Source organism: Kogia breviceps, chromosome 20 (genome assembly GCF_026419965.1).
Source record: "Kogia breviceps isolate mKogBre1 chromosome 20, mKogBre1 haplotype 1, whole genome shotgun sequence".
NCBI classification, from domain to species: Eukaryota; Metazoa; Chordata; class Mammalia; order Artiodactyla; family Physeteridae; genus Kogia; species Kogia breviceps.
Window position 1 is genome coordinate 35,635,228 of NC_081329.1, and position 144,179 is coordinate 35,779,406.

Consider the following 144,179-nt stretch of genomic DNA (forward strand, 5'->3'; position numbering starts at 1 on the left):
GAAGGTGAGCAGGGGATCTCAGGGAGCCTATAATTCATGGCCCTGCAGGATGGTAAAAGGCACCTAATGTGGAAAAATGACTTGGGTTGAACCAGAGAAAAGAACTTGAGAGCAAGGCAGAATTGCAAAACTGGGATTTCAAGAGGGAGATGCGTTTCGCCTGGTAAGAACCAGAATGTGGCAGTACTTCTTCAACCACGCCTGTGTCAAAAATGGGTGTATGCCTTTATCCTGAATATATTCAGGATAAAGGCATACACCGTTTTTGGGCAAGCAGGCAGGGACTCGGTGCAAATCAGCACTACATAATGCTATCACTTCCCATCAAAACAATGGGTCATGTACGAAAAGTGTAAAGACCAGAAATACAGGGTAACGTGGAGGTAAATCGTACCCACATTTTGTGGATTGTGGGATGACCAATGGCAATCGGTACCCTGGTGAATTCTATGGTGTATTCGAAGATAAAGTAAGAAACTAAGCTACAGCACATAGGACACTTCCACTCAAGGAGGTACATTTTCAGGAAAAACAAAGAACCTCAGGTCACAGGCAACCCAACGTTTACTGTTGCTCTCTTTACAAAAGCCTCGACTAGGATACAATCTAAATTTCCTTGGACGGAAAACATGGATGAAGAATATGTGATTCTTATCTACAATGATATATTACTGAGCCAGGAAATCAATGAAATAACGTCACTTGCCGCCACCGTAGTGTTCTTAGTTACAATCATTCTCAGTGAATTTAGACACATAGAAAAAAGTGGTTTATCAAAGATATGAGGTACAGGTGGAATATATAATTGCGTCCCTTGAATGAAATGGCAGAAGACAGAGAGAATTACACATTTAGCGAACACAATTATGCCTGTAGGAGCGCAAAGGTCACTTGAGGTGAGGAAAAACCAGGTGTTTTGAATAAGCACAGATACCATTCCATATAGACCAAAGAGGGAATCAAGACAACTTACTCTAAACCTCAAAGGACTGAACTCAGCCCACTTTACACACCAGAAAAGATTATTTACAACTGGTTAGAATTTGAAAAACAATTTATCGATGTCTCTCTGGAAGAGAATCTAGTGGATGCACAGCAGCAAGCAACAGAGCACTGAAAATCGGCTACACCCCGTGAGAAAAATAAACTGCAAAATAAAGGCAGTGAGTGACAGATAAATTCTTTGAGACTTCGTTCAGGGGCTGTCATTGAAGTTGTTTTGAGCATATATTAACACACAGAAGGATCGGACCTAAGGGAGAACACTCGTGGGTCTGAGTGTCTTCGTGAGCATGAGTCAGCAAATGCAGCCCTTGTAGAATAACACTCTCTTGCCCTGATTCCATTGACCCGAAATCTCCAAATGCAGACGACTCTTCCTACAGCTAACACATGCATGGGACAGCCACAAGATGCTACCCCATTGGAACGGGAAAAAACATGAAAACCACCTCATCTTCACATATCCTGGTGCTCGGGTTCAAGCTTCCAGCCACTTTCCTGAAAATATCCCCACTTGGGGAAGTCAGCACTTTCAAAACCTTCTTTCTTATAGCTTGGAATTGGTTCCATGGATGAACTACAACGGGGAAGAGTAAGACACGATGCCTATATATTTGGACAGGGACATGGTGCTCTAATATCAACTGCTGAACAAGAATTGACCCAAGTCTAAGCTTGCTCTCAGAAGGAGAATAGGGCTTGAAAATTTCCCGCTGCTTTGTGACCAGTTCCAAAATTGGGAAGTCGAGCAGGGGATCTCAGCGAGCCTATAATTCATGGGCCTGCAGGATGGTCAAAGACACCTAATGTGGACAAATGACTTGAGTTGAGCCAGATAAAAAATTTGAGAGCAAGGCAGAATTGCAAAAATAGGATTTCAAGATGGAGAAGGGTCTCTCCTGGTAAGAACCTAGTATGTGGCAGTACTTCTTCAACCATGCCTTTGTAGAGAAGGGGTGTATGCCTTTATAGTGAATATATTCCGGATAAAGGCATACACCGTTTTTGGGCAACCAGGCAGGGGCTCGGTGCAAATCAACACTAGATAATGCTGTCACTTCCCATCAAAACAAAGTGTCATGTAGGAAAAGTGTAAAGAGAAGAAATGCAGGGTAAAGTGGAGGTAAATCGTACCCACATTTTGTGGACCGTGGGATACCAATGGCAATCGGCAACCCTGGCGAAGTCTATGGTGTATTCGAAGGTAGAGTAAGAAACAAAGCTATAGCACATAGGACACTTCCATTCAAGGACGTATATTTTCAGGAAAACCAAAGAACCTCAGATCACAGGCAACCCAACGTTTACTGCTTCTCTCTTTACAAAAGCCTCGACTAGGATACAATCTAAATTTCCTTGGACGGAAAACATGGATGGAGAATATGTGATTCTTATCTACAATGATATATTACTGAGCCAGGAAATCAATGAAGTAACGTCACTTGCCGGCAAAGGAGTGTTCCTAGTTACAATCATTCTCAGTAAATTTAGTCACATAGAAAAAAGTGGTTTATCAAAGATATGAGGTACAGGTGGAATACAAAATTGCATCCCATGAATGAAATGGCAGACGAGAGAAAGCATCACACATTTAGCAAACACACTTATGCCTGTAGGAGCGCGAAGGTCACTTGAGGTGAGGAAAAACCAGGTGTTTTCAATGAGCACAGATACCATTCCATATAGACCAAAGAGGGCATCAAGACAACTTACTCTAAACCTCAAAGGACTGAACTCAGCCCACTTTACACACCAGAAAAGATTATTTACAACTGGTTAGAATTTGAAAAACAATTTATCGATGTCTCTCTGGAAGAGAATCAAGTGGATGCACAGCCGCAAGCAACACAGCACTGAAAATCGGCTACACCCCGTGAGAAAAATAAACTGCAAAATAAAGGCAGTGAGTGAGAGATAAATTCTTCGAGACTTCGTTCAGGGGCTGTCATTGAAGTTGTTTTGAGCATATATTAACACACAGAATGATCGGACCTAAGGAAGGACACTCGTGGGTCTGAGTGTCTTCGTGAGCATGAGTCAGCAAATGCAGCCCTTGTAGAATAACACTGCCTTTTCCTGATTCCATGGACCCGAAATTTCCAAATGCAGACGACCCTTCCTACAGCGAACACATGCATGGGACAGCCACAGGATGCTACCCCATTGGAACGGCAAAAAAACATGAAAAGCCACCTCATCTTCTCATATCCTGGTGCTCGGGTTCAAGCTTTCAGCCGCTTTTCTGAAAATATACCCAATTGGGGAAGTCAGCACTTTCAAAACACTCTTACTTATAAATTGGAATTGGTTCCATGGATGAACTACAATGGGGAAGAATAAGAGACGATGGCTATATATTTGGACAGGCACATGGCGCTCTAATTTCCAATGCTGAACAAGAATTGACCCAAGTCTAAGCTTGCTCTCGGAAGGAGAATTGGGCTTGAAAATGTCCTGATGCTTTGGGACCAGTTCCGAAAGTGGGAAGTTGAGTCGGGGATCTCAGGGAGCCTATAATTCATGGCCCTGCAGGTTGGTAAAAGACACCTAATGTGGACAAATGACTTGGGTTGAGCCAGAGAAAAGAAGTTGAGAGCAAGGCAGAATTGCAAAAATGGGATTTCAAGAGGGAGACGCGTCTCGCCTGGTAAGAACCTAGGATGTGGCAGTACTTCTTCAAACATGCCTTTGTCGAAAAAGGGTGTATGCCTTTATCCTGAATATCTTTAGGATAAAGGCATACACCGTTTTGGCGCAACCAGGCAGGGGCTCTGTGCAAATCAACACTACATAATGCTATCACTTCCCATCAAAACAAAGGGTCATGTACGAAAAGTGTAAAGACCAGAAATGCAGGGTAATGTGGAGGTAAATCTTACCCACATTTTGTGGATTGTGGGATGACCAATTGCAATCGGCACCCTGGCGAATTCTATGGTGTATTCGAAGATAAAGTAAGAAACAATGCTACAGCACATAGGACACTTCCATTCAAGGACGTATATTTTCAGGAAAACCAAAGAAACTCAGGTCACAGGCAACCCAACGTTTACTGCTGCTCTCTTTACAAAACCCTCGACTAGGATACAATCTAAATTTCCTTGGACGGAATACATGGATGGAGAATATGTGATTCTTATCTACAATGATATATTACAGAGCCAGGAAATCAATGAAATAACGTCACTTGGCGCCACCGGAGTGTTCTTAGTTACAATCATTCTCAGTGAATTTAGTCACATAGAAAAAAGTGGTTTATCAAAGATATGAGGTACAGGTGGAATATAAAATTGCATCTATTGAACGAAATGGCAGATGACAGAGAGAATTACACATTTAGCAAACACACTTATTCCTGTAGGAGCGCAAAGGTCACATGAGGTGAGGAAAAACCAGGTGTTTTCAATGAGCACAGATACCATTCCATATAGACCAAGGAGGGAATCAAGACAACTTACTCTAAACCTCAAAGGACTAAACTCAGCCCACTTTACACACCAGAAAAGATTATTGACAACTGGTCAGAATTTGAAAAACAATTTATCTATGTCTCTCTGGAAGAGAATCTAGTGGATGCACAGCAGCAAGCAACACAGCACGGAAAATCGGCTACACCCGGTGAGAAAAATAAACTGCAAAATAAAGGCAGTGAGTGACAGATAAATTTTTCAAGACTTCGTTCAGGGGCTGTGATTGGAGTTCTTTTCAGCATATATTCACACACAGAAAGATGGGACCTAAGGGAGGACAATCGTGGGTCTGAGTGTCTTCATGAGCATGAGTCAGCAAATGCAGCCCTTGTAGAATAACACTGCCTTGCCCTGATTCCATTGACCCGAAATCTCCAAATGTAGACGACCCTTCTACAGCAAACACATGCATGGGTCAGCCACAGGATGCTACCCCATTGGAATGGGAAAATACATGAAAAGGCACCTCATCTTCTCATATCCTGGTACTCGGGTTCAAGCTTCCAGCCACTTTCCTGAAAATATCCCCACTTGGGGAAGTCAGCACTTTCAAAACCTTCTTTCTTATAGCTTGGAATTGGTTCCATGGATGAACTACAACGGGGAAGAATAAGAAACGTTGCCTATATATTTGGACAGGCATATGGTGCTCTAATTTCAACTGCTGAACAAGAATTGACCCAAGTCTAAGCTTGCTCTCAGAAGGAGAATAGGGCTTGAAAATATCCCGCTGATTTGTGACCAGTTCCAAAAGTGGGAAGTTGAGCAGGGGATCTCAGGGAGCCTATAATTCATGGCCCTGCAGGATGGTCAAAGGCACCTAATGTGGACAAATGACTTGGGTTGAGCCAGAGAAAAGAACTTGAGAGCAAGGCAGAATTGCAAAAATGGGATTTCAAGAGGGAGACGCGTCTCGCCTGGTAAGAACCTAGAATGTGGCAGTACTTCTTCAACTATGCCTTTGTCGAAAAACGGTGAATGCCTTTATCCTGAATATATTCCGAATAAAGGCATACACCGTTTTTGGGCAACCAGGCAGGGGCTCGGTGCAAATCAACACTACATAGTGCTATCACTTCCCATCTAAACAAAGGGTCATCTACGAAAAGTGTAAAGACTAGAAATTCAGGGTAGCATGGAGGTAAATCGTACCCAAATTTTGTGGATTGTGGGATGACCAATGGCAATCGGCACCCTGGCGAATTCTATTGTGTATTCAAAAATAATGTAAGAAACAAAGCTACAGCACATAGGACACTTCCACTCAAGGATGTATATTTTCAAGAAATCCAAAGAACCTCAGGTCAAAGGCAACCCAACGTTTACTGCTGCTCTCTTTACAAAAGCCTCGACTAGGATACAATCTAAATTTCCTTGGACGGAAAACATGGATGGAGAATATGTGATTCTTATCTACAATGATATATTACTGAGCCAGGAAATCAATGAAATAACGTCACTTGCCGCCAAAGGAGTGTTCGTAGTTACAATCATTCTCAGTAAATTTAGTCACATAGAAAAAAGTGGTTTATCAAAGATATGAGGTACAGGTGGAATACAAAATTGCGTCCCATGAATGAAATGGCAGACGAGAGAAAGCATCACACATTTAGCAAACACACTTATGCCTGTAGGAGCGCGAAGGTCACTTGAGGTGAGGAAAAAACAGGTGTTTTGAATGAGCACAGATACCATTCCATATAGACCAAGGAGGGAATCAAGACAACTTACTCTAAACCTCAAAGGACTGAACTCAGCCCACTTTACACACCAGAAAATATTATTTACAACTGGTTAGAATTTGAAAAACAATTTATCGATGTCTCTCTGGAAGAGAATCAAGTGGATGCACAGCAGCAAGCAACACAGCACTGAAAATCGGCTACACCCCGTGAGAAAAATAAACTGCAAAATAAAGGCAGTGAGTGAGAGATAAATTCTTCGAGACTTCGTTCAGGGGCTGTCATTGAAGTTGTTTTGAGCATATATTAACACACAGAAGGATCGGACCTAAGGGAGGACACTCGTGGGTCTGAGTGTCTTCGTGAGCATGAGTCAGCAAATGCAGCCCTTGTCGAATAACACTGCCTTTTCCTGATTCCATGGACCCGAATTCTCCAAATGCAGACGACCCTTCCTACAGCGAACACATGCATGGGACAGCCACAGGATGCTACCCCATTGGAACGGGAAAAAACATGAAAAGGCACCTCATCTTCTCATATCCTGGTGCTCGGGTTCAAGCTTTCAGCCGCTTTTCTGAAAATATACCCAATTGGGGAAGTCAGCACTTTCAAAACACTCTTACTTATAACTTGGAATTGGTTCCATGGATGAACTACAACGGGGAAGAATAAGAGACGATGGCTATATATTTGGACAGGCACATGGCGCTCTAATTTCCAGTGCTGAACAAGAATTGACCCAAGTCTAAGCTTGCTCTCAGAAGGAAAATTGGGCTTGAAAATTTCCTGCTGCTTTGGGACCTGTTCTGAAAGTGGGAAGTTGAGCCGGGGATCTCAGAGAGCCTATAATTCATGGCCCTACAGGATGGTAAAAGGCACGTAATGTGGAAAAATGACTTGGGTTGAACCAGAGAAAAGAACTTGAGAGCAAGGCAGAATTGCAAAACTAGGATTTCAAGAGGGAGAAGCGTCTCGCCTGGTAAGAACCTAGGATGTGGCAGTACTTCTTCAAACACGCCTTTGTCGAAAAAGGGTGTATGTCTTTATCCTGAATATCTTTAGGATAAAGGCATACACCGTTTTTGGGGAACCAGGCAGGGGCTCGGTGCAAATCAACACTACATAATGCTATCACTTCCCATCAAAACAAAGGGTCATGTACGAAAAGTGTAAAGACCAGAAATGCAGGGTAACGTGGAGGTAAATCGTACCCACATTTTGTGGATTGTGGGATGAACAATTGCAATCGGCACCCTGGTGAATTCTATGGTGTATTCGAAGATAAAGTAAGAAACAATGCTACAGCACATAGGACACTTCCACTCAAGGACGTATATTTTCAAGGAAACCAAAGAACCTCAGGTCACAGGCAACCCAACGTTTACTGCTGCTCTCTTTACAAAAGCCTCGACGAGGATACAATCTAAATATCCTTGGACAGAAACATGGATGAAGAATATGTGATTCTTATCTACAATGATATATTACAGAGCCAGGAAATCAATGAAATAACGTCACTTGCGCCACCGGAGTGTTGTTAGTTACAATCATTCTCAGTGAATTTAGTCACATAGAAAAAAGTGGTTTATCAAAGATATGAGGTACAGGTGGAATATAAAATTGCGTCCCTTGAACGAAATGGCAGACGACAGAGAGAATTACACATTTAGCAAACACACTTATGCCTGTAGGAGCGCAAAGGTCACATGAGGTGAGGAAAAACCAGGTGTTTTCAATGAGCACAGATACCATTCCATATAGACCAAGGAGGGAATCAAGACAACTTACTCTAAACCTCAAAGGACTGAACTCAGCCTACTTTACACACCAGAAAAGATTATTGACAACTGGTCAGAATTTGAAAAACTATTTATCTATGTCTCTCTGGAAGAGAATCTAGTGGATGCACAGCAGCAAGTAACACAGCACGGAAAATCGGCTACACACGGTGAGAAAAATAAACTGCAAAATAAAGGCAGTGAGTGACAGATAAATTCTTCGAGACTTCGTTCAGGGGCTGTGATTGGAGTTGTTTTCAGCATATATTCACACACAGAAAGATGGGACCTAAGGGAGGACAATCGTGGGTCTGAGTGTCTTCGTGAGCATGAGTCAGCAAATGCAGCCCTTGTAGAATAACACTGCCTTGCCCTGATTCCATTGACCTGAAATCTCCAAATGTAGACGACCCTTCTACAGCGAACACATGCATGTGTCAGCCACAGGATGCTACCCCATTGGAATGGGAAAAAACATGAAAAGGCACCTCATCTTCTCATATCCTGGTGCTCGGTTTCAAGCTAACAGCCACTTTCCTGAAAATATCCCCACTTGGGGAAGTCAGCACTTTCAAAACCTTGTTTCTTAGAGCTTGGAATTGCTTCCATGGATGAACTACAACGGGGAAGAATAAGAATAGATGCCTATATATTTGGACAGGCATATGGTGCTCTAATTTCAACTGCTGAACAAGAATTGACCCAAGTCTAAGCTTGCTCTCAGAAGGAGAATAGGGCTTGAAAATTTCCCGCTGCTTTGTGACCAGTTCCAAAAGTGGGAAGTTGAGCAGGGGATCTCATGGAGCCTATAATTCATGGGTCTGCAGGATGGTCAAAGACACCTAATGTGGACAAATGACTTGGGTTGAGCCAGAGAAAAGAACTTGAGAGCAAGGCAGAATTGCAAAAATGGGATTTCAAGAGGGAGACGCGTCTCGCCTGGTAAGAACCTAGAATGTGGCAGTACTTCTTCAACCATGCCTTTGTCGAAAAACGGTGTATGCCTTTATCCTGAATATCTTTAGGATAAAGGCATACACCGTTTTTGGGCAACCAGGCAGGGGCTCGGTGCAAATCAACACTACATAGTGCTATCACTTTCCATCTAAACAAAGGGTCATCTACGAAAAGTGTAAAGACTAGAAATTCAGGGTAGCGTGGAGGTAAATCGTACCCACATTTTGTGGATTCCAGGATGAACAATGGCAATCGGCACCCTGGCGAAGTCTATGGTGTATTCAAAAATAATGTAAGAAACAAAGCTACAGCACATAGGACACTTCCATTCAAGGACATATATTTTCAGGAAAACCAAAGAACCTCAGGTCACAGGCAACCCAACGTTTACTGCTGCTCTCTTTACAAAAGCCTCGACTAGGATACAATCTAAATTTCCTTGGACGGAAAACATGGATGGAGAATATGTGATTCTTATCTACAATGATATATTACTGAGCCAGGAAATTAATGAAATAACGTCACTTGCCGCCAAAGGGGTGTTCGTAGTTACAATCATTCTCAGTAAATTTAGTCACATAGAAAAAAGTGGTTTATCAAAGATATGAGGTACAGGTGGAATACAAAATTGCGTCCCATGAATGAAATGGCAGACGAGAGTAAGCATCACACATTTAGCAAACACACTTATGCCTGTAGGAGCGCGAAGGTCACTTGAGGTGAGGAAAAAACAGGTGTTTTGAATGAGCACAGATACCATTCCATATAGACCAAAGAGGGCATCAAGACAACTTACTCTAAACCTCAAAGGACTGAACTCAGCCCACTTTACACACGAGAAAAGATTATTTACAACTGGTTATAATTTGAAAAACAATTTATCGATGTCTCTCTGGAAGAGAATCAAGTGGATGCACAGCAGCAAGCAGCACAGCACTCAAAATCGGCTACACCCCGTGAGAAAAATAAACTGCAAAATAAAGGCAGTGAGTGAGAGATAAATTCTTCGAGACTTCGTTCAGGGGCTGTCATTGAAGTTGTTTTGAGCATATATTAACACACAGAAGGATCGGACCTAAGGGAGGACACTCGTGGGTCTGAGTGTCTTCGTGAGCATGAGTCAGCAAATGCAGCCCTTGTCGAATAACACTGCCTTTTCCTGATTCCATGGACCCGAATTCTCCAAATGCAGACGACCCTTCCTACAGCGAACACATGCATGGGACAGCCACAGGATGCTACCCCATTGGAACGGCAAAAAAACATGAAAAGCCACCTCATCTTCTCATATCCTGGTGCTCGGGTTCAAGCTTTCAGCCGCTTTTCTGAAAATATACCCAATTGGGGAAGTCAGCACTTTCAAAACACTCTTACTTATAACTTGGAATTGGTTCCATGGATGAACTACAACGGGGAAGAATAAGAGACGATGGCTATATATTTGGACAGGCACATGGCGCTCTAATTTCCAATGCTGAACAAGAATTGACCCAAGTCTAAGCTTGCTCTCGGAAGGAGAATTGGGCTTGAAAATTTCCCGCTGCTTTGGGACCAGTTCCGAAAGTGGGAAGTTGAGCCGGGGATCTCAGGGAGCCTATAATTCATGGCCCTGCAGGATGGTCAAAGACACCTAATGTGGACAAATGACTTGGGTTGAGCCAGAGAAAAGAACTTGAGAGCAAGGCAGAATTGCAAAAATGGGATTTCAAGAGGGAGACGCGTCTCGCCTGGTAAGAACCTAGAATGTGGCAGTACTTCTTCAACCATGCCTTTGTCGAAAAACGGTGTATGCCTTTATCCTGAATATATTCCGAATAAAGGCATAAACCGTTTTTGGGCAACCAGGCAGGGGCTCGGTGCAAATCAACACTACATAGTGCTATCACTTCCCATCTAAACAAAGGGTCATCTACGAAAAGTGTAAAGACTAGAAATTCAGGGTAGCATGGAGGTAAATCGTACCCACATTTTGTGGATTCCAGGATGAACAATGGCAATCGGCACCCTGGCGAAGTCTATGGTGTATTCAAAAATAATGTAAGAAACAAAGCTACAGCACATAGGACACTTCCACTCAAGGACGTATATTTTCAAGAAAACCAAAGAACCTCAGGTCACAGGCAACCCAACGTTTACTGCTGCTCTCTTTACAAAAGCCTCGACTAGGATACAATCTAAATTTCCTTGGACGGAAAACATGGATGGAGAATATGTGATTCTTATCTACAATGATATATTACTGAGCCAGGAAATCAATGAAATAACGTCACTTGCCGCCAAAGGAGTGTTCGTAGTTACAATCATTCTCAGTAAATTTAGTCACATAGAAAAAAGTGGTTTATCAAAGATATGAGGTACAGGTGGAATACAAAATTGCGTCCCATGAATGAAATGGCAGACGAGAGAAAGCATCACACATTTAGCAAACACACTTATGCCTGTAGGAGCGCGAAGGTCACTTGAGGTGAGGAAAAACCAGGTGTTTTCAATGAGCACAGATACCATTCCATATAGACCAAGGAGGGAATCAAGACAACTTACTCTAAACCTCAAAGGACTGAACTCAGCCCACTTTACACACCAGAAAAGATTATTAACAACTGGTTAGAATTTGAAAAACAATTTATCGATGTCTCTCTGGAAGAGAATCAAGTGGATGCACAGCAGCAAGCAACACAGCACTCAAAATCGGCTACACCCCGTGAGAAAAATGAACTGCAAATTAAAGGCAGTGAGTGAGAGATAAATTCTTCAAGACGTCGTTCAGGGGCTGTCATTGAAGTTGTTTTGAGCATATATTAACACACAGAAGGATCGGACCTAAGGGAGGACACTCGTGGGTCTGAGTGTCTTCGTGAGCATGAGTCAGCAAATGCAGCCGTTGTTGAATAACACTGCCTTTTCCTGATTCCATGGACCCGAAATCTCCAAATGCAGACGACCCTTCCTACAGCGAACACATGCATGGGACAGCCACAGGATGCTACCCCATTGGAACGGCAAAAAACATGAAAAGCCACCTCATCTTCTCATATCCTGGTGCTCGGGTTCAAGCTTTCAGCCGCTTTTCTGAAAATATACCCAATTGGGGAAGTCAGCACTTTCAAAACACTCTTACTTATAACTTGGAATTGGTTCCATGGATGAACTACAATGGGGAGGAATAAGAGACGATGACTATATATTTGGACAGGCACATGGCGCTCTAATTTCCAATGCTGAACAAGAATTGACCCAAGTCTAAGCTTGCTCTCGGAAGGAGAATTGGGCTTGAAAATTTCCTGCTGCTTTGGGACCAGTTCCGAAAGTGGGAAGTTGAGCAGGGGATCTCAGGGAGCCTATAATTCATGGCCCTGCAGGATGGTAAAAGGCACGTAATGTGGATAAATGACTTGGGTTGAACCAGAGAAAAGAACTTGAGAGCAAGGCAGAATTGCAAAACTGGGATTCCAAGAGGGAAAAGCGTCTCGCCTGGTAAGAACCTAGGATGTGGCAGTACTTCTTCAAACATGCCTTTGTCGAAAAAGGGTGTATGCCTTTATCCTGAATATCTTTAGGATAAAGGCATACACCGTTTTGGGGCAACCAGGCAGGGGCTCTGTGCAAATCAACACTACATAATGCTATCACTTCCCATCAAAACAAAGGGTCATGTACGAAAAGTGTAAAGACCAGAAATGCAGGGTAACGTGGAGGTAAATCGTACCCACATTTTGTGGATTGTGGGATGAACAATTGCAATCGGCACCCTGGCGAATTCTATGGTGTATTCGAAGATAAAGTAAGAAACAATGCTACAGCACATAGGACACTTCCATTCAAGGACGTATATTTTCAGGAAAACCAAAGAACCTCAGGTCACAGGCAACCCAACGTTTACTGCTGCTCTCTTTACAAAAGCCTCGACGAGGATACAATCTAAATTTCCTTGGACGGAATACATGGATGGAGAATATGTGATTCTTATCTACAATGATATATTACAGAGCCAGGAAATCAATGAAATAACGTCACTTGGCGCCACCGGAGTGTTCTTAGTTACAATCATTCTCAGTGAATTTAGTCACATAGAAAAAAGTGGTTTATCAAAGATATGAGGTACAGGTGGAATATAAAATTGCGTCCCATGAACGAAATGGCAGACGACAGAGAGAATTACACATTTAGCAAACACACTTATGCCTGTAGGAGCGCAAAGGTCACATGAGGTGAGGAAAAACCAGGTGTTTTCAATGAGCAGAGATACCATTCCATATAGACCAAGGAGAGAATCAAGACAACTTACTCTAAACCTCAAAGGACTGAACTCAGCCCACTTTACACACCAGAAAAGATTATTGACAAGTGGTCAGAATTTGAAAAACAATTTATCTATGTCTCTCTGGAAGAGAATCTAGTGGATGCACAGCAGCAAGCAACACAGCACGGAAAATCGGCTACACCTGGTGAGAAAAATAAACTGCAAAATAAAGGCAGTGAGTGACAGATAAGTTTTACGAGACTTCGTTCAGGGGCTGTGATTGGAGTTTTTTTCAGCATATATTCACACACAGAAAGATGGGACCTAAGGGAGGACAATCGTGGGTCTGAGTGTCTTCGTGAGCATGAGTCAGCAAATGCAGCCCTTGTAGAATAACACTGCCTTGCCCTGATTCCATTCACCCGAAATCTCCAAATGTAGACGACCCTTCTACAGCAAACACATGCATGGGTCAGCCACAGGATGCTACCCCATTTGAACGGGAAAAAACATGAAAAGGCACCTCATCTTCTCATATCCTGGTGCTCGGGTTCAAGCTTCCAGCCACTTTCCTGAAAATATCCCCACTTGGGGAAGTCAACACTTTTAAAACCTTCTTTCTTATAGCTTGGAATTGGTTCCATGGATGAACTACAACGGGGAAGAATAAGACACGATGCCTATATATTTGGACAGGCATATGGTGCTCTAATTTCAACTGCTGAACAAGAATTGACCCAAGTCTAAGCTTACTCTCAGAAGGAGAATAGGGCTTGAAAATTTCCCGCTGCTTTGTGACCAGTTCCAAAAGTGGGAAGTTGAGCAGGGGATCTCAGGGAGCCTATAATTCATGGCCCTGCAGGATGGTCAAAGGCACCTAATGTGGACAAATGACTTGGGTTGAGCCAGAGAAAAGAACTTGAGAGCAAGGCAGAATTGCAAAAATGGGATTTCAAGAGGGAGACGCGTCTCGCCTGGTAAGAACCTAGAATGTGGCAGTACTTCTTCAACCATGCCTTTGTCGAAAAACGGTGAATGCCTTTATCCTGAATATATTCCGAATAAAGGCATACACCGTTTTTGGGCAACCAGGCAGGGGCTCGGTGCAAATCAACACTACATAGTGCTATCACTTCCCATCTAAACAAAGAGTCATCTACGAAAAGTGTAAAGACTAGAAATTCAGGGTAGCATGGAGGTAAATCGTACCCAAATTTTGTGGATTGTGGGATGACCAATGGCAATCGGCACCCTGGCGAATTCTATTGTGTATTCAAAAATAATGTAAGAAACAAAGCTACAGCACATAGGACACTTCCACTCAAGGATGTATATTTTCAAGAAAACCAAAGAACCTCAGGTCACAGGCAACCCAACGTTTACTGCTGCTCTCTTTACAAAAGCCTCGACTAGGATACAATCTAAATTTCCTTGGACGGAAAACATGGATGGAGAATATGTGATTCTTATCTACAATGATATATTACTGAGCCAGGAAATCAATGAAATAACGTCACTTGCCGCCAAAGGAGTGTTCGTAGTTACAATCATTCTCAGTAAATTTAGTCACATAGAAAAAAGTGGTTTATCAAAGATATGAGGTACAGGTGGAATACAAAATTGCGTCCCATGAATGAAATGGCAGACGAGAGAAAGCATCACACATTTAGCAAACACACTTATGCCTGTAGGAGCGCGAAGGTCACTTGAGGTGAGGAAAAAACAGGTGTTTTGAATGAGCACAGATACCATTCCATATAGACCAAGGAGGGAATCAAGACAACTTACTCTAAACCTCAAAGGACTGAACTCAGCCCACTTTACACACCAGAAAATATTATTTACAACTGGTTAGAATTTGAAAAACAATTTATCGATGTCTCTCTGGAAGAGAATCAAGTGGATGCACAGCAGCAAGCAACACAGCACTGAAAATCGGCTACACCCCGTGAGAAAAATAAACTGCAAAATAAAGGCAGTGAGTGAGAGATAAATTCTTCGAGACTTCGTTCAGGGGCTGTCATTGAAGTTCTTTTGAGCATATATTAACACACAGAAGGATCGGACCTAAGGGAGGATACTCGTGGGTCTGAGTGTCTTCGTGAGCATGAGTCAGCAAATGCAGCCCTTGTCGAATAACATTGCCTTTTCCTGATTCCATGGACCCGAAAACTCCAAATGCAGACGACCCTTCTACAGCGAACACATGCATGGGTCATCCACAGGATGCTACCCCATTGGAACGGGAAAAAACATGAAAAGGCACCTCATCTTCTCATATCCTGGTGCTCGGGTTCAAGCTTCCAGCCACTTTCCTGAAAATATCCCCACTTGCGGAAGTCAGCACTTTCAAAACCTTCTTTCTTAGAGCTTGGAATTGCTTCCATGGATGAACTACAATGGGGAAGAATAAGACACGATGCCTTTATATTTGGACAGGCATATGGTGCTCTAATTTCAACTGCTGAACAATAATTGACCCAAGTCTAAGCTTGCTCTCAGAAGGAGAATAGGGCTTGAATATTTCCCGCTGATTTGTGACCAGTTCCAAAAGTGGGAAGTTGAGCAGGGGATCTCAGTGAGCCTATAATTCATGGGCCTGCAGGATGGTCAAAGACACCTAATGTGGACAAATGACTTGGGTTGAGCCAGAGAAAAGAACTTGAGAGCAAGGCAGAATTGCAAAAATGGGATATCAAGAGGGAGACGCGTCTCGCCTGGTAAGAACCTAGAATGTGGCAGTACTTCTTCAACCATGCCTTTGTCGAAAAACGGTGAATGCCTTTATCCTGAATATATTCCGAATAAAGGCATACACCGTTTTTGGGCAACCAGGCAGGGGCTCGGTGCAAATCAACACTACATAGTGCTATCACTTCCCATCTAAACAAAGGGTCATCTACGAAAAGTGTAAAGACTAGAAATTCAGGGTAGCATGGAGGTAAATCGTACCCAAATTTTGTGGATTGTCGGATGACCAATGGCAATCGGCACCCTGGCGAATTCTATTGTGTATTCAAAAATAATATAAGAAACAAAGCTACAGCACATAGGACACTTCCACTCAAGGATGTATATTTTCAAGAAAACCAAAGAACCTCAGGTCACAGGCAACCCAACGTTTACTGCTGCTCTCTTTACAAAAGCCTCGACTAGGATACAATCTAAATTTCCTTGGACGGAAAACATGGATGGAGAATATGTGATTCTTATCTACAATGATATATTACTGAGCCAGGAAATCAATGAAATAACGTCACTTGCCGCCAAAGGAGTGTTCGTAGTTACAATCATTCTCAGTAAATTTAGTCACATAGAAAAAAGTGGTTTATCAAAGATATGAGGTACAGGTGGAATACAAAATTGCGTCCCATGAATGAAATGGCAGACGAGAGAAAGCATCACACATTTAGCAAACACACTTATGCCTGTAGGAGCGCGAAGGTCACTTGAGGTGAGGAAAAAACAGGTGTTTTGAATGAGCACAGATACCATTCCATATAGACCAAGGAGGGAATCAAGACAACTTACTCTAAACCTCAAAGGACTGAACTCAGCCCACTTTACACACCAGAAAATATTATTTACAACTGGTTAGAATTTGAAAAACAATTTATCGATGTCTCTCTGGAAGAGAATCAAGTGGATGCACAGCAGCAAGCAACACAGCACTGAAAATCGGCTACACCCCGTGAGAAAAATAAACTGCAAAATAAAGGCAGTGAGTGAGAGATAAATTCTTCGAGACTTCGTTCAGGGGCTGTCATTGAAGTTGTTTTGAGCATATATTAACACACAGAAGGATCGGACCTAAGGGAGGACACTCGTGGGTCTGAGTGTCTTCGTGAGCATGAGTCAGCAAATGCAGCCCTTGTCGAATAACACTGCCTTTTCCTGATTCCATGGACCCGAATTCTCCAAATGCAGACGACCCTTCCTACAGCGAACACATGCATGGGACAGCCACAGGATGCTACCCCATTGGAACGGGAAAAAACATGAAAAGGCACCTCATCTTCTCATATCCTGGTGCTCGGGTTCAAGCTTTCAGCCGCTTTTCTGAAAATATACCCAATTGGGGAAGTCAGCACTTTCAAAACACTCTTACTTATAACTTGGAATTGGTTCCATGGATGAACTACAACGGGGAAGAATAAGAGACGATGGCTATATATTTGGACAGGCACATGGCGCTCTAATTTCCAATGCTGAACAAGAATTGACCCAAGTCTAAGCTTGCTCTCAGAAGGAAAATTGGGCTTGAAAATTTCCTGCTGCTTTGGGACCTGTTCTGAAAGTGGGAAGTTGAGCCGGGGATCTCAGAGAGCCTATAATTCATGGCCCTACAGGATGGTAAAAGGCACGTAATGTGGAAAAATGACTTGGGTTGAACCAGAGAAAAGAACTTGAGAGCAAGGCAGAATTGCAAAACTAGGATTTCAAGAGGGAGAAGCGTCTCGCCTGGTAAGAACCTAGGATGTGGCAGTACTTCTTCAAACACGCCTTTGTCGAAAAAGGGTGTATGTCTTTATCCTGAATATCTTTAGGATAAAGGCATACACCGTTTTTGGGGAACCAGGCAGGGGCTCGGTGCAAATCGACACTACATAATGCTATCACTTCCCATCAAAACAAAGGGTCATGTACGAAAAGTGTAAAGACCAGAAATGCAGGGTAACGTGGAGGTAAATCGTACCCACATTTTGTGGATTGTGGGATGAACAATTGCAATCGGCACCCTGGCGAATTCTATGGTGTATTCGAAGATAAAGTAAGAAACAATGCTACAGCACATAGGACACTTCCACTCAAGGACGTATATTTTCAAGGAAACCAAAGAACCTCAGGTCACAGGCAACCCAACGTTTACTGCTGCTCTCTTTACAAAAGCCTCGACGAGGATACAATCTAAATATCCTTGGACAGAAACATGGATGAAGAATATGTGATTCTTATCTACAATGATATATTACAGAGCCAGGAAATCAATGAAATAACGTCACTTGCGCCACCGGAGTGTTGTTAGTTACAATCATTCTCAGTGAATTTAGTCACATAGAAAAAAGTGGTTTATCAAAGATATGAGGTACAGGTGGAATATAAAATTGCGTCCCTTGAACGAAATGGCAGACGACAGAGAGAATTACACATTTAGCAAACACACTTATGCCTGTAGGAGCGCAAAGGTCACATGAGGTGAGGAAAAACCAGGTGTTTTCAATGAGCACAGATACCATTCCATATAGACCAAGGAGGGAATCAAGACAACTTACTCTAAACCTCAAAGGACTGAACTCAGCCTACTTTACACACCAGAAAAGATTATTGACAACTGGTCAGAATTTGAAAAACAATTTATCTATGTCTCTCTGGAAGAGAATCTAGTGGATGCACAGCAGCAAGCAACACAGCACGGAAAATCGGCTACACCCGGTGAGAAAAATAAACTGCAAAATAAAGGCAGTGAGTGACAGATAAATTCTTCGAGACTTCGTTCAGGGGCTGTGATTGGAGTTGTTTTCAGCATATATTCACACACAGAAAGATGGGACCTAAGGGAGGACAATCGTGGGTCTGAGTGTCTTCGTGAGCATGAGTCAGCAAATGCAGCCCTTGTAGAATAACACTGCCTTGCCCTGATTCCATTGACCTGAAATCTCCAAATGTAGACGACCCTTCTACAGCGAACACATGCATGTGTCAGCCACAGGATGCTACCCCATTGGAATGGGAAAAAACATGAAAAGGCACCTCATCTTCTCATATCCTGGTGCTCGGTTTCAAGCTAACAGCCACTTTCCTGAAAATATCCCCACTTGGGGAAGTCAGCACTTTCAAAACCTTCTTTCTTAGAGCTTGGAATTGCTTCCATGGATGAACTACAACGGGGAAGAATAAGAATAGATGCCTATATATTTGGACAGGCATATGGTGCTCTAATTTCAACTGCTGAACAAGAATTGACCCAAGTCTAAGCTTGCTCTCAGAAGGAGAATAGGGCTTGAAAATTTCCCGCTGCTTTGTGACCAGTTCCAAAAGTGGGAAGTTGAGCAGGGGATCTCATGGAGCCTATAATTCATGGGTCTGCAGGATGGTCAAAGACACCTAATGTGGACAAATGACTTGGGTTGAGCCAGAGAAAAGAACTTGAGAGCAAGGCAGAATTGCAAAAATGGGATTTCAAGAGGGAGACGCGTCTCGCCTGGTAAGAACCTAGAATGTGGCAGTACTTCTTCAACCATGCCTTTGTCGAAAAACGGTGTATGCCTTTATCCTGAATATCTTTAGGATAAAGGCATACACCGTTTTTGGGCAACCAGGCAGGGGCTCGGTGCAAATCAACACTACATAGTGCTATCAATTTCCATCTAAACAAAGGGTCATCTACGAAAAGTGTAAAGACTAGAAATTCAGGGTAGCGTGGAGGTAAATCGTACCCACATTTTGTGGATTCCAGGATGAACAATGGCAATCGGCACCCTGGCGAAGTCTATGGTGTATTCAAAAATAATGTAAGAAACAAAGCTACAGCACATAGGACACTTCCATTCAAGGACATATATTTTCAGGAAAACCAAAGAACCTCAGGTCACAGGCAACCCAACGTTTACTGCTGCTCTCTTTACAAAAGCCTCGACTAGGATACAATCTAAATTTCCTTGGACGGAAAACATGGATGGAGAATATGTGATTCTTATCTACAATGATATATTACTGAGCCAGGAAATTAATGAAATAACGTCACTTGCCGCCAAAGGGGTGTTCGTAGTTACAATCATTCTCAGTAAATTTAGTCACATAGAAAAAAGTGGTTTATCAAAGATATGAGGTACAGGTGGAATACAAAATTGAGTCCCATGAATGAAATGGCAGACGAGAGTAAGCATCACACATTTAGCAAACACACTTATGCCTGTAGGAGCGCGAAGGTCACTTGAGGTGAGGAAAAAACAGGTGTTTTGAATGAGCACAGATACCATTCCATATAGACCAAAGAGGGCATCAAGACAACTTACTCTAAACCTCAAAGGACTGAACTCAGCCCACTTTACACACGAGAAAAGATTATTTACAACTGGTTATAATTTGAAAAACAATTTATCGATGTCTCTCTGGAAGAGAATCAAGTGGATGCACAGCAGCAAGCAGCACAGCACTCAAAATCGGCTACACCACGTGAGAAAAATAAACTGCAAAATAAAGGCAGTGAGTGAGAGATAAATTCTTCGAGACTTCGTTCAGGGGCTGTCATTGAAGTTGTTTTGAGCATATATTAACACACAGAAGGATCGGACCTAAGGGAGGACACTCGTGGGTCTGAGTGTCTTCGTGAGCATGAGTCAGCAAATGCAGCCCTTGTCGAATAACACTGCCTTTTCCTGATTCCATGGACCCGAATTCTCCAAATGCAGACGACCCTTCCTACAGCGAACACATGCATGGGACAGCCACAGGATGCTACCCCATTGGAACGGCAAAAAAACATGCAAAGCCACCTCATCTTCTCATATCCTGGTGCTCGGGTTCAAGCTTTCAGCCGCTTTTCTGAAAATATACCCAATTGGGGAAGTCAGCACTTTCAAAACACTCTTACTTATAACTTGGAATTGGTTCCATGGATGAACTACAACGGGGAAGAATAAGAGACGATGGCTATATATTTGGACAGGCACATGGCGCTCTAATTTCCAATGCTGAACAAGAATTGACCCAAGTCTAAGCTTGCTCTCGGAAGGAGAATTGGGCTTGAAAATGTCCTGCTGCTTTGGGACCAGTTCCGAAAGTGGGAAGTTGAGCCGGGGATCTCAGGGAGCCTATAATTCATGGCCCTGCAGGATGGTCAAAGACACCTAATGTGGACAAATGACTTGGGTTGAGCCAGAGAAAAGAACTTGAGAGCAAGGCAGAATTGCAAAAATGGGATTTCAAGAGGGAGACGCGTCTCGCCTGGTAAGAACCTAGAATGTGGCAGTACTTCTTCAACCATGCCTTTGTCGAAAAACGGTGTATGCCTTTATCCTGAATATATTCCGAATAAAGGCATAAACCGTTTTTGGGCAACCAGGCAGGGGCTCGGTGCAAATCAACACTACATAGTGCTATCACTTCCCATCTAAACAAAGGGTCATCTACGAAAAGTGTAAAGACTAGAAATTCAGGGTAGCATGGAGGTAAATCGTACCCACATTTTGTGCATTCCAGGATGAACAATGGCAATCGGCACCCTGGCGAAGTCTATGGTGTATTCAAAAATAATGTAAGAAACAAAGCTACAGCACATAGGACACTTCCACTCAAGGACGTATATTTTCAAGAAAACCAAAGAACCTCAGGTCACAGGCAACCCAACGTTTACTGCTGCTCTCTTTACAAAAGCCTCGACTAGGATACAATCTAAATTTCCTTGGACGGAAAACATGGATGGAGAATATGTGATTCTTATCTACAATGATATATTACTGAGCCAGGAAATCAATGAAATAACGTCACTTGCCGCCAAAGGAGTGTTCATAGTTACAATCATTCTCAGTAAATTTAGTCACATAGAAAAAAGTGGTTTATCAAAGATATGAGGTACAGGTGGAATACAAAATTGCGTCCCATGAATGAAATGGCAGACGAGAGAAAGCATCACACATTTAGCAAACACACTTATGCCTGTAGGAGCGCGAAGGTCACTTGAGGTGAGGAAAAACCAGGTGTTTTCAATGAGCACAGATACCATTCCATATAGACCAAGGAGGGAATCAAGACAACTTACTCTAAACCTCAAAGGACTGAACTCAGCCCACTTTACACACCAGAAAAGATTATTAACAACTGGTTAGAATTTGAAAAACAATTTATCGATGTCTCTCTGGAAGAGAATCAAGTGGATGCACAGCAGCAAGCAACACAGCACTCAAAATCGGCTACACCCCGTGAGAAAAATGAACTGCAAATTAAAGGCAGTGAGTGAGAGATAAATTCTTCAAGACGTCGTTCAGGGGCTGTCATTGAAGTTGTTTTGAGCATATATTAACACACAGAAGGATCGGACCTAAGGGAGGACACTCGTGGGTCTGAGTGTCTTCGTGAGCATGAGTCAGCAAATGCAGCCGTTGTTGAATAACACTGCCTTTTCCTGATTCCATGGACCCGAAATCTCCAAATGCAGACGACCCTTCCTACAGCGAACACATGCATGGGACAGCCACAGGATGCTACCCCATTGGAACGGCAAAAAACATGAAAAGCCACCTCATCTTCTCATATCCTTGTGCTCGGGTTCAAGCTTTCAGCCGCTTTTCTGAAAATATACCCAATTGGGGAAGTCAGCACTTTCAAAACACTCTTACTTATAACTTGGAATTGGTTCCATGGATGAACTACAATGGGGAGGAATAAGAGACGATGACTATATATTTGGACAGGCACATGGCGCTCTAATTTCCAATGCTGAACAAGAATTGACCCAAGTCTAAGCTTGCTCTCGGAAGGAGAATTGGGCTTGAAAATTTCCTGCTGCTTTGGGACCAGTTCCGAAAGTGGGAAGTTGAGCAGGGGATCTCAGGGAGCCTATAATTCATGGCCCTGCAGGATGGTAAAAGGCACGTAATGTGGATAAATGACTTGGGTTGAACCAGAGAAAAGAACTTGAGAGCAAGGCAGAATTGCAAAACTGGGATTCCAAGAGGGAAAAGCGTCTTGCCTGGTAAGAACCTAGGATGTGGCAGTACTTCTTCAAACATGCCTTTGTCGAAAAAGGGTGTATGCCTTTATCCTGAATATCTTTAGGATAAAGGCATACACCGTTTTGGGGCAACCAGGCAGGGGCTCTGTGCAAATCAACACTACATAATGCTATCACTTCCCATCAAAACAAAGGGTCATGTACGAAAAGTGTAAAGACCAGAAATGCAGGGTAACGTGGAGGTAAATCGTACCCACATTTTGTGGATTGTGGGATGAACAATTGCAATCGGCACCCTGGCGAATTCTATGGTGTATTCGAAGATAAAGTAAGAAACAATGCTACAGCACATAGGACACTTCCATTCAAGGACGTATATTTTCAGGAAAACCAAAGAACCTCAGGTCACAGGCAACCCAACGTTTACTGCTGCTCTCTTTACAAAAGCCTCGACGAGGATACAATCTAAATTTCCTTGGACGGAATACATGGATGGAGAATATGTGATTCTTATCTACAATGATATATTACAGAGCCAGGAAATCAATGAAATAACGTCACTTGGCGCCACCGGAGTGTTCTTAGTTACAATCATTCTCAGTGAATTTAGTCACATAGAAAAAAGTGGTTTATCAAAGATATGAGGTACAGGTGGAATATAAAATTGCGTCCCATGAACGAAATGGCAGACGACAGAGAGAATTACACATTTAGCAAACACACTTATGCCTGTAGGAGCGCAAAGGTCACATGAGGTGAGGAAAAACCAGGTGTTTTCAATGAGCAGAGATACCATTCCATATAGACCAAGGAGAGAATCAAGACAACTTACTCTAAACCTCAAAGGACTGAACTCAGCCCACTTTACACACCAGAAAAGATTATTGACAAGTGGTCAGAATTTGAAAAACAATTTATCTATGTCTCTCTGGAAGAGAATCTAGTGGATGCACAGCAGCAAGCAACACAGCACGGAAAATCGGCTACACCTGGTGAGAAAAATAAACTGCAAAATAAAGGCAGTGAGTGACAGATAAGTTTTACGAGACTTCGTTCAGGGGCTGTGATTGGAGTTTTTTTCAGCATATATTCACACACAGAAAGATGGGACCTAAGGGAGGACAATCGTGGGTCTGAGTGTCTTCGTGAGCATGAGTCAGCAAATGCAGCCCTTGTAGAATAACACTGCCTTGCCCTGATTCCATTGACCCGAAATCTCCAAATGTAGACGACCCTTCTACAGCAAACACATGCATGGGTCAGCCACAGGATGCTACCCCATTGGAACGGGAAAAAACATGAAAAGGCACCTCATCTTCTCATATCCTGGTGCTCGGGTTCAAGCTTCCAGCCACTTTCCTGAAAATATCCCCACTTGGGGAAGTCAACACTTTTAAAACCTTCTTTCTTATAGCTTGGAATTGGTTCCATGGATGAACTACAACGGGGAAGAATAAGACACGATGCCTATATATTTGGACAGGCATATGGTGCTCTAATTTCAACTGCTGAACAAGAATTGACCCAAGTCTAAGCTTACTCTCAGAAGGAGAATAGGGCTTGAAAATTTCCCGCTGCTTTGTGACCAGTTCCAAAAGTGGGAAGCTGAGCAGGGGATCTCAGGGAGCCTATAATTCATGGGCCTGCAGGATGGTCAAAGACACCTAATGTGGACAAATGACTTGGGTTGAGCCAGAGAAAAGAACTTGAGAGCAAGGCAGAATTGCAAAAATGGGATTTCAAGAGGGAGACGCGTCTCGCCTGGTAAGAACCTAGAATGTGGCAGTACTTCTTCAACCATGCCTTTGTCGAAAAACGGTGTATGCCTTTATCCTGAATATATTCCGAATAAAGGCATACACCATTTTTGGGCAACCAGGCAGGGGCTCGGTGCAAATCAACACTACATAGTGCTATCACTTCCCATCTAAACAAAGGGTCATCTACGAAAAGTGTAAAGACTAGAAATTCATGGTAGCATGGAGGTAAATCGTACCCACATTTTGTCGATTCCAGGATGAACAATGGCAATCGGCACCCTGGCGAAGTCTATGGTGTATTCAAAAATAATGTAAGAAACAAAGCTACAGCACATAGGACACTTCCAGTCAAGGACGTATATTTTCAAGAAAACCAAAGAACCTCAGTTCACAGGCAACCCAACGTTTACTGCTGCTCTCTTTACAAAAGCCTCGACTAGGATACAATCTAAATTTCCTTGGACGGAAAACATGGATGGAGAATATGTGATTCTTGTCTACAATGATATATTACTGAGCCAGGAAATCAATGAAATAACGTCACTTGCCACCAAAGGAGTTTTCGTAGTTACAATCATTCTCAGTAAATTTAGTCACATAGAAAAAAGTGGTTTATCAAAGATATGAGGTACAGGTGGAATACAAAATTGCGTCCCATGAATGAAATGGCAGACGAGAGAAAGCATCACACATTTAGCAAACACACTTATGCCTGTAGGAGCGCGAAGGTCACTTGAGGTGAGGAAAAACCAGGTGTTTTCAATGAGCACAGATACCATTCCATATAGACCAAAGAGGGAATCAAGACAACTTACTCTAAACCTCAAAGGACTGAACTCAGCCCACTTTACACACCAGAAAAGATTATTTACAACTGGTTAGAATTTGAAAAACAATTTATCGATGTCTCTCTGGAAGAGAATCAAGTGGATGCACAGCAGCAAGCAACACATCACTCAAAATCGGCTACACCCCGTGAGAAAAATAAACTGCAAAATAAAGGCAGTGAGTGAGAGATAAATTCTTCGAGACTTCGTTCAGGGGCTGTCATTGAAGTTGTTTTGAGCATATATTAACACAGAGAATGATCGGACCTAAGGAAGGACACCCGTGGGTCTGAGTGTCTTCGTGAGCATGAGTCAGCAAATGCAGTCCTTGTCGAATAACACTGCCTTTTCCTGATTCCATGGACCCGAAATCTCCAAATGCAGACGACCCTTCCTACAGCGAACACATGCATGGGACAGCCGCAGGATGCTACCGCATTGGAACGGCAAAAAAAAAAAAAGCCACCTCATCTTCTCATATCCTGGTGCTCGGGTTCAAGCTTTCAGCCGCTTTTCTGAAAATATACCCAATTGGGGAAGTCAGCACTTTCAAAACACTCTTACTTACAACTTGGAATTGGTTCCATGGATGAACTACAACGGGGAAGAATAAGAGACGATGGCTATATATTTGGACAGGCACATGGCGCTCTAATTTCCAATGCTGAACAAGAATTGACCCAAGTCTAAGCTTGCCTTCGTAAGGAGAATTGGGCTTGAAAATTTCCTGCTGCTTTGGGACCAGTTCCGAAAGTGGGAAGTTGAGCCGCGTATCTCAGGGTGCCTATAATTCATGGCCCTGCAGGATGGTAAAAGGCACGTAATGTGGAAAAATGACTTGGGTTGAACCAGAGAAAAGAACTTGAGAGCAAGGCAGAAATGCAAAACTGGGATTTCAAGAGGGAGAAGCGACTCACCTGGTAAGAACCTAGGATGTGGCAGTACTTCTTCAAACATGCCTTTGTCGAAAAAGGGTGTATGCCTTTATCCTGAATATCTTTAGGATAAAGGCATACACCGTTTTTGGGCAACCAGGCAGGGGCTCTGTGCAAATCAACACTACATAATGCTATCACTTCCCATGAAAACAAAGGGTCAGGTACGAAAAGTGTAAAGACCAGAAATGCAGGGTAACGTGGAGGTAAATTGTACCCACATTTTGTGGATTGTGGGATGACCAATTGCAATCGGCACCCTGGCGAATTCTATGGTGTATTCGAAGATAAAGTAAGAAACAATGCTACAGCACATAGGACACTTCCATTCAAGGACGTATATTTTCAGGAAAACCAAAGAACCTCAGGTCACAGGCAACCCAACGTTTTCTGCTGCTCTCTTTACAAAAGCCTCGACTAGGATACAATCTAAATTTCCTTGGACGGAAAACATGGATGGAGAATATGTGATTCTTATCTACAATGATATATTACTGAGCCAGGAAATCAATGAAATAACGTCACTTGCCGCCAAAGGAGTGTTCGTAGTTACAATCATTCTCAGTAAATTTAGTCACATAGAAAAAAGTGGTTTATCAAAGATATGAGGTACAGGTGGAATACAAAATTGCGTCCCATGAATGAAATGGCAGACGAGAGAAAGCATCACACATTTAGCAAACACACTTATGCCTGTAGGAGCGCGAAGGTCACTTGAGGTGAGGAAAAACCAGGTGTTTTCAATGAGCACAGATACCATTCCATATAGACCAAAGAGGGCATCAAGACAACTTACTCTAAACCTCAAAGGACTGAACTCAGCCCACTTTACATACCAGAAAAGATTATTTACAACTGGTTAGAATTTGAAGAACAATTTATCGATGCCTCTCTGGAAGAGAATCAAGTGGATGCACAGCAGCAAGCAACACAGCACTGAAAATCGGCTACACCCTGTGAGAAAAATAAACTGCAAAATAAAGGCAGTGAGTGAGAGATAAATTCTTCGAGACTTCGTTCAGGGGCTGTCATTGAAGTTGTTTTGAGCATATATTAACACACAGAAGGATCGGACCTAAGGGAGGACACTCGTAGGTCTGAATGTCTTCGTGAGCATGAGTCAGCAAATGCTGCCCTTGTCGAATAACACTGCCTTTTCCTGATTCCATGGACCCGAAATCTCCAAATGCAGACGACCCTTCCTACAGCGAACACATGCATGGGACAGCCACAGGATGCTACCCCATTGGAACGGCAAAAAACCATGAAAAGCCACCTCATCTTCTCATATCCTGGTGCTCGGGTTCAAGCTTTCAGCCGCTTTTCTGAAAATATACCCAATTGGGGAAGTCAGCACTTTCAAAACACTCTTACTTATAAATTGGAATTGGTTCCATGGATGAATTACAATGGGGAAGAATAAGAGACGATGGCTATATACTTGGACAGGCACATGGCGCTCTAATTTCCAATGCTGAACAAGAATTGACCCAAGTCTAAGCTTGCTCTCAGAATGAGAATTGGGCTTGAAAATTTCCTGCTGCTTTGGGACCTGTTCCGAAAGTGGGAATTTGAGCCGGGGATCTCAGGGAGCCTATAATTCATGGCGCTACAGGATGGTAAAAGGCACGTAATGTGGAAAAATGACTTGGGTTGAACCAGAGAAAAGAACTTGAGAGCAAGGCAGAATTGCAAAACTAGGATTTCAAGAGGGAGAAGCGTCTCGCCTGGTAAGAACCTAGGATGTGGCAGTACTTCTTCAAACATGCCTTTGTCGAAAAAGGGTGTATGTCTTTATCCTGAATATCTTTAGGATAATGGCATACACCGTTTTTGGGGAACCAGGCAGGGGCTCGGTGCAAATCAACACTAAATAATGCTATCACTTCCCATCAAAACAAAGGGTCATGTACGAAAAGTGTAAAGACCAGAAATGCAGGGTAACGTGGAGGTAAATCGTACCCACATTTTGTGGATTGTGGGATGAACAATGGCAATCGGCACCCTGGCGAATTCTATGGTGTATTCGAAGATAAAGTAAGAAACAATGCTACAGCACATAGGACACTTCCACTCAAGGACGTATATTTTCAAGGAAACCAAAGAACCTCAGGTCACAGGCAACCCAACGTTTACTGCTGCTCTCTTTACAAAAGCCTCGACGAGGATACAATCTAAATTTCCTTGGACAGAAACATGGATGAAGAATATGTGATTCTTATCTACAATGATATATTACAGAGCCAGGAAATCAATGAAATAACGTCACTTGCGCCACCGGAGTGTTCTTAGTTACAATCATTCTCAGTGAATTTAGTCACATAGAAAAAAGTGGTTTATCAAAGATATGAGGTACAGGTGGAATATAAAATTGCGTCCCTTGAACGAAATGGCAGACGACAGAGAGAATTACACATTTAGCAAACACACTTATGCCTGTAGGAGCGCAAAGGTCACATGAGGTGAGGAAAAACCAGGTGTTTTCAATGAGCACAGATACCATTCCATATAGACCAAGGAGGGAATCAAGACAACTTACTCTAAACCTCAAAGGACTGAACTCAGCCCACTTTACACACCAGAAAAGATTATTGACAACTGGTCAGAATTTGAAAAACAATTTATCTATGTCTCTCTGGAAGAGAATCTAGTGGATGCACAGCAGCAAGCAACACAGCACGGAAAATCGGCTACACCCGGTGAGAAAAATAAACTGCAAAATAAAGGCAGTGAGTGACAGATAAATTCTTCGAGACTTCGTTCAGGGGCTGTGATTGGAGTTGTTTTCAGCATATATTCACACACAGAAAGATGGGACCTAAGGGAGGACAATCGTGGGTCTGAGTGTCTTCGTGAGCATGAGTCAGCAAATGCAGCCCTTGTAGAATAACACTGCCTTGCCCTGATTCCATTGACCTGAAATCTCCAAATGTAGACGACCCTTCTACAGCGAACACATGCATGTGTCAGCCACAGGATGCTACCCCATTGGAATGGGAAAAAACATGAAAAGGCACCTCATCTTCTCATATCCTGGTGCTCGGGTTCAAGCTTCCAGCCACTTTCCTGAAAATATCCCCACTTGGGGAAGTCAGCACTTTCAAAACCTTCTTTCTTAGAGCTTGGAATTGCTTCCCTGGATGAACTACAACGGGGAAGAATAAGACACGATGCCTTTATATTTGGACAGGCATATGGTGCTCTAATTTCAACTGCTGAACAAGAATTGACCCAAGTCTAAGCTTGCTCTCAGAAGGAGAATAGGGCTTGAAAATTTCCCGCTGCTTTGTGACCAGTTCCAAAAGTGGGAAGTTGAGCAGGGGATCTCAGGGAGCCTATAATTCATGGGCCTGCAGGATGGTCAAAGACACCTAATGTGGACAAATGACTTGGGTTGAGCCAGAGAAAAGAACTTGAGAGCAAGGCAGAATTGCAAAAATGGGATTTCAAGAGGGAGACGCGTCTCGCCTGGTAAGAACCTAGAATGTGGCAGTACTTCTTCAACCATGCCTTTGTCGAAAAACGGTGTATGCCTTTATCTTGAATATATTCCGAATAAAGGCATACACCGTTTTTGGGCAACCAGGCAGGGGCTCGGTCCAAATCAACACTACATAGTGCTATCACTTCCCATCTAAACAAAGGGTCATCTACGAAAAGTGTAAAGACTAGAAATTCAGGGTAGCATGGAGGTAAATCGTACCCACATTTTGTGGATTGTGGGATGACCAATTGCAAGCGGCACCCTGGCGAATTCTATGGTGTATTCGTAGATAAAGTAAGAAACAATGCTACAGCACATAGGACACTTCCATTCAAGGACGTATATTTTCAGGAAAACCAAAGAACCTCAGGTCACAGGCAACCCAACGTTTACTACTGCTCTCTTTACAAAAGCCTCGACTAGGATAGAATCTAAATTTCCTTGGACGGAAAACATGGATGGAGAATATGTGATTCTTATCTACAATGATATATTACGGAGTCAGGAAATCAATGAAATAACGTCACTTGCCACCAAAGGAGTGTTCGTAGTTACAATCATTCTCAGTAAATTTAGTCACATAGAAAAAAGTGGTTTATCAAAGATATGAGGTACAGGTGGAATACAAAATTGCGTCCCATGAATGAAATGGCAGACGAGAGAAAAGCATCACACATTTAGCAAACACACTTATGCCTGTAGGAGCGCGAAGGTCACTTGAGGTGAGGAAAAACCAGGTGTTTTCAATGAGCACAGATACCATTCCATATAGACCAAAGAGGGAATCAAGACAACTTACTCTAAACCTCAAAGGACTGAACTCAGCCCACTTTACACACCAGAAAAGATTATTTACAACTGGTTAGAATTTGAAAAACAATTTATCGATGTCTCTCTGGAAGAGAATCAAGTGGATGCACAGCAGCAAGCAACACATCACTCAAAATCGGCTACACCCCGTGAGAAAAATAAACTGCAAAATAAAGGCAGTGAGTGAGAGATAAATTCTTCGAGACTTCGTTCAGGGGCTGTCATTGAAGTTGTTTTGAGCATATATTAACACACAGAAGGATCGGACCTAAGGGAGGACACTCGTGGGTCTGAGTGTCTTCGTGAGCATGAGTCAGCAAATGCAGCCCTTGTCGAATAACACTGCCTTTTCCTGTTTCCATGGACCCGAAATCTCCAAATGCAGACGACCCTTCCTACAGCGAACACATGCATGGGACAGCCACAGGATGCTACCCCATTGGAACGGCAAAAAAACATGAAAAGCCACCTCATCTTCTCATATCCTGGTGCTCGGGTTCAAGCTTTCAGCCGCTTTTCTGAAAATATACCCAATTGGGGAAGTCAGCACTTTCAAAACACTCTTACTTATAACTTGGAATTGGTTCCATGGATGAACTACAATGGGGAAGAATAAGAGACGATGGCTATATATTTGGACAGGCACATGGCGCTCTAATTTCCAATGCTGAACAAGAATTGACCCAAGTCTAAGCTTGCTCTCGGAAGGAGAATTGGGCTTGAAAATGTCCTGCTGCTTTGGGACCAGTTCCGAAAGTGGGAAGTTGAGCCGGGGATCTCAGGGAGCCTATAATTCATGGCCCTGCAGGATGGTAAAAGGCACGTAATGTGGAAAAATGACTTGGGTTGAACCAGAGAAAAGAACTTGAGAGAAAGGCAGAATTGCAAAATTGGGATATCAAGAGGGAGAAGCGTCTCGCCTGGTAAGAACCTAGGATGTGGCAGTACTTCTTCAAACATGCCTTTGTCGAAAAAGGGTGTATGCCTTTATCCTGAATATATTCCGAATAAAGGCATACACCGTTTTTGGGCAACCAGGCAGGGGCTCGGTGCAAATCAACACTACATAGTGCTATCACTTCCCATCTAAACAAAGGGTCATCTACGAAAAGTGTAAAGACTAGAAATTCAGGGTAGCATGGAGGTAAATCGTACCCACATTTTGTGGATTTCAGGATGAACAATGGCAATCGGCACCCTGGCGAAGTCTATGGTGTATTCAAAAATAATGTAAGAAACAAAGCTACAGCACATAGGACACTTCCAGTCAAGGACGTATATTTTCAAGAAAACCAAAGAACCTCAGGTCACAGGCAACCCAACGTTTTCTGCTGCTCTCTTTACAAAAGCCTCGACTAGGATACAATCTAAATTTCCTTGGACGGAAAACATGGATGGAGAATATGTGATTCTTATCTACAATGATATATTACTGAGCCAGGAAATCAATGAAATAACGTCACTTGCCGCCAAAGGGGTGTTCGTAGTTACAATCATTCTCAGTAAATTTAGTCACATAGAAAAAAGTGGTTTATCAAAGATATGAGGTACAGGTGGAATACAAAATTGCGTCCCATGAATGAAATGGCAGACGAGAGAAAGCATCACACATTTAGCAAACACACTTATGCCTGTAGGAGCGCGAAGGTCACTTGAGGTGAGGAAAAAACAGGTGTTTTGAATGAGCACAGATACCATTCCATATAGACGAAGGAGGGAATCAAGACAACTTACTCTAAACCTCAAAGGACTGAACTCAGCCCACTTTACACACCAGAAAAGATTATTTACAACTGGTTAGAATTTGAAAAACAATTTATCGATGTCTCTCTGGAAGAGAATCAAGTGGATGCACAGCAGCAAGCAACACAGCACTCAAAATCGTCTACACCCCGTGAGAAAAATAAACTGCAAAATAAAGGCAGTGAGTGAGAGATAAATTCTTCGAGACATCATTCAGGGGCTGTCATTGAAGTTGTTTTGAGCACATATTAACACACAGAAGGATCGGACCTAAGGGAGGACACTCGTGGGTCTTAGTGTCTTCGTGAGCATGAGTCAGCAAATGCAGCCCTTGTCGAATAACACTGCCTTTTCCTGATTCCATGGACCCGAAATCTCCAAATGCAGACGACCCTTCCTACAGCGAACACATGCATGGGATAGCCACAGGATGCTACCCCATTGGAACGGCAAAAAACCATGAAAAGCCACCTCATCTTCTCATATCCTGGTGCTCGGGTTCAAGCTTTCAGCCGCTTTTCTGAAAATATATCCAATTGGGGAAGTCAGCACTTTCAAAACACTCTTACTTACAACTTGGAATTGGTTCCATGGATGAACTACAACGGGGAAGAATAAGAGACGATGGCTATATATTTGGACAGGCACATGGCGCTCTAATTTCCAATGCTGAACAAGAATTGACCCAAGTCTAAGCTTGCCTTCGTAAGGAGAATTGGGCTTGAAAATTTCCTGCTGCTTTGGGACCAGTTCCGAAAGTGGGAAGTTGAGCCGCGTATCTCAGGGTGCCTATAATTCATGGCCCTGCAGGATGGTAAAAGGCACGTAATGTGGAAAAATGACTTGGGTTGAACCAGAGAAAAGAACTTGAGAGCAAGGCAGAAATGCAAAACTGGGATTTCAAGAGGGAGAAGCGACTCACCTGGTAAGAACCTAGGATGTGGCAGTACTTCTTCAAACATGCCTTTGTCGAAAAAGGGTGTATGCCTTTATCCTGAATATCTTTAGGATAAAGGCATACACCGTTTTTGGGCAACCAGGCAGGGGCTCTGTGCAAATCAACACTACATAATGCTATCACTTCCCATGAAAACAAAGGGTCAGGTACGAAAAGTGTAAAGACCAGAAATGCAGGGTAACGTGGAGGTAAATTGTACCCACATTTTGTGGATTGTGGGATGACCAATTGCAATCGGCACCCTGGCGAATTCTATGGTGTATTCGAAGATAAAGTAAGAAACAATGCTACAGCACATAGGACACTTCCATTCAAGGACGTATATTTTCAGGAAAACCAAAGAACCTCAGGTCACAGGCAACCCAACGTTTTCTGCTGCTCTCTTTACAAAAGCCTCGACTAGGATACAATCTAAATTTCCTTGGACGGAAAACATGGATGGAGAATATGTGATTCTTATCTACAATGATATATTACTGAGCCAGGAAATCAATGAAATAACGTCACTTGCCGCCAAAGGAGTGTTCGTAGTTACAATCATTCTCAGTAAATTTAGTCACATAGAAAAAAGTGGTTTATCAAAGATATGAGGTACAGGTGGAATACAAAATTGCGTCCCATGAATGAAATGGCAGACGAGAGAAAGCATCACACATTTAGCAAACACACTTATGCCTGTAGGAGCGCGAAGGTCACTTGAGGTGAGGAAAAACCAGGTGTTTTCAATGAGCACAGATACCATTCCATATAGACCAAAGAGGGCATCAAGACAACTTACTCTAAACCTCAAAGGACTGAACTCAGCCCACTTTACATACCAGAAAAGATTATTTACAACTGGTTAGAATTTGAAGAACAATTTATCGATGCCTCTCTGGAAGAGAATCAAGTGGATGCACAGCAGCAAGCAACACAGCACTGAAAATCGGCTACACCCTGTGAGAAAAATAAACTGCAAAATAAAGGCAGTGAGTGAGAGATAAATTCTTCGAGACTTCGTTCAGGGGCTGTCATTGAAGTTGTTTTGAGCATATATTAACACACAGAAGGATCGGACCTAAGGGAGGACACTCGTAGGTCTGAATGTCTTCGTGAGCATGAGTCAGCAAATGCTGCCCTTGTCGAATAACACTGCCTTTTCCTGATTCCATGGACCCGAAATCTCCAAATGCAGACGACCCTTCCTACAGCGAACACATGCATGGGACAGCCACAGGATGCTACCCCATTGGAACGGCAAAAAACCATGAAAAGCCACCTCATCTTCTCATATCCTGGTGCTCGGGTTCAAGCTTTCAGCCGCTTTTCTGAAAATATACCCAATTGGGGAAGTCAGCACTTTCAAAACACTCTTACTTATAAATTGGAATTGGTTCCATGGATGAATTACAATGGGGAAGAATAAGAGACGATGGCTATATACTTGGACAGGCACATGGCGCTCTAATTTCCAATGCTGAACAAGAATTGACCCAAGTCTAAGCTTGCTCTCAGAATGAGAATTGGGCTTGAAAATTTCCTGCTGCTTTGGGACCTGTTCCGAAAGTGGGAAGTTGAGCCGGGGATCTCAGGGAGCCTATAATTCATGGCGCTACAGGATGGTAAAAGGCACGTAATGTGGAAAAATGACTTGGGTTGAACCAGAGAAAAGAACTTGAGAGCAAGGCAGAATTGCAAAACTAGGATTTCAAGAGGGAGAAGCGTCTCGCCTGGTAAGAACCTAGGATGTGGCAGTACTTCTTCAAACATGCCTTTGTCGAAAAAGGGTGTATGTCTTTATCCTGAATATCTTTAGGATAATGGCATACACCGTTTTTGGGGAACCAGGCAGGGGCTCGGTGCAAATCAACACTAAATAATGCTATCACTTCCCATCAAAACAAAGGGTCATGTACGAAAAGTGTAAAGACCAGAAATGCAGGGTAACGTGGAGGTAAATCGTACCCACATTTTGTGGATTGTGGGATGAACAATGGCAATCGGCACCCTGGCGAATTCTATGGTGTATTCGAAGATAAAGTAAGAAACAATGCTACAGCACATAGGACACTTCCACTCAAGGACGTATATTTTCAAGGAAACCAAAGAACCTCAGGTCACAGGCAACCCAACGTTTACTGCTGCTCTCTTTACAAAAGCCTCGACGAGGATACAATCTAAATTTCCTTGGACAGAAACATGGATGAAGAATATGTGATTCTTATCTACAATGATATATTACAGAGCCAGGAAATCAATGAAATAACGTCACTTGCGCCACCGGAGTGTTCTTAGTTACAATCATTCTCAGTGAATTTAGTCACATAGAAAAAAGTGGTTTATCAAAGATATGAGGTACAGGTGGAATATAAAATTGCGTCCCTTGAACGAAATGGCAGACGACAGAGAGAATTACACATTTAGCAAACACACTTATGCCTGTAGGAGCGCAAAGGTCACATGAGGTGAGGAAAAACCAGGTGTTTTCAATGAGCACAGATACCATTCCATATAGACCAAGGAGGGAATCAAGACAACTTACTCTAAACCTCAAAGGACTGAACTCAGCCCACTTTACACACCAGAAAAGATTATTGACAACTGGTCAGAATTTGAAAAACAATTTATCTATGTCTCTCTGGAAGAGAATCTAGTGGATGCACAGCAGCAAGCAACACAGCACGGAAAATCGGCTACACCCGGTGAGAAAAATAAACTGCAAAATAAAGGCAGTGAGTGACAGATAAATTCTTCGAGACTTCGTTCAGGGGCTGTGATTGGAGTTGTTTTCAGCATATATTCACACACAGAAAGATGGGACCTAAGGGAGGACAATCGTGGGTCTGAGTGTCTTCGTGAGCATGAGTCAGCAAATGCAGCCCTTGTAGAATAACACTGCCTTGCCCTGATTCCATTGACCTGAAATCTCCAAATGTAGACGACCCTTCTACAGCGAACACATGCATGTGTCAGCCACAGGATGCTACCCCATTGGAATGGGAAAAAACATGAAAAGGCACCTCATCTTCTCATATCCTGGTGCTCGGGTTCAAGCTTCCAGCCACTTTCCTGAAAATATCCCCACTTGGGGAAGTCAGCACTTTCAAAACCTTCTTTCTTAGAGCTTGGAATTGCTTCCCTGGATGAACTACAACGGGGAAGAATAAGACACGATGCCTTTATATTTGGACAGGCATATGGTGCTCTAATTTCAACTGCTGAACAAGAATTGACCCAAGTCTAAGCTTGCTCTCAGAAGGAGAATAGGGCTTGAAAATTTCCCGCTGCTTTGTGACCAGTTCCAAAAGTGGGAAGTTGAGCAGGGGATCTCAGGGAGCCTATAATTCATGGGCCTGCAGGATGGTCAAAGACACCTAATGTGGACAAATGACTTGGGTTGAGCCAGAGAAAAGAACTTGAGAGCAAGGCAGAATTGCAAAAATGGGATTTCAAGAGGGAGACGCGTCTCGCCTGGTAAGAACCTAGAATGTGGCAGTACTTCTTCAACCATGCCTTTGTCGAAAAACGGTGTATGCCTTTATCTTGAATATATTCCGAATAAAGGCATACACCGTTTTTGGGCAACCAGGCAGGGGCTCGGTCCAAATCAACACTACATAGTGCTATCACTTCCCATCTAAACAAAGGGTCATCTACGAAAAGTGTAAAGACTAGAAATTCAGGGTAGCATGGAGGTAAATCGTACCCACATTTTGTGGATTGTGGGATGACCAATTGCAAGCGGCACCCTGGCGAATTCTATGGTGTATTCGTAGATAAAGTAAGAAACAATGCTACAGCACATAGGACACTTCCATTCAAGGACGTATATTTTCAGGAAAACCAAAGAACCTCAGGTCACAGGCAACCCAACGTTTACTACTGCTCTCTTTACAAAAGCCTCGACTAGGATAGAATCTAAATTTCCTTGGACGGAAAACATGGATGGAGAATATGTGATTCTTATCTACAATGATATATTACGGAGTCAGGAAATCAATGAAATAACGTCACTTGCCACCAAAGGAGTGTTCGTAGTTACAATCATTCTCAGTAAATTTAGTCACATAGAAAAAAGTGGTTTATCAAAGATATGAGGTACAGGTGGAATACAAAATTGCGTCCCATGAATGAAATGGCAGACGAGAGAAAAGCATCACACATTTAGCAAACACACTTATGCCTGTAGGAGCGCGAAGGTCACTTGAGGTGAGGAAAAACCAGGTGTTTTCAATGAGCACAGATACCATTCCATATAGACCAAAGAGGGAATCAAGACAACTTACTCTAAACCTCAAAGGACTGAACTCAGCCCACTTTACACACCAGAAAAGATTATTTACAACTGGTTAGAATTTGAAAAACAATTTATCGATGTCTCTCTGGAAGAGAATCAAGTGGATGCACAGCAGCAAGCAACACATCACTCAAAATCGGCTACACCCCGTGAGAAAAATAAACTGCAAAATAAAGGCAGTGAGTGAGAGATAAATTCTTCGAGACTTCGTTCAGGGGCTGTCATTGAAGTTGTTTTGAGCATATATTAACACACAGAAGGATCGGACCTAAGGGAGGACACTCGTGGGTCTGAGTGTCTTCGTGAGCATGAGTCAGCAAATGCAGCCCTTGTCGAATAACACTGCCTTTTCCTGTTTCCATGGACCCGAAATCTCCAAATGCAGACGACCCTTCCTACAGCGAACACATGCATGGGACAGCCACAGGATGCTACCCCATTGGAACGGCAAAAAAACATGAAAAGCCACCTCATCTTCTCATATCCTGGTGCTCGGGTTCAAGCTTTCAGCCGCTTTTCTGAAAATATACCCAATTGGGGAAGTCAGCACTTTCAAAACACTCTTACTTATAACTTGGAATTGGTTCCATGGATGAACTACAATGGGGAAGAATAAGAGACGATGGCTATATATTTGGACAGGCACATGGCGCTCTAATTTCCAATGCTGAACAAGAATTGACCCAAGTCTAAGCTTGCTCTCGGAAGGAGAATTGGGCTTGAAAATGTCCTGCTGCTTTGGGACCAGTTCCGAAAGTGGGAAGTTGAGCCGGGGATCTCAGGGAGCCTATAATTCATGGCCCTGCAGGATGGTAAAAGGCACGTAATGTGGAAAAATGACTTGGGTTGAACCAGAGAAAAGAACTTGAGAGAAAGGCAGAATTGCAAAATTGGGATATCAAGAGGGAGAAGCGTCTCGCCTGGTAAGAACCTAGGATGTGGCAGTACTTCTTCAAACATGCCTTTGTCGAAAAAGGGTGTATGCCTTTATCCTGAATATATTCCGAATAAAGGCATACACCGTTTTTGGGCAACCAGGCAGGGGCTCGGTGCAAATCAACACTACATAGTGCTATCACTTCCCATCTAAACAAAGGGTCATCTACGAAAAGTGTAAAGACTAGAAATTCAGGGTAGCATGGAGGTAAATCGTACCCACATTTTGTGGATTTCAGGATGAACAATGGCAATCGGCACCCTGGCGAAGTCTATGGTGTATTCAAAAATAATGTAAGAAACAAAGCTACAGCACATAGGACACTTCCAGTCAAGGACGTATATTTTCAAGAAAACCAAAGAACCTCAGGTCACAGGCAACCCAACGTTTTCTGCTGCTCTCTTTACAAAAGCCTCGACTAGGATACAATCTAAATTTCCTTGGACGGAAAACATGGATGGAGAATATGTGATTCTTATCTACAATGATATATTACTGAGCCAGGAAATCAATGAAATAACGTCACTTGCCGCCAAAGGGGTGTTCGTAGTTACAATCATTCTCAGTAAATTTAGTCACATAGAAAAAAGTGGTTTATCAAAGATATGAGGTACAGGTGGAATACAAAATTGCGTCCCATGAATGAAATGGCAGACGAGAGAAAGCATCACACATTTAGCAAACACACTTATGCCTGTAGGAGCGCGAAGGTCACTTGAGGTGAGGAAAAAACAGGTGTTTTGAATGAGCACAGATACCATTCCATATAGACGAAGGAGGGAATCAAGACAACTTACTCTAAACCTCAAAGGACTGAACTCAGCCCACTTTACACACCAGAAAAGATTATTTACAACTGGTTAGAATTTGAAAAACAATTTATCGATGTCTCTCTGGAAGAGAATCAAGTGGATGCACAGCAGCAAGCAACACAGCACTCAAAATCGTCTACACCCCGTGAGAAAAATAAACTGCAAAATAAAGGCAGTGAGTGAGAGATAAATTCTTCGAGACATCATTCAGGGGCTGTCATTGAAGTTGTTTTGAGCACATATTAACACACAGAAGGATCGGACCTAAGGGAGGACACTCGTGGGTCTTAGTGTCTTCGTGAGCATGAGTCAGCAAATGCAGCCCTTGTCGAATAACACTGCCTTTTCCTGATTCCATGGACCCGAAATCTCCAAATGCAGACGACCCTTCCTACAGCGAACACATGCATGGGATAGCCACAGGATGCTACCCCATTGGAACGGCAAAAAACCATGAAAAGCCACCTCATCTTCTCATATCCTGGTGCTCGGGTTCAAGCTTTCAGCCGCTTTTCTGAAAATATATCCAATTGGGGAAGTCAGCACTTTCAAAACACTCTTACTTATAACTTGGAATTGGTTCCATGGATGAACTACAACGGGGAAGAATAAGAGACGATGGCTATATATTTGGACACGAACATGGCGCTCTAATTTCCAATGCTGAACAAGAATTGACCCAAGTCTAAGCTTGCTCTCAGAAGGAGAATTGGGATTGAAAATTCCTTGCTGCTTTGGGACCAGTTCCGAAAGTGGGAAGTTGAGCCGGGGATCTCAGGGAGCCTATAATTCATGGCCCTGCAGGATGGTAAAAGGCACGTAATGTGGAAAAATGACTTGGGTTGAACCAGAGAAAAGAACTTGAGAGCAAGGCAGAATTGCAAAACTGGGATTTCAAGAGGGAGAAGCGTCTCGCCTGGAAAGAACCTAGGATGTGGCAGTACTTCTTCAAACATGCCTTTGTCAAAAAAGGGTGTATGCCTTTATCCTGAATATCTTTAGGATAAAGGCATACACCGTTTTTGGGGAACCAGGCAGGGGCTCGGTTCAAATCAACACTACATAATGCTATCACTTCCCATCAAAACAAAGGGTCATGTACGAAAAGTGTAAAGACCAGAAATGCAGGGTAACGTGGAGGTAAATCGTACCCACATTTTGTGGATTGTGGGATGACCAATTGCAATCGGCACCCTGGCGAATTCTATGGTGTATTCGAAGATAAACTAAGAAACAATGCTACAGCATATAGGACACTTCCACTCAAGGACGTATATTTTCAAGGAAACCAAAGAACCTCAGGTCACAGGCAACCCAACGTTTACTGCTGCTCTCTTTACAAAAGCCTCGACGAGGATACAATCTAAATTTCCTTGGACCGAAACATGGATGAAGAATATGTGATTCTTATCTACAATGATATATTACAGAGCCAGGAAATCAATGAAATAACGTCACTTGCGCCACCGGAGTGTTCTTAGTTACAATCATTCTCAGTGAATTTAGTCACATAGAAAAAAGTGGTTTATCAAAGATATGAGGTACAGGTGGAATATAAAATTGCGTCCCTTGAACGAAATGGCAGACGACAGAGAGAATTACACATTTAGCAAACACACTTATGCCTGTAGGAGCGCAAAGGTCACATGAGGTGAGGAAAAACCAGGTGTTTTCAATGAGCACAGATACCATTCCATATAGACCAAGGAGGGAATCAAGACAACTTACTCTAAACCTCAAAGGACTGAACTCAGCCCACTTTACACACCAGAAAAGATTATTTACAACTGGTTAGAATTTGAAAAACAATTTATCGATGTCTCTCTGGAAGAGAATCAAGTGGATGCACAGCAGCAAGCAACACAGCACTGAAAATCGGCTACATCCCGTGAGAAAAATAAACTGCAAAATAAAGGCAGTGAGTGAGAGATAAATTCTTCGAGACTTCGTTCAGGGGCTGTCATTGAAGTTGTTTTGAGCATATATTAACACACAGAAGGATCGGACCTAAGGGAGGACACTCGTGGGTCTGAGTGTCTTCGTGAGCATGAGTCAGCAAATGCAGCCCTTGTCGAATAACACTGCCTTTTCCTGTTTCCATGGACCCGAAATCTCCAAATGCAGACGACCCTTCCTACAGCGAACACATGCATGGGACAGCCACAGGATGCTACCCCATTGGAACGGCAAAAACCATGAAAAGCCACCTCATCTTCTCATATCCTGGTGCTCGGGTTCAAGCTTTCAGCCGCTTTTCTGAAAATATACCCAATTGGGGAAGTCAGCACTTTCAAAACACTCTTACTTATAAATTGGAATTGGTTCCATGGATGAATTACAATGGGGAAGAATAAGAGACGATGGCTATATACTTGGACAGGCACATGGCGCTCTAATTTCCAATGCTGAACAAGAATTGACCCAAGTCTAAGCTTGCTCTCAGAATGAGAATTGGGCTTGAAAATTTCCTGCTGCTTTGGGACCTGTTCCGAAAGTGGGAAGTTGAGCCGGGGATCTCAGGGAGCCTATAATTCATGGCGCTACAGGATGGTAAAAGGCACGTAATGTGGAAAAATGACTTGGGTTGAACCAGAGAAAAGAACTTGAGAGCAAGGCAGAATTGCAAAACTAGGATTTCAAGAGGGAGAAGCGTCTCGCCTGGTAAGAACCTAGGATGTGGCAGTACTTCTTCAAACATGCCTTTGTCGAAAAAGGGTGTATGTCTTTATCCTGAATATCTTTAGGATAATGGCATACACCGTTTTTGGGGAACCAGGCAGGGGCTCGGTGCAAATCAACACTAAATAATGCTATCACTTCCCATCAAAACAAAGGGTCATGTACGAAAAGTGTAAAGACCAGAAATGCAGGGTAACGTGGAGGTAAATCGTACCCACATTTTGTGGATTGTGGGATGAACAATGGCAATCGGCACCCTGGCGAATTCTATGGTGTATTCGAAGATAAAGTAAGAAACAATGCTACAGCACATAGGACACTTCCACTCAAGGACGTATATTTTCAAGGAAACCAAAGAACCTCAGGTCACAGGCAACCCAACGTTTACTGCTGCTCTCTTTACAAAAGCCTCGACGAGGATACAATCTAAATTTCCTTGGACAGAAACATGGATGAAGAATATGTGATTCTTATCTACAATGATATATTACAGAGCCAGGAAATCAATGAAATAACGTCACTTGCGCCACCGGAGTGTTCTTAGTTACAATCATTCTCAGTGAATTTAGTCACATAGAAAAAAGTGGTTTATCAAAGATATGAGGTACAGGTGGAATATAAAATTGCGTCCCTTGAACGAAATGGCAGACGACAGAGAGAATTACACATTTAGCAAACACACTTATGCCTGTAGGAGCGCAAAGGTCACATGAGGTGAGGAAAAACCAGGTGTTTTCAATGAGCACAGATACCATTCCATATAGACCAAGGAGGGAATCAAGACAACTTACTCTAAACCTCAAAGGACTGAACTCAGCCCACTTTACACACCAGAAAAGATTATTGACAACTGGTCAGAATTTGAAAAACAATTTATCTATGTCTCTCTGGAAGAGAATCTAGTGGATGCACAGCAGCAAGCAACACAGCACGGAAAATCGGCTACACCCGGTGAGAAAAATAAACTGCAAAATAAAGGCAGTGAGTGACAGATAAATTCTTCGAGACTTCGTTCAGGGGCTGTGATTGGAGTTGTTTTCAGCATATATTCACACACAGAAAGATGGGACCTAAGGGAGGACAATCGTGGGTCTGAGTGTCTTCGTGAGCATGAGTCAGCAAATGCAGCCCTTGTAGAATAACACTGCCTTGCCCTGATTCCATTGACCTGAAATCTCCAAATGTAGACGACCCTTCTACAGCGAACACATGCATGTGTCAGCCACAGGATGCTACCCCATTGGAATGGGAAAAAACATGAAAAGGCACCTCATCTTCTCATATCCTGGTGCTCGGGTTCAAGCTTCCAGCCACTTTCCTGAAAATATCCCCACTTGGGGAAGTCAGCACTTTCAAAACCTTCTTTCTTAGAGCTTGGAATTGCTTCCCTGGATGAACTACAACGGGGAAGAATAAGACACGATGCCTTTATATTTGGACAGGCATATGGTGAACTAATTTCAACTGCTGAACAAGAATTGACCCAAGTCTAAGCTTGCTCTCAGAAGGAGAATAGGGCTTGAAAATTTCCCGCTGCTTTGTGACCAGTTCCAAAAGTGGGAAGTTGAGCAGGGGATCTCAGGGAGCCTATAATTCATGGGCCTGCAGGATGGTCAAAGACACCTAATGTGGACAAATGACTTGGGTTGAGCCAGAGAAAAGAACTTGAGAGCAAGGCAGAATTGCAAAAATGGGATTTCAAGAGGGAGACGCGTCTCGCCTGGTAAGAACCTAGAATGTGGCAGTACTTCTTCAACCATGCCTTTGTCGAAAAACGGTGTATGCCTTTATCTTGAATATATTCCGAATAAAGGCATACACCGTTTTTGGGCAACCAGGCAGGGGCTCGGTCCAAATCAACACTACATAGTGCTATCACTTCCCATCTAAACAAAGGGTCATCTACGAAAAGTGTAAAGACTAGAAATTCAGGGTAGCATGGAGGTAAATCGTACCCACATTTTGTGGATTGTGGGATGACCAATTGCAAGCGGCACCCTGGCGAATTCTATGGTGTATTCGTAGATAAAGTAAGAAACAATGCTACAGCACATAGGACACTTCCATTCAAGGACGTATATTTTCAGGAAAACCAAAGAACCTCAGGTCACAGGCAACCCAACGTTTACTACTGCTCTCTTTACAAAAGCCTCGACTAGGATAGAATCTAAATTTCCTTGGACGGAAAACATGGATGGAGAATATGTGATTCTTATCTACAATGATATATTACGGAGTCAGGAAATCAATGAAATAACGTCACTTGCCACCAAAGGAGTGTTCGTAGTTACAATCATTCTCAGTAAATTTAGTCACATAGAAAAAAGTGGTTTATCAAAGATATGAGGTACAGGTGGAATACAAAATTGCGTCCCATGAATGAAATGGCAGACGAGAGAAAAGCATCACACATTTAGCAAACACACTTATGCCTGTAGGAGCGCGAAGGTCACTTGAGGTGAGGAAAAACCAGGTGTTTTCAATGAGCACAGATACCATTCCATATAGACCAAAGAGGGAATCAAGACAACTTACTCTAAACCTCAAAGGACTGAACTCAGCCCACTTTACACACCAGAAAAGATTATTTACAACTGGTTAGAATTTGAAAAACAATTTATCGATGTCTCTCTGGAAGAGAATCAAGTGGATGCACAGCAGCAAGCAACACATCACTCAAAATCGGCTACACCCCGTGAGAAAAATAAACTGCAAAATAAAGGCAGTGAGTGAGAGATAAATTCTTCGAGACTTCGTTCAGGGGCTGTCATTGAAGTTGTTTTGAGCATATATTAACACACAGAAGGATCGGACCTAAGGGAGGACACTCGTGGGTCTGAGTGTCTTCGTGAGCATGAGTCAGCAAATGCAGCCCTTGTCGAATAACACTGCCTTTTCCTGTTTCCATGGACCCGAAATCTCCAAATGCAGACGACCCTTCCTACAGCGAACACATGCATGGGACAGCCACAGGATGCTACCCCATTGGAACGGCAAAAAAACATGAAAAGCCACCTCATCTTCTCATATCCTGGTGCTCGGGTTCAAGCTTTCAGCCGCTTTTCTGAAAATATACCCAATTGGGGAAGTCAGCACTTTCAAAACACTCTTACTTATAACTTGGAATTGGTTCCATGGATGAACTACAATGGGGAAGAATAAGAGACGATGGCTATATATTTGGACAGGCACATGGCGCTCTAATTTCCAATGCTGAACAAGAATTGACCCAAGTCTAAGCTTGCTCTCGGAAGGAGAATTGGGCTTGAAAATGTCCTGCTGCTTTGGGACCAGTTCCGAAAGTGGGAAGTTGAGCCGGGGATCTCAGGGAGCCTATAATTCATGGCCCTGCAGGATGGTAAAAGGCACGTAATGTGGAAAAATGACTTGGGTTGAACCAGAGAAAAGAACTTGAGAGAAAGGCAGAATTGCAAAATTGGGATATCAAGAGGGAGAAGCGTCTCGCCTGGTAAGAACCTAGGATGTGGCAGTACTTCTTCAAACATGCCTTTGTCGAAAAAGGGTGTATGCCTTTATCCTGAATATATTCCGAATAAAGGCATACACCGTTTTTGGGCAACCAGGCAGGGGCTCGGTGCAAATCAACACTACATAGTGCTATCACTTCCCATCTAAACAAAGGGTCATCTACGAAAAGTGTAAAGACTAGAAATTCAGGGTAGCATGGAGGTAAATCGTACCCACATTTTGTGGATTTCAGGATGAACAATGGCAATCGGCACCCTGGCGAAGTCTATGGTGTATTCAAAAATAATGTAAGAAACAAAGCTACAGCACATAGGACACTTCCAGTCAAGGACGTATATTTTCAAGAAAACCAAAGAACCTCAGGTCACAGGCAACCCAACGTTTTCTGCTGCTCTCTTTACAAAAGCCTCGACTAGGATACAATCTAAATTTCCTTGGACGGAAAACATGGATGGAGAATATGTGATTCTTATCTACAATGATATATTACTGAGCCAGGAAATCAATGAAATAACGTCACTTGCCGCCAAAGGGGTGTTCGTAGTTACAATCATTCTCAGTAAATTTAGTCACATAGAAAAAAGTGGTTTATCAAAGATATGAGGTACAGGTGGAATACAAAATTGCGTCCCATGAATGAAATGGCAGACGAGAGAAAGCATCACACATTTAGCAAACACACTTATGCCTGTAGGAGCGCGAAGGTCACTTGAGGTGAGGAAAAAACAGGTGTTTTGAATGAGCACAGATACCATTCCATATAGACGAAGGAGGGAATCAAGACAACTTACTCTAAACCTCAAAGGACTGAACTCAGCCCACTTTACACACCAGAAAAGATTATTTACAACTGGTTAGAATTTGAAAAACAATTTATCGATGTCTCTCTGGAAGAGAATCAAGTGGATGCACAGCAGCAAGCAACACAGCACTCAAAATCGTCTACACCCCGTGAGAAAAATAAACTGCAAAATAAAGGCAGTGAGTGAGAGATAAATTCTTCGAGACATCATTCAGGGGCTGTCATTGAAGTTGTTTTGAGCACATATTAACACACAGAAGGATCGGACCTAAGGGAGGACACTCGTGGGTCTTAGTGTCTTCGTGAGCATGAGTCAGCAAATGCAGCCCTTGTCGAATAACACTGCCTTTTCCTGATTCCATGGACCCGAAATCTCCAAATGCAGACGACCCTTCCTACAGCGAACACATGCATGGGATAGCCACAGGATGCTACCCCATTGGAACGGCAAAAAACCATGAAAAGCCACCTCATCTTCTCATATCCTGGTGCTCGGGTTCAAGCTTTCAGCCGCTTTTCTGAAAATATATCCAATTGGGGAAGTCAGCACTTTCAAAACACTCTTACTTACAACTTGGAATTGGTTCCATGGATGAACTACAACGGGGAAGAATAAGAGACGATGGCTATATATTTGGACAGGCACATGGCGCTCTAATTTCCAATGCTGAACAAGAATTGACCCAAGTCTAAGCTTGCCTTCGTAAGGAGAATTGGGCTTGAAAATTTCCTGCTGCTTTGGGACCAGTTCCGAAAGTGGGAAGTTGAGCCGCGTATCTCAGGGTGCCTATAATTCATGGCCCTGCAGGATGGTAAAAGGCACGTAATGTGGAAAAATGACTTGGGTTGAACCAGAGAAAAGAACTTGAGAGCAAGGCAGAAATGCAAAACTGGGATTTCAAGAGGGAGAAGCGACTCACCTGGTAAGAACCTAGGATGTGGCAGTACTTCTTCAAACATGCCTTTGTCGAAAAAGGGTGTATGCCTTTATCCTGAATATCTTTAGGATAAAGGCATACACCGTTTTTGGGCAACCAGGCAGGGGCTCTGTGCAAATCAACACTACATAATGCTATCACTTCCCATGAAAACAAAGGGTCAGGTACGAAAAGTGTAAAGACCAGAAATGCAGGGTAACGTGGAGGTAAATTGTACCCACATTTTGTGGATTGTGGGATGACCAATTGCAATCGGCACCCTGGCGAATTCTATGGTGTATTCGAAGATAAAGTAAGAAACAATGCTACAGCACATAGGACACTTCCATTCAAGGACGTATATTTTCAGGAAAACCAAAGAACCTCAGGTCACAGGCAACCCAACGTTTTCTGCTGCTCTCTTTACAAAAGCCTCGACTAGGATACAATCTAAATTTCCTTGGACGGAAAACATGGATGGAGAATATGTGATTCTTATCTACAATGATATATTACTGAGCCAGGAAATCAATGAAATAACGTCACTTGCCGCCAAAGGAGTGTTCGTAGTTACAATCATTCTCAGTAAATTTAGTCACATAGAAAAAAGTGGTTTATCAAAGATATGAGGTACAGGTGGAATACAAAATTGCGTCCCATGAATGAAATGGCAGACGAGAGAAAGCATCACACATTTAGCAAACACACTTATGCCTGTAGGAGCGCGAAGGTCACTTGAGGTGAGGAAAAACCAGGTGTTTTCAATGAGCACAGATACCATTCCATATAGACCAAAGAGGGCATCAAGACAACTTACTCTAAACCTCAAAGGACTGAACTCAGCCCACTTTACATACCAGAAAAGATTATTTACAACTGGTTAGAATTTGAAGAACAATTTATCGATGCCTCTCTGGAAGAGAATCAAGTGGATGCACAGCAGCAAGCAACACAGCACTGAAAATCGGCTACACCCTGTGAGAAAAATAAACTGCAAAATAAAGGCAGTGAGTGAGAGATAAATTCTTCGAGACTTCGTTCAGGGGCTGTCATTGAAGTTGTTTTGAGCATATATTAACACACAGAAGGATCGGACCTAAGGGAGGACACTCGTAGGTCTGAATGTCTTCGTGAGCATGAGTCAGCAAATGCTGCCCTTGTCGAATAACACTGCCTTTTCCTGATTCCATGGACCCGAAATCTCCAAATGCAGACGACCCTTCCTACAGCGAACACATGCATGGGACAGCCACAGGATGCTACCCCATTGGAACGGCAAAAAACCATGAAAAGCCACCTCATCTTCTCATATCCTGGTGCTCGGGTTCAAGCTTTCAGCCGCTTTTCTGAAAATATACCCAATTGGGGAAGTCAGCACTTTCAAAACACTCTTACTTATAAATTGGAATTGGTTCCATGGATGAATTACAATGGGGAAGAATAAGAGACGATGGCTATATACTTGGACAGGCACATGGCGCTCTAATTTCCAATGCTGAACAAGAATTGACCCAAGTCTAAGCTTGCTCTCAGAATGAGAATTGGGCTTGAAAATTTCCTGCTGCTTTGGGACCTGTTCCGAAAGTGGGAAGTTGAGCCGGGGATCTCAGGGAGCCTATAATTCATGGCGCTACAGGATGGTAAAAGGCACGTAATGTGGAAAAATGACTTGGGTTGAACCAGAGAAAAGAACTTGAGAGCAAGGCAGAATTGCAAAACTAGGATTTCAAGAGGGAGAAGCGTCTCGCCTGGTAAGAACCTAGGATGTGGCAGTACTTCTTCAAACATGCCTTTGTCGAAAAAGGGTGTATGTCTTTATCCTGAATATCTTTAGGATAATGGCATACACCGTTTTTGGGGAACCAGGCAGGGGCTCGGTGCAAATCAACACTAAATAATGCTATCACTTCCCATCAAAACAAAGGGTCATGTACGAAAAGTGTAAAGACCAGAAATGCAGGGTAACGTGGAGGTAAATCGTACCCACATTTTGTGGATTGTGGGATGAACAATGGCAATCGGCACCCTGGCGAATTCTATGGTGTATTCGAAGATAAAGTAAGAAACAATGCTACAGCACATAGGACACTTCCACTCAAGGACGTATATTTTCAAGGAAACCAAAGAACCTCAGGTCACAGGCAACCCAACGTTTACTGCTGCTCTCTTTACAAAAGCCTCGACGAGGATACAATCTAAATTTCCTTGGACAGAAACATGGATGAAGAATATGTGATTCTTATCTACAATGATATATTACAGAGCCAGGAAATCAATGAAATAACGTCACTTGCGCCACCGGAGTGTTCTTAGTTACAATCATTCTCAGTGAATTTAGTCACATAGAAAAAAGTGGTTTATCAAAGATATGAGGTACAGGTGGAATATAAAATTGCGTCCCTTGAACGAAATGGCAGACGACAGAGAGAATTACACATTTAGCAAACACACTTATGCCTGTAGGAGCGCAAAGGTCACATGAGGTGAGGAAAAACCAGGTGTTTTCAATGAGCACAGATACCATTCCATATAGACCAAGGAGGGAATCAAGACAACTTACTCTAAACCTCAAAGGACTGAACTCAGCCCACTTTACACACCAGAAAAGATTATTGACAACTGGTCAGAATTTGAAAAACAATTTATCTATGTCTCTCTGGAAGAGAATCTAGTGGATGCACAGCAGCAAGCAACACAGCACGGAAAATCGGCTACACCCGGTGAGAAAAATAAACTGCAAAATAAAGGCAGTGAGTGACAGATAAATTCTTCGAGACTTCGTTCAGGGGCTGTGATTGGAGTTGTTTTCAGCATATATTCACACACAGAAAGATGGGACCTAAGGGAGGACAATCGTGGGTCTGAGTGTCTTCGTGAGCATGAGTCAGCAAATGCAGCCCTTGTAGAATAACACTGCCTTGCCCTGATTCCATTGACCTGAAATCTCCAAATGTAGACGACCCTTCTACAGCGAACACATGCATGTGTCAGCCACAGGATGCTACCCCATTGGAATGGGAAAAAACATGAAAAGGCACCTCATCTTCTCATATCCTGGTGCTCGGGTTCAAGCTTCCAGCCACTTTCCTGAAAATATCCCCACTTGGGGAAGTCAGCACTTTCAAAACCTTCTTTCTTAGAGCTTGGAATTGCTTCCCTGGATGAACTACAACGGGGAAGAATAAGACACGATGCCTTTATATTTGGACAGGCATATGGTGCTCTAATTTCAACTGCTGAACAAGAATTGACCCAAGTCTAAGCTTGCTCTCAGAAGGAGAATAGGGCTTGAAAATTTCCCGCTGCTTTGTGACCAGTTCCAAAAGTGGGAAGTTGAGCAGGGGATCTCAGGGAGCCTATAATTCATGGGCCTGCAGGATGGTCAAAGACACCTAATGTGGACAAATGACTTGGGTTGAGCCAGAGAAAAGAACTTGAGAGCAAGGCAGAATTGCAAAAATGGGATTTCAAGAGGGAGACGCGTCTCGCCTGGTAAGAACCTAGAATGTGGCAGTACTTCTTCAACCATGCCTTTGTCGAAAAACGGTGTATGCCTTTATCTTGAATATATTCCGAATAAAGGCATACACCGTTTTTGGGCAACCAGGCAGGGGCTCGGTCCAAATCAACACTACATAGTGCTATCACTTCCCATCTAAACAAAGGGTCATCTACGAAAAGTGTAAAGACTAGAAATTCAGGGTAGCATGGAGGTAAATCGTACCCACATTTTGTGGATTGTGGGATGACCAATTGCAAGCGGCACCCTGGCGAATTCTATGGTGTATTCGTAGATAAAGTAAGAAACAATGCTACAGCACATAGGACACTTCCATTCAAGGACGTATATTTTCAGGAAAACCAAAGAACCTCAGGTCACAGGCAACCCAACGTTTACTACTGCTCTCTTTACAAAAGCCTCGACTAGGATAGAATCTAAATTTCCTTGGACGGAAAACATGGATGGAGAATATGTGATTCTTATCTACAATGATATATTACGGAGTCAGGAAATCAATGAAATAACGTCACTTGCCACCAAAGGAGTGTTCGTAGTTACAATCATTCTCAGTAAATTTAGTCACATAGAAAAAAGTGGTTTATCAAAGATATGAGGTACAGGTGGAATACAAAATTGCGTCCCATGAATGAAATGGCAGACGAGAGAAAAGCATCACACATTTAGCAAACACACTTATGCCTGTAGGAGCGCGAAGGTCACTTGAGGTGAGGAAAAACCAGGTGTTTTCAATGAGCACAGATACCATTCCATATAGACCAAAGAGGGAATCAAGACAACTTACTCTAAACCTCAAAGGACTGAACTCAGCCCACTTTACACACCAGAAAAGATTATTTACAACTGGTTAGAATTTGAAAAACAATTTATCGATGTCTCTCTGGAAGAGAATCAAGTGGATGCACAGCAGCAAGCAACACATCACTCAAAATCGGCTACACCCCGTGAGAAAAATAAACTGCAAAATAAAGGCAGTGAGTGAGAGATAAATTCTTCGAGACTTCGTTCAGGGGCTGTCATTGAAGTTGTTTTGAGCATATATTAACACACAGAAGGATCGGACCTAAGGGAGGACACTCGTGGGTCTGAGTGTCTTCGTGAGCATGAGTCAGCAAATGCAGCCCTTGTCGAATAACACTGCCTTTTCCTGTTTCCATGGACCCGAAATCTCCAAATGCAGACGACCCTTCCTACAGCGAACACATGCATGGGACAGCCACAGGATGCTACCCCATTGGAACGGCAAAAAAACATGAAAAGCCACCTCATCTTCTCATATCCTGGTGCTCGGGTTCAAGCTTTCAGCCGCTTTTCTGAAAATATACCCAATTGGGGAAGTCAGCACTTTCAAAACACTCTTACTTATAACTTGGAATTGGTTCCATGGATGAACTACAATGGGGAAGAATAAGAGACGATGGCTATATATTTGGACAGGCACATGGCGCTCTAATTTCCAATGCTGAACAAGAATTGACCCAAGTCTAAGCTTGCTCTCGGAAGGAGAATTGGGCTTGAAAATGTCCTGCTGCTTTGGGACCAGTTCCGAAAGTGGGAAGTTGAGCCGGGGATCTCAGGGAGCCTATAATTCATGGCCCTGCAGGATGGTAAAAGGCACGTAATGTGGAAAAATGACTTGGGTTGAACCAGAGAAAAGAACTTGAGAGAAAGGCAGAATTGCAAAATTGGGATATCAAGAGGGAGAAGCGTCTCGCCTGGTAAGAACCTAGGATGTGGCAGTACTTCTTCAAACATGCCTTTGTCGAAAAAGGGTGTATGCCTTTATCCTGAATATATTCCGAATAAAGGCATACACCGTTTTTGGGCAACCAGGCAGGGGCTCGGTGCAAATCAACACTACATAGTGCTATCACTTCCCATCTAAACAAAGGGTCATCTACGAAAAGTGTAAAGACTAGAAATTCAGGGTAGCATGGAGGTAAATCGTACCCACATTTTGTGGATTTCAGGATGAACAATGGCAATCGGCACCCTGGCGAAGTCTATGGTGTATTCAAAAATAATGTAAGAAACAAAGCTACAGCACATAGGACACTTCCAGTCAAGGACGTATATTTTCAAGAAAACCAAAGAACCTCAGGTCACAGGCAACCCAACGTTTTCTGCTGCTCTCTTTACAAAAGCCTCGACTAGGATACAATCTAAATTTCCTTGGACGGAAAACATGGATGGAGAATATGTGATTCTTATCTACAATGATATATTACTGAGCCAGGAAATCAATGAAATAACGTCACTTGCCGCCAAAGGGGTGTTCGTAGTTACAATCATTCTCAGTAAATTTAGTCACATAGAAAAAAGTGGTTTATCAAAGATATGAGGTACAGGTGGAATACAAAATTGCGTCCCATGAATGAAATGGCAGACGAGAGAAAGCATCACACATTTAGCAAACACACTTATGCCTGTAGGAGCGCGAAGGTCACTTGAGGTGAGGAAAAAACAGGTGTTTTGAATGAGCACAGATACCATTCCATATAGACGAAGGAGGGAATCAAGACAACTTACTCTAAACCTCAAAGGACTGAACTCAGCCCACTTTACACACCAGAAAAGATTATTTACAACTGGTTAGAATTTGAAAAACAATTTATCGATGTCTCTCTGGAAGAGAATCAAGTGGATGCACAGCAGCAAGCAACACAGCACTCAAAATCGTCTACACCCCGTGAGAAAAATAAACTGCAAAATAAAGGCAGTGAGTGAGAGATAAATTCTTCGAGACATCATTCAGGGGCTGTCATTGAAGTTGTTTTGAGCACATATTAACACACAGAAGGATCGGACCTAAGGGAGGACACTCGTGGGTCTTAGTGTCTTCGTGAGCATGAGTCAGCAAATGCAGCCCTTGTCGAATAACACTGCCTTTTCCTGATTCCATGGACCCGAAATCTCCAAATGCAGACGACCCTTCCTACAGCGAACACATGCATGGGATAGCCACAGGATGCTACCCCATTGGAACGGCAAAAAACCATGAAAAGCCACCTCATCTTCTCATATCCTGGTGCTCGGGTTCAAGCTTTCAGCCGCTTTTCTGAAAATATATCCAATTGGGGAAGTCAGCACTTTCAAAACACTCTTACTTATAACTTGGAATTGGTTCCATGGATGAACTACAACGGGGAAGAATAAGAGACGATGGCTATATATTTGGACACGAACATGGCGCTCTAATTTCCAATGCTGAACAAGAATTGACCCAAGTCTAAGCTTGCTCTCAGAAGGAGAATTGGGATTGAAAATTCCTTGCTGCTTTGGGACCAGTTCCGAAAGTGGGAAGTTGAGCCGGGGATCTCAGGGAGCCTATAATTCATGGCCCTGCAGGATGGTAAAAGGCACGTAATGTGGAAAAATGACTTGGGTTGAACCAGAGAAAAGAACTTGAGAGCAAGGCAGAATTGCAAAACTGGGATTTCAAGAGGGAGAAGCGTCTCGCCTGGAAAGAACCTAGGATGTGGCAGTACTTCTTCAAACATGCCTTTGTCAAAAAAGGGTGTATGCCTTTATCCTGAATATCTTTAGGATAAAGGCATACACCGTTTTTGGGGAACCAGGCAGGGGCTCGGTTCAAATCAACACTACATAATGCTATCACTTCCCATCAAAACAAAGGGTCATGTACGAAAAGTGTAAAGACCAGAAATGCAGGGTAACGTGGAGGTAAATCGTACCCACATTTTGTGGATTGTGGGATGACCAATTGCAATCGGCACCCTGGCGAATTCTATGGTGTATTCGAAGATAAACTAAGAAACAATGCTACAGCATATAGGACACTTCCACTCAAGGACGTATATTTTCAAGGAAACCAAAGAACCTCAGGTCACAGGCAACCCAACGTTTACTGCTGCTCTCTTTACAAAAGCCTCGACGAGGATACAATCTAAATTTCCTTGGACCGAAACATGGATGAAGAATATGTGATTCTTATCTACAATGATATATTACAGAGCCAGGAAATCAATGAAATAACGTCACTTGCGCCACCGGAGTGTTCTTAGTTACAATCATTCTCAGTGAATTTAGTCACATAGAAAAAAGTGGTTTATCAAAGATATGAGGTACAGGTGGAATATAAAATTGCGTCCCTTGAACGAAATGGCAGACGACAGAGAGAATTACACATTTAGCAAACACACTTATGCCTGTAGGAGCGCAAAGGTCACATGAGGTGAGGAAAAACCAGGTGTTTTCAATGAGCACAGATACCATTCCATATAGACCAAGGAGGGAATCAAGACAACTTACTCTAAACCTCAAAGGACTGAACTCAGCCCACTTTACACACCAGAAAAGATTATTTACAACTGGTTAGAATTTGAAAAACAATTTATCGATGTCTCTCTGGAAGAGAATCAAGTGGATGCACAGCAGCAAGCAACACAGCAGTGAAAATCGGCTACATCCCGTGAGAAAAATAAACTGCAAAATAAAGGCAGTGAGTGAGAGATAAATTCTTCGAGACTTCGTTCAGGGGCTGTCATTGAAGTTGTTTTGAGCATATATTAACACACAGAAGGATCGGACCTAAGGGAGGACACTCGTGGGTCTGAGTGTCTTCGTGAGCATGAGTCAGCAAATGCAGCCCTTGTCGAATAACACTGCCTTTTCCTGTTTCCATGGACCCGAAATCTCCAAATGCAGACGACCCTTCCTACAGCGAACACATGCATGGGACAGCCACAGGATGCTACCCCATTGGAACGGCAAAAACCATGAAAAGCCACCTCATCTTCTCATATCCTGGTGCTCGGGTTCAAGCTTTCAGCCGCTTTTCTGAAAATATACCCAATTGGGGAAGTCAGCACTTTCAAAACACTCTTACTTATAAATTGGAATAGGTTCCATGGATGAATTACAATGGGGAAGAATAAGAGACGATGGCTATATACTTGGACAGGCACATGGCGCTCTAATTTCCAATGCTGAACAAGAATTGACCCAAGTCTAAGCTTGCTCTCAGAAGGAGAATTGGGCTTGAAAATTTCCTGCTGCTTTGGGACCTGTTCCGAACGTGGGAAGTTGAGCCGGGGATCTCAGGGAGCCTATAATTCATGGCCCTACAGGATGGTAAAAGGCACGTAATGTGGAAAAATGACTTGGGTTGAACCAGAGAAAAGAACTTGAGAGCAAGGCAGAATTGCAAAACTAGGATTTCAAGAGGGAGAAGCGTCTCGCCTGGTAAGAACCTAGGATGTGGCAGTACTTCTTCAAACATGCCTTTGTCGAAAAAGGGTGTATGTCTTTATCCTGAATATCTTTAGGATAATGGCATACACCGTTTTTGGGGAACCAGGCAGGGGCTCGGTGCAAATCAACACTACATAATGCTATCACTTCCCATCAAAACAAAGGGTCATGTACGAAAAGTGTAAAGACCAGAAATGCAGGGTAACGTGGAGGTAAATCGTACCCACATTTTGTGGATTGTGGGATGAACAATGGCAATCGGCACCCTGGCGAATTCTATGGTGTATTCGAAGATAAAGTAAGAAACAATGCTACAGCACATAGGACACTTCCACTCAAGGACGTATATTTTCAAGGAAACCAAAGAACCTCAGGTCACAGGCAACCCAACGTTTACTGCTGCTCTCTTTACAAAAGCCTCGACGAGGATACAATCTAAATTTCCTTGGACAGAAACATGGATGAAGAATATGTGATTCTTATCTACAATGATATATTACAGAGCCAGGAAATCAATGAAATAACGTCACTTGCGCCACCGGAGTGTTCTTAGTTACAATCATTCTCAGTGAATTTAGTCACATAGAAAAAAGTGGTTTATCACAGATATGAGGTACAGGTGGAATATAAAATTGCGTCCCTTGAACGAAATGGCAGACGACAGAGAGAATTACACATTTAGCAAACACACTTATGCCTGTAGGAGCGCAAAGGTCACATGAGGTGAGGAAAAACCAGGTGTTTTCAATGAGCACAGATACCATTCCATATAGACCAAGGAGGGAATCAAGACAACTTACTCTAAACCTCAAAGGACTGAACTCAGCCCACTTTACACACCAGAAAAGATTATTGACAACTGGTCAGAATTTGAAAAACAATTTATCTATGTCTCTCTGGAAGAGAATCTAGTGGATGCACAGCAGCAAGCAACACAGCACGGAAAATCGGCTACACCCGGTGAGAAAAATAAACTGCAAAATAAAGGCAGTGAGTGACAGATAAATTCTTCGAGACTTCGTTCAGGGGCTGTGATTGGAGTTGTTTTCAGCATATATTCACACACAGAAAGATGGGACCTAAGGGAGGACAATCGTGGGTCTGAGTGTCTTCGTGAGCATGAGTCAGCAAATGCAGCCCTTGTAGAATAACACTGCCTTGCCCTGATTCCATTGACCTGAAATCTCCAAATGTAGACGACCCTTCTACAGCGAACACATGCATGTGTCAGCCACAGGATGCTACCCCATTGGAATGGGAAAAAACATGAAAAGGCACCTCATCTTCTCATATCCTGGTGCTCGGGTTCAAGCTTCCAGCCACTTTCCTGAAAATATCCCCACTTGGGGAAGTCAGCACTTTCAAAACCTTCTTTCTTAGAGCTTGGAATTGCTTCCCTGGATGAACTACAACGGGGAAGAATAAGACACGATGCCTTTATATTTGGACAGGCATATGGTGCTCTAATTTCAACTGCTGAACAAGAATTGACCCAAGTCTAAGCTTGCTCTCAGAAGGAGAATAGGGCTTGAAAATTTCCCGCTGCTTTGTGACCAGTTCCAAAAGTGGGAAGTTGAGCAGGGGATCTCAGGGAGCCTATAATTCATGGGCCTGCAGGATGGTCAAAGACACCTAATGTGGACAAATGACTTGGGTTGAGCCAGAGAAAAGAACTTGAGAGCAAGGCAGAATTGCAAAAATGGGATTTCAAGAGGGAGACGCGTCTCGCCTGGTAAGAACCTAGAATGTGGCAGTACTTCTTCAACCATGCCTTTGTCGAAAAACGGTGTATGCCTTTATCCTGAATATATTCCGAATAAAGGCATACACCGTTTTTGGGCAACCAGGCAGGGGCTCGGTCCAAATCAACACTACATAGTGCTATCACTTCCCATCTAAACAAAGGGTCATCTACGAAAAGTGTAAAGAATAGAAATTCAGGGTAGCATGGAGGTAAATCGTACCCACATTTTGTGCATTGTGGGATGACCAATTGCAATCGGCACCCTGGCGAATTCTATGGTGTATTCGAAGATAAAGTAAGAAACAATGCTACAGCACATAGGACACTTCCATTCAAGGACATATATTTTCAGGAAAACCAAAGAACCTCAGGTCACAGGCAACCCAACGTTTACTGCTGCTCTCTTTACAAAAGCCTCGACTAGGATAGAATCTAAATTTCCTTGGACGGAAAACATGGATGGAGAATATGTGATTCTTATCTACAGTGATATATTACGGAGCCAGGAAATCAATGAAATAACGTCACTTGCCGCCAAAGGAGTGTTCGTAGTTACAATCATTCTCAGTAAATTTAGTCACATAGAAAAAAGTGGTTTATCAAAGATATGAGGTACAGGTGGAATACAAAATTGCGTCCCTTGAATGAAATGCAGACGAGAGAAAAGCATCACACATTTAGCAAACACACTTATGCCTGTAGGAGCGCGAAGGTCACTTGAGGTGAGGAAAAACCAGGTGTTTTCAATGAGCACAGATACCATTCCATATAGACCAAAGAGGGAATCAAGACAACTTACTCTAAACCTCAAAGGACTGAAGTCAGCCCACTTTACATACCAGAAAAGATTATTGACAACTGGTCAGAATTTGAAAAACTATTTATCTATGTCTCTCTGGAAGAGAATCTATTGGATGCACAGCAGCAAGCAACACAGCACGGAAAATCGGCTACACCCGGTGAGAAAAATAAACTGCAAAATAAAGGCAGTGAGTGACAGATAAATTCTTCGAGACTTCGTTCAGGGTCTGTGATTGGAGTTGTTTTCAGCATATATTCACACACAGAAAGATGGGACCTAAGGGAGGACAATCGTGGGTCTGAGTGTCTTCGTGAGCATGAGTCAGCAAATGCAGCCCTTGTAGAATAACACTGCCTTGCCCTGATTCCATTGACCTGAAATCTCCAAATGTAGACGACCCTTCTACAGCGAACACATGCATGTGTCAGCCACAGGATGCTACCCCATTGGAATGGGAAAAAACATGAAAAGGCACCTCATCTTCTCATATCCTGGTGCTCGGGTTCAAGCTTCCAGCCACTTTCCTGAAAATATCCCCACTTGGGGAAGTCAGCACTTTCAAAACCTTCTTTCTTAGAGCTTGGAATTGCTTCCATGGATGAACTACAACGGGGAAGAATAAGACACGATGCCTTTATATTTGAACAGGCATATGGTGCTCTAATTTCAACTGCTGAACAAGAATTGACCCAAGTCTAAGCTTGCTCTCAGAAGGAGAATAGGGCTTGAAAATTTCCCGCTGCTTTGTGACCAGTTCCAAAAGTGGGAAGTTGAGCAGGGGATCTAAGGGAGCCTATAATTCATGGGCCTGCAGGATGGTCAAAGACACCTAATGTGGACAAATGACTTGGGTTGAGCAAGAGAAAAGAACTTGAGAGCAAGGCAGAATTGCAAAACTGGGATATCAAGAGGGAGAAGCGTCTCGCCTGGTAAGAACCTAGGATGTGGCAGTACTTCTTCAAACATGCCTTTGTCGAAAAAGGGTGTATGCCTTTATCCTGAATATATTCCGAATAAAGGCATACACCGTTTTTGGGCAACCAGGCAGGGGCTCGGTGCAAATCAACACTACATAGTGCTATCACTTCCCATCTAAACAAAGGGTCATCTACGAAAAGTGTAAAGAATAGAAATTCAGGGTAGCATGGAGGTAAATCGTACCCACATTTTGTGGATTCCAGAATGAACAATGGCAATCGGCACCCTGGCGAAGTCTATGGTGTATTCAAAAATAATGTAAGAAACAAAGCTACAGCACATAGGACACTTCCACTCTAGGACGTATATTTTCAAGAAAACCAAAGAACCTCAGGTCACAGGCAACCCAACGTTTTCTGCTGCTCTCTTTACAAAAGCCTCGACTAGGATACAATCTAAATTTCCTTGGACGGAAAACACGGATGGAGAATATGTGATTCTTATCTACAATGATATATTACTGAGCCAGGAAATCAATGAAATAACGTCACTTGCCGCCAAAGGGGTGTTCGTAGTTACAATCATTCTCAGTAAATTTAGTCACATAGAAAAAAGTGGTTTATCAAAGATATGAGGTACAGGTGGAATACAAAATTGCGTCCCATGAATGAAATGGCAGACGAGAGAAAGCATCACACATTTAGCAAACACCCTTATGCCTGTAGGAGCGCGAAGGTTACTTGAGGTGAGGAAAAAACAGGTGTTTTGAATGAGCACAGATACCATTCCATATAGACCAAGGAGGGAATCAAGACAACTTACTCTAAACCTCAAAGGACTGAACTCAGCCCACTTTACACACCAGAAAAGATTATTTACAACTGGTTAGAATTTGAAAAACAATTTATCGATGTCTCTCTGGAAGAGAATAAGGGGAGGCACAGCAGCAAGCAACACAGCACTGAAAATCGGCTACACCCCGTGAGAAAAATAAACTGCAAAATAAAGGCAGTGAGTGACTGATAAATTCTTCGAGACTTCGTTCAGGTGCTGTCATTGAAGTTGTTTTGAGCATATATTAACACACAGAAGGATCGGACCTAAGGGAGGACACTCGTGGGTCTGAGTGTCTTCGTGAGCATGAGTCAGCAAATGCAGCCCTTGTCGAATAACACTGCCTTTTCCTGATTCCATAGACCCGAAATCTCCAAATGCAGACGACCCTTCCTACAGCGAACACATGCATGGGACAGCCACAGGATGCTACCCCATTGGAACGGCAAAAAACATGAAAAGCCACCTCATCTTCTCATATCCTGGTGCTCGGGTTCAAGCTTTCAGCCGCTTTTCTGAAAATATACACAATTGGGGAAGTCAGCACTTTCAAAACACTCTTACTTATAACTTGGAATTGGTTCCATGGATGAACTACAACGGGGAAGAATAAGAGACGATGGCTATATATTTGGACAGGCACATGGCGCTCTAATTTCCAATGCTGAACAAGAATTGACCCAAGTCTAAGCTTGCTCTCAGAAGGAGAATTGGGCTTGAAAATTTCCTGCTGCTTTGGGACCTGTTCCGAAAGTGGGAAGTTGAGCCGGGGATCTCAGGGAGCCTATAATTCATGGCCCTACAGGATGGTAAAAGGCACGTAATGTGGAAAAATGACTTGGGTTGAACCAGAGAAAAGAACTTGAGAGCAAGGCAGAATTGCAAAACTAGGATTTCAAGAGGGAGAAGCGTCTCGCCTGGTAAGAACCTAGGATGTGGCAGTACTTCTTCAAACATGCCTTTGTCGAAAAAGGGTGTATGTCTTTATCCTGAATATCTTTAGGATAAAGGCATACACCGTTTTTGGGCAACCAGGCAGGGGCTCGGTGCAAATCAACACTACATAATGCTATCACTTCCCATCAAAACAAAGGGTCATGTACGAAAAGTGTAAAGACCAGAAATGCAGGGTAACGTGGAGGTAAATCGTACCCACATTTTGTGGATTGTGGGATGACCAATTGCAATCGGCACCCTGGCGAATTCTATGGTGTATTCGAAGATAAAGTAAGAAACAATGCTACAGCACATAGGACACTTCCACTCAAGGACGTATATTTTCAAGGAAACCAAAGAACCTCAGGTCACAGGCAACCCAACGTTTACTGCTGCTCTCTTTACAAAAGCCTCGACGAGGATACAATCTAAATTTCCTTGGACAGAAACATGGATGCAGAATATGTGATTCTTATCTACAATGATATATTACAGAGCCAGGAAATCAATGAAATAACGTCACTTGCGCCACCGGAGTGTTCTTAGTTACAATCATTCTCAGTGAATTTAGTCACATAGAAAAAAGTGGTTTATCAAAGATATGAGGTACAGGTGGAATATAAAATTGCGTCCCTTGAACGAAATGGCAGACGACAGAGAGAATTACACATTTAGCAAACACACTTATGCCTGTAGGAGCGCAAAGGTCACATGAGGTGAGGAAAAACCAGGTGTTTTCAATGAGCACAGATACCATTCCATAGAGACCAAGGAGGGAATCAAGACAACTTACTCTAAACCTCAAAGGACTGAACTCAGCCCACTTTACACACCAGAAAAGATTATTGACAACTGGTCAGAATTTGAAAAACTATTTATCTATGTCTCTCTGGAAGAGAATCTAGTGGATGCACAGCAGCAAGCAACACAGCACGGAAAATCGGCTACACCCGGTGAGAAAAATAAACTGCAAAATAAAGGCAGTGAGTGACAGATAAATTCTTCGAGACTTCGTTCAGGGGCTGTGATTGGAGTTGTTTTCAGCATATATTCACACACAGAAAGATGGGACCTAAGGGAGGACAATCGTGGGTCTGAGTGTCTTCGTGAGCATGAGTCAGCAAATGCAGCCCTTGTAGAATAACACTGCCTTGCCCTGATTCCATTGACCTGAAATCTCCAAATGTAGACGACCCTTCTACAGCGAACACATGCATGTGTCAGCCACAGGATGCTACCCTATTGGAATGGGAAAAAACATGAAAAGCCACCTCATCTTCTCATATCCTGGTGCTCGGATTCAAGCTTCCAGCCACTTTCCTGAAAATATCCCCACTTGGGGAAGTCACCACTTTCAAAACCTTCTTTCTTAGAGCTTGGAATTGCTTCCATGGATGAACTACAACGGGGAAGAATAAGACACGATGCCTTTATATTTGGACAGGCATATGGTGCTCTAATTTCCAATGCTGAACAAGAATTGACCCAAGTCTAAGCTTGCTCTCAGAAGGAGAATAGGGCTTGAAAATTTCCCGCTGCTTTATGACCAGTTCCAAAAGTGGGAAGTTGAGCAGGGGATCTCAGGGAGCCTATAATTCATGGGCCTGCAGGATGGTCAAAGACACCTAATGTGGACAAATGACTTGGGTTGAGCCAGAGAAAAGAACTTGAGAGCAAGGCAGAATTTCAAAAATGGGATTTCAAGAGGGAGACGCGTCTCGCCTGGTAAGAACCTAGAATGTGGCAGTACTTCTTCAACCATGCCTTTGTCGAAAAACGGTGTATGCCTTTATCCTGAATATATTCCGAATAAAGGCATACACCGTTTTTGGGCAACCAGGCAGGGGCTCGGTCCAAATCAACACTACATAGTGCTATCACTTCCCATCTAAACAAAGGGTCATCTACGAAAAGTGTAAAGACTAGAAATTCAGGGTAGCATGGAGGTAAATCGTACCCACATTTTGTGGATTGTGGGATGATCAATTGCAATCGGCACCCTGGCGAATTCTATGGTGTATTCGAAGATAAAGTAAGAAACAATGCTACAGCACATAGGACACTTCCATTCAAGGACGTATATTTTCAGGAAATCCAAAGAACCTCAGGTCACAGGCAACCCAACGTTTACTGCTGCTCTCTTTACAAAAGCCTCGACTAGGATACAATCTAAATTTCCTTGGACGGAAAACATGGATGGAGAATATGTGATTCTTATCTACAATGATATATTACGGAGCCAGGAAATCAATGAAATAACGTCACTTGCCGCCAAAGGAGTGTTCGTAGTTACAATCATTCTCAGTAAATTTAGTCACATAGAAAAAAGTGGTTTATCAAAGATATGAGGTACAGGTGGAATACAAAATTGCGTCCCATGAATGAAATGGCAGACGAGAGAAAAGCATCATACATTTAGCAAACACACTTATGCCTGTAGGAGCGCGAAGGTCACTTGAGGTGAGGAAAAACCAGGTGTTTTCAATGAGCACAGATACCATTCCATAGAGACCAAGGAGGGAATCAAGACAACTTACTCTAAACCTCAAAGGACTGAACTCAGCCCACTTTACACACCAGAAAAGATTATTGACAACTGGTCAGAATTTGAAAAACAATTTATTTATGTCTCTCTGGAGGAGAATCTAGTGGATGCACAGCAGCAAGCAACACAGCACGGAAAATCGGCTACACCCGGTGAGAAAAATAAACTGCAAAATAAAGGCAGTGAGTGACAGATAAATTCTTCGAAACTTCGTTCAGGGGCTGTGATTGGCGTTGTTTTCAGCATATATTCACACACAGAAAGATGGGACCTAAGGGAGGACAATCGTGGGTCTGAGTGTCTTCGTGAGCATGAGTCAGCAAATGCAGCCCTTGTAGAATAACACTGCCTTGCCCTGATTCCATTGACCCGAAATCTCCAAATGTAGACGACCCTTCTACAGCGAACACATGCATGGGTCAGCCACAGGATGCTACCCCATTGGAACGGGAAAAAACATGAAAAGGCACCTCATCGTCTCATATCCTGGTGCTCGGGTTCAAGCTTCCAGCCACTTTCCTGAAAATATCCCCACTTGGGGAAGTCAGGACTTTCAAAACCTTCTTTCTTATAGCTTGGATTTGGTTCCATGGATGAACTACAATGGGGAAGAATAAGACACGATGCCTATATATTTGGACAGACATATGGTGCTCTAATTTCAACTGCTGAACAAGAATTGACCCAAGTCTAAGCTTGCTCTCAGAAGGAGAATAGGGCTTGAAAATTTCCCGCTGATTTGTGACCAGTTCCAAAAGTGGGAAGTTGAGCAGGGGATCTCAGCGAGCCTATAATTCATGGGCCTGCAGGATGGTCAAAGACACCTAATGTGGACAAATGACTTGGGTTGAGCCAGAGAAAAGAACTTGAGAGCAAGGCAGAATTGCAAGAATGGGATTTCAAGAGGGAGACGCGTCTCGCCTGGTAAGAACCTAGAATGTGGCAGTACTTCTTCAAACATGCCTTTGTCGAAAAAGGGTGTATGCCTTTATCCTGAATATGTTTAGGATAAAGGCATACACCATTTTTGGTCCACCAGGCAGGGGCTCGGTGCAAAACAACACTACATAGTGCTATCACTTCCCATCTAAACAAAGGGTCATCTACGAAAAGTGTAAACACTAGAAATTCAGGGTAGCATGGAGGTAAATCGTACCCACATTTTGTGGATACCGGGACGAACTATTGGAATCGGCACCATGGCGAAGTCTATGGTGTATTCAAAAATAATGTAAGAAACAAAGCTACAGCACATAGGACACTTCCACTCAAGGACGTATACTTTCAAGAAAAACAAAGAATCTCAGGTCACAGGCAACCCAACGTTTACTGCTGCTCTCTTTCCAAAAGCCTAGACTAGGATACAATCTAAATTTCCTTGGATGGAAAACATGGATGGAGAATATGTGATTCTTATCTACAATGATATATTACTGAGCCAGGAAATCAATGAAATAACGTCACTTGCCGCCACCGGAGTGTTCTTAGTTACAATCATTCTCAGTGAATTTAGTCCCATAGAAAAAAGTGGTTTATCAAAGATATGAGGTACAGGTGGAATATAAAATTGCATCCCTTGAACGAAATGGAAGACGACAGAAATAATTACACATTTAGCAAACCCACTTATGCCTGTAGGAGCGCAAAGGTCACTTGAGGTGAGGAAAAACCAGGTGTTTTCAATGAGCACAGATATCATTCCATGTAGACCAAAGTGGGAATCAAGACAACTTACTCTAAACATCGAAGGATTGAAGTCAGCCCACTTTACACACCAAAAAAGTTTATTGACATCTGGTCAGAATTTGAAAAACAATTTATCGACGTCTCTCTGGAAGAGAATGAAGTGGATGCACAGCAGCAAGCAACACAGCACTGAAAATCGGCTACACCCCGTGAGAAAAATAAACTGCAAAATAAAGGCAGTGAATGAGAGATAAATACTTCGAGACTTCATTCAGGGGCTGTGTTTGAAGTTGTTTTGAGCATATATTAACACACAGAAAAATGGGACCTAAGGGAGGACACTCGTGGGTCTGAGTGTCTTCGTGAGCATGAGTCAGCAAATGCAGCCCTTGTAGAATAACACTGCCTTTCCCTGATTCCATTGACCCGAAATCTCCAAATGCAGACCACCCTTCCTACACCGAACACATGCATGGGACAGCCACAGGATGCGACCCCATTGTAACGGGAAAAAAACATGAAAAGCCAACTCATATTCTCATATCCTGGTGCTCGGTTTCAAGCTTTCAGCCGCTCTTCTGAAAATATCCCCACTTGGGGAAGTCAGCACTTTCAAAACACCCTTTCTTATAGCTTGGAATTGGTTCCATGGATGAACTACAACGGGGAAGAACAAGAGATGATGGCTATACATTTGGACAGGCACATGGCGCTCTAATTTCAAATGCTGAACAAGAATTGACCCAAGTCTAAGCTTGCTCTCAGAAGGAAAATTGGGCTTGAAAATTTCCTGCTGCTTTGGGACCAGTTCCCAAAGTGGGAAGTTGAGCAGGGGATCTCATGGAGCCTATAATTCATGGCCCTGCAGGATGGTAAAAGGCACCTAATGTGGAAAAATGAATTGGGTTGAACCAGAGAAAAGAACGTGAGAGCAAGGCAGAATTGCAAATCTGGGATTTCAAGAGGGAGAAGCGTCTCGCCTGGTAAGAACCTAGAATGTGGCAGTACTTCTTCAACCATGACTTTGTCGAAAAAGGGTGTATGCCTTTATCCTGAATATATTCCGGATAAAGGTATACACCGTTTTTGGGCAACCAGGCAGGGGCTCAGTGCAAATCAACACTACATAGTGCTATCTCTTCCCATCTAAACAAAGGGTCATCTACGAAAAGTGTAAAGACTAGAAATTCAGGGTAGCATGGAGTTAAATTGTACCCACATTTTGTGGATTCCGGGATGAACAATGGCAATCGGCACCCTGGCGAAGTCTATGGTGTATTCAAAAATAATGTAAGGAACAAAGCTACAGCACATTCTGCACTTCCACTCAAGAATGTATCCTTTCAAGAAAACCAAAAAACCTCAGGTCACAGGCAACCCAACGTTTACTGCTGCTCTCTTTACAAATGCCTCGACAAGGATACAATCTAAATTTCTTTGGACGGAAAACATGGATGGAGAATATGTGATTCTTATCTACAATGATATATTACTGAGCCAGGAAATCAATGAAATAACATCACTTGCCGCCAAACGAGTGTTCTTAGTTACAATTATTCTCAGTAAATTTAGTCACATAGAAAAAAGTGGTTTATCAAAGATATGAGGTACAGGTGGAATACAAAATTGCGTCCCATGAATGAAATGGCAGACGAGAGAAAGCATCACACATTTAGCAAACACACTTATGCCTGTAGGAGCGCGAAGGTCACTTGAGGTGAGGAGAAACCAGGTGTTTTCAATGAGCACAGATACCATTCCATATAGACCAAAGAGGGCATCAAGACAACTTACTCTAAACCTCAAAGGATTGAACTCAGCCCACTTTACACTCCAAAAAAGTTTATTGACAACTGGTCAGAATTTGAAAAACAATTTATCGATGTCTCTCTGGAAGAGAATCAAGTGGATGCACAGCAGCAAGCAACACAGCACTCAAAATCGGCTACACCCCGTGAGAAAAATAAACTGCAAAATAAAGGCAGTGAGTGACAGATAAATACTTCGAGACTTCGTTCAGGGGCTGTCATTGAAGTTGTTTTGAGCATATATTAACACACAGAAAGATGGGACCTAAGGGAGGACAATCGTCGGTCTGAGTGTCTTCGTGAGCATGAGTCAGCAAATGCAGCCCTTGTAGAATAACACTGCCTTGCCCTGATTCCATTGACCCGAAATCTCCAAATGTAGACGACCCTTCTACAGCGAACCCATGCATGGGTCAGCCACAGGATGCTACCCCATTGGAACGGGAAAAAACATGAAAAGCCACCTCATCTTCTCATATCCTGGTGCTCGGGTTCAAGCTTCCAGCCACTATCCTGAAAACATCCCCACTTGGGGAAGTCAGCACTTTCAAAACACTCTTTCTTATAGCTTGGATTTGGTTCCATGGATGAAGTACAACGGGGAAGAGTAAGACACGATGCCTATATATTTGGACAGGCACATGGTGCTCTAATTTGAACTGCTGAACAAGAATTGACCCAAGTCTAAGCTTGCTCTCAGAAGGAGAATAGGGCTTGAAAATTTCCCGCTGCTTTGTGACCAGTTCCAAAAGTGGGAAGTTGAGCAGGGGATCTCAGCGAGCCTATAATTCATGGGCCTGCAGGATGGTCAAAGACACCTAATGTGGACAAATGACTTGAGTTGAGCCAGAGAAAAGAATTTGAGAGCAAGGCAGAATTGCAAAACTGGGATTTCAATAGGGAGAAGCGTCTCGCCTGGTAAGAACCTAGGATGTGGCAATACTTCTTCAAACATGCCTTTGTCGAAAAAGGGTGTATGCCTTTATCCTAAATATGTTTAGGATAAAGGCATACACCATTTATGGGCCACCAGGCAGGGGCTCGGTGCAAAACAACACTACATAGTGCTATCACTTCCCATCTAAACAAAGGGTCATCTACGAAAAGTGTAAACACTAGAAATTCAGGGTAGCATGGAGGTAAATCGTACCCACATTTTGTGGAATCCGGGATGAACAATTGGAATCGGCACCGTGGTGTATTCAAAAATAATGTAAGAAACAAAGCTACAGCACATAGGACACTTCCACTCAAGGACGTATATTTTCAAGGAAACCAAAGAACCTCAGGTCACAGGCAACCCAACGTTTACTGCTGCTCTCTTTACAAAAGCCTCGACGAGGATACAATCTAAATTTCCTTGGACAGAAACATGGATGAAGAATATGTGATTCTTATCTACAATGATATATTACAGAGCCAGGAAATCAATGAAATAACGTCACTTGCGCCACCGGAGTGTTCTTAGTTACAATCATTCTCAGTGAATTTAGTCACATAGAAAAAAGTGGTTTATCAAAGATATGAGGTACAGGTGGAATATAAAATTGCGTCCCTTGAACGAAATGGCAGACGACAGAGAGAATTACACATTTAGCAAACACCCTTATGCCTGTAGGAGCGCAAAGGTCACATGAGGTGAGGAAAAACCAGGTGTTTTCAATGAGCACAGATACCATTCCATATAGACCAAGGAGGGAATCAAGACAACTTACTCTAAACCTCAAAGGAGTGAACTCAGCCCACTTTACACACCAGAAAAGATCATTGACAACTGGTCAGAATTTGAAAAACTATTTATCTATGTCTCTCTGGAAGAGAATCTACTGGATGCACAGCAGCAAGCAACACAGCACGGAAAATCGGCTACACCCGGTGAGAAAAATAAACTGCAAAATAAAGGCAGTGAGTGACAGATAAATTTTTCGAGACTTCGTTCAGGGGCTGTGATTGGAGTTGTTTTCAGCATATATTAACACACAGAAAGATGGGACCTAAGGGAGGACAATCGTGGGTCTGAGTGTCTTCGTGAGCATGAGTCAGCAAATGCAGCCCTTGTAGAATAACACTGCCTTGCCCAGATTCCATTGACCCGATATCTCCAAATGTAGAAGACCCTTCTACAGCGAACACATGCATGGGTCAGCCACAGGATGCTACCCCATTGGAACGGGAAAAAACATGAAAAGGCACCTCATCTTCTCATATCCTGGTGCTCGGGTTCAAGCTTCCAGCCACTTTCCTGAAAATATCCCCACTTGGGGAAGTCAGCACTTTCAAAACCTTCTTTCTTAGAGCTTGGAATTGCTTCCATGGATGAACTACAACGGGGAAGAATAAGACACGATGCCTATATATTTGGACAGGCATATGGTGCTCTAATTTCAACTGCTGAACAAGAATTGACCCAAGTCTAAGCTTGCTCTCAGAAGGAGAATAGGGCTTGAAAATTTCCCGCTGATTTGTGACCAGTTCCAAAAGTGGGAAGTTGAGCAGGGGATCTCAGCGAGCCTATAATTCATGGGCCTGCAGGATGGTCAAAGACACCTAATGTGGACAAATGACTTGGGTTGAGCCAGAGAAAAGAACTTGAGAGCAAGGCAGAATTGCAAAAATGGGATTTCAAGAGGGAGACGCGTCTCGCCTGGTAAGAACCTAGAATGTGGCAGTACTTCTTCAACCATGCCTTTGTCGAAAAACGGTGAATGCCTTTATCCTGAATATATTCCGAATAAAGGCATACACCGTTTTTGGGCAACCAGGCAGGGGCTCGGTGCAAATCAACACTACATAGTGCTATCACTTCCCATCTAAACAAAGGGTCATCTACGAAAAGTGTAAAGACTAGAAATTCAGGGTAGCGTGGAGGTAAATCGTACCCACATTTTGTGGATTGTGGGATGACCAATTGCAATCAGAAACCTGGCGAATTCTATTGTGTATTCAAAAACAATGTAAGAAACAAAGCTACAGCACATAGGACACTTCCACTCAAGGACGTATATTTTCAAGAAAACCAAAGAACCTCAGGTCACAGGCAACCCAACGTTTACTGCTGCTCTCTTTACAAAAGCCTCGACTAGGATACAATCTAAATTTCCTTGGACGGAAAACATGGATGGAGAATATGTGATTCTTATCTACAATGATATATTATTGAGCCAGGAAATCAATGAAATAACGTCACTTGCCGCCAAAGGAGTGTTCGTAGTTACAATCATTCTCAGTAAATTTAGTCACATAGAAAAAAGTGGTTTATCAAAGATATGAGGTACAGGTGGAATACAAAATTGCGTCCCATGAATGAAATGGCAGACTAGAGAAAGCATCACACATTTAGCAAACACACTTATGCCTGTAGGAGCGCGAAGGTCACTTGAGGTGAGGAAAAACCAGGTGTTTTCAATGAGCACAGATACCCTTCCATATAGACCAAAGAGGGAATCAAGACAACTTACTCTAAACCTCAAAGGACTGAACTCAGCCCACTTTACACACCAGAAAAGATTATTTACAACTGGTTAGAATTTGAAAAACAATTTATCGATGTCTCTCTGGAAGAGAATCAAGTGGATGCACAGCAGCAAGCAACACAGCACTGAAAATCGGCTACACCCCGTGAGAAAAATAAACTGCAAAATAAAGGCAGTGAGTGAGAGATAAATTCTTCGAGACTTCATTCAGGGGCTGTCATTGAAGTTGTTTTGAGCATATATTAACACACAGAAGGATCGGACCTAAGGGAGGACACTCGTGGGTCTGAGTGTCTTCGTGAGCATGAGTCAGCAAATGCAGCCCTTGTCGAATAACACTGCCTTTTCCTTATTCCATGGACCCGAAATCTCCAAATGCAGACGACCCTTCCTACAGCGAACACATGCATGGGACAGCCACAGGATGCTACCCCATTGGAACGGCAAAAAAACATGAAAAGCCACCTCATCTTCTCATACCCTGGTGCTCGGTTTCAAGCTTTCAGCCGCTTTTCGGAAAATATACCCAATTGCGGAAGCCAGCACTTTCAAAATACTCTTACTTATAACTTGGAATTGGTTCCATGGATGAACTACAACGGGGAAGAATAAGAGACGATGGCTATATATTTGGACAGGCACATGGCGCTCTAATTTCCAATGCTGAACAAGAATTGACGCAAGTCTAAGCTTGCTCTCGGAAGGAGAATTGGGCTTGAAAATGTCCTGATGCTTTGGGACCAGTTCCGAAAGTGGGAAGTTGAGCCGGGGATCTCAGGGAGCCTATAATTCATGGCCCTACAGGATGGTAAAAAGCACGTAATGTGGAAAAATGACTTGGGTTGAACCAGAGAAAAGAACTTGAGAGCAAGGCAGAATTGCAAAACTGGGATTTCAAGAGGGAGAAGCGTCTCGCCTGGTAAGAACCTAGGATGTGGCAGTACTTCTTCAAACATGCCTTTGTCGAAAAAGGGTGTATGCCTTTATCCTGATTATATTCCGAATAAAGGCATACACCGTTTTTGGGCAACCAGGCAGGGGCTCGGTGCAAATCAACACTACATAGTGCTATCACTTCCCATCTAAACAAAGGGTCATCTACGAAAGGTGTAAAGACTAGAAATTCAGGGTAGCATGGAGGTAAATCGTACCCACATTTTGTGGATTCCAGGATGAACAATGGCAATCGGTACCCTGGCGAAGTCTATGGTGTATTCAAAAATAATGTAAGACACAAAGCTACAGCACATAGGACACTTCCACTCAAGGACGTATATTTTCAAGAAAACCAAAGAACCTCAGGTCACAGGCAACCCAACGTTTACTGCTGCTCTCTTTACAAAAGCCTCGACTAGGATACAATCTAAATTTCCTTGGACGGAAAACATGGATGGAGAATATGTGATTCTTATCTACAATGATATATTACTGAGCCAGGAAATCAATGAAGTAACGTCACTTGCCGCCAAAGGAGTGTTCGTAGTTACAATCATTCTCAGTAAATTTAGTCACATAGAAAAAAGTGGTTAATCAAAGGTATGAGGTACAGGTGGAATACAAAATTGCGTCCCATGAATGAAATGGCAGACGAGAGAAAGCATCACACATTTAGCAAACACACTTATGCCTGTAGGAGCGCGAAGGTCACTTGAGGTGAGGAAAAACCAGGTGTTTTCAATGAGCACAGATACCATTCCATATAGACCAAAGAGGGCATCAAGACAACTTACTCTAAACCTCAAAGGACTGAACTCAGCCCACTTTACACACCAGAAAAGATTATTTACAACTGGTTAGAATTTGAAAAACAATTTATCGATGTCTCTCTGGAAGAGAATCAAGTGGATGCACAGCAGCAAGCAACACAGCACTCAAAATCGGCTACACCCGGTGAGAAAAATAAACTGCAAAATAAAGGCAGTGAGTGACAGATAAATTTTTCAAGACTTCGTTCAGGGGCTGTGATTGGAGTTGTTTTCAGCATATATTCACACACAGAAAGATGGGACCTAAGGGAGGACAATCGTGGGTCTGAGTGTCTTCGTGAGCATGAGTCAGCAAATGCAGCCCTTGTAGAATAACACTGCCTTGCCCTGATTCCATTGACCCGAAATCTCCAAATGTAGACGACCCTTCTACAACAAACACATGCATGGGTCAGCCACAGGATGCTACCCCATTGGAACGGGAAAAAACATGAAAAGGCACCTCATCTTCTCATATCCTGGTGCTCGGGTTCAAGCTTCCAGCCACTTTCCTGAAAATATCCCCACTTGGGGAAGTCAGCACTTTCAAAACCTTCTTTCTTAGAGCTTGGAATTGCTTCCATGGATGAACTACAACGGGGAAGAATAAGACACGATGCCTATATATTTGGACAGGCATATGGTGCTCTAATTTCAACTGCTGAACAAGAATTGACCCAAGTCTAAGCTTGCTCTCAGAAGGAGAATAGGGCTTGAAAATTTCCCGCTGATTTGTGACCAGTTCCAAAAGTGGGAAGTTGAGCCGGGGATCTCAGCGAGCCTATAATTCATGGGCCTGCAGGATGGTGAAAGACACCTAATGTGGACAAATGACTTGGGTTGAGCCAGAGAAAAGAACTTGAGAGCAAGGCAGAATTGCAAAAATGGGATTTCAAGAGGGAGACGCGTCTCGCCTGGTAAGAACCTAGAATGTGGCAGTACTTCTTCAACCATGCCTTTGTCGAAAAACGGTGTATGCCTTTATCCTGAATATATTCCGAATAAAGGCATACACCGTTTTTGGGCAACCAGGCAGGGGCTCGGTGCAAATCAACACTACATAGTGCTATCACTTCCCATCTAAACAAAGGGTCAACTACGAAAAGTCTAAAGACGAGAAATTCAGGGTAGCATGGAGGTAAATCGTACCCACATTTTGTGGATTCCAGGATGAACAATGGCAAACGGCACCCTGGCGAAGTCTATGGTGTATTCAAAAATAATGTAAGAAACAAAGCTACAGCACATAGGACACTTCCATTCAAGGACGTATATTTTCAGGAAAACCAAAGAACCTCAGGTCACAGGCAACCCAACGTTTACTGCTGCTCTCTTTACAAAAGCCTCGACGAGGATACAATCTAAATTTCCTTGGACGGAAAACATGGATGAAGAATATGTGTTTCTTATCTACAATGATATATTACAGAGCCAGGAAATCAATGAAATAACGTCACTTGGCCTCTCCGGAGTGCTCTTAGTTACAATCATTCTCAGTGAATTTAGTCACATAGAAAAAAGTGGTTTATCAAAGATATGAGGTACAGGTGGAATATAAAATTGCGTCCCTTGAACGAAATGGCAGACGACAGAGAGAATTACACATTTAGCAAACACACTTATGCCTGTAGGAGCGCAAAGGTCACATGAGGTGAGGAAAAACCAGGTGTTTTCAATGAGCACAGATACCATTCCATATAGACCAAGGAGGGAATCAAGACAACTTACTCTAAACCTCAAAGGACTGAACTCAGCCCACTTTACACACCAGCAAAGATTATTGACAACTGGTCAGAATTTGAAAAACAATTTATCTATGTCTCTCTGGAAGAGAATCAAGTGGATGCACAGCAGCAAGCAACACAGCACGGAAAATCAGCTACACCCCGTGAGAAAAATAAACTGCAAAATAAAGGCAGTGAGTGACAGATAAATTCTTTGAGACTTCGTTCAGGGGCTGTGATTGGAGTTGTTTTCAGCATATATTCACACACAGAAAGATGGGACCTAAGGGAGGACAATCGTGGGTCTGAGTGTCTTCGTGAGCATGAGTCAGCAAATGCAGCCCTTGTAGAATAACACTGCCTTGCCCTGATTCCATTGACCCGAAATCTCCAAATGTAGATGACCCTTCTACAGCGAACACATGCATGTGTCAGCCACAGGATGCTACCCCATTGGAATGGGATAAAACATGAATAGGCACCTCATCTTCTCATATCCTGGTGCTCGGATTCAAGGTTCCAGGCACTTTCCTGAAAATATCCCCACTTGGGGAAGTCAGCACTTTCAAAACCTTCTTTCTTATAGCTTGGAATTGGTTCCATGGATGAACTACAACGGGGAAGAATAAGACACGATGCCTATATATTTGGACAGGCATATGGTGCTCTAATTTCAACTGCTGAACAAGAATTGACCCAAGTCTAAGCTTGCTCTCAGAAGGAGAATAGGGCTTGAAAATTTCCCGCTGCTTTTTGACCAGTTCCAAAAGTGGGAAGTTGAGCAGGGGATCTCAGGGAGCCTATAATTCATGGGCCTGCAGGATGGTCAAAGACACCTAATGTGGACAAATGACTTGGGTTGAGCCAGAGAAAAGAACTTGAGAGCAAGGCAGAATTGCAAAAATGGGATTTCAAGAGGGAGACGCGTCTTGCCTGGTAAGAACCTAGAATGTGGCAGTACTTCTTCAACCATGCCTTTGTCGAAAAACGGTGTATGCCTTTATCCTGAATATATTCCGAATAAAGGCATACACCGTTTTTGGGCAACCAGGCAGGGGCTCGGTCCAAATCAACACTACATAGTGCTATCACTTCCCTTCTAAACAAATGGTCATCTACGAAAAGTGTAAAGACTAGAAATTCAGGGTAGCATGGAGGTAAATCGTACCCACATTTTGTGGATTGTGGGATGACCAATTGCAATCGGCACCCTGGCGAATTCTATGGTGTATTCTAAGACAAAGTAAGAAACAATGCTACAGCACATAGGACACTTCCATTCAAGGACGTATATTTTCAGGAAAACCAAAGAACCTCAGGTCACAGGCAACCCAACGTTTACTGCTGCTCTCTTTACAAAAGCCTCGACTAGGATACAATCTAAATTTCCTTGGACGGAAAACATGGATGGAGAATATGTGATTCTTATCTACAATGATATATTACTGAGCCAGGAAATCAATGAAATAACGTCACTTGCCGCCAAAGGAGTGTTCGTAGTTACAATCATTCTCAGTAAATTTAGTCACATAGAAAAAAGTGGTTTATCAAAGATATGAGGTACAGGTGGAATACAAAATTGCGTCCCATGAATGAAATGGCAGACGAGAGAAAGCATCACACATTTAGCAAACACACTTATGCCTGTAGGAGCGCGAAGGTCACTTGAGGTGAGGAAAAACCAGGTGTTTTCAAGGAGCACAGATACCCTTCCATATAGACCAAAGAGGGAATCAAGACAACTTACTCTAAACCTCAAAGGACTGAACTCAGCCCACTTTACACACCAGAAAAGATTATTTACAACTGGTTAGAATTTGAAAAACAATTTATCGATGTCTCTCTGGAAGAGAATCAAGTGGATGCACAGCAGCAAGCAACACAGCACTCAAAATCGGCTACACCCCGTGAGAAAAATAAACTGCAAAATAAAGGCAGTGAGTGAGAGATAAATTCTTCGAGACTTCATTCAGGGGCTGTCATTGAAGTTGTTTTGAGCATATATTAACACACAGAAGGATCGGACCTAAGGGAGGACACTCGTGGGTCTGAGTGTCTTCGTGAGCATGAGTCAGCAAATGCAGCCCTTGTCGAATAACACTGCCTTTTCCTTATTCCATGGACCCGAAATCTCCAAATGCAGACGACCCTTCCTACAGCGAACACATGCATGGGACAGCCACAGGATGCTACCCCATTGGAACGGCAAAAAAACATGAAAAGCCACCTCATCTTCTAATACCCTGGTGCTCGGTTTCAAGCTTTCAGCCGCTTTTCGGAAAATATACCCAATTGCGGAAGCCAGCACTTTCAAAATACTCTTACTTATAACTTGGAATTGGTTCCATGGATGAACTACAATGGGGAAGAATAAGAGACGATGGCTATATATTTGGACAGGCACATGGCGCTCTAATTTCCAATGCTGAACAAGAATTGACGCAAGTCTAAGCTTGCTCTCGGAAGGAGAATTGGGCTTAAAAATGTCCTGATGCTTTGGGACCAGTTCCGAAAGTGGGAAGTTGAGCCGGGGATCTCAGGGAGCCTATAATTCATGGCCCTACAGGATGGTAAAAGGCACGTAATGTGGAAAAATGACTTGGGTTGAACCAGAGAAAAGAACTTGAGAGCAAGGCAGAATTGCAAAACTGGGATTTCAAGAGGGAGAAGCGTCTCGCCTGGTAAGAACCTAGGATGTGGCAGTACTTCTTCAAACATGCCTTTGTCGAAAAAGGGTGTATGCCTTTATCCTGATTATATTCCGAATAAAGGCATACACCGTTTTTGGGCAACCAGGCAGGGGCTCGGTGCAAATCAACACTACATAGTGCTATCACTTCCCATCTAAACAAAGGGTCATCTACGAAAGGTGTAAAGACTAGAAATTCAGGGTAGCATGGAGGTAAATCGTACCCACATTTTGTGGATTCCAGGATGAACAATGGCAATCGGTACCCTGGCGAAGTCTATGGTGTATTCAAAAATAATGTAAGACACAAAGCTACAGCACATAGGACACTTCCACTCAAGGACGTATATTTTCAAGAAAACCAAAGAACCTCAGGTCACAGGCAACCCAACGTTTACTGCTGCTCTCTTTACAAAAGCCTCGACTAGGATACAATCTAAATTTCCTTGGACGGAAAACATGGATGGAGAATATGTGATTCTTATCTACAATGATATATTACTGAGCCAGGAAATCAATGAAGTAACGTCACTTGCCGCCAAAGGAGTGTTCGTAGTTACAATCATTCTCAGTAAATTTAGTCACATAGAAAAAAGTGGTTAATCAAAGGTATGAGGTACAGGTGGAATACAAAATTGCGTCCCATGAATGAAATGGCAGACGAGAGAAAGCATCACACATTTAGCAAACACACTTATGCCTGTAGGAGCGCGAAGGTCACTTGAGGTGAGGAAAAACCAGGTGTTTTCAATGAGCACAGATACCATTCCATATAGACCAAAGAGGGCATCAAGACAACTTACTCTAAACCTCAAAGGACTGAACTCAGCCCACTTTACACACCAGAAAAGATTATTTACAACTGGTTAGAATTTGAAAAACAATTTATCGATGTCTCTCTGGAAGAGAATCAAGTGGATGCACAGCAGCAAGCAACACAGCACTCAAAATCGGCTACACCCCGTGAGAAAAATAAACTGCAAAATAAAGGCAGTGAGTGAGAGATAAATTCTTCGAGACTTCGTTCAGGGGCTGTCATTGAAGTTGTTTTGAGCATATATTAACACACAGAAGGATCGGACCTAAGGGAGGACACTCGTGGGTCTGAGTGTCTTCGTGAGCATGAGTCAGCAAATGCAGCCCTTGTCGAATAACACTGCCTTTTCCTCATTCCATGGACCCAAAATCTCCAAATGCAGACGACCCTTCCTACAGCGAACACATGCATGGGACAGCCACAGGATGCTACCCCATTGGAACGGCAAAAAACATGAAAAGCCACCTCATCTTCTCATATCCTGGTGCTCGGGTTCAAGCTTTCAGCCGCTTTTCTGAAAATATACCCAATTGGGGAAGTCAGCACTTTCAAAACACTCTTACTTATAACTTGGAATTGGTTCCATGGATGAACTACAATGGGGAAGAATAAGAGACGATGGCTATATATTTGGACAGGCACATGGCGCTCTAATTTCCAATGCTGAACAAGAATTGACCCAAGTCTAAGCTTGCTCTCAGAAGGAGAATAGGGCTTGAAAATTTCCCGCTGATTTGTGACCAGTTCCCAAAGTGGGATGTTGAGCAGGGGATCTCAGGGAGCCTATAATTCATGGGCCTGCAGGATGGTCAAAGACACCTAATGTGGACAAATGACTTGGGTTGAGCCAGAGAAAAGAACTTGAGAGCAAGGCAGAATTGCAAAAATGGGATTTCAAGAGGGAGACGCGTCTCGCCTGGTAAGAACCTAGAATGTGGCAGTACTTCTTCAACCATGCCTTTGTCGAAAAACGGTGTATGCCTTTATCCTGAATATATTCCGAATAAAGGCATACACCGTTTTTGGGCAACCAGGCAGGGGCTCGGTGCAAATCAACACTACATAGTGCTATCACTTCCCATCTAAACAAAGGGTCATCTACGAAAAGTGTAAAGACTAGAAATTCAGGGTAGCATGGAGGTAAATCGTACCCACATTTTGTGGATTCCAGGATGAACAATGGCAATCGGTACCCTGGCGAAGTCTTTGGTGTATTCAAAAATAATGTAAGACACAAAGCTACAACACATAGGACACTTCCACTCAAGGACGTATATTTTCAAGAAAACCAAAGAACCTCAGGTCACAGGCAACCCAACGTTTACTGCTGCTCTCTTTACAAAAGCCTCGACTAGGATACAATCTAAATTTCCTTGGACGGAAAACATGGATGGAGAATATGTGATTCTTATCTACAATGATATATTACTGAGCCAGGAAATCAATGAAATAACGTCACTTGCCGCCAAAGGAGTGTTCTTGGTTACAATCATTCTCAGTGAATTTAGTCACATAGAAAAAAGTGGTTTATCAAAGATATGAGGTACAGGTGGAATATAAAATTGGATCCCTTGAACGAAATGGCAGATGACAGAGAGAATTACACATTTAGCAAACACACTTATGCCTGTAGGAGCGCAAAGGTCACATGAGGTGAGGAAAAACCAGGTGTTTTCAATGAGCACAGATACCATTCCATATAGACCAAGGAGGGAATCAAGACAACTTACTCTAAACCTCAAAGGACTGAACTCAGCCCACTTTACACACCAGAAAAGATTATTGACAACTGGTCAGAATTTGAAAAACAATTTATCTATGTCTCTCTGGAAGAGAATCTAGTGGATGCACAGCAGCAAGCAACACAGCACGGAAAATCGGCTACACCCGGTGAGAAAAATAAACTGCAAAATAAAGGCAGTGAGTGACAGATAAATTTTTCAAGACTTCGTTCAGGGGCTGTGATTGGAGTTGTTTTCAGCATATATTCACACACAGAAAGATGGGACCTAAGGGAGGACAATCGTGGGTCTGAGTGTCTTCGTGAGCATGAGTCAGCAAATGCAGCCCTTGTAGAATAACACTGCCTTGCCCTGATTCCATTGACCCGAAATCTCCAAATGTAGACGACCCTTCTACAACAAACACATGCATGGGTCAGCCACAGGATGCTACCCCATTGGAACGGGAAAAAACATGAAAAGGCACCTCATCTTCTCATATCCTGGTGCTCGGGTTCAAGCTTCCAGCCACTTTCCTGAAAATATCCCCACTTGGGGAAGTCAGCACTTTCAAAACCTTCTTTCTTAGAGCTTGGAATTGCTTCCATGGATGAACTACAACGGGGAAGAATAAGACACGATGCCTATATATTTGGACAGGCATATGGTGCTCTAATTTCAACTGCTGAACAAGAATTGACCCAAGTCTAAGCTTGCTCTCAGAAGGAGAATAGGGCTTGAAAATTTCCCGCTGATTTGTGACCAGTTCCAAAAGTGGGAAGTTGAGCAGGGGATCTCAGCGAGCCTATAATTCATGGGCCTGCAGGATGGTAAAAGGCACGTAATGTGGACAAATGACTTGGGTTGAGCCAGAGAAAAGAACTTGAGAGCAAGGCAGAATTGCAAAAATGGGATTTCAAGAGGGAGAAGCGTCTCGCCTGGTAAGAACCTAGGATGTGGCAGTACTTCTTCAAACATGCCTTTGTCGAAAAAGGGTGTATGTCTTTATCCTGAATATCTTTAGGATAAAGGCATACACTGTTTTTGGGCAACCAGGCAGGGGCTCTGTGCAAATCAACACTACATAATGCTATCACTTCCCATCAAAACAAAGGGTCATGTACGAAAAGTGTAAAGACCAGAAATGCAGGGTAACGTGGAGGTAAATCGTACCCACATTTTGTGGATTGTGGGATGACCAATTGCAATCGGCACCCTGGCGAATTCTATGGTGTATTCGAAGATAAAGTAAGAAACAATGCTACAGCACATAGGACACTTCCATTCAAGGACGTATATTTTCAGGAAAACCAAAGAACCTCAGGTCACAGGCAACCCAACGTTTACTGCTGCTCTCTTTACAAAAGCCTCGACGAGGATACAATCTAAATTTCCTTGGACGGAAAACATGGATGAAGAATATGTGTTTCTTATCTACAATGATATATTACAGAGCCAGGAAATCAATGAAATAACGTCACTTGGCCTCTCCGGAGTGCTCTTAGTTACAATCATTCTCAGTGAATTTAGTCACATAGAAAAAAGTGGTTTATCAAAGATATGAGGTACAGGTGGAATATAAAATTGCGTCCCTTGAACGAAATGGCAGACGACAGAGAGAATTACACATTTAGCAAACACACTTATGCCTGTAGGAGCGCAAAGGTCACATGAGGTGAGGAAAAACCAGGTGTTTTCAATGAGCACAGATACCATTCCATATAGACCAAGGAGGGAATCAAGACAACTTACTCTAAACCTCAAAGGACTGAACTCAGCCCACTTTACACACCAGCAAAGATTATTGACAACTGGTCAGAATTTGAAAAACAATTTATCTATGTCTCTCTGGAAGAGAATCAAGTGGATGCACAGCAGCAAGCAACACAGCACGGAAAATCAGCTACACCCCGTGAGAAAAATAAACTGCAAAATAAAGGCAGTGAGTGACAGATAAATTCTTTGAGACTTCGTTCAGGGGCTGTGATTGGAGTTGTTTTCAGCATATATTCACACACAGAAAGATGGGACCTAAGGGAGGACAATCGTGGGTCTGAGTGTCTTCGTGAGCATGAGTCAGCAAATGCAGCCCTTGTAGAATAACACTGCCTTGCCCTGATTCCATTGACCCGAAATCTCCAAATGTAGATGACCCTTCTACAGCGAACACATGCATGTGTCAGCCACAGGATGCTACCCCATTGGAATGGGATAAAACATGAATAGGCACCTCATCTTCTCATATCCTGGTGCTCGGATTCAAGGTTCCAGGCACTTTCCTGAAAATATCCCCACTTGGGGAAGTCAGCACTTTCAAAACCTTCTTTCTTATAGCTTGGAATTGGTTCCATGGATGAACTACAACGGGGAAGAATAAGACACGATGCCTATATATTTGGACAGGCATATGGTGCTCTAATTTCAACTGCTGAACAAGAATTGACCCAAGTCTAAGCTTGCTCTCAGAAGGAGAATAGGGCTTGAAAATTTCCCGCTGCTTTTTGACCAGTTCCAAAAGTGGGAAGTTGAGCAGGGGATCTCAGGGAGCCTATAATTCATGGGCCTGCAGGATGGTCAAAGACACCTAATGTGGACAAATGACTTGGGTTGAGCCAGAGAAAAGAACTTGAGAGCAAGGCAGAATTGCAAAAATGGGATTTCAAGAGGGAGACGCGTCTTGCCTGGTAAGAACCTAGAATGTGGCAGTACTTCTTCAACCATGCCTTTGTCGAAAAACGGTGTATGCCTTTATCCTGAATATATTCCGAATAAAGGCATACACCGTTTTTGGGCAACCAGGCAGGGGCTCGGTCCAAATCAACACTACATAGTGCTATCACTTCCCTTCTAAACAAATGGTCATCTACGAAAAGTGTAAAGACTAGAAATTCAGGGTAGCATGGAGGTAAATCGTACCCACATTTTGTGGATTGTGGGATGACCAATTGCAATCGGCACCCTGGCGAATTCTATGGTGTATTCTAAGACAAAGTAAGAAACAATGCTACAGCACATAGGACACTTCCATTCAAGGACGTATATTTTCAGGAAAACCAAAGAACCTCAGGTCACAGGCAACCCAACGTTTACTGCTGCTCTCTTTACAAAAGCCTCGACTAGGATACAATCTAAATTTCCTTGGACGGAAAACATGGATGGAGAATATGTGATTCTTATCTACAATGATATATTACTGAGCCAGGAAATCAATGAAATAACGTCACTTGCCGCCAAAGGAGTGTTCGTAGTTACAATCATTCTCAGTAAATTTAGTCACATAGAAAAAAGTGGTTTATCAAAGATATGAGGTACAGGTGGAATACAAAATTGCGTCCCATGAATGAAATGGCAGACGAGAGAAAGCATCACACATTTAGCAAACACACTTATGCCTGTAGGAGCGCGAAGGTCACTTGAGGTGAGGAAAAACCAGGTGTTTTCAAGGAGCACAGATACCCTTCCATATAGACCAAAGAGGGAATCAAGACAACTTACTCTAAACCTCAAAGGACTGAACTCAGCCCACTTTACACACCAGAAAAGATTATTTACAACTGGTTAGAATTTGAAAAACAATTTATCGATGTCTCTCTGGAAGAGAATCAAGTGGATGCACAGCAGCAAGCAACACAGCACTCAAAATCGGCTACACCCCGTGAGAAAAATAAACTGCAAAATAAAGGCAGTGAGTGAGAGATAAATTCTTCGAGACTTCATTCAGGGGCTGTCATTGAAGTTGTTTTGAGCATATATTAACACACAGAAGGATCGGACCTAAGGGAGGACACTCGTGGGTCTGAGTGTCTTCGTGAGCATGAGTCAGCAAATGCAGCCCTTGTCGAATAACACTGCCTTTTCCTTATTCCATGGACCCGAAATCTCCAAATGCAGACGACCCTTCCTACAGCGAACACATGCATGGGACAGCCACAGGATGCTACCCCATTGGAACGGCAAAAAAACATGAAAAGCCACCTCATCTTCTCATACCCTGGTGCTCGGTTTCAAGCTTTCAGCCGCTTTTCGGAAAATATACCCAATTGCGGAAGCCAGCACTTTCAAAATACTCTTACTTATAACTTGGAATTGGTTCCATGGATGAACTACAATGGGGAAGAATAAGAGACGATGGCTATATATTTGGACAGGCACATGGCGCTCTAATTTCCAATGCTGAACAAGAATTGACGCAAGTCTAAGCTTGCTCTCGGAAGGAGAATTGGGCTTAAAAATGTCCTGATGCTTTGGGACCAGTTCCGAAAGTGGGAAGTTGAGCCGGGGATCTCAGGGAGCCTATAATTCATGGCCCTACAGGATGGTAAAAGGCACGTAATGTGGAAAAATGACTTGGGTTGAACCAGAGAAAAGAACTTGAGAGCAAGGCAGAATTGCAAAACTGGGATTTCAAGAGGGAGAAGCGTCTCGCCTGGTAAGAACCTAGGATGTGGCAGTACTTCTTCAAACATGCCTTTGTCGAAAAAGGGTGTATGCCTTTATCCTGATTATATTCCGAATAAAGGCATACACCGTTTTTGGGCAACCAGGCAGGGGCTCGGTGCAAATCAACACTACATAGTGCTATCACTTCCCATCTAAACAAAGGGTCATCTACGAAAGGTGTAAAGACTAGAAATTCAGGGTAGCATGGAGGTAAATCGTACCCACATTTTGTGGATTCCAGGATGAACAATGGCAATCGGTACCCTGGCGAAGTCTATGGTGTATTCAAAAATAATGTAAGACACAAAGCTACAGCACATAGGACACTTCCACTCAAGGACGTATATTTTCAAGAAAACCAAAGAACCTCAGGTCACAGGCAACCCAACGTTTACTGCTGCTCTCTTTACAAAAGCCTCGACTAGGATACAATCTAAATTTCCTTGGACGGAAAACATGGATGGAGAATATGTGATTCTTATCTACAATGATATATTACTGAGCCAGGAAATCAATGAAGTAACGTCACTTGCCGCCAAAGGAGTGTTCGTAGTTACAATCATTCTCAGTAAATTTAGTCACATAGAAAAAAGTGGTTAATCAAAGATATGAGGTACAGGTGGAATACAAAATTGCGTCCCATGAATGAAATGGCAGACGAGAGAAAGCATCACACATTTAGCAAACACACTTATGCCTGTAGGAGCGCGAAGGTCACTTGAGGTGAGGAAAAACCAGGTGTTTTCAATGAGCACAGATACCATTCCATATAGACCAAAGAGGGCATCAAGACAACTTACTCTAAACCTCAAAGGACTGAACTCAGCCCACTTTACACACCAGAAAAGATTATTTACAATTGGTTAGAATTTGAAAAACAATTTATCGATGTCTCTCTGGAAGAGAATCAAGTGGATGCACAGCAGCAAGCAACACAGCACTCAAAATCGGCTACACCCCGTGAGAAAAATAAACTGCAAAATAAAGGCAGTGAGTGAGAGATAAATTCTTCGAGACTTCATTCAGGGGCTGTCATTGAAGTTGTTTTGAGCATATATTAACACACAGAAGGATCGGACCTAAGGGAGGACACTCGTGGGTTTGAGTGTCTTCGTGAGCATGAGTCAGCAAATGCAGCCCTTGTCGAATAACACTGCCTTTTCCTCATTCCATGGACCCAAAACCTCCAAATGCAGACGACCCTTCCTACAGCGAACACATGCATGGGACAGCCACAGGATGCTACCCCATTGGAACGGCAAAAAACATGAAAAGCCACCTCATCTTCTCATATCCTGGTGCTCGGGTTCAAGCTTTCAGCCGCTTTTCTGAAAATATACCCAATTGGGGAAGTCAGCACTTTCAAACACTCTTACTTATAACTTGGAATTGGTTCCATGGATGAACTACAATGGGGAAGAATAAGAGACGATGGCTATATATTTGGACAGGCACATGGCGCTCTAATTTCCAATGCTGAACAAGAATTGACCCAAGTCTAAGCTTGCTCTCAGAAGGAGAATAGGGCTTGAAAATTTCCCGCTGATTTGTGACCAGTTCCCAAAGTGGGATGTTGAGCAGGGGATCTCAGGGAGCCTATAATTCATGGGCCTGCAGGATGGTCAAAGACACCTAATGTGGACAAATGACTTGGGTTGAGCCAGAGAAAAGAACTTGAGAGCAAGGCAGAATTGCAAAAATGGGATTTCAAGAGGGAGACGCGTCTCGCCTGGTAAGAACCTAGAATGTGGCAGTACTTCTTCAACCATGCCTTTGTCGAAAAACGGTGTATGCCTTTATCCTGAATATATTCCGAATAAAGGCATACACCGTTTTTGGGCAACCAGGCAGGGGCTCGGTGCAAATCAACACTACATAGTGCTATCACTTCCCATCTAAACAAAGGGTCATCTACGAAAAGTGTAAAGACTAGAAATTCAGGGTAGCATGGAGGTAAATCGTACCCACATTTTGTGGATTCCAGGATGAACAATGGCAATCGGTACCCTGGTGAAGTCTTTGGTGTATTCAAAAATAATGTAAGACACAAAGCTACAACACATAGGACACTTCCACTCAAGGACGTATATTTTCAAGAAAACCAAAGAACCTCAGGTCACAGGCAACCCAACGTTTACTGCTGCTCTCTTTACAAAAGCCTCGACTAGGATACAATCTAAATTTCCTTGGACGGAAAACATGGATGGAGAATATGTGATTCTTATCTACAATGATATATTACTGAGCCAGGAAATCAATGAAATAACGTCACTTGCCGCCAAAGGAGTGTTCGTAGTTACAATCATTCTCAGTAAATTTAGTCACATAGAAAAAAGTGGTTAATCAAAGATATGAGGTACAGGTGGAATACAAAATTGCGTCCCATGAATGAAATGGCAGACGAGAGAAAGCATCACACATTTAGCAAACACACTTATGCCTGTAGGAGCGCGAAGGTCACTTGAGGTGAGGAAAAACCAGGTGTTTTCAATGAGCACAGATACCATTCCATATAGACCAAAGAGGGCATCAAGACAACTTACTCTAAACCTCAAAGGACTGAACTCAGCCCACTTTACACACCAGAAAAGATTATTTACAACTGGTTAGAATTTGAAAAACAATTTATCGATGTCTCTCTGGAAGAGAATCAAGTGGATGCACAGCAGCAAGCAACACAGCACTGAAAATCGGCTACACCCCGTGAGAAAAATAAACTGCAAAATAAAGGCAGTGAGTGAGAGATAAATTCTTCGAGACTTCGTTCAGGGGCTGTCATTGAAGTTGTTTTGAGCATATATTGACACACAGAAGGATCGGACCTAAGGGAGGACACTCGTGGGTCTGAGTGTCTTCGTGAGCATGAGTCAGCAAATGCAGCCCTTGTCGAATAACACTGCCTTTTCCTCATTCCATGGACCCGAAATCTCCAAATGCAGACGACCCTTCCTACAGCGAACACATGCATGGGACAGCCACAGGATGCTACCCCATTGGAACGGCAAAAAAACATGAAAAGCCACCTCATCTTCTCATATCCTGGTGCTAGGGTTCAAGCTTCCAGCCACTTTCCTGAAAATATCCCCACTTCGGGAAGTCAGCATTTTCAAAACCTTCTTTCTTATAGCTTGGAATTGGTTCCATGGATGAACTACAACGGGGAAGAATAAGAAACGATGCCTATATATTTGGACAGGCATATGGTGCTCTAATTTGAACTGCTGAACAAGAATTGACCCAAGTCTAAGCTTGCTCTCAGAAGGAGAATAGGGCTTGAAAATTTCCCGCTGCTTTTTGACCAGTTCCAAAAGTGGGAAGTTGAGCAGGGGATCTCAGGGAGCCTATAATTCATGGGCCTGCAGGATGGTCAAAGACACCTAATGTGGACAAATGACTTGGGTTGAGCCAGAGAAAAGAACTTGAGAGCAAGGCAGAATTGCAAAAATGGGATTTCAAGAGGGAGACGCGTCTTGCCTGGTAAGAACCTAGAATGTGGCAGTACTTCTTCAACCATGCCTTTGTCGAAAAACGGTGTATGCCTTTATCCTGAATATATTCCGAATAAAGGCATACACCGTTTTTCGGCAACCAGGCAGGGGCTCGGTCCAAATCAACACTACATAGTGCTATCACTTCCCTTCTAAACAAATGGTCATCTACGAAAAGTGTAAAGACTAGAAATTCAGGGTAGCATGGAGGTAAATCGTACCCACATTTTGTGGATTGTGGGATGACCAATTGCAATCGGCACCCTGGCGAATTCTATGGTGTATTCTAAGACAAAGTAAGAAACAATGCTACAGCACATAGGACACTTCCATTCAAGGACGTATATTTTCAGGAAAACCAAAGAACCTCAGGTCACAGGCAACCCAACGTTTACTGCTGCTCTCTTTACAAAAGTCTCGACTAGGATACAATCTAAATTTCCTTGGACGGAAAACATGGATGGAGAATATGTGATTCTTATCTACAATGATATATTACTGAGCCAGGAAATCAATGAAATAACGTCACTTGCCGCCAAAGGAGTGTTCGTAGTTACAATCATTCTCAGTAAATTTAGTCACATAGAAAAAAGTGGTTTATCAAAGATATGAGGTACAGGTGGAATACAAAATTGCGTCCCATGAATGAAATGGCAGACGAGAGAAAGCATCACACATTTAGCAAACACACTTATGCCTGTAGGAGCGCGAAGGTCACTTGAGGTGAGGAAAAACCAGGTGTTTTCAAGGAGCACAGATACCCTTCCATATAGACCAAAGAGGGAATCAAGACAACTTACTCTAAACCTCAAAGGACTGAACTCAGCCCACTTTACACACCAGAAAAGATTATTTACAACTGGTTAGAATTTGAAAAACAATTTATCGATGTCTCTCTGGAAGAGAATCAAGTGGATGCACAGCAGCAAGCAACACAGCACTCAAAATCGGCTACACCCCGTGAGAAAAATAAACTGCAAAATAAAGGCAGTGAGTGAGAGATAAATTCTTCGAGACTTCATTCAGGGGCTGTCATTGAAGTTGTTTTGAGCATATATTAACACACAGAAGGATCGGACCTAAGGGAGGACACTCGTGGGTCTGAGTGTCTTCGTGAGCATGAGTCAGCAAATGCAGCCCTTGTCGAATAACACTGCCTTTTCCTTATTCCATGGACCCGAAATCTCCAAATGCAGACGACCCTTCCTACAGCGAACACATGCATGGGACAGCCACAGGATGCTACCCCATTGGAACGGCAAAAAAACATGAAAAGCCACCTCATCTTCTCATACCCTGGTGCTCGGTTTCAAGCTTTCAGCCGCTTTTCGGAAAATATACCCAATTGCGGAAGCCAGCACTTTCAAAATACTCTTACTTATAACTTGGAATTGGTTCCATGGATGAACTACAATGGGGAAGAATAAGAGACGATGGCTATATATTTGGACAGGCACATGGCGCTCTAATTTCCAATGCTGAACAAGAATTGACGCAAGTCTAAGCTTGCTCTCGGAAGGAGAATTGGGCTTAAAAATGTCCTGATGCTTTGGGACCAGTTCCGAAAGTGGGAAGTTGAGCCGGGGATCTCAGGGAGCCTATAATTCATGGCCCTACAGGATGGTAAAAGGCACGTAATGTGGAAAAATGACTTGGGTTGAACCAGAGAAAAGAACTTGAGAGCAAGGCAGAATTGCAAAACTGGGATTTCAAGAGGGAGAAGCGTCTCGCCTGGTAAGAACCTAGGATGTGGCAGTACTTCTTCAAACATGCCTTTGTCGAAAAAGGGTGTATGCCTTTATCCTGATTATATTCCGAATAAAGGCATACACCGTTTTTGGGCAACCAGGCAGGGGCTCGGTGCAAATCAACACTACATAGTGCTATCACTTCCCATCTAAACAAAGGGTCATCTACGAAAGGTGTAAAGACTAGAAATTCAGGGTAGCATGGAGGTAAATCGTACCCACATTTTGTGGATTCCAGGATGAACAATGGCAATCGGTACCCTGGCGAAGTCTATGGTGTATTCAAAAATAATGTAAGACACAAAGCTACAGCACATAGGACACTTCCACTCAAGGACGTATATTTTCAAGAAAACCAAAGAACCTCAGGTCACAGGCAACCCAACGTTTACTGCTGCTCTCTTTACAAAAGCCTCGACTAGGATACAATCTAAATTTCCTTGGACGGAAAACATGGATGGAGAATATGTGATTCTTATCTACAATGATATATTACTGAGCCAGGAAATCAATGAAATAACGTCACTTGCCGCCAAAGGAGTGTTCGTAGTTACAATCATTCTCAGTAAATTTAGTCACATAGAAAAAAGTGGTTTATCAAAGATATGAGGTACAGGTGGAATACAAAATTGCGTCCCATGAATGAAATGGCAGACGAGAGAAAGCATCACACATTTAGCAAACACACTTATGCCTGTAGGAGCGCGAAGGTCACTTGAGGTGAGGAAAAACCAGGTGTTTTCAAGGAGCACAGATACCCTTCCATATAGACCAAAGAGGGAATCAAGACAACTTACTCTAAACCTCAAAGGACTGAACTCAGCCCACTTTACACACCAGAAAAGATTATTTACAACTGGTTAGAATTTGAAAAACAATTTATCGATGTCTCTCTGGAAGAGAATCAAGTGGATGCACAGCAGCAAGCAACACAGCACTCAAAATCGGCTACACCCCGTGAGAAAAATAAACTGCAAAATAAAGGCAGTGAGTGAGAGATAAATTCTTCGAGACTTCATTCAGGGGCTGTCATTGAAGTTGTTTTGAGCATATATTAACACACAGAAGGATCGGACCTAAGGGAGGACACTCGTGGGTCTGAGTGTCTTCGTGAGCATGAGTCAGCAAATGCAGCCCTTGTCGAATAACACTGCCTTTTCCTTATTCCATGGACCCGAAATCTCCAAATGCAGACGACCCTTCCTACAGCGAACACATGCATGGGACAGCCACAGGATGCTACCCCATTGGAACGGCAAAAAAACATGAAAAGCCACCTCATCTTCTCATACCCTGGTGCTCGGTTTCAAGCTTTCAGCCGCTTTTCGGAAAATATACCCAATTGCGGAAGCCAGCACTTTCAAAATACTCTTACTTATAACTTGGAATTGGTTCCATGGATGAACTACAATGGGGAAGAATAAGAGACGATGGCTATATATTTGGACAGGCACATGGCGCTCTAATTTCCAATGCTGAACAAGAATTGACGCAAGTCTAAGCTTGCTCTCGGAAGGAGAATTGGGCTTAAAAATGTCCTGATGCTTTGGGACCAGTTCCGAAAGTGGGAAGTTGAGCCGGGGATCTCAGGGAGCCTATAATTCATGGCCCTACAGGATGGTAAAAGGCACGTAATGTGGAAAAATGACTTGGGTTGAACCAGAGAAAAGAACTTGAGAGCAAGGCAGAATTGCAAAACTGGGATTTCAAGAGGGAGAAGCGTCTCGCCTGGTAAGAACCTAGGATGTGGCAGTACTTCTTCAAACATGCCTTTGTCGAAAAAGGGTGTATGCCTTTATCCTGATTATATTCCGAATAAAGGCATACACCGTTTTTGGGCAACCAGGCAGGGGCTCGGTGCAAATCAACACTACATAGTGCTATCACTTCCCATCTAAACAAAGGGTCATCTACGAAAGGTGTAAAGACTAGAAATTCAGGGTAGCATGGAGGTAAATCGTACCCACATTTTGTGGATTCCAGGATGAACAATGGCAATCGGTACCCTGGCGAAGTCTATGGTGTATTCAAAAATAATGTAAGACACAAAGCTACAGCACATAGGACACTTCCACTCAAGGACGTATATTTTCAAGAAAACCAAAGAACCTCAGGTCACAGGCAACCCAACGTTTACTGCTGCTCTCTTTACAAAAGCCTCGACTAGGATACAATCTAAATTTCCTTGGACGGAAAACATGGATGGAGAATATGTGATTCTTATCTACAATGATATATTACTGAGCCAGGAAATCAATGAAGTAACGTCACTTGCCGCCAAAGGAGTGTTCGTAGTTACAATCATTCTCAGTAAATTTAGTCACATAGAAAAAAGTGGTTAATCAAAGGTATGAGGTACAGGTGGAATACAAAATTGCGTCCCATGAATGAAATGGCAGACGAGAGAAAGCATCACACATTTAGCAAACACACTTATGCCTGTAGGAGCGCGAAGGTCACTTGAGGTGAGGAAAAACCAGGTGTTTTCAATGAGCACAGATACCATTCCATATAGACCAAAGAGGGCATCAAGACAACTTACTCTAAACCTCAAAGGACTGAACTCAGCCCACTTTACACACCAGAAAAGATTATTTACAACTGGTTAGAATTTGAAAAACAATTTATCGATGTCTCTCTGGAAGAGAATCAAGTGGATGCACAGCAGCAAGCAACACAGCACTCAAAATCGGCTACACCCCGTGAGAAAAATAAACTGCAAAATAAAGGCAGTGAGTGAGAGATAAATTCTTCGAGACTTCGTTCAGGGGCTGTCATTGAAGTTGTTTTGAGCATATATTAACACACAGAAGGATCGGACCTAAGGGAGGACACTCGTGGGTCTGAGTGTCTTCGTGAGCATGAGTCAGCAAATGCAGCCCTTGTCGAATAACACTGCCTTTTCCTCATTCCATGGACCCAAAATCTCCAAATGCAGACGACCCTTCCTACAGCGAACACATGCATGGGACAGCCACAGGATGCTACCCCATTGGAACGGCAAAAAACATGAAAAGCCACCTCATCTTCTCATATCCTGGTGCTCGGGTTCAAGCTTTCAGCCGCTTTTCTGAAAATATACCCAATTGGGGAAGTCAGCACTTTCAAAACACTCTTACTTATAACTTGGAATTGGTTCCATGGATGAACTACAATGGGGAAGAATAAGAGACGATGGCTATATATTTGGACAGGCACATGGCGCTCTAATTTCCAATGCTGAACAAGAATTGACCCAAGTCTAAGCTTGCTCTCAGAAGGAGAATAGGGCTTGAAAATTTCCCGCTGATTTGTGACCAGTTCCCAAAGTGGGATGTTGAGCAGGGGATCTCAGGGAGCCTATAATTCATGGGCCTGCAGGATGGTCAAAGACACCTAATGTGGACAAATGACTTGGGTTGAGCCAGAGAAAAGAACTTGAGAGCAAGGCAGAATTGCAAAAATGGGATTTCAAGAGGGAGACGCGTCTCGCCTGGTAAGAACCTAGAATGTGGCAGTACTTCTTCAACCATGCCTTTGTCGAAAAACGGTGTATGCCTTTATCCTGAATATATTCCAAATAAAGGCATACACCGTTTTTGGGCAACCAGGCAGGGGCTCGGTGCAAATCAACACTACATAGTGCTATCACTTCCCATCTAAACAAAGGGTCATCTACGAAAAGTGTAAAGACTAGAAATTCAGGGTAGCATGGAGGTAAATCGTACCCACATTTTGTGGATTCCAGGATGAACAATGGCAATCGGTACCCTGGCGAAGTCTTTGGTGTATTCAAAAATAATGTAAGACACAAAGCTACAACACATAGGACACTTCCACTCAAGGACGTATATTTTCAAGAAAACCAAAGAACCTCAGGTCACAGGCAACCCAACGTTTACTGCTGCTCTCTTTACAAAAGCCTCGACTAGGATACAATCTAAATTTCCTTGGACGGAAAACATGGATGGAGAATATGTGATTCTTATCTACAATGATATATTACTGAGCCAGGAAATCAATGAAATAACGTCACTTGCCGCCAAAGGAGTGTTCGTAGTTACAATCATTCTCAGTAAATTTAGTCACATAGAAAAAAGTGGTTAATCAAAGATATGAGGTACAGGTGGAATACAAAATTGCGTCCCATGAATGAAATGGCAGACGAGAGAAAGCATCACACATTTAGCAAACACACTTATGCCTGTAGGAGCGCGAAGGTCACTTGAGGTGAGGAAAAAACAGCTGTTTTCAATGAGCACAGATACCATTCCATATAGACCAAAGAGGGCATCAAGACAACTTACTCTAAACCTCAAAGGACTGAACTCAGCCCACTTTACACACCAGAAAAGATTATTTACAACTGGTTAGAATTTGAAAAACAATTTATCGATGTCTCTCTGGAAGAGAATCAAGTGGATGCACAGCAGCAAGCAACACAGCACTGAAAATCGGCTACACCCCGTGAGAAAAATAAACTGCAAAATAAAGGCAGTGAGTGAGAGATAAATTCTTCGAGACTTCGTTCAGGGGCTGTCATTGAAGTTGTTTTGAGCATATATTGACACACAGAAGGATCGGACCTAAGGGAGGACACTCGTGGGTCTGAGTGTCTTCGTGAGCATGAGTCAGCAAATGCAGCCCTTGTCGAATAACACTGCCTTTTCCTGATTCCATGGACCCGAAATCTCCAAATGCAGACGACCCTTCCTACAGCGAACACATGCATGGGACAGCCACAGGATGCTACCCCATTGGAACGGCAAAAAAACATGAAAAGCCACCTCATCTTCTCATATCCTGGTGCTAGGGTTCAAGCTTCCAGCCACTTTCCTGAAAATATCCCCACTTCGGGAAGTCAGCATATTCAAAACCTTCTTTCTTATAGCTTGGAATTGGTTCCATGGATGAACTACAACGGGGAAGAATAAGAAACGATGCCTATATATTTGGACAGGCATATGGTGCTCTAATTTGAACTGCTGAACAAGAATTGACCCAAGTCTAAGCTTGCTCTCAGAAGGAGAATAGGGCTTGAAAATTTCCCGCTGCTTTTTGACCAGTTCCAAAAGTGGGAAGTTGAGCAGGGGATCTCAGGGAGCCTATAATTCATGGGCCTGCAGGATGGTCAAAGACACCTAATGTGGACAAATGACTTGGGTTGAGCCAGAGAAAAGAACTTGAGAGCCACGCAGAATTGCAAAAATGGGATTTCAAGAGGGAGACGCGTCTTGCCTGGTAAGAACCTAGAATGTGGCAGTACTTCTTCAACCATGCCTTTGTCGAAAAACGGTGTATGCCTTTATCCTGAATATATTCCGAATAAAGGCATACACCGTTTTTGGGCAACCAGGCAGGGGCTCGGTCCAAATCAACACTACATAGTGCTATCACTTCCCTTCTAAAAAAATGGTCATCTACGAAAAGTGTAAAGACTAGAAATTCAGGGTAGCATGGAGGTAAATCGTACCCACATTTTGTGGATTGTGGGATGACCAATTGCAATCGGCACCCTGGCGAATTCTATGGTGTATTCTAAGACAAAGTAAGAAACAATGCTACAGCACATAGGACACTTCCATTCAAGGACGTATATTTTCAGGAAAACCAAAGAACCTCAGGTCACAGGCAACCCAACGTTTACTGCTGCTCTCTTTGCAAAAGCCTCGACTAGGATACAATCTAAATTTCCTTGGACGGAAAACATGGATGGAGAATATGTGATTCTTATCTACAATGATATATTACTGAGCCAGGAAATCAATGAAATAACGTCACTTGCCGCCAAAGGAGTGTTCGTAGTTACAATCATTCTCAGTAAATTTAGTCACATAGAAAAAAGTGGTTTATCAAAGATATGAGGTACAGGTGGAATACAAAATTGCGTCCCATGAATGAAATGGCAGACGAGAGAAAGCATCACACATTTAGCAAACACACTTATGCCTGTAGGAGCGCGAAGGTCACTTGAGGTGAGGAAAAACCAGGTGTTTTCAAGGAGCACAGATACCCTTCCATATAGACCAAAGAGGGAATCAAGACAACTTACTCTAAACCTCAAAGGACTGAACTCAGCCCACTTTACACACCAGAAAAGATTATTGACAACTGGTTAGAATTTGAAAAACAATTTATCGATGTCTCTCTGGAAGAGAATCAAGTGGATGCACAGCAGCAAGCAACACAGCACTCAAAATCGGCTACACCCCGTGAGAAAAATAAACTGCAAAATAAAGGCAGTGAGTGAGAGATAAATTCTTCGAGACTTCATTCAGGGGCTGTCATTGAAGTTGTTTTGAGCATATATTAACACACAGAAGGATCGGACCTAAGGGAGGACACTCGTGGGTCTGAGTGTCTTCGTGAGCATGAGTCAGCAAATGCAGCCCTTGTCGAATAACACTGCCTTTTCCTCATTCCATGGACCCAAAATCTCCAAATGCAGACGACCCTTCCTACAGCGAACACATGCATGGGACAGCCACAGGATGCTACCCCATTGGAACGGCAAAAAACATGAAAAGCCACCTCATCTTCTCATATCCTGGTGCTCGGGTTCAAGCTTTCAGCCGCTTTTCTGAAAATATACCCAATTGGGGAAGTCAGCACTTTCAAAACACTCTTACTTATAACTTGGAATTGGTTCCATGGATGAACTACAATGGGGAAGAATAAGAGACGATGGCTATATATTTGGACAGGCACATGGCGCTCTAATTTCCAATGCTGAACAAGAATTGACCCAAGTCTAAGCTTGCTCTCAGAAGGAGAATAGGGCTTGAAAATTTCCCGCTGATTTGTGACCAGTTCCCAAAGTGGGATGTTGAGCAGGGGATCTCAGGGAGCCTATAATTCATGGGCCTGCAGGATGGTCAAAGACACCTAATGTGGACAAATGACTTGGGTTGAGCCAGAGAAAAGAACTTGAGAGCAAGGCAGAATTGCAAAAATGGGATTTCAAGAGGGAGACGCGTCTCGCCTGGTAAGAACCTAGAATGTGGCAGTACTTCTTCAACCATGCCTTTGTCGAAAAACGGTGTATGCCTTTATCCTGAATATATTCCGAATAAAGGCATACACCGTTTTTGGGCAACCAGGCAGGGGCTCGGTGCAAATCAACACTACATAGTGCTATCACTTCCCATCTAAACAAAGGGTCATCTACGAAAAGTGTAAAGACTAGAAATTCAGGGTAGCATGGAGGTAAATCGTACCCACATTTTGTGGATTCCAGGATGAACAATGGCAATCGGTACCCTGGCGAAGTCTTTGGTGTATTCAAAAATAATGTAAGACACAAAGCTACAACACATAGGACACTTCCACTCAAGGACGTATATTTTCAAGAAAACCAAAGAACCTCAGGTCACAGGCAACCCAACGTTTACTGCTGCTCTCTTTACAAAAGCCTCGACTAGGATACAATCTAAATTTCCTTGGACGGAAAACATGGATGGAGAATATGTGATTCTTATCTACAATGATATATTACTGAGCCAGGAAATCAATGAAATAACGTCACTTGCCGCCAAAGGAGTGTTCGTAGTTACAATCATTCTCAGTAAATTTAGTCACATAGAAAAAAGTGGTTAATCAAAGATATGAGGTACAGGTGGAATACAAAATTGCGTCCCATGAATGAAATGGCAGACGAGAGAAAGCATCACACATTTAGCAAACACACTTATGCCTGTAGGAGCGCGAAGGTCACTTGAGGTGAGGAAAAACCAGGTGTTTTCAATGAGCACAGATACCATTCCATATAGACCAAAGAGGGCATCAAGACAACTTACTCTAAACCTCAAAGGACTGAACTCAGCCCACTTTACACACCAGAAAAGATTATTTACAACTGGTTAGAATTTGAAAAACAATTTATCGATGTCTCTCTGGAAGAGAATCAAGTGGATGCACAGCAGCAAGCAACACAGCACTGAAAATCGGCTACACCCCGTGAGAAAAATAAACTGCAAAATAAAGGCAGTGAGTGAGAGATAAATTCTTCGAGACTTCGTTCAGGGGCTGTCATTGAAGTTGTTTTGAGCATATATTGACACACAGAAGGATCGGACCTAAGGGAGGACACTCGTGGGTCTGAGTGTCTTCGTGAGCATGAGTCAGCAAATGCAGCCCTTGTCGAATAACACTGCCTTTTCCTGATTCCATGGACCCGAAATCTCCAAATGCAGACGACCCTTCCTACAGCGAACACATGCATGGGACAGCCACAGGATGCTACCCCATTGGAACGGCAAAAAAACATGAAAAGCCACCTCATCTTCTCATATCCTGGTGCTCGGGTTCAAGCTTCCAGCCACTTTCCTGAAAATATCCCCACTTCGGGAAGTCAGCATTTTCAAAACCTTCTTTCTTATAGCTTGGAATTGGTTCCATGGATGAACTACAACGGGGAAGAATAAGAAACGATGCCTATATATTTGGACAGGCATATGGTGCTCTAATTTGAACTGCTGAACAAGAATTGACCCAAGTCTAAGCTTGCTCTCAGAAGGAGAATAGGGCTTGAAAATTTCCCGCTGCTTTGTGACCAGTTCCAAAAGTGGGAAGTTGAGCAGGGGATCTCAGGGAGCCTATAATTCATGGCCGTACAGGATGGTAAAAGGCACGTAATGTGGAAAAATGACTTGGGTTGAACCAGAGAAAAGAACTTGAGAGCAAGGCAGAATTGCAAAACTGGGATTTCAGGAGGGAGAAGCGTCTCGCCTGGTAAGAACCTAGGATGTGGCAGTACTTCTTCAAACATGCCTTTGTCGAAAAAGGGTGTATGTCTTTATCCTGAATATCTTTAGGATAAAGGCATACACCGTTTTTGGGGAACCAGGCAGGGGCTCGGTGCAAATCAACACTACATAATGCTATCACTTCCCATCAAAACAAAGGGTCATGTACGAAAAGTGTAAAGACCAGAAATGCAGGGTAACGTGGAGGTAAATCGTACCCACATTTTGTGGATTGTGGGATGAACAATGGCAATCGGCACCCTGGCGAATTCTATGGTGTATTCAAAAATAATGTAAGAAACAAAGCTACAGCACATAGGACACTTCCACTCAAGGACGTATATTTTCAAGAAAACCAAAGAACCTCAGGTCACAGGCAACCCAACGTTTACTGCTGCTCTCTTTACAAAAGCCTCGACGAGGATACAATCTAAATTTCCTTGGACAGAAACATGGATGAAGAATATGTGATTCTTATCTACAATGATATATTACAGAGCCAGGAAATCAATGAAATAACGTCACTTGCGCCACCGGAGTGTTCTTAGTTACAATCATTCTCAGTGAATGTAGTCACATAGAAAAAAGTGGTTTATCAAAGATATGAGGTACAGGTGGAATATAAAATTGCGTCCCTTGAACAAAATGGCAGACGACAGAGAGAATTACACATTTAGCAAACACACTTATGCCTGTAGGAGCGCAAAGGTCACATGAGGTGAGGAAAAACCAGGTGTTTTCAATGAGCACAGATACCATTCCATATAGACCAAGGAGGGAATCAAGACAACTTACTCTAAAACTCAAAGGACTGAACTCAGCCCACTTTACACACCAGAAAAGATTATTGACAACTGGTCAGAATTTGAAAAACAATTTATCTATGTCTCTCTGGAAGAGAATCTAGAGGATGCACAGCAGCAAGCAACACAGCATGGAAAATCGGCTACACCCGGTGAGAAAAATAAACTGCAAAATAAAGGCAGTGAGTGACATAAATTCTTCGAGACTTCGTTCAGGGGCTGTGATTGGAGTTGTTTTCAGCATATTCACACACAGAAAGATGGGACCTAAGGGAGGACAATCGTGGGTCTGAGTGTCTTCGTGAGCATGAGTCAGCAAATGCAGCCCTTGTAGAATAACACTGCCTTGCCCTGATTCCATTGACCCGAAATCTCCAAATGTAGACGACCCTTCTACAGCGAACACATGCATGGGTCAGCCACAGGATGCTATCCCATTGGAAAGGGAAAAAACATGAAAAGGCACCTCATCTTCTCATATCCTGGTGCTCGGGTTCAAGCTTCCAGCCACTTTCCTGAAAATATCCCCACTTGGGGAAGTCAGCACTTTCAAAACCTTTTTCTTATAGCTTGGAATTGGTTCCATGGATGAACTACAACGGGGAAGAATAAGACACGATGCCTATATATTTGGACAGGCATATGGTGCTCTAATTTCAACTGCTGAACAAGAATTGACCCAAGTCTAAGCTTGCTCTCAGAAGGAGAATAGGGCTTGAATATTTCCCGCTGATTTGTGACCAGTTCCAAATGTGGGAAGTTGAGCAGGGGATCTCAGCGAGCCTATAATTCATGGGCCTGCAGGATGGTCAAAGACACCTAATGTGGACAAATGACTTGGGTTGAGCCAGAGAAAAGAACTTGAGAGCAAGGCAGAATTGCAAAAATGGGATTTCAAGAGGGAGACGCGTCTCGCCTGGTAAGAACCTAGAATGTGGCAGTACTTCTTCAACCATGCCTTTGTCGAAAAACGGTGTATGCCTTTATCCTGAATATATTCCGAATAAAGGCATACACCATTTTTGGGCAACCAGGCAGGGGCTCGGTGCAAATCAACACTACATAGTGCTATCACTTCCCATCTAAACAAAGGGTCATCTACGAAAAGTGTAAAGACGAGAAATTCAGGGTAGCATGGAGGTAAATTGTACCCACATTTTGTGGATTCCAGGATGAACAATGGCAATCGGCACCCTGGCGAAGTCTATGGTGTATTCAAAAATAATGTAAGAAACAAAGCTACAGCACATAGGACACTTCCACTCAAGGACGTATATTTTCAAGAAAACCAAAGAACCTCAGGTCACAGGCAACCCAACGTTTACTGCTGCTCTCTTTACAAAAGCCTCGACTAGGATACAATCTAAATTTCCTTGGACGGAAAACATGGATGGAGAATATGTGATTCTTATCTACAATGATATATTACTGAGCCAGGAAATCAATGAAATAACGTCACTTGCCGCCAAAGGAGTGGTCGTAGTTACAATCATTCTCAGTAAATTTAGTCACATAGAAAAAAGTGGTTTATCAAAGATATGAGGTACAGGTGGAATACAAAATTGCGTCCCTTGAATGAAATGGCAGACGAGAGAAAGCATCACACATTTAGCAAACACACTTATGCCTGTAGGAGCGCGAAGGTCACTTGAGGTGAGGAAAAACCAGGTGTTTTCAATGAGCACAGATACCATTCCATATAAACCAAAGAGGGAATGAGGACAACTTACTCTAAACCTCAAAGGACTGAACTCAGCCCACTTTACACACCAGAAAAGATTATTTACAACTGGTTAGAATTTGAAAAACAATTTATCGATGTCTCTCTGGAAGAGAATCAAGTGGATGCACAGCAGCAAGCAACACAGCACTCAAAATCGGCTACACCCCGTGAGAAAAATAAACTGCAAAATAAAGGCAGTGAGTGAGAGATAAATTCTTCGAGACTTCGTTCAGGGGCTGTCATTGAAGTTGTTTTGAGCATATATTAACACACAGAAGGATCGGACCTAAGGGAGGACACTCGTGGGTCTGAGTGTCTTCGTGAGCATGAGTCAGCAAATGCAGCCCTTGTAGAATAACACTGCCTTTTCCTGATTCCATGGACCCAAAATCTCCAAATGCAGACGACCCTTCCTACAGCGAACACATGCATGGGACAGCCACAGGATGCTACCCCATTGGAACGGCAAAAAACATGAAAAGCCACCTCATCTTCTCATATCCTGTTGCTCGGGTTCAAGCTTTCAGCCGCTTTTCTGAAAATATACCCAATTGGGGAAGTCAGCACTTTCAAAACACTCTTACTTATAACTTGGAATTGGTTCCATGGATGAACTACAACGGAGAAGAATAAGAGACGATGGCTATATATTTGGACAGGAACATGGCGCTCTAATTTCCAATGCTGAACAAGAATTGACCCAAGTCTAAGCTTGCTCTCAGAAGGAGAATTGGGATTGAAAATTCCTTGCTGCTTTGGGACCAGTTCCGAAAGTGGGAAGTTGAGCTGGGGATCTCAGGGAGCCTATAATTCATGGCCCTACAGGATGCTAAAAGGCACGTAATGTGGAAAAATGACTTGGGTTGAACCAGAGAAAAGAACTTGAGAGCAAGGCAGAATTGCAAAACTGGCATTTCAAGTGGGAGAAGCGTCTCGCCTGGTAAGAACCTAGGATGTGGCAGTACTTCTTCAAACATGCCTTTGTCGAAAAAGGGTGTATGTCTTTATCCTGAATATCTTTAGGATAAAGGCATACACCGTTTTTGGGGAACCAGGCAGGGGCTCGGTGCAAATCAACACTACATAATGCTATCACTTCCCATCAAAACAAAGGGTCATGTACGAAAAGTGTAAAGACCAGAAATGCAGGGTAACGTGGAGGTAAATCGTACCCACATTTTGTGGATTGTGGGATGAACAATGGCAATCGGCACCCTGGCGAATTCTATGGTGTATTCGAAGATAAAGTAAGAAACAATGCTACAGCACATAGGACACTTCCACTCAAGGACGTATATTTTCAAGGAAACCAAAGAACCTCAGGTCACAGGCAACCCAACGTTTACTGCTGCTCTCTTTACAAAAGCCTCGACGAGGATACAATCTAAATTTCCTTGGACAGTAACATGGATGAAGAATATGTGATTCTTATCTACAATGATATATTACAGAGCCAGGAAATCAATGAAATAACGTCACTTGCGCCACCGGAGTGTTCTTAGTTACAATCATTCTCAGTGAATTTAGTCACATAGAAAAAAGTGGTTTATCAAAGATATGAGGTACAGGTGGAATATAAAATTGCGTCCCTTGAACGAAATGGCAGACGACAGAGAGAATTACACATTTAGCAAACACACTTATGCCTGTAGGAGCGCAAAGGTCACATGAGGTGAGGAAAAACCAGGTGTTTTCAATGAGCACAGATACCATTCCATATAGACCAAGGAGGGAATCAAGACAACTTACTCTAAACCTCAAAGGACTGAACTCAGCCCACTTTACACACCAGAAAAGATTATTGACAACTGGTCAGAATTTGAAAAACAATTTATCTATGTCTCTCTGGAAGAGAATCTAGTGGATGCACAGCCGCAAGCAACACAGCACGGAAAATCGGCTACACCCGGTGAGAAAAATAAACTGCAAAATAAAGGCAGTGAGTGACAGATAAATTCTTCGAGAGTTCGTTCAGGGGCTGTGTTTGGAGTTGTTTTCAGCATATATTCACACACAGAAAGATGGGACCTAAGGGAGGACAATCGTGGGTCTGAGTGTCTTCGTGAGCATGAGTCAGCAAATGCAGCCCTTGTAGAATAACACTGCCTTGCCGTGATTCCACTGACCCGAAATCTCCAAATGTAGATGACCCTTCTACAGCGAACACATGCATGTGTCAGCCATAGGATGCTACCCCATTGGAATGGGAAAAAACATGAAAAGGCACCTCATCTTCTCATATCCTGGTGCTCGGGTTCAAGCTTCCAGCCACTTTCCTGAAAATATCCCCACTTCGGGAAGTCAGCATGTTCAAAACCTTCTTTCTTATAGCTTGGAATTGGTTCCATGGATGAACTACAACGGGGAAGAATAAGACACGATGCCTATATATTTGGACAGGCATATGGTGCTCTAATTTCAACTGCTGAACAAGAATTGACCCAAGTCTAAGCTTGCTCTCAGAAGGAGAATAGGGCTTGAAAATTTCCCGCTGCTTTGTGACCAGTTCCAAAAGTGGGAAGTTGAGCAGGGGATCTCAGGGAGCCTATAATTCATGGCCCTACAGGATGGTAAAAGGCACGTAATGTGGAAAAATGACTTGGGTTGAACCAGAGAAAAGAACTTGAGAGCAAGGCAGAATTGCAAAACTGGGATTTCAAGAGGGAGAAGCGTCTCGCCTGGTAAGAACCTAGGATGTGGCAGTACTTCTTCAAACATGCCTTTGTCAAAAAAGGGTGTATGTCTTTATCCTGAATATCTTTAGGATAAAGGCATACACCGTTTTTGGGGAACCAGGCAGGGGCTCGGTGCAAATCAACACTACATAATGCTATCACTTCCCATCAAAACAAAGGGTCATGTACGAAAAGTGTAAAGACCAGAAATGCAGGGTAACGTGGAGGTAAATCGTACCCACATTTTGAGGATTGTGGGATGAACAATGGCAATCGGCACCCTGGCGAATTCTATGGTGTATTCGAAGATAAAGTAAGAAACAATGCTACAGCACATAGGACACTTCCACTCAAGGACGTATATTTTCAAGGAAACCAAAGAACCTCAGGTCACAGGCAACCCAACGTTTACTGCTGCTCTCTTTACAAAAGCCTCGACGAGGATACAATCTAAATTTCCTTGGACAGAAACATGGATGAAGAATATGTGATTCTTATCTACAATGATATATTACAGAGCCAGGAAATCAATGAAATAACGTCACTTGCGCCACCGGAGTGTTCTTAGTTACAATCATTCTCAGTGAATTTAGTCACATAGAAAAAAGTGGTGTATCAAAGATATGAGGTACAGGTGGAATATAAAATTGCGTCCCTTGAACGAAATGGCAGACGACAGAGAGAATTACACATTTAGCAAACACACTTATGCCTGTAGGAGCGCAAAAGTCACATGAGGTGAGGAAAAACCAGGTGTTTTCAATGAGCACAGATACCATTCCATATAGACCAAGGAGGGAATCAAGACAACTTACTCTAAACCTCAAAGGACTGAACTCAGCCCACTTTACACACCAGAAAAGATTATTGACAACTGGTCAGAATTTGAAAAACAATTTATCTATGTCTCTCTGGAAGAGAATCTAGTGGATGCACAGCAGCAAGCAACACAGCACGGAAAATCGGCTACACCCGGTGAGAAAAATAAACTGCAAAATAAAGGCAGTGAGTGACAGATAAATTCTTCGAGACTTCGTTCAGGGGCTGTGATTGGAGTTGTTTTCAGCATATATTCACACACAGAAAGATGGGACCTAAGGGAGGACAATCGTGGGTCTGAGTGTCTTCGTGAGCATGAGTCAGCAAATGCAGCCCTTGTAGAATAACACTGCCTTGCCCTGATTCCATTGACCCGAAATCTCCAAATGTAGATGACCCTTCTACAGCGAACACATGCATGTGTCAGCCACAGGATGCTACCCCATTGGAACGGCAAAAAACATGAAAAGCCACCTCATCTTCTCATATCCTGGTGCTCGGGTTCAAGCTTTCAGCCGCTTTTCTGAAAATATACCCAATTGGGGAAGTCAGCACTTTCAAAACACTCTTACTTATAACTTGGAATTGGTTCCATGGATGAACTACAACGGGGAAGAATAAGAGACGATGGCTATATATGAGGACAGGCACATGGCGCTCTAATTTCCAATGCTGAACAAGAATTGACCCAAGTCTAAGCTTGCTCTCAGAAGGAGAATTGGGCTTGAAAATTTCCTGCTGCTTTGGGACCTGTTCCGAAAGTGGGAAGTTGAGCCGGGGATCTCAGGGAGCCTATAATTCATGGCCCTACAGGATGGTAAGAGGCACGTAATGTGGAAAAATGACTTGGGTTGAACCAGAGAAAAGAACTTGAGAGCAAGGCAGAATTGCAAAACTGGGATTTCAAGAGGGAGAAGCGTCTCGCCTGGTAAGAACCTAGGATGTGGCAGTACTTCTTCAAACATGCCTTTGTCGAAAAAGGGTGTATGTCTTTATCCTGAATATCTTTAGGATAAAGGCATACACCGTTTTTGGGCAACCAGGCAGGGGCTCGGTGCAAATCAACACTACATAATGCTATCACTTCCCATCAAAACAAAGGGTCATGTACGAAAAGTGTAAAGACCAGAAATGCAGGGTAACGTGGAGGTAAATCGTACCCACATTTTGTGGATTCCAGGATGAACAATGGCAATCGGCACCCTGGCGAATTCTATGGTGTATTCGAAGATAAAGTAAGAAACAATGCTACAGCACATAGGACACTTCCACTCAAGGACGTATATTTTCAAGGAAACCAAAGAACCTCAGGTCACAGGCAACCCAACGTTTACTGCTGCTCTCTTTACAAAAGCCTCGACGAGGATACAATCTAAATTTCCTTGAACATAAACATGGATGAAGAATATGAGATTCTTATCTACAATGATATATTACAGAGCCAGGAAATCAATGAAATAACGTCACTTGCGCCACCGGAGTGTTCTTAGTTACAATCATTCTCAGTGAATTTAGTCACATAGAAAAAAGTGGTTTATCAAAGATATGAGGTACAGGTGGAATACAAAATTGCGTCCCATGAATGAAATGGCAGACGAGAGAAAGCATCACACATTTAGCAAACACACTTATGCCTGTAGGAGCGCGAAGGTCACTTGAGGTGAGGAGAAACCAGGTGTTTTCAATGAGCACAGATACCATTCCATATAGACCAAAGAGGGCATCAAGACAACTTACTCTAACCCTCAAAGGACTGAACTCAGCCTACTTTACACACCAGAAAAGATTATTGACAACTGGTCAGAATTTGAAAAACAATTTATCTATGTCTCTCTGGAAGAGAATCTAGTGGATGCACAGCAGCAAGCAACACAGCACGGAAAATCGGCTACACCCGGTGAGAAAAATAAACTGCAAAATAAAGGCAGTGAGTGACAGATAAATTCTTCGAGACTTCATTCAGGGGCTGTGTTTGGAGTTGTTTTCAGCATATTCACACACAGAAAGATGGGACCTAAGGGAGGACAATCGTGGGTCTGAGTGTCTTCGTGAGCATGAGTCAGCAAATGCAGCCCTTGTAGAATAACACTGCCTTGCCCTGATTCCATTGACCCGAAATCTCCAAATGTAGATGACCCTTCTACAGCGAACACATGCATGTGTCAGCCACAGGATGCTACCCCATTGGAATGGGAAAAAACATGAAAAGGCACCTCATCTTCTCATATCCTGGTGCTCGGGTTCAAGCTTCCAGCCACTTTCCTGAAAATATCCCCACTTGGGGAAGTCAGCACTTTCAAAACCTTCTTTCTTATAGCTTGGAATTGGTTCCATGGATGAACTACAACGGGGAAGAATAAGACACGATGCCTATATATTTGGACAGGCATATGGTGCTCTAATTTCAACTGCTGAACAAGAATTGACCCAAGTCTAAGCTTGCTCTCAGAAGGAGAATAGGGCTTGAAAATTTCCCGCTGATTTGTGACCAGTTCCAAAAGTGGGAAGTTGAGCAGGGGATCTCAGGGAGCCTATAATTCATGGGCCTGCAGGATGGTCAAAGACACCTAATGTGGACAAATGACTTGGGTTGAGCCAGAGAAAAGAACTTGAGAGCAAGGCAGAATTGCAAAAATGGGATTTCAAGAGGGAGACGCGTCTCTCCTGGTAAGAACCTAGAATGTGGCAGTACTTCTTCAACCATGACTTTGTCGAAAAACAGTGTATGCCTTTATCCTGAATATATTCCGAATAAAGGCATACACCGTTTTTGGGCAACCAGGCTGGGGCTCTGTCCAAATCAACACTACATAGTGCTATCACTTCCCATCTAAACAAAGGGTCATCTACGAAAAGTGTAAAGACTAGAAATTCAGGGTAGCATGGAGGTAAATCGTACCCACATTTTGTGGTTTGTGGGATGACCAATGGCAATCGGCACCTTGGCGAATTCTATGGTGTATTCGAAGATAAAGTAAGAAACAATGCTACAGCACATAGGACACTTCCATTCAAGGACGTATATTTTCAGGAAAACAAAAGAACCTCAGGTCACAGGCAACCCAACGTTTATTGCTGCTCTCTTTACAAAAGCCTCGACTAGGATACAATCTAAATTTCCTTGGACGGAAAACATGGATGGAGAATATGTGATTCTTATCTACAATGATATATTACTGAGCCAGGAAATCAATGAAATAACGTCACTTTCCGCCAAAGGAGTGTTCGTAGTTACAATAATTCTCAGTAAATTTAGTCACATAGAAAAAAGTGGTTTATCAAAGATATGAGGTACAGGTGGAATACAAAATTGCGTCCCATGAATGAAATGGCAGACGAGAGAAAGCATCACACATTTAGCAAACACACTTATGTCTGTAGGAGCGCAAAGGTCACATGAGGTGAGGAAAAACCAGGTGTTTTCAATGAGCAAAGATACCATTCCATATAGACCAAGAAGGGAATGAGGACAACTTTCTCTAAACCTCAAAGGACTGAACTCAGCCCACTTTACACACCAGAAAAGATTATTGACAACTGGTCAGAATTTGAAAAACAATTTATCTATGTCTCTCTGGAAGAGAATCTAGTGGATGCACAGCAGCAAGCAACACAGCACGGAAAATCGGCTACACCCGGTGAGAAAAATAAACTGCAAAATAAAGTCAGTGAGTGACAGATAAATTCTTCGAGACTTCATCCAGGGGCTGTGATTGGAGTTGTTTTCAGCATATATTAACACACAGAAAGATGGGACCTAAGGGAGGACAATCGTGGGTCTGAGTGTCTTCGTGAGCATGAGTCAGCAAATGCAGCCCTTGTAGAATAACACTGCCTTGCCCTGATTCCATTGACCCGAAATCTCCAAATGTAGACGACCCTTCTACAGCGAACACATGCATGGGTCATCCACAGGATGCTACCCCATTGGAAAGGGAAAAAACATGAAAAGGCACCTCATCTTCTCATATCCTGGTGCTCGGGTTCAAGCTTCCAGCCACTTTCCTGAAAATATCCCCACTTGGGGAAGTCAGCACTTTCAAAACCTTCTTTCTTAGAGCTTGGAATTGCTTCCATGGATGAACTACAACGGGGAAGAATAAGACACGATGCCTATATATTTGGACAGGCATATGGTGCTCTAATTTCAACTGCTGAACAAGAATTGACCCAAGTCTAAGCTTGCTCTCAGAAGGAGAATAGGGCTTGAAAATTTCCCACTGATTTGTGACCAGTTCCAAAAGTGGGAAGTTGAGCAGGGGATCTCAGCGAGCCTATAATTCATGGGCCTGCAGGATGGGCCAAGACACCTAATGTGGACAAATGACTTGGGTTGAGCCAGAGAAAAGAACTTGAGAGCAAGGCAGAATTGCAAAAATGGGATTTCAAGAGGGAGACGCGTCTCGCCTGGTAAGAAACTAGAATGTGGCAATACTTCTTCAACCATGCCTTTGTCGAAAAACGGTGTATGCCTTTATCCTGAATATATTCCGAATAAAGGCATACACCGTTTTTGGGCAACCAGGTAGGGGCTCGTTGCAAATCAACACTACATAGTGCTATCACTTCCCATCGAAACAAAGGGTCATCTACGAAAAGTGTAAAGACTAGAAATTCTGGGTAGCATGGAGGTAAATCGTACCCACATTTTGTGGATTCCAGGATGAAAAATGGCAATCGGCACCCTGGCGAAGTCTATGGTGTCTTCAAAAATAATGTAAGAAACAAAGCTACAGCACATAGGACACTTCCACTCAAGGACGTATATTTTCAAGAAAACCAAAGAACCTCAGGTCACAGGCATCCCAACGTTTCCTGCTGCTCTCTTTACAAAAGCCTCGACTAGGATACAATCTAAATTTCCTTGGACGGAAAACATGGATGGAGAATATGTGATTCTTATCTACAATGATATATTACAGAGCCAGGAAATCAATGAAATAACGCCACTTGCCGCCAAAGGAGTGTTCGTAGTTACAATCATTCTCAGTAAATTTAGTCACATAGAAAAAAGTGGTTTATCAAAGATATGAGGTACAGGTGGAATGCAAAATTGCGTCCAATGCATGAAATGGCAGAGGAGAGAAAGCATCACACATTTAGCAAACACACTTATGCCTGTAGGAGCGCGAAGGTCACTTGAGGTGAGGAAAAACCAGGTGTTTTCAATGAGCACAGATACCATTCCATATAGACCAAAGAGGGAATGAGGACAACTTACTCTAAACCTCAAAGGACTGAACTCAGCCCACTTTACACACCAGAAAAGATTATTTACAACTGGTTAGAATTTGAAAAACAATTTATCGATGTCTCTCTGGAAGAGAATCAAGTGGATGCACAGCAGCAAGCAACACAGCACTGAAAATCGGCTACACCCCGTGAGAAAAATAAACTGCAAAATAAAGGCAGTGAGTGAGAGATAAATTCTTCGAGACTTCGTTCAGGGGCTGTCATTGAAGTTCTTTTGAGCATATATTAACACACAGAAGGATCAGACCTAAGGGAGGACACTCGTGGGTCTGAGTGTATTCGTGAGCATGAGTCAGCAAATGCAGCCCTTGTCGAATAACACTGCCTTTTCCTGATTCCATGGACCCGACATCTCCAAATGCAGACGACCCTTCCTACAGCGAACACATGCATGGGACAGCCACAGGATGCTACCCCATTGGAACGGCAAAAAACATGAAAAGCCACCTCATCTTCTCATATCCTGGTGCTCGGGTTCAAGCTTTCAGCCGCTTTTCTGAAAATATACCCAATTGGGGAAGTCAGCACTGTCAAAACACTCTTACTTATAACTTGGAATTGGTTCCATGGATGAACTACAACGGGGAAGAATAAGAGACGATGGCTATATATTTGGACAGGCACATGGCGCTCTAATTTCCAATGCTGAACAAGAATTGACCCAAGTCTAAGCTTGCTCTCAGAAGGAGAATTGAGCTTGAAAATTCCCTGATGCTTTGGGACCAGTTCCGAAAGTGGGAAGTTGAGCCGGGGATCTCAGGGAGCCTATAATTCATGGCCCTGCAGGATGGTAAAAGGCACGTAATGTGGAAAAATGACTTGGGTTGAACCAGAGAAAAGAACTTGAGAGCAAGGCAGAATTGCAAAACTGGGATTTCAAGAGGGAGAAGCGTCTCGCCTGGTAAGAACCTAGGATGTGGCAGTACTTCTTCAAACATGCCTTTGTCGAAAAAGGGTGTATGACTTTATCCTGAATATCTTTAGGATAAAGGCATACACCGTTTTTGGGGAACCAGGCAGGGGCTCGGTGCAAATCAACACTACATAATGCTATCACTTCCCATCAAAACAAAGGGTCATGTACGAAAAGTGTAAAGACCAGAAATGCAGGGTAACGTGGAGGTAAATCGTACCCACATTTTGTGGATTGTGGGATGACCAATTGCAATCGGCACCCTGGCGAATTCTATGGTGTATTCGAAGATAAAGTAAGAAACAATGCTACAGCACATAGGACACTTCCATTCAAGGACGTATATTTTCAGGAAAACCAAAGAACCTCAGGTCACAGGCAACCCAACGTTTACTGCTGCTCTCTTTACAAAAGCTTCGACTAGGATACAATCTAAATTTCCTTGGACGGAAAACATGGATGAAGAATATGTGATTCTTATCTACAATTATATATTACAGAGCCAGGTAATCAATGAAATATCGTCACTCGGCGCCACCGGAGTGTTCTTAGTTACAATCATTCTCAGTGAATTTAGTCACATAGAAAAAAGTGGTTTATCAAAGATATGAGGTACAGGTGGAATATAAAATTGCCTCCCTTGAACGAAATGGCAGATGACAGAGAGAATTACATATTTAGCGAACACACTTATGCCTGTAAGAGCGCAAAGGTCACATGAGGTGAGGAAAAACCAGGTGTTTTCAATGAGCAAAGATACCATTCCATATAGACCAAGGAGGGAATCAAGACAACTTTCTCTAAACCTCAAAGGACTGAACTCAGCCCACTTTACACACCAGAAAAGATTATTGACAACTGGTCAGAATTTGCAAAACAATTTATCTATGTCTCTCTGGAAGAGAATCTAGTGGATGCACAGCAGCAAGCAACACAGCACGGAAAATCGGCTACACCCGGTGAGAAAAATAAACTGCAAAATAAAGGCAGTGAGTGACAGATAAATTCTTCGAGACTTTGTTCAGAGGCTGTGATTGGAGTTGTTTTCAGCATATATTCACACACAGAAAGATGGGACCTAAGGGAGGACAATCGTGGGTCTGAGTGTCTTCGTGAGCATGAGTCAGCAAATGCAGCCCTTGTCGAATAACACTGCCTTTTCCTGATTCCATGGACCCGAAATCTCCAAATGCAGACGACCTTTCTACAGTGAACACATGCATGGGTCAGCCACAGGATCCTACCCCATTGGAATGGGAAAAAACATGAAAAGGCACCTCATCTTCTCATATCCTTGTGCTCGGGTTCAAGCTTCCAGCCACGTTCCTGAAAATATCCCCACTTGGGGAAGTCAGCACTTTCAAAACCTTCTTTCTTATAGCTTTGAATTGGTTCCATGGATGAACTACAACGGGGAAGAATAAGACACGATGCCTATATATTTGGACAGGAATATGGTGCTCTAATTTCAACTGCTGTACAAGAATTGACCCAAGTCTAAGCTTGCTCTCAGAAGGAGAATAGGGCTTGAAAATTTCCCGCTGATTTGTGACCAGTTCCAAAAGTGGGAAGTTGAGCAGGGGATCTCAGGGAGCCTATAATTCATGGGTCTGCAGGATGGTCAAAGACACCTAATGTGGACAAATGACTTGGGTTGAGCCAGAGAAAAGAACTTGAGAGCAAGGCAGAATTGCAAAAATGGGATTTCAAGAGGTAGACGCGTCTCGCCTGGTAAGAACCAAGAATGTGGCAGTACTTCTTCAACCATGCCTTTGTCGAAAAACGGTGTATGCCTTTATCCTGAATATATTCCGAATAAAGGCATACACCGTTTTTGGGCAACCAGGCAGGGGCTCGGTGCAAATCAACACTAAATAGTGCTATCACTTCCCATCTAAACAAAGTGTCATCTAGGAAAAGTGTGAAGACTAGAAATTCAGGGTAGCATGGAGGTAAATCGTACCCTCATTTTGTGGATTCCAGGATGAACAATGGCAATCGGCACCCTGGCGAAGTCTATGGTGTATTCAAAAATAATGTAAGAAACAAAGCTACAGCACATAGGACACTTCCACTCAAGGATGTATATTTTCAAGAAAATCAAAGAACCTCAGGTCATAGACAACCCAACGTTTACTGCTGCTCTCTTTACAAAAGCCTCGATTAGGATACAATCTAAATTTCCTTGGACGGAAAACATGGATGGAGAATATGTGATTCTTAACTACAATGATATATTACTGAGCCAGGAAATCAATGAAGTAACGTCACTTGCCGCCAAAGGAGTGTTTGTAGTTACAATCATTCTCAGTAAATTTAGTCACATAGAAAAAAGTGGTTTATCAAAGATATGAGGTACAGGTGGAATATAAAATTGCGTCCCATGAATGAAATGGCAGATGAGCGAAGGCATCACACATTTAGCAAACACACTTATGCCTGTAGGAGCGCGAAGGTCACTTGAGGTGAGGAAAAACCAGGTGTTTTCAATGAGCACAGATACCATTCCATATAGACCAAAGAGGGCATCAAGACAACTTACTCTAAACCTCAAAGGACTGAACTCAGCCCACTTTACACACCAGAAAAGATTATTTACAACTGGTTAGAATTTGAAAAACAATTTATCGATGTCTCTCTGAAAGAGAATCAAGTGGATGCACAGCAGCAAGCAACACAGCACTCAAAATCGGCTACACCCCGTGAGAAAAATAAACTGCAAAATAAAGGCAGTGAGTGAGAGATAAATTCTTCGAGACTTCGTTCAGGGGCTGTCATTGAAGTTGTTTTGAGCATATATTAACACACAGAAGGATCGGACCTAAGGGAGGACACTCGTGGGTCTGAGTGTCTTCGTGAGCATGAGTCAGCAAATGCAGCCCTTGTCGAATAACACTGCCTTTTCCTGATTCCATGGACCCGAAATCTCCAAATGCAGACGACCCTTCCTACAGCGAACACATGCATGGGACAGCCACAGGATGCTACCCCATTAGAACGGCAAAAAAACATGAAAAGCCACCTCATCTTCTCATATCCTGGTGCTTGGGTTCAAGCTTTCAGCCGCTTTTCTGAAAACATACCCAATTGGGGAAGTCAGCACTTTCAAAACACTCTTACTTATAACTTGGAATTGGTTCCATGGATGAACTACAATGGGGAAGAATAAGAGACGATGGCTATATATTTGGACAGGCACATGGCGCTCTAATTTCCAATGCTGAACAAGAATTGACCCAAGTCTAAGCTTGCTCTCGGAAGGAGAATTGGGCTTGAAAATTTCCTGCTGCTTTGGGACCAGTTCCGAAAGTGGGAAGTTGAGCCGGGGATCTCAGGGAGCCTATAATTCATGGCCCTGCAGGATGGTAAAAGGCACGTAATGTGGAAAAATGACTTGGGTTGAACCAGAGAAAAGAACTTGAGAGCAAGGCAGAATTGCAAAACTGGGATTTCAAGAGGGAGAAGCGTCTCGCCTCGTAAGAACCTAGGATGTGGCAGTACTTCTTCAAACATGCCTTTGTCGAAAAAGGGTGTATGCATTTATCATGAATATCTTTAGGATAAAGGCATACACCGTTTTTGGGCAACCAGGCAGGGGCTCTGTGCAAATCAACACTACATAATGCTATCACTTCCCATCAAAACAAAGGGTCATGTACGAAAAGTGTAAAGACCAGAAATGCAGGGTAACGTGGAGGTAAGTCGTACCCACATTTTGTGGATTGTGGGATGACCAATTGCAATCGGCACCCTGGCGAATTCTATGGTGTATTCGAAGATAAAGTAAGAAACAATGCTACAGCACATAGGACAGTTCCATTCAAGGACGTATATTTTCAGGAAAACCAAAGAACCTCAGGTCACAGGCAACCCAACGTTTACTGCTGCTCTCTTTACAAAAGCCTCGACTAGGATACAATCTGAATTTCCTTGGACGGAATACATGGATGGAGAATATGTGATTCTTATCTACAATGATATATTACAGAGCCAGGAAATCAATGAAATAACGTCACTTGGCGCCACCGGAGTGTTCTTAGTTACAGTCATTCTCAGTGAATTTAGTCACATAGAAAAAAGTGGTTTATCAAAGATATGAGGTACAGGTGGAATATAAAATTGCGTCCCTTGAACGAAATGGCAGACGACAGAGAGAATTACACATTTAGCAAACACACTTATGCCTGTAGGAGCGCAAAGGTCACATGAGGTGAGGAAAACCCAGGTGTTTTCAATGAGCACAGATACCATTCCATATAGACCAAGGAGGTAATCAAGACAACTTACTCTAAACCTCAAAGGACTGAACTCAGCCCACTTTACACACCAGAAAACATTATTGACAACTGGTCAGAATTTGAAAAACAATTTATCTATGTCTCTCTGGAAGAGAATCTAGTGGATGCACAGCAGCAAGCAACACAGCATGGAAAATCGGCTACACCTGGTGAGAAAAATAAACTGCAAAATAAAGGCAGTGAGTGACAGATAAATTCTTCGAGACTTCGTTCAGGGGCTGTGATTGGAGTTGTTTTCAGCATATATTCACACACAGAAAGATGGGACCTAAGGGAGGACAATCGTGGGTCTGAGTGTCTTCGTGAGCATGAGTCAGCAAATGCAGCCCTTGTAGAATAACACTGCCTAGCCCTGATTCCATTGACCCGAAATATCCAAATGTAGACGACCCTTCTACAGCGAACACATGCATGGGTCAGCCACAGGATGCTATCCCATTGGAAAGGGAAAAAACATGAAAAGGCACCTCACCTTCTCATATCCTGGTGCTCGGATTCAAGCTTCCAGCCACTTTCCTGAAAATATCCCCACTTGGGGAAGTCAGCACTTTCAAAACCTTCTTTCTTATAGCTTGGAATTGGTTCCATGGATGAACTACAACGGGGAAGAATAAGACACGATGCCTATATATTTGGACAGACATATGGTGCTCTAATTTCAACTGCTGAACAAGAATTGACCCAAGTCTAAGCTTGCTCTCAGAAGGAGAATAGGGCTTGAAAATTTCCCGCTGATTTGTGACCAGTTCCCAAATTGGGATGTTGAGCAGGGGATCTCAGCGAGCCTATAATTCATGGGCCTGCAGGATAGTCAAAGACACCTAATGTGGACAAATGACTTGGGTTGAGCCAGAGAAAAGAACTTGAGAGCAAGGCAGAATTGCAAAAATGGGATTTCAAGAGGGAGACGCGTCTCGCCTGGTAAGAACCTAGAATGTGGCAGTACTTCTTCAACCATGCCTTTGTCGAAAAACGGTGTATGCCTTTATCCTGAATATATTCCGAATAAAGGCATACACCGTTTTTGGGCAACCAGGCAGGGGCTCGGTGCAAATCAACACTTCATAGTGCTATCACTTCCCATGTAAACAAAGGGTCATCTACGAAAAGTGTAAAGACTAGAAATTCAGGGTAGCATGCAGGTAAATCGTACCCACATTTTGTGGATTCCAGGATGAACAATGGCAATCGGTACCCTGGCGAAGTCTATGGTGTATTCAAAAATAATGTAAGACACAAAGCTACAGCACATAGGACACTTCCACTCAAGGACGTATATTTTCAAGAAAACCAAAGAACCTCAGGTCACAGGCAACCCAACGTTTTCTGCTGCTCTCTTTACAAAAGCCTCGACTAGGATACAATCTAAATTTCCTTGGACGGAAAACATGGATGGAGAATATGTGATTCTTATCTACAATGATATATTACTGAGCCAGGAAATCAATGAAATAACGTCACTTGCCGCCAAAGGAGTGTTCGTAGTTACAATCATTCTCAGTAAATTTAGTCACATAGAAAAAAGTGGTTAATCAAAGATATGAGGTACAGGTGGAATACAAAATTGCGTCCCATGAATGAAATGGCAGACGAGACAAAACATCACACATTTAGCAAACACACTTATGCCTGTAGGAGCGCGAAGGTCACTTGAGGTGAGGAAAAACCAGGTGTTTTCAATGAGCACAGATACCATTCCATATAGACCAAAGAGGGCATCAAGACAACTTACTCTAAACCTCAAAGGACTGAACTCAGCCCACTTTACACACCAGAAAAGATTATTTACAACTGGTTAGAATTTGAAAAACAATTTATCGATGTCTCTCTGGAAGAGAATCAAGTGGATGCACAGCAGCAAGCAACACAGCACTCAAAATCGGCTACACCCCGTGAGAAAAATAAACTGCAAAATAAAGGCAGTGAGTGAGAGATAAATTCTTCGAGACTTCGTTCAGGGGCTGTCATTGAAGTTGTTTTGAGCATATATTAACACACAGAAGGATCGGACCTAAGGGAGGACTCTCGTGGGTCTGAGTGTCTTCCTGAGCATGAGTCAGCAAATGCAGCCCTTGTCGAATAACACTGCCTTTTCCTGATTCCATGGACCCGAAATCTCCAAATGCAGACGACCCTTCCTACAGCGAACACATGCATGGGACAGCCACAGGATGCTACCCCATTGGAACGGCAAAAAAACATGAAAAGCCACCTCATCTTCTCATATCCTGGTGCTCGGGTGCAAGCTTTCAGCCGCTTTTCTGAAAATATACCCAATTGGGGAAGTCAGCACTTTCAAAACACTCTTACTTATAACTTGGAATTGGTTCCATGTATGAACTACAACGGGGAAGAATAAGAGACGATGGCTATATATTTGGACAGGCACATGGCGCTCTAATTTCCAATGCTGAACAAGAATTGACCCAAGTCTAAGCTTGCTCTCGGAAGGAGAATTGGGCTTGAAAATTTCCTGCTGCTTTGGGACCAGTTCCGAAAGTGGGAAGTTGAGCCGGGGATCTCAGGGAGCCTATAATTCATGGCCCTGCAGGATGGTAAAAGGCACGTAATGTGGAACAATGAGTTGGGTTGAACCAGAGAAAAGAACTTGAGAGCAAGGCAGAATTGCAAAACTGGGATTTCAAGAGGGAGAAGCGTCTCGCCTGGTAAGAACCTAGGATGTGGCAGTACTTCTTCAAACATGCCTTTGTCGAAAAAGGGTGTATGCCTTTATCCTGAATATCTTTAGGATAAAGGCATACACCGTTTTTGGGGAACCAGGCAGGGGCTCGGTGCAAATCAACACTACATAATGCTATCACTTCCCATCAAAACAAACGGTCATGTACGAAAAGTGTAAAGACCAGAAATGCAGGGTAACGTGGAGGTAAATCGTACCCACATTTTGTGGATTGTGGGATGACCAATTGCAATCGGCACCCTGGCGAATTCTATGGTGTATTCGAAGATAAAGTAAGAAACAATGCTACAGCACATAGGACACTTCCATTCAAGGACGTATATTTTCAGGAAAACCAAAGAACCTCAGGTCACAGGCAACCCAACGTTTACTGCTGCTCTCTTTACAAAAGCCTCGACTAGGATACAATCTAAATTTCCTTGGACGGAATACATCGATGGAGAATATGTGATTCTTATCTACAATGATATATTACAGAGCCAGGAAATCAATGAAATAACGTCACTTGGTGCCACCGGAGTGTTCTTAGTAACAATCATTCTCAGTGAATGTAGTCACATAGAAAAAAGTGGTTTATCAAAGATATGAGGTACAGGTGGAATATAAAATTGCGTCCCTTGAACGAAATGGCAGACGACAGAGAGAATTACACATTTAGCAAACACACTTATGCCTGTAGGAGCGCGAAGGTCACTTGAGGTGAGGAAAAACGAGGTGTTTTCAATGAGCACAGATACCATTCCATATAGACCAAAGAGGGAATCAAGACAACTTACTCTAAACCTCAAAGGACTGAACTCAGCCCACTTTGCACATCAGAAAAGATTATTTACAACTGGTTAGAATTTGAAAAACAATTTATCGATGTCTCTCTGGAAGAGAATCTAGTGGATGCACAGCAGCAAGCAACACAGCACGGAAAATCGGCTACACCCGGTGAGAAAAATAAACTGCAAAATAAAGGCAGTGAGTGAGAGATAAATTCTTCGAGACTTCGTTCAGGGGCTGTGATTGGAGTTGTGTTCAGCATATATTCACACACAGAAAGATGGGACCTAAGGGAGGACAATCGTGGGTCTGAGTGTCTTCGTGAGCATGAGTCAGCAAATGCAGCCCTTGTAGAATAACACTGCCTTGCCCTGATTCCATTGACCCGAAATCTGCAAATATAGATGACCCTTCTACAGCGAACACATGCATGTGTCAGCCACAGGATGCTACCCCATTGGAATGGGAAAAAACATGAAAAGGCACCTCATCTTCTCATATCCTGGTGCTCGGGTTCAAGCTTCCAGCCACTTTCCTGAAAATATCCCCACTTGGGGAAGTCAGCACTTTCAAAACCTTCTTTCTTATAGCTTGGAATTGGTTCCATGGATGGACTACAACGGGGAAGAATAAGACACGATGCCTATATATCTGGACAGGCATATGGTGCTCTAATTTCAACTGCTGAACAAGAATTGACCCAACTGTAAGCTTGCTCTCAGAAGGAGAATAGGGCTTGAAAATTTCCCACTGATTTGTGACCATTTCCAAAAGTGGGAAGTTGAGCAGGGGATCTCAGCCAGCCTATAATTCATGGGCCTGCAGGATGGTCCAAGACACCTAATGTGGACAAATGACTTGGGTTGAGCCAGAGAAAAGAACTTGAGAGCAAGGCAGAATTGCAAAAATGGGATTTCAAGAGGGAGACGCTTCTCGCCTGGTAAGAACCTAGAATGTGGCAGTACTTCTTCAACCATGCCTTTGTCGAAAAACGGTGTATGCCTTTATCCTGAATATATTCCGAATAAAGGCATACACCGTTTTTGGGCAACCAGGCAGGGGCTCGGTGCAAATCAACACTACATAGTGCTATCACATCCCATCTAAACAAAGGGTCATCAACGAAAATTGTAAAGACTAGAAATTCAGGGTAGCATGGAGGTAAATCGTACCCACATTTTGTGGATTCCAGGATTAACAATGGCAATCGGCACCATGGCGAAGTCCATGGTGTATTCAAAAATAATGTAAGAAACAAAGGTACAGCACATAGGACACTTCCACTCAAGGACGTATATTTTCAAGAAAACCAAAGAACCTCAGGTCACAGGCAACCCAACGTTCACTGCTTCTCTCTTTACAAAAGCCTCGACTAGGATACAATCTAAATTTCCTTGGATGGAAAACATGGATGGAGAATATGTGATTCTTATCTACAATGATATATAACTGAGCCAGGAAATCAATGATGTAACGTCACTTGCCGCCAAAGGAGTGTTCGTAGTTACAATCATTCTCAGTAAATTTAGTCACATAGAAAAAAGTGATTTATCAAAGATATGAGGTACAGGTGGAATACAAAATTGGGTCCCATGAATGAAATGGCAGACGAGAGAAAGCATCACACATTTAGCAAACACACTTATGCCTGTAGGAGCGCGAAGGTCACTTGAGGTGAGGAAAAACCAGGTGTTTTCAATGAGCACAGATACCATTCCATATAGACCAAAGAGGGAATCAAGACAACTTACTCTAAACCTCAAAGGACTAAACTCAGCCCACTTTACACACCAGAAAAGATTATTGACAACTGGTCAGAATTTGAAAAACAATTTATCGATGTCTCTCTGGAAGAGAATCATGTGGATGCACAGCAGCAAGCAACACAGCACTGAAAATCGGCTACACCCCGTGAGAAAAATAAACTGCAAAATAAAGGCAGTGAGTGAGAGATAAATTCTTCGAGACTTCGTTCAGGGGCTGTCATTGATGTTGTTTTGAGCATATATTAACACACAGAAGGATGAGAAATAAGGGAGGACACTCGTGGGTCTGAGTGTCTTCGTGAGCATGAGTCAGCAAATGCAGCCCTTGTCGAATAACACTGCCTTGCCCTGATTCCATTGACCCGAAATCTCCAAATGTAGACGACCCTTCTACAGCGAACACATGCATGGGTCATCCACAGGATGCTACCCCATTGGAACGGGAAAAAACATGAAAAGGCACCTCATCTTCTCATATCCTGGTGCTCGGGTTGAAGCTTCCAGCCACGTTCCTGAAAATATCCCCACTTGGGGAAGTCAGCACTTTCAAAACCTTCTTTCTTATAGCTTGGAATTGGTTCCATGGATGAACTACAACGGGGAAGAATAAGACACGATGCCTATATATTTGGACAGGCATATGGTGCTCTAATTTCAACTGCTGAACAAGAATTGACCCAAGTCTAAGCTTGCTCTCAGAAGGAGAATAGGGCTTGAAAATTTCCCGCTGATTTGTGACCAGTTCCGAAAGTGGGAAGTTGAGCAGGGGATCTCAGCGAGCCTATAATTCATGGGCCTGCAGGATGGGCCAAGACACCTAATGTGGACAAATGACTTGGGTTGAGCCAGAGAAAAGAACTTGAGAGCAAGGCAGAATTGCAAAAATGGGATTTCAAGAGGGAGACGCGTCTCGCCTGGTAAGAAACTAGAATGTGGCAATACTTCTTCAACCATGCCTTTGTCGAAAAATGGTGTATTCCTTTATCCTGAATATATTCCGAATAAAGGCATACACCTTTTTTGGGCAACCAGGTAGGGGCTCGGTGCAAATCAACACTACATAGTGCTATCACTTCCCATCTAAACAAAGGATCATCTACGAAAAGTGTAAAGACTAGAAATTCAGGGTAGCATGGAGGTAAATCGTACCCACATTTTGTGGATTCCAGGATGAACAATGGCAATCGGCACCCTGGGGAAGTCTATGGTGTATTCAAAAATAATGTAAGAGACAAAGCTACAGCACATAGGACACTTCCACACAAGGACGTATATTTTCAAGAAAACCAAAGAACCTCAGGTCACAGGCAACCCAACGTTTACTGCTGCTCTCTTTACAAAAGCCTCGACTAGGATACAATCTAAATTTCCTTGGACGGAAAACATGGATGGAGAATATGTGATTCTTATCTACAATGATATATTACTGAGCCAGGAAATCAATGAAATAACGTCACTTGCCGTCAAAGGAGTGTTCGTAGTTACAATCATTCTCAGTAAATTTAGTCACATAGAAAAAAGTGGTTTATCAAAGATATGAGGTACAGGTGGAATACAAAATTGCGTCCCATGAATGAAATGGCAGACGAGAGAAAGCATCACACATTTAGCAAACACACTTATGCCTGTAGGAGCGCGAAGGTCACTTGAGGTGAGGAAAAACCAGGTGTTTTCAATGAGCACAGATACCATTCCATATAGACCAAAGAGGGCATCAAGACAACTTACTCTAAACCTCAAAGGACTGAACTCAGCCCACTTTACACACCAGAAAAGATTATTTACAACTGGTTAGAATTTGAAAAACAATTTATCGATGTCTCTCTGGAAGAGAATCAAGTGGATGCACAGCAGCAAGCAACACAGCACTCAAAATCGGCTACACCCCGTGAGAAAAATAAAGTGAAAAAGAAAGGCAGTGAGTGAGATATAAATTCTTCGAGACTTCGTTCAGGGGCTGTCATTGAAGTTGTTTTGAGCATATATTAACACACAGAAGGATCGGACCTAAGGGAGGACACTCGTGGGTCTGAGTGTCTTCGTGAGCATGAGTCAGCAAATGCAGCCCTTGTCGAATAACACTGCCTTTTCCTGATTCCATGGACCCGAAATCTCCAAATGCAGACGACCCTTCCTACAGCGAACACATGCATGGGACAGCCACAGGATGCTACCCCATTGGAACGGCAAAAAACATGAAAAGCCACCTCATCTTCTCATATCCTGGTGCTCGGGTTCAAGCTTTCAGCCGCTTTTCTGAAAATATACCCAATTGGGGAAGTCAGCACTTTCAAAACACTCTTACTTATAACTTGGAATTGGTTCGATGGATGAACTACAACGGGGAAGAATAAGAGACGATGGCTATATATTTGGACAGGCACATGGCGCTCTAATTTCCAATGCTGAACAAGAATTGACCCAAGTCTAAGCTTGCTCTCAGAAGGAGAATTGGGCTTGAAAATTTCCTGCTGCTTTGGGACCAGTTCCGAAAGTGGGAAGTTGAGCCGGGGATCTCAGGGAGCCTATAATTCATGGCTCTGCAGGATGGTAAAAGGCACGTAATGTGGAAAAATGACTTGGGTTGAACCAGAGAAAAGAACTTGAGAGCAAGGCAGAATTGCAAAACTGGGATTTCAAGAGGGAGAAGCGTCTCGCCTGGTAAGAACCTAGGATGTGGCAGTACTTCTTCAAACATGCCTTTGTCGAAAAAGGGTGTATGCCTTTATCCTGAATATCTTTAGGATAAAGGCATACACCGTTTTTGGGGAACCAGGCAGGGGCTCGGTGCAAATCAACACTACATAATGCTATCACTTCCCATCAAAACAAAGGGTCATGTACGAAAAGTGTAAAGACCAGAAATGCAGGGTAACGTGGAGGTAAATCGTACCCACATTTTGTGGATTGTGGGATGACCAATTGCAATCAGCACCCTGGCGAATTCTATGGTGTATTCGAATATAAAGTAAGAAACAATGCTACAGCACATAGGACACTTCCATTCAAGGACGTATATTTTCAGGAAAACCAAAGAACCTCAGGTCACAGGCAACCCAACGTTTACTGCTGCTCTCTTTACAAAAGCCTCGACGAGGATACAATCTAAATTTCCTTGGACGGAATACATGGATGGAGAATATGTGATTCTTATCTACAATGATATATTACAGAGCCAGGAAATCAATGAAATAACGTCACTTGGCGCCACCGGAGTGTTCTTAGTTACAATCATTCTCAGTGAATTTAGTCACATAGAAAAAAGTGGTTTATCAAAGATATGAGGTACAGGTGGAATATAAAATTGCGTCCCTTGAACGAAATGGCAGACGACAGAGAGAATTACACATTTAGCAAACACACTTATGCCTGTAGGAGCGCAAAGGTCACATGAGGTGAGGAAAAACCAGGTGTTTTCAATGAGCACAGATACCATTCCACATAGACCAAGGAGGGAATCAAGACAACTTACTCTAAACCTCAAAGGACTGAACTCAGCCCACTTTACACACCAGAAAAGATTATTGACAACTGGTCAGAATTTGAAAAACAATTTATCTATGTCTCTCTGGAAGAGAATCTAGTGGATGCACAGCAGCAAGCAACACAGCACGGAAAATCGGCTACACCCGGTGAGAAAAATACACTGCAAAATAAAGGCAGTGAGTGACAGATAAATTCTTCGAGACTTCGTTCAGGGGCTGTGATTGGAGTTGTTTTCAGCATATATTCACACACAGAAAGATGGGACCTAAGGGAGGACAATCGTGGGTCTGAGTGTCTTCGTGAGCATGAGTCAGCAAATGCAGCCCTTGTAGAATAACACTGCCTTGCCCTGATTCCATTGACCCGAAATCTCCAAATGTAGATGACCCTTCTACAGCGAACACATGCATGTGTCAGCCACAGGATGCTACCCCATTGGAATGGGATAAAACATGAAAAGGCACCTCATCTTCTCATATCCTGGTGCTCGGGTTCAAGCTTCCAGCCACTTTCCTGAAAATATCCCCACTTGGGGAAGTCAGCACTTTCAAAACCTTCTTTCTTATAGCTTGGAATTGGTTCCATGGATGAACTACAACGGGGATGAATAAGACACGATGCCTATATATTTGGACAGGCATATGGTGCTCTAATTTCAACTGCTGAACAAGAATTGACCCAAGTCTAAGCTTGCTCTCAGAAGGAGAATAGGGCTTGAAAATTTCCCGCTGCTTTGTGACCAGTTCCAAAAGTGGGAAGTTGAGCAGGGGATCTCAGGGAGCCTATAATTCATGGGCCTGCAGGATGGTCAAAGACACCTAATGTGGACAAATGACTTGGGTTGAGCCAGAGAAAAGAACTTGAGAGCAAGGCAGAATTGCAAAAACGGGATTTCAAGAGGGAGACGCGTCTCGCCTGGTAAGAACCTAGAATGTGGCAGTACTTCTTCAACCATGCCTTTGTCGAAAAACGGTGTATGCCTTTATGGTGAATATATTCCGGATAAAGGCATACACCGTTTTTGGGCAACCAGGCAGGGGTTCGGTGCAAATCAACACTACATAGTGCTATCACTTCCCATCTAAACAAAGGGTGTTGACGAAAAGTGTAAAGACTAGAAATTCAGGGTAGCATGGAGGTAAATCGTACCCACATTTTGTGGATTGTGGGATGACCAATTGCAATCGGCACCCTGGCGAATTCTATGGTGTATTCGAAGATAAAGTAAGAAACAATGCTACAGCACATAGGACACTTCCATTCAAGGACATATATTTTCACGAAAACCAAAGAACCTCAGGTCACAGGCAACCCAACGTTTACTGCTGCTCTCTTTACAAAAGCCTCGACTAGGATACAATCTAAATTTCCTTGGACGGAAAACATGGATGGAGAATATGTGATTCTTATCTACAATGATATATTACTGAGCCAGGAAATCAATGAAATAACGTCACTTGCCGCCAAAGGAGTGTTCGTAGTTACAATCATTCTCAGTAAATTTAGTCACATAGAAAAACGTGGTTTATCAAAGATATGAGGTACAGGTGGAATACAAAATTGCGTCCCATGAATGAAATGGCAGACGAGAGAAAGCATCACACATTTAGCAAACACACTTATGCCTGTAGGAGCGCGAAGGTCACTTGAGGTGAGGAAAAAACAGGTGTTTTCAATGAGCACAGATACCATTCCATATAGACCAAAGAGGGCATCAAGACAACTTACTCTAAACCTCAAAGGACTGAACTCAGCCCACTTTACACACCAGAAAAGATTATTTACAACTGGTTAGAATTTGAAAAACAATTTATCGATGTCTCTCTGGAAGAGAATCAAGTGGATGCACAGCAGCAAGCAACACAGCACTCAAAATCGGCTACACCCCGTGAGAAAAATAAACTGCAAAATAAAGGCAGTGAGTGAGAGATAAATTCTTCGAGACTTCGTTCAGGGGCTGTCATTGAAGTTGTTTTGAGCATATATTAACACACAGAAGGATCGGACCTAAGGGAGGACACTCGTGGGTCTGAGTGTCTTCGTGAGCATGAGTCAGCAAATGCAGCCCTTGTCGAATAACACTGCCTTTTCCTGATTCCATGGACCGGAAATCTCCAAATGCAGACGACCCTTCCTACAGCGAACACATGCATGGGACAGCCACAGGATGCTACCCAATTGGAACGGCAAAAAAACATGAAAAGCCACCTCATCTTCTCATACCCTGGTGCTCGGGTTCAAGCTTTCAGCCGCTTTTCTGAAAATATTCCCAATTGGGGAAGTCAGCACTTTCAAAACACTCTTACTTATAACTTGGAATTGGTTCCATGGATGAACTACAATGGGGAAGAATAAGAGACGATGGCTATATATTTGGACAGGCACATGGCGCTCTAATTTCCAATGCTGAACAAGAATTGACCCAAGTCTAAGCTTGCTCTCGGAAGGAGAATTGGGCTTGAAAATGTCCTGCTGCTTTGGGACCAGTTCCGAAAGTGGGAAGTTGAGCCGGGTATCTCAGGGAGCCTATAATTCATGGCCCTGCAGGATGGTAAAAGGCACGTAATGTGGAAAAATGACTTGGGTTGAACCAGAGAAAAGAACTTGAGAGCAAGGCAGAATTGCAAAACTGGGATTTCAAGAGGGAGAAGCGTCTCGCCTGGTAAGAACCTAGGATGTGGCAGTACTTCTTCAAACATGCCTTTGTCGAAAAAGGGTGTATGCCTTTATCCTGAATATATTCCGAATAAAGGCATACACCGTTTTTGGGCAACCAGGCAGGGGCTCGGTGCAAATCAACACTACATAGTGCTATCACTTCCCATCTAAACAAAGGGTCATCTACGAAAAGTGTAAAGACTAGAAATTCAGGGTAGCATGGAGGTAAATCGTACCCACATTTTGTGGATTCCAGGATGAACAATGGCAATCGGCACCCTGGCAAAGTCTATGGTGTATTCAAAAATAATGTAAGAAACAAAGCTACAGCACATAGGACACTTCCACTCAAGGACGTATATTTTCAAGAAAACCAAAGAACCTCAGGTCACAGGCAACCCAACGTTTTCTGCTGCTCTCTTTACAAAAGCCTCGACGAGGATACAATCTAAATTTCCTTGGACAGAAACATGGATGAAGAATATGTGATTCTTATCTACAATGATATATTACTGAGCCAGGAAATCAATGAAATAACGTCACTTGCCGCCAAAGGAGTGTTCGTAGTTACAATCATTCTCAGTAAATTTAGTCACATAGAAAAAAGTGGTTTATCAAAGATATGAGGTACAGGTGGAATACAAAATTGCGTCCCATGAATGAAATGGCAGACGAGAGAAAGCATCACACATTTAGCAAACACACTTATGCCTGTAGGAGTGCGAAGGTCACTTGAGGTGATGAAAAAACAGGTGTTTTCAATGAGCACAGATACCATTCCATATAGACCAAAGAGGGCATCAAGACAACTTACTCTAAACCTCAAAGGACTGAACTCAGCCCACTTTACACACCAGAAAAGATTATTTACAACTGGTTAGAATTTGAAAAACAATTTATCGATGTCTCTCTGGAAGAGAATCAAGTGGATGCACAGCAGCAAGCAACACAGCACTCAAAATCGGCTACACCCCGTGAGAAAAATAAACTGCAAAATAAAGGCAGTGAGTGAGAGATAAATTCTTCGAGACTTCGTTCAGGGGCTGTCATTGAAGTTGTTTTGAGCATATATTAACACACAGAAGGATCGGACCTAAGGGAGGACACTCGTGGGTCTGAGTGTCTTCGTGAGCATGAGTCAGCAAATGCAGCCCTTGTCGAATAACACTGCCTTTTCCTGATTCCATGGACCCGAAATCTCCAAATGCAGACGACCCTTCCTACAGCGAACACATGCATGGGACAGCCACAGGATGCTACCCCATTGGAAGGGCAAAAAAACATGAAAAGCCACCTCATCTTCTCATATCCTGGTGCTCGGGTTCAAGCTTTCAGCCGCTTTTCTGAAAATATACCCAATTGGGGAAGTCAGCACTTTCAAAACACTCTTACTTATAACTTGGAATTGGTTCCATGGATGAACTACAATGGGGAAGAATAAGAGACGATGGCTATATATTTGGACAGGCACATGGCGCTCTAATTTCCAATGCTGAACAAGAATTGACCCAAGTCTAAGCTTGCTCTCGGAAGGAGAATTGGGCTTGAAAATGTCCTGTTGCTTTGGGACCAGTTCCGAAAGCGGGAAGTTGAGCCGGGGATCTCAGGGAGCCTATAATTCATGGCCCTGCAGGATGGTAAAAGGCACGTAATGTGGAAAAATGACTTGGGTTGAACCAGAGAAAAGAACTTGAGAGCAAGGCAGAATTGCAAAACTGGGATTTCAAGAGGGAGAAGCGTCTCGCCTGGTAAGAACCTAGGATGTGGCAGTACTTCTTCAAACATGCCTTTGTCGAAAAAGGGTGTATGCCTTTATCCTGAATATATTTAGGATAAAGGCATACAACGATTTTGGGGAACCAGGCAGGGGCTCGGTGCAAATCAACACTATATAATGCTATCACTTCCCGTCAAAATAAAGGGTCATGTACGAAAAGTGTAAAGACCAGAAATGCAGGGTAACGTGGAGGTAAATCGTACCCACATTTTGTGGATTGTGGGATGACCAATTGCAATCGGCACCCTGGCAAATTCTCTGGTGTATTCGAAGATAAAGTAAGACACAATGATACAGCACATAGGACACTTCCACTCAAGGACGTATATTTTCAAGAAAACCAAAGAACCTCAGGTCACAGGCAACCCAACGTTTTCTGCTGCTCTCTTTACAAAAGCCTCGACTAGGATACAATCTAAATTTCCTTGGACGGAAAACATGGATGGAGAATATGTGATTCTTATCTACAATGATATATTACTGAGCCAGGACATCAATGAAGTAACGTCACTTGCCGCCAAAGGAGTGTTCGTAGTTACAATCATTCTCAGTAAATTTAGTCACATAGAAAAAAGTGGTTTATCAAAGATATGAGGTACAGGTGGAATACAAAATTGCGTCCCATGAATGAAATGGCAGACGAGAGAAAGCATCACACATTTAGCAAACACACTTATGCCTGTAGGAGCGCGAAGGTCACTTGAGGTGAGGAAAAACCAGGTGTTTTCAATGAACACAGATACCATTCCATATAGACCAAAGAGGGCATCAAGACAACTTACTCTAAACCTCAAAGGACTGAACTCAGCCCACTTTACACACCAGAAAAGATTATTTACAAGTGGTTAGAATTTGAAAAACAATTTATCGATGTCTCTCTGGAAGAGAATCAAGTGGATGCACAGCAGCAAGCAACACAGCACTCAAAATCGGCTACACCCCGTGAGAAAAATAAACTGCAAAATAAAGGCAGTGAGTGAGAGATAAATTCTTCGAGACTTCGTTCAGGGGCTGTCATTGAAGTTGTTTTGAGCATATATTAACACACAGAATGATCGGACCAAAGGAAGGACACTCGTGGGTCTGAGTGTCTTCGTGAGCATGAGTCAGCAAATGCAGCCCTTGTCGAATAACACTGCCTTTTCCTGATTCCATGGACCCGAAATCTCCAAATGCAGACGACCCTTCCTACAGCGAACACATGCATGGGACAGCCACAGGATGCTACCCCATTGGAACGGCAACAAAACATGAAAAGCCACCTCATCTTCTCATATCCTGGTGCTCGGGTTCAAGCTTTCAGCCGCTTTTCTGAAAATATACCCAATTGGGGAAGTCAGCACTTTCAAAACACTCTTACTTATAACTTGGAATTGGTTCCATGGATGAACTACAATGGGGAAGAATAAGAGACGATGGCTATATATTTGGACAGGCACATGGGGCTCTAATTTCCAATGCTGAACAAGAATTGACCCAGGTCTAAGCTTGCTCTCGGAAGGAGAATTGGGCTTGAAAATTTCCTGCTGCTTTGGGACCAGTTCCGAAAGTGGGAAGTTGAGCCGGGGATCTCAGGGAGCCTATAATTCATGGCCCTGCAGGATGGTAAAAGACACCTAATGTGGACAAATGACTTGGGTTGAGCCAGAGAAAAGAACTTGAGAGCAAGGCAGAATTGCAAAAATGGGATTTCAAGAGGGAGACGCGTCTCGCCTGGTAAGAACCTAGGATGTGGCAGTACTTCTTCAAACATGCCTTTGTCGAAAAAGGGTGTATGCCTTTATCCTGAATATCTTTAGGATAAAGGCATACACCGTTTTGGGCAACCAGGCAGGGGCTCTGTCCAAATCAACACTACATAATGCTATCACTTCCCATCAAAACAAAGGGTCATGTACGAAAAGTGTAAAGACCAGAAATGCAGGGTAACGTGGAGGTAAATCGTACCCACATTTTGTGGATTGTGGGATGACCAATTGCAAGCGGCACCCTGGCGAATTCTATGGTGTATTCGAAGATAAAGTAAGAAACAATGCTACAGCACATAGGACACTTCCATTCAAGGACGTATATTTTCAGGAAAACCAAAGAACCTCAGGTCACAGGCAACCCAACGTTTACTGCTGCTCTCTTTACAAAAGCCTCGACTAGGATACAATCTAAATTTCCTTGGACGGAATACGTGGATGGAGAATATGTGATTCTTATCTACAATGATATATAAAAGAGCCAGGAAATCAATGAAATAACGTCACTTGGCGCCACCGGAGTGTTCTTAGTTACAATCATTCTCAGTGAATTTAGTCACATAGAAAAAAGTGGTTTATCAAAGATATGAGGTACAGGTGGAATATAAAATTGCATCCCTTGAACGAAATGGCAGATGACAGAGAGAATTACACATTTAGCAAACACACTTGTGCCTGTAGGAGCGCAAAGGTCACATGAGGTGAGGAAAAACCAGGTGTTTTCAATGAGCACAGATACCATTCCATATAGACCAAGGAGGGAATCAAGACAACTTACTCTAAACCTCAAAGGACTGAACTCAGCCCACTTTACACACCAGAAAAGATTATTGACAACTGGTCAGAATTTGAAAAACAATTTATCTATGTCTCTCTGGAAGAGAATCTAGTGGATGCACAGCAGCAAGCAACACAGCACGGAAAATCGGCTACACGCGGTGAGAAAAATAAACTGCAAATAAAAGGCAGTGAGTGACAGATAAATTTTTCGAGACTTCGTTCAGGGGCTGTGATTGGAGTTGTTTTCAGCATATATTCACACACAGAAAGATGGGACCTAAGGGAGGACACTCGTGGGTCTGAGTGTCTTCGTGAGCATGAGTCAGCAAATTCAGCCCTTGTAGAATAACACTGCCTTGCCCTGATTCCATTGACCCGAAATCTCCAAATGTAGACGACCCTTCTACAGCGAACACATGCATGGGTCAGCCAAAGGATGCTACCCCATTGGAACGGGAAAAAACATGAAAAGGCACCTCATCTTCTCATATCCTGGTGCTCGGGTTCAAGCTTCCAGCCACTTTCCTGAAAATATCCCCACTTGGGGAAGTCAGCACTTTCAAAACCTTCTTTCTTATAGCTTGGAATTGGTTCCATGGATGAACTACAACGGGGAAGAATAAGACACGATGCCTATATATTTGGACAGGCATATGGTGCTCTAATTTCAACTGCTGAACAAGAATTGACCCAAGTCTTAGCTTGCTCTCGGAAGGAGAATTGGGCTTGAAAATGTCCTGCTGCTTTGGGACCAGTTCCGAAAGTGGGAAGTTGAGCCGGGGATCTCAGGGAGCCTATAATTCATGGCCCTGCAGGATGGTAAAAGACACCTAATGTGGACAAATGACTTGGGTTGAGCCAGAGAAAAGAACTTGAGAGCAAGGCAGAATTGCAAAAATGGGATTTCAAGAGGGAGACGCGTCTCGCCTGGTAAGAACCTAGGATGTGGCAGTACTTCTTCAAACATGCCTTTGTCGAAAAAGGGTGTATGCCTTTATCCTGAATATCTTTAGGATAAAGGCATACACCGTTTTTGGGTAACCAGGCAGGGGCTCAGTGCAAATCAACACTACATAGTGCTATCACTTCCCATCTAAACAAAGGGTCATCTACGAAAAGTGTAAAGACTAGAAATTCAGGGTAGCATGGAGGTAAATCGTACCCACATTTTGTGGATTCCAGGATGAACAATGGCAATCGTCACCCTGGCGAAGTCTATGGTGTATTCAAAAATAATGTAAGAAACAAAGCTACAGCACATAGGACACTTCCACTCAAGGACGTATATTTTCAAGAAAACCAAAGAACCTCAGTTCACAGGCAACCCAACGTTTACTGCTGCTCTCTTTACAAAAGCCTCGACTAGGATACAATCTAAATTTCCTTGGACGGAAAACATGGATGGAGAATATGTGATTCTTAACTACAATGATATATTACTGAGCCAGGAAATCAATGAAATAACGTCACTTGCCGCCAAAGGAGTGTTCGTAGTTACAATCATTCTCAGTAAATTTAGTCACATAGAAAAAAGTGGTTTATCAAAGATATGAGGTACAGGTGGAATACAAAATTGCGTCCCATGAATGAAATGGCAGACGAGAGAAAGCATCACACATTTAGCAAACACACTTATGCCTGTAGGAGCGCGAAGGTCACTTGAGGTGAGGAAAAAACAGGTGTTTTCAATGAGCACAGATACCATTCCATATAGACCAAAGAGGGCATCAAGACAACTTACTCTAAACCTCAAAGGACTGAACTCAGCCCACTTTACACACCAGAAAAGATTATTTACAACTGGTTAGAATTTGAAGAACAATTTATCGATGCCTCTCTGGAAGAGAATCAAGTGGATGCACAGCAGCAAGCAACACAGCACTGAAAATCGGCTACACCCCGTGAGAAAAATAAACTGCAAAATAAAGGCAGTGAGTGAGAGATAAATTCTTCGAGACTTCGTTCAGGGGCTGTCATTGAAGTTGTTTTGAGCATATATTAACACACAGAAGGATCGGACCTAAGGGAGGACACTCGTGGGTCTGAGTGTCTTCGTGAGCATGAGTCAGCAAATGCAGCCCTTGTCGAATAACACTGCCTTTTCCTGATTCCATGGACCTGAAATCTCCAAATGCAGACGACCCTTCCTACAGCGAACACATGCATGGGACAGCCACAGGATGCTACCCCATTGGAACGGCAAAAAAATATGAAAAGCCACCTCATCTTCTCATATCCTGGTGCTCGGGTTCAAGCTTTCAGCCGCTTTTCTGAAAATATACCCAATTGGGGAAGTCAGCACTTTCAAAACACTTTTACTTATAACTTGGAATTGGTTCCATGGATGAACTACAATGGGGAGGAATAAGAGACGATGGCTATATATTTCGACAGGCACATGGCGCTCTAATTTCCAAGGCTGAACAAGAATTGACCCAAGTCTAAGCTTGCTCTCAGAAGGAGAACTGGGCTTGAAAATTTCCTGCTGCTTTGGCACCAGTTCCGAAAGTGGGAAGTTGAGCAGGGGATCTCAGGGAGCCTATAATTCATGACCCTGCAGGATGGTAAAAGGCACGTAATGTGGATAAATGACTTGGGTTGAACCAGAGAAAAGAACTTGAGAGCAAGGCAGAATTGCAAAACTGGGATTCCAAGAGGGAGAAGCGTCTCGCCTGGTAAGAACCTAGGATGTGGCAGTACTTTTTCAAACATGCCTTTGTCGAAAAAGGGTGTATGCCTTTATCCTGAATATCTTTAGGATAAAGGCATACACCGTTTTGGGGCAACCAGGCAGGGGCTCTGTGCAAATCAACACTACATAATGCTATCACTTCCCATCAAAACAAAGGGTCATGTACGAAAAGTATAAAGACCAGAAATGCAGGGTAACGTGGAGGTAAATCGTACCCACATTTTGTGGATTGTGGGATGACCAATTGCAATCGGCACCCTGGCGAATTCTATGGTGTATTCGAAGATAAAGTAAGAAACAATGCTACAGCACATAGGACACTTCCATTCAAGGACGTATATTTTCAGGAAAACCAAAGAACCTCAGGTCACAGGCAACCCAACGTTTACTGCTGCTCTCTTTACAAAAGCCTCGACTAGGATACAATCTAAATTTCCTTGGACGGAAAACATGGATGGAGAATATGTGATTCTTATCTACAATGATATATTACTGAGCCAGGAAATCAATGAAATAAGGTCACTTGGCGCCACCGGAGTGTTCTTAGTTACAATCATTCTCAGTGAATGTAGTCACATAGAAAAAAGTGGTTTATCAAAGATATGAGGTACAGGTGGAATATAAAATTGCGTCCCTTGAACGAAATGGCAGACGACAGAGAGAATTACACATTTAGCAAACACACTTATGCCTGTAGGAGCGCGAAGGTCACATGAGGTGAGGAAAAACCAGGTGTTTTCAATGAGCACAGATACCATTCCATATAGACCAAGGAGGGAATCAAGACAACTTACTCTAAACCTCAAAGGACTGAACTCAGCCCACTTTACACACCAGAAAAGATTATTGACAACTGGTCAGAATTTGAAAAACAATTTATCTATGTCTCTCTGGAAGAGAATCTAGTGGATGCACAGGAGCAAGCAACACAGCACGGAAAATCGGCTACACCCGGTGAGAAAAATAAACTGCAAAATAAAGGCAGTGAGTGACAGATAAATTTTTCGAGACGTCGTTCAGGGGCTGTGATTGGAGTTGTTTTCAGCATATATTCACACACAGAAAGATGGGACCTAAGGGAGGACACTCGTGGGTCTGAGTGTCTTCGTGAGCATGAGTCAGCAAATTCAGCCCTTGTAGAATAACACTGCCTTGCCCTGATTCCATTGACCCGAAATCTCCAAATGTAGACGACCCTTCTACAGCGAACACATGCATGGGTCAGCCAAAGGATGCTACCCCATTGGAACGGGAAAAAACATGAAAAGGCACCTCATCTTCTCATATCCTGGTGCTCGGGTTCAAGCTTCCAGCCACTTTCCTGAAAATATCCCCACTTGGGGAAGTCAGCACTTTCAAAACCTTCTTTCTTATAGCTTGGAATTGGTTCCATGGATGAACTACAACGGGGAAGAATAAGACACGATGCCTATATATTTGGACAGGCATATGGTGCTCTAATTTCAACTGCTGAACAAGAATTGACCCAAGTCTTAGCTTGCTCTCGGAAGGAGAATTGGGCTTGAAAATGTCCTGCTGCTTTGGGACCAGTTCCGAAAGTGGGAAGTTGAGCCGGGGATCTCAGGGAGCCTATAATTCATGGCCCTGCAGGATGGTAAAAGACACCTAATGTGGACAAATGACTTGGGTTGAGCCAGAGAAAAGAACTTGAGAGCAAGGCAGAATTGCAAAAATGGGATTTCAAGAGGGAGACGCGTCTCGCCTGGTAAGAACCTAGGATGTGGCAGTACTTCTTCAAACATGCCTTGGTCGAAAAAGGGTGTATGCCTTTATCCTGAATATCTTTAGGATAAAGGCATACACCGTTTTTGGGCAACCAGGCAGGGGCTCTGTGCAAATCAACACTACATAATGCTATCACTTCCCATCAAAACAAAGGGTCATGTACGAAAAGTGTAAAGACCAGAAATGCAGGGTAACGTGGAGGTAAATCGTACCCACATTTTGTGGATTGTGGGATGACCAATTGCAATCGGCACCCTGGCGAATTCTATGGTGTATTCGAAGATAAAGTAAGAAACAATGCTACAGCACATAGGACACTTCCATTCAAGGACGTATATTTTCAGGAAAACCAAAGAACCTCAGGTCACAGGCAACCCAACGTTTACTGCTGCTCTCTTTACAAAACCCTCGACTAGGATACAAGCTAAATTTCCTTGGACGGAATACATGGATGGAGAATATGTGATTCTTATCTACAATGATATATTACAGAGCCAGGAAATCAATGAAATAACGTCACTTGGCGCCACCGGAGTGTTCTTAGTTACAATCATTCTCAGTGAATTTAGTCACATAGAAAAAAGTGGTTTATCAAAGATATGAGGTACAGGTGGAATATAAAATTGCATCCCTTGAACGAAATGGCAGATGACAGAGAGAATTACACATTTAGCAAACACACTTATGCCTGTAGGAGCGCAAAGGTCACCTGAGGTGAGGAAAAACCAGGTGTTTTCAATGAGCACAGATACCATTCCATATAGACCAAGGAGGGAATCAAGACAACTTACTCTAAACCTCAAAGGACTGAACTCAGCCCACTTTACACACCAGAAAAGATTATTGACAACTGGTCAGAATTTGAAAAACAATTTATCTATGTCTCTCTGGAAGAGAATCTAGTGGATGCACAGCAGCAAGCAATACAGCACGGAAAATCGGCTACACCCGGTGAGAAAAATAAACTGCAAAATAAAGGCAGTGAGTGAAAGATAAATTTTTCAAGACTTCGTTCAGGGGCTGTGATTGGAGTTGTTTTCAGCATATATTCACACACAGAAAGATGGGACCTAAGGGAGGACTATGGTGGGTCTGAGTGTCTTCGTGAGCATGAGTCAGCAAATGCAGCCCTTGTAGAATAACACTGCCTTGCCCTGATTCCATTGACCCGAAATCTCCAAATGTAGACAACCCTTCTACAGCAAACACATGCATGGGTCAGCCACAGGATGCTACCCCATTGGAACGGCAAAAAACATGAAAAGGCACCTCATCTTCTCATATCCTGGTACTCGGGTTCAAGCTTCCAGCCACTTTCCTGAAAATATCCCCACTTGGGGAAGTCAGCACTTTCAAAACCTTCTTTCTTATAGCTTGGAATTGGTTCCATGGATGAACTACAACGGGGAAGAATAAGACACGATGCCTATATATTTGGACAGGCATATGGTGCTCTAATTTCAACTGCTGAACAAGAATTGACCCAAGTCTAAGCTTGCTCTCAGAAGGAGAATAGGGCTTGAAAATTTCCGGCTGATTTGTGACCAGTTCCAAAAGTGGGAAGTTGAGCAGGGGATCTCAGGGAGCCTATAATTCATGGCCCTGCAGGATGGTCAAAGGCACCTAATGTGGACAAATGACTTGGGTTGAGCCAGAGAAAAGAACTTGAGAGCAAGGCAGAATTGCAAAAATGGGATTTCAAGAGGGAGACGCGTCTCGCCTGGTAAGAACCTAGGATGTGGCAGTACTTCTTCAACCATGCCTTTGTCGAAAAACGGTGTATGCCTTTATCCGGAATATATTCCGAATAAAGGCATACACCGTTTTTGGGCAACCAGGCAGGGGCTCGGTGCAAATCAACACTACATAGTGCTATCACTTCCCATCTAAACAAAGGGTCATCTACGAAAAGTGTAAAGACTAGAAATTCAGGGTAGCATGGAGGTAAATCGTACCCACATTTTGTGGATTCCAGGATGAACAATGGCAATCGGCACCCTGGCGAAGTCTATGGTGTATTCGAAGATAAAGTAAGAAACAATGCTACAGCACATAAGACACTTCCACTCAAGGATGTATATTTTCAAGAAAACCAAAGAACCTCAGGTCACAGGCAACCCAACGTTTACTGCTTCTCTCTTTACAAAAGCCTCGACTAGGATACAATCTAAATTTCCTTGGACGGAAAACATGGATGGAGAATATGTGATTCTTATCTACAATGATATATTACTGAGCCAGGAAATCAATGAAATAACGTCACTTGCCGCCAAAGGAATGGTCGTAGTTACAATCATTCTCAGTAAATTTAGTCACATAGAAAAAAGTGGTTTATCAAAGATATGAGGTACAGGTGGAATACAAAATTGCGTCCCATGAATGAAATGGCAGACGACAGAAAGCATCACACATTTAGCAAACACACTTATGCCTGTAGGAGCGCGAAGGTCACTTGAGGTGAGGAAAAACCAGGTGTTTTCAATGAGCACAGATACCATTCCATATAGACCAAAGAGGGCATCAAGACAACTTACTCTAAACCTCAAAGGACTGAACTCAGCCCACTTTACACACCAGAAAAGATTATTTACAACTGGTTAGAATTTGAAAAACAATTTATCGATGTCTCTCTGGAAGAGAATCAAGTGGATGCACAGCAGCAAGCAACACAGCACTCAAAATCGGCTACACCCCGTGAGAAAAATAAACTGCAAAATAAAGGCAGTGAGTGAGAGATAAATTCTTTGAGACTTCGTTCAGGGGCTGTCATTGAAGTTGTTTTGAGCATATATTAACACACAGAATGATCGGACCTAAGGAAGGACACTCGTGGGTCTGAGTGTCTTCGTGAGCATGAGTCAGCAAATGCAGCCCTTGTCGAATAACACTGCCTTTTCCTGATTCCATGGACCCGAAATCTCCAAATGCAGATGACCCTTCCTACAGCGAACACATGCATGGGACAGCCACAGGATGCTACCCCATTGGAACGGCAAAAAAACATAAAAATCCACCTCATCTTCTCATATCCTGGTGCTCGGGTTCAAGCTTTCAGCCGCTTTTCTGAAAATATACCCAATTGGGGAAGTCAGCACTTTCAAAACACTCTTACTTATAAATTGGAATTGGTTCCATGGATGAACTACAATGGGGAAGAATAAGAGATGATGGCTATATATTTGGACAGGCACATGGCGCTCTAATTTCCAATGCTGAACAAGAATTGACCCAAGTCTAAGCTTGCTCTCGGAAGGAGAATTGGGCTTGAAAATTTCCTGCTGCTTTGGGACCAGTTCCGAAAGTGGGAAGTTGAGCAGGGGATCTCAGGGAGCCTATAATTCATGGCCCTGCAGGATGGTAAAAGGCACGTAATGTGGAAAAATGACTTGGGTTGAACCAGAGAAAAGAAGTTGAGAGCAAGGCAGAATTGCAAAAATGGGATTTCAAGAGGGAGACGCGTCTCGCCTGGTAAGAACCTAGGATGTGGTAGTACTTCTTCAAACATGCCTTTGTCGAAAAAGGGTGTATGCCTTTATCCTGAATATCTTTAGGATAAAGGCATACACCGTTTTTGGGCAACCACGCAGGGGCTCTGTGCAAATCAACACTACATAATGCTATCACTTCCCATCAAAAAAAAGGGTCATGTACGAAAAGTGTAAAGACCAGAAATGCAGGGTAACGTGGAGGTAAATCGTACCCACATTTTGTGGATTGTGGGATGAACAATGGCAATCGGCACCCTGGCAAATTCTATGGTGTATTCGAAGATAAAGTAAGAAACAATGCTACAGCACACAGGACACTTCCATTCAAGGACATATATTTTCAGGAAAACCAAAGAACCTCAGGTCACAGGCAACCCAACGTTTACTGCTGCTCTCTTTACAAAAGCCTCGACTAGGATACAATCTAAATTTCCTTGGACGGAATACATGGATGGAGAATATGTGATTCTTATCTACAATGATATATTACAGAGCCAGGAAATCAATGAAATAACGTCACTTGGCGCCACTGGAGTGTTCTTAGTTACAATCATTCTCAGTGAATTTAGTCACAAAAAAAAAAGTGGTTTATCAAAGAAATGAGGTACAGGTGGAATATAAAATTGCGTCCCTTGAACGAAATGGCAGACGACAGAGAGAATTACACATTTAGCAAACACACTTATGCCTGTAGGAGCGCAAAGGTCACATGATGTGAGGAAAAACCAGGTGTTTTCAATGAGCACAGATACCATTCCATATAGACCAAGGAGGGAATCAAGACAACTTACTCTAAACCTCAAAGGACTGAACTCAGCCCACTTTACACACCAGAAAAGATTATTGACAACTGGTCAGAATTTGAAAAACAATTTATCTATGTCTCTCTGGAAGAGAATCTAGTGGATGCACAGCAGCAAGCAACACAGCACGGAAAATCGGCTACACCCGGTGAGAAAAATAAACTGCAAAATAAAGGCAGTGAGTGAGAGATAAATTCTTCGAGACTTCGTTCAGGGGCTGTGATTGGAATTGTTTTCAGCATATATTCACACACAGAAAGATGGGACCTAAGGGAGGACAATCGTGGGTCTGAGTGTCTTCGTGAGCATGAGTCAGCAAATGCAGCCCTTGTAGAATAACACTGCCTTGCCCTGATTCCATTGACCCGAAATCTCCAAATGTAGACGACCCTTATACAGCGAACACATGCATGGGTCAGCCACAGGATGCTACCCCATTGGAACGGGAAAAAACATGAAAAGGCACCTCATCTTCTCATATCCTGGTGCTCGGGTTCAAGCTTCCAGCCACTTTCCTGAAAATATCCCCCTTGGGGAAGTCAGCACTTTCAAAACCTTCTTTCTTATAGCTTGGAATTGGTTCCATGGATGAACTACAACGGGGAAGAATAAGACACGATGCCTATATATTTGGACAGGCATATGGTGCTCTAATTTCAACTGCTGAACAAGAATTGACCCAAGTCTAAGCTTGCTCTCAGAAGGAGAATAGGGCTTGAAAATTTCCCGCTGATTTGTGACCAGTTCCAAAAGTGGGAAGTTGAGCAGGGGATCTCAGCGAGCCTATAATTCATGGGCCTGCAGGATGGTCAAAGACACCTAATGTGGACAAATGACTTGGGTTGAGCCAGAGAAAAGAACTTGAGAGCAAGGCAGAATTGCAAAAATGGGATTTCAAGAGGGAGACGCGTCTCGCCTGGTAAGAACCTAGAATGTGGCAGTACTTCTTCAACCATGCCTTTGTCGAAAAACGGTGAATGCCTTTATCCTGAATATATTCCGAATAAAGGCATACACCGTTTTTGGGCAACCAGGCAGGGGCTCGGTGCAAATCAACACTACATAGTGCTATCACTTCCCATCTAAACAAAGGGTCATCTACAAAAAGTGTAAAGACTAGAAATTCAGGGTAGCATGGAGGTAAATCGTACCCACATTTTGTGGATTGTGGGATGACCAATTGCAATCGGAAACCTGGCGAATTCTATTGTGTATTCAAAAATAATGTAAGAAACAAAGCTACAGCACATAGGACACTTCCACTCAAGGACGTATATTTTCAAGAAAACCAAAGAACCTCAGGTCACAGGCAACCCAACGTTTACTGCTGCTCTCTTTACAAAAGCCTCGACTAGGATACAATCTAAATTTCCTTGGACGGAAAACATGGATGGAGAATATGTGATTCTTATCTACCATGATATATTACTGAGCCAGGAAATCAATGAAATAACGTCACTTGCCGCCAAAGGAGTGTTCGTAGTTACAATCATTCTCAGTAAATTTAGTCACATAGAAAAAAGTGGTTTATCAAAGATATGAGGTACAGGTGGAATACAAAATTGCGTCCCATGAATGAAATGGCAGACGAGAGAAAGCATCACACATTTAGCAAACACACTTATGCCTGTAGGAGCGCGAAGGTCACTTGAGGTGAGGAGAAACCAGGTGTTTTCAATGAGCACAGATACCATTCCATATAGACCAAAGAGGGCATCAAGACAACTTACTCTAAACCTCAAAGGACTGAACTCAGCCCACTTTACACACCAGAAAAGATTATTTACAACTGGTTAGAATTTGAAAAACAATTTATCGATGTCTCTCTGGAAGAGAATCAAGTGGATGCACAGCAGCAAGCAACACAGCACTCAAAATCGGCTACACCCCGTGAGAAAAATAAACTGCAAATTAAAGGCAGTGAGTGAGAGATAAATTCTTCGAGACTTCGTTCAGGGGCTGTCATTGAAGTTGTTTTGAGCATATATTAACACACAGAAGGATCGACCTAAGGGAGGACACTCGTGGGTCTGAGTGTCTTCGTGAGCATGAGTCAGCAAATGCAGCCCTTGTCGAATAACACTGCCTTTTCCTGATTCCATCGACCCGAAATCTCCAAATGCAGACGACCCTTCCTACAGCGAACACATGCATGGGACAGCCACAGGATGCTACCCCATTGGAACGGCAAAAAAACATGAAAAGCCACCTCATCTTCTCATATCCTGGTGCTCGGGTTCAAGCTTTCAGACACTTTTCTGAAAATATACCCAATTGGGGAAGTCAGCACTTTCAAAACACTTTTACTTATAACTTGGAATTGGTTCCATGGATGAACTACAATGGGGAGGAATAAGAGACGATGGCTATATATTTGCACAGGCACATGGCGCTCTAATTTCCAATGCTGAACAAGAATTGACCCAAGTCTAAGCTTGCTCTCGGAAGGAGAATTGGGCTTGAAAATTTCCTGCTGCTTTGGGACCTGTTCCGAAAGTGGGAAGTTGAGCCGGGGATCTCAGGGAGCCTATAATTCATGGCCCTGCAGGATGGTAAAAGGCACGTAATGTGGAAAAATGACTTGGGTTGAACCAGAGAAAAGAACTTGAGAGCAAGGCAGAATTGCAAAACTGGGATTCCAAGAGGGAGAACGTCTCGCCTGGTAAGAACCTAGGATGTGGCAGTACTTCTTCAAACATGCCTTTGTCGAAAAAGGGTGTATGCCTTTATCCTGAATATCTTTAGGAAAAAGGCATACACCGTTTTTGGGCAACCAGGCAGGGGCTCTGTGCAAATCAACACTACATAATGCTATCACTTCCCATCCAAACAAAGGGTCATGTACGAAAAGTGTAAAGACCAGAAATGCAGGGTAACGTGGAGGTAAATCGTACCCACATTTTGTGGATTGTGGGATGACCAATTGCAAACGGCACCCTGGCGAATTCTATGGTGTATTCGAAGATAAAGTAAGAAACAATGCTACAGCACATAGGACACTTCCACTCAAGGACGTATATTTTCAAGAAAACCAAAGAACCTCAGGTCACAGGCAACCCAACGTTTTCTGCTGCTCTCTTTACAAAAGCCTCGACTAGGATACAATCTAAATTTCCTTGGACGGAAAACATGGATGGAGAATATGTGATTCTTATCTACAATGATATATTACAGAGCCAGGAAATCAATGAAATAACGTCACTTGGCGCCACCGGAGTGTTCTTAGTTACAATCATTCTCAGTTAATTTAGTCACATAGAAAAAAGTGGTTTATCAAAGATATGAGGTACAGGTGGAATATAAAATTGCGTCCCTTGAACGAAATGGCAGACGACAGAGAGAATTACACATTTAGCAAACACACTTATGCCTGTAGGAGCGCAAAGGTCACATGATGTGAGGAAAAACCAGGTGTTTTCAATGAGCACAGATACCATTCCATATAGACCAAGGAGGGAATCAAGACAACTTACTCTAAACCTAAAAGGACTGAACTCAGCCCACTTTACACACCAGAAAAGATTATTGACAACTGGTCAGAATTTGAAAAACAATTTATCTATGTCTCTCTGGAAGAGAATCTAGTGGATGCACAGCAGCAAGCAACACAGCACGGAAAATCGGTTACACCCGGTGAGAAAAATAAACTGCAAAATAAAGGCAGTGAGTGAGAGATAAATTCTTCGAGACTTCGTTCAGGGGCTGTGATTGGAATTGTTTTCAGCATATATTCACACACAGAAAGATGGGACCTAAGGGAGGACAATCGTGGGTCTGAGTGTCTTCGTGAGCATGAGTCAGCAAATGCAGCCCTTGTAGAATAACACTGCCTTGCCCTGATTCCATTGACCCGAAATCTCCAAATGTAGACGACCCTTATACAGCGAACACATGCATGGGTCAGCCACAGGATGCTACCCCATTGGAACGGGAAAAAACATGAAAAGGCACCTCATCTTCTCATATCCTGGTGCTCGGGTTCAAGCTTCCAGCCACTTTCCTGAAAATATCCCCACTTGGGGAAGTCAGCACTTTCAAAACCTTCTTTCTTATAGCTTGGAATTGGTTCCATGGATGAACTACAACGGGGAAGAATAAGACACGATGCCTATATATTTGGACAGGCATATGGTGCTCTAATTTCAACTGCTGAACAAGAATTGACCCAAGTCTAAGCTTGCTCTCAGAAGGAGAATAGGGCTTGAAAATTTCCCGCTGATTTGTGACCAGTTCCAAAAGTGGGAAGTTGAGCAGGGGATCTCAGCGAGCCTATAATTCATGGGCCTGCAGGATGGTGAAAGACACCTAATGTGGACAAATGACTTGGGTTGAGCCAGAGAAAAGAACTTGAGAGCAAGGCAGAATTGCAAAAATGGGATTTCAAGAGGGAGACGCGTCTCGCCTGGTAAGAACCTAGAATGTGGCAGTACTTCTTCAACCATGCCTTTGTCGAAAAACGGTGAATGCCTTTATCCTGAATATATTCCGAATAAAGGCATACACCGTTTTTGGGCAACCAGGCAGGGGCTCGGTGCAAATCAACACTACATAGTGCTATCACTTCCCATCTAAACAAAGGGTCATCTACAAAAAGTGTAAAGACTAGAAATTCAGGGTAGCATGGAGGTAAATCGTACCCACATTTTGTGGATTGTGGGATGACCAATTGCAATCAGAAACCTGGCGAATTCTATTGTGTATTCAAAAATAATGTAAGAAACAAAGCTACAGCACATAGGACACTTCCACTCAAGGACGTATATTTTCAAGAAAACCAAAGAACCTCAGGTCACAGGCAACCCAACGTTTACTGCTGCTCTCTTTACAAAAGCCTCGACTAGGATACAATCTAAATTTCCTTGGACGGAAAACATGGATGGAGAATATGTGATTCTTATCTACCATGATATATTACTGAGCCAGGAAATCAATGAAATAACGTCACTTGCCGCCAAAGGAGTGTTCGTAGTTACAATCATTCTCAGTAAATTTAGTCACATAGAAAAAAGTGGTTTATCAAAGATATGAGGTACAGGTGGAATACAAAATTGCGTCCCATGAATGAAATGGCAGACGAGAGAAAGCATCACACATTTAGCAAACACACTTATGCCTGTAGGAGCGCGAAGGTCACTTGAGGTGAGGAGAAACCAGGTGTTTTCAATGAGCACAGATACCATTCCATATAGACCAAAGAGGGCATCAAGACAACTTACTCTAAACCTCAAAGGACTGAACTCAGCCCACTTTACACACCAGAAAAGATTATTTACAACTGGTTAGAATTTGAAAAACAATTTATCGATGTCTCTCTGGAAGAGAATCAAGTGGATGCACAGCAGCAAGCAACACAGCACTCAAAATCGGCTACACCCCGTGAGAAAAATAAACTCCAAATTAAAGGCAGTGAGTGAGAGATAAATTCTTCGAGACTTCGTTCAGGGGCTGTCATTGAAGTTGTTTTGAGCATATA